The sequence below is a fragment of the Xenia sp. Carnegie-2017 genome, unplaced genomic scaffold (assembly GCF_021976095.1).
Source record: "Xenia sp. Carnegie-2017 unplaced genomic scaffold, XeniaSp_v1 HiC_scaffold_127, whole genome shotgun sequence".
NCBI classification, from domain to species: Eukaryota; Metazoa; Cnidaria; class Anthozoa; order Malacalcyonacea; family Xeniidae; genus Xenia; species Xenia sp. Carnegie-2017.
In genome coordinates, this window is record NW_025813433.1 from 1 (window position 1) to 135518 (window position 135518).

Sequence of the window (135518 nt, forward strand, 5' to 3'; positions counted from 1 at the left end):
CCTGGGAAAAAATACGACAACAATAAGGCAAACAATTCCCTACACTTACCATTCACTAAATTCAAAACAAACAGAGGGTGACAAATTTAGCGAAACCCAATCACATTTTATGCAAAACACAAAATGAGTCAACGAAAGTTGCAGCCTGTCTGTAGGTTTATTAGTGCTTCCACATGCTAATAGAAGTTTATCCTCAGGATTGTTAGAATCGATTAGGTTTTTGTGTAATCCAGTGCCAGTTCAAGTATAATCCTGGTGAATAGTGACGTCACGTCTAAGAGGAGACTAGTATGAGTTGTGATTTTGTGTTGTGACTTTTACGAAGTCGCTTTTCTTGAGTTTTTGGTAAAACATGACAATTACTAACAACAAACCGTAGTGCATTACAGCAATCATCTTACAACCCTACATCACACAAAGCCAGCACGATAAGAACGATAAGAAAACGTGCTCACTGCTCAACTCACATGCAATTCATCGAATCCTCTACACAACGAAGCACTGAACACAAACCAAACAAAGAAGAATCTCACGAAAACAACAAACGATACCTTGCAGAGTTATAACAAGGTACGTCTGCGGCAATCTCACGTAGCTACGACCATACAACATACGTGTCACACATAAATCATTTATAACGTTACGTCATGAAGAAATCAAGTGGGACAGGGCTGATGTATTACAAACATCACCTCAACACTGAGACACAGACTTATCTTAGAAAGTGTGGTATGCTAACTAAAGAAAACAGTTTAAGCAATGTCAACAATAACTTGTACAATTTGCAGCATTGCCATCTCGTATGTTTTAGACCTGCCATGTAAATTTTTGTGCATTATCTTTGTTTATTTTTTTAATATGTTGTTTTTGTGTTGGATGATTACTGAACAAATTGGATGGTAGGAGTAAATAAAAAACCTAAAGACACAACTGTGAATGATCATAATCTACAAACATGTACTGGTGATACTCCTGGGTCAAAACTTAAAAACCAAACCCATTACTTCAAGTTACCTTACAATGGCCACTACTCACAAATCACAAAACGAAAACTACATAACTTGGCCAGACGTTACTGCACAAACTTAGCCATAAAACTAGTATTCTCTTCTTTTAAAATCAAAACTTCTTCCGCTTCGAAGACCCCATCCCTTTCCTCTTAAAATCCAATGGGGTTTACAAATTCTCTTGTCGGGATGTAATTCTCGCTACATTGGCGAAACCAGCCGCCACCTCAATATTTCAGTTTCCTGGTAAACAGACATCTCACTACCCTTGGCCTTAGTATATATTCTATTAGCGAATGTTGGTCTAGAACTCCCAAGAGAAAAACTATAATTTCTATTCTATCATTACTCTCTAAAACGATCAATACTGGTAAGGACTGAGGAAGTGTAGACAAGTTTGCGGAGGCCCAACAGTCATCGTTAACATACATTTAGTCTTAACTCCTGACTGTCTTTAAACATCCGACTAACAAACGCCGTTCTCCGCGTCAATTCTTTCTCCGCAAGTTCACTCCATCGACTACAGACCAACCCAGCAGCCACTAAACTTTTTGCTGGTAACAATTGAAATATGTTTGCCACTATTTCTGGTGGCAAATATATGAAATATGTATATGGGCGTTCGATTACAATGGCGCTTGATGGAATATTTTTCGACATTTGCGGCCATGTTGTATTTAACCGTTTGTTAATTTGGTGGACTGGTAACAATGGAATGGAATCTCTGTTGATGAATGTTCGGTGTGTTTGGCAAAATTTTCTAGATATCTTTCTTCTGTTGTAATAACTTATAAACTTCTTGTTTAATGGAAAAACAACAACAACGTGCTATGAAACATATTATTAAGTTGAATCTACAAACTTTCTTAATACTATGACGTATACGTCACGTGACAGCGACTTTGAATTCCCTTTCAAAAAGCGCGCAATTCAAAATGTCATCTATTCTTCTTTCATACGAAGAGGCAATTTCAGTTTACGTCAAATGTTTGACCTAAATGTGTGCGAAGAGAGGAGCTCAGAAGACCCACAGTAAGTTCCTTGTCGGTCAAAGGTATTAAAATACGATCAGCTACTTAAGGCTAACTTTTTAGGATTATTTTATAATTTTGTAAGCAAGGAAGACCGAAGGTTTTAAATTTGTTCTGCCTTTGCCACCTAAAGCATAACCGTTGTTTTTGTAGTCACAGTTTGTTAAGAAATTATGCTAGACCTTGCTACAACATCTCTTGGCATATCAAGGGAACAAATGATGCAGGTACAAACACAGTTTATATATGTTTAGAAAAGTTATTTGTATTCGTTTGGTTTAACCTAAAACAAGACAAATTATATTCTACGTCGCAAATGACTGCCTTCTACAGGCAGACTACTAATAGGCCTTTAGGCTAAGATGAAGGTAAGGGCTTTTAAGTAACAGTGTAACATCTATTCCTCCCACTAAGTTCAGTTTTCCTTTGCTTGGCATTTCCTATTAGTGTAAACCCATAAGGTAAAAATGAGAAAAAGGTTTAAAAAATTTAAAAAAGATTGACATGGTCAAGGAAAGCAAAGTTAATACTTCCGCGAGTTCTGAGCATTTAACATTTCAAAATTAAGGCAAAATTAAGCGCATTTAGCTAGCCCTAGCCCTAAAAGCAAAAATGTTCAAATCTAATTGTGTCCAGATACACCCAGGCCTTTTGTAAGCCGGACCTTTGAGCTTAAGTCCCTCAGCCTACTGGATAGTCGGCTCCTGCTGCCTTCAATGTGAATTTTACCTATGAGCAACAACTGCCAATATTTGCCCAGGTGTATATGTCATTCATCAGTCATCTATATTAACTTTAGCCACCTTTCAAGCTGGTCAGTATGCTTCCTTATCCAGATATTTTGAAGGAAGGAGCATCGTTTATATACTACATTGATTGTGTAAGTATAGCAATATAACGAAATGTCATGCAAAATGAATGTGCTATTTCAGATAGCAAGTTCAAGTCAGTTAAAGATTTCAAAAGTTATCCGACTTTCAACATTGGCTCTAAAGAAAACTTTTGTTTAATTTCAGACAAAGATTCCTCCATTCATGTTTGGTGAAAGATTTTTTGAAAATGATCTTACAGATCCAAGTAAGTGAGATCATGAACAACTATTGAAATATGTAAAATGCTTGACATAACATTACCTCATCAAATTTCTCTGTTTATACAGAACCAATACTTTGAACATCATAAGGTATGACATTATAACATCATTCCTATTTGTAAAAGTAAATCAATAAAATGCATGGAATCATTCATGTTTGCAATGATTTATATGAACCATGTAGGCAGTTGTGAGATTGTTAAGCCTGTTCTCAACTAGCCACGTCTCGTAGCAAAACGTAACATGGCGTATGCGTGCTTATGAATTCGATGGTCAATAGGCACAAGCGCGCATGCGCCGTGTTTTTGTTACTGATGACGTTACGATTCGTGGCTAGTGGAAAACAGCCTTCTGTCTAAAGCCTGTTTTCCACTAGCCACGTATCGTACCAAAGCATAACATGTCGCATGCGTGCTTGTGAATTTGATGGTCAATAGGCACAAGCGCGCATGCGCCATAACGTTTTGCTACGATGCGTTACGATACGTGGCTAGTGGAAAACAGGCTTTAGGGCTTGCGCTCATCTGCTCCTGACTTTGTGTGCATAAGCCTGTGCAAACACTGTAAACATCTCTTGTTTCCTAAATGTCAAACTCAGGCTGTATGTGCTCAATTTGCTGAATGTGCTATGTACTCTTAGATGCTTTTTATTTAGTGCTGTAGTAAACTACGAGAAGTTCAAAGAACTCAGAATCAACATTTCGATCAGTGACCGAAAAGAAGGTACAATAACAGTACAACAAAATTGAATGGCTTGATTTGAAAATCGGGTTTATCTTGGACTCGTTACTGTCTTATCTCTTGGTTGCTTATGGTCCTGTGGCTGGTCTTTGCTGTATATTATCCTAGGGCTTGTTGCACAAAGTCAGGATTCACTTGATTTAATTGCTTCAACAATCTTTTTAGAAGGCTGCAATTTAAGCTGGGCGGTCTTAATGGATTTAACCCACAAAAAACATTTTTTTCTCGTTTTTGTGAGATATATTCATGTCTTTTCGCTACAGGAATCGGTAGCGGAACAAAAAGGCTTCTTCAGGAAAGAAACAAGGAACTTAAGGGAAAAATTGCAAAATCAAGTAGAGCATCGTCAATTTATGACATAATTGCTTCCAGATATGCTAAACTTACCAATAAAACCAATGTATCTTTTGTTCTATTCATTGTCATTCCATAGAGCGGCTCGCAGCGTTGACGAAGATACAGCAGGTTCACCAAACAAATTTTAAAAGAAACAAAGTCAATATAAAGTTTTTGATGTAAATACAATCATTTATAAACACACGCAAATCGTATTTATTAACAGTAAATTTAAAAGCGTAAATATATCTATAATTGAAAAACAATAAATATATCTATAAACAAAAAAATATAAATATATCTGTAAAAACCAAAACGTAAATATATCTATAAACGAAAAACGTAAATATATCTATAAACGAACTGTATATATAAATCGAAAAACGTAAACATATCTATAAACGAAAGCGTAAACATATCTGAAACGAAAACATCTATAAACGAAAAACGTAAACATAAACGAAAAACGTAAATATATCTATAAACGAAAAACGTAAACATATCTATAAACCAAAAACGTAAACATATCTATAAACGAAAAACGTAAATGTATCTATAAACGAAAAACGTAAATATAAACAGAATTTTATTGGTCCATAACTATAAAAGTTTCCAACTAAGCATTCTACTTGCCTGATTTAGCATGAAAAAATTTATAACGAGTTGCGTAATATTCAACCGAGCGATATGCTCTAATTGTCCTTCTTTCATTAAGAATTCTATCGATCTTTTATATTAGTTCTTTCAGACAACCATTCATTATTAATAAATTAGTAATCACCAACTTTTCGAATTTCAAACAAATGAAAAACGCACAAAGACCCTCGTCATGAATGATTTAGATACCGGTTTTAAGACTGCATCATTAAATTGAACTTCAAAATTTCATGCGACATAGTTTCATGTTTTTGCTTGATGTAATACACAGGTTCAACCGATTGTAGAAGATCTCAAGAAAGAAGTGAATGACTTGAACATAAAACAGGTGCGCATGCGCACTACGTAATCCACAACAGTTGGCTTTTCGCTAAGTATAGGGGATATACAGTAGGTCCACTTCGCCGTGCAACTGACTGCTGTATATTTAATTAGATTACTGGCTGTCGTTAGCCATTTCATCGTTCCCATTGGTCAAAATTGAACGGTTGCCACTATGGTAATTACGTGCGTAAAGAGATATGCCTGGCACAAAAAATTTTAATGGAGTGGCTCTAATGTATATTCACTATACCCTGCTTCTGGGGTTAATCGTTTTCATTTGTTCTGTTTCATCTTGTTTAGGCATCAGACGTGAAATACACACAGCAATTGAAAACGGAAATTGCCGAGCAGACATCGAGTCAGGTTTGGGAATGTTTGAACCTCGTTCCCAGTCTTCCGCCTTTTATAATCATTCACTATCGTGTTCTCAGGCCGAGTTGAAGGTGCTGATCGCAAACAACGTTGAAGAATCGGAGAGTTAAAGGCGAAAATCGTAACATCTCCCGAAAGTTTCTTGGGTAAAGAAATTTTTGGTTTTTCATGATGATTTCATCCTTTTTTAAAACGTCCTTCGGTTCTGTTCCGTTTCAGGAACTCGATCGGATGAGCACCGCCATCGAGACTTACAAATTGGTCATCGAAGAGAAAAGTCAGAATACTTCACGAGAAAAAATTTGGAAGAATCTCAACGTTGTTGAAGATGTAGGATTTTTGATAACCTTCTTCATTTTGTGTATTCAGTCCGCTTCGTATTGTCGCACCATCCATAACTGCCATTTTTTGCGTGTTATTAACAGCTGCATTTAGCATCAACAATGCATGGTTGTAAATGTCGATCGTCCAGAGTAGTATGTGTATAGAGTCATTTTTTGACTCTGAAGATGACTACCGCTAAGGTTGTCGAAACGTCATCAACAACAACAAAACAGTTCTTCTCAGGACTATACTAACCTGGACGATCTACATTTACAAACATGAAACGATACTCGGGTTCAAACCATTTACTTTAATAATGCAGGGGAGACAAAATTCATATGCGTGTTATAGTTTGCGAAAGCAATGGATTTCAAAGGATCTTAATGCAACAGAAGATGAATAAATGAAAATAACCCCCTCAATTATCAACTCGCTTGGCCACTGGATATGAAATCACCAGAATAATTCCTTTAAAAGAGCCATCACTTTGATTCGCCTAGTTCTCCGTTATTGCTTTTGTCTAGAAACCGTTGTTTTCGGTTGTTCGGAAGAAAACCTAGGCTCGCTTTTCCTTATTTTTTTTTTCAAAGAAAAAATTTGTTTGTAAACTCAATTATGAATATGATGACTAGATGCCATAAACCTAAGGCTTGTTTTGTCTGTGTTTTCCCATTGTTTTCTGGCACAGACTGCACACTGCAAACTTGTTTCTTGTCATCTCTTGAAATATTTCAAACGGGATGATTTGACGTCAAATGTATAGTTGGCTGCTTTCTTAACACCTTTCTTTCTCGTCCTACATCATTGTGTGAAGTTTCTCGGCGATTTTTAGAATTCTTGCACAGCTGATCGGGTTATCTCATCAGTGCAAGATGAATTCACTAAGGAAAACGGTAAGTTTCGTGTCTTCAAAACTTATTTTTGCAATATTCATACAGGCTAGCGTCTAGTTAGATATAGATAATCTCCAGTAGATATAAATATGACCTGGTAGATATAGTTAGAATCCATTAGATGTGGATAGGGTCCAGTAGATATAAGATAGGATCAGTAGATGTAGATAGGATCCAGTAGATATAGATAGGATCCAGTACAATAGATATGTTCTGGTAGATGTAGATGGGATCCAGTAGATATAGATAGGATCCAGGAGATGTGGATAGGATCAATAGATGTGGATAGGGTCCAGTAGATATAAATAGGATCCAGTAGATATAGTTAGGATCCAGTAGATATAGCTAGAATCTAGTAGATATAGATAGGATCCAGTTGTTAAAGATAGGATCCAGTAGATATAGATAGGATCCAGTAGATGTAGCTAGAGTCCGGTAGAACATAGATGGCTGCACATGGCCCAACAGACTTAGCGAGGGCCTAGTAAATATAGCTTGGGCCGGGAGATTTAGCTAGGGCACAGTAGTATAGCTAGGGTGCAGTAAATATACATAGGCTCAGTGCTTCAATGTGTTATGATCAGTTTATTTAATATACAAACTGTCAATTTAGAAATCGACAGAAAAATACCAAGAAATACTGGATGAGGCAGCCATCAACAATGAACAACTTGCATATTAATTTTGAACAAAAGGTCAATACATCGTAAATTTAATTGTAGATGTTTGTCTCGTGTATATGAAGTAATCTAAAATCGTTTTCTCCGCCTTCTTCCATTTTCAGAACGCCAAACGTCAGTTGACGATGATGATAGGAAAAAAAGATCGCATGGAGCGAGTTTATGAAAAGAAACTGGCTGCGAAAAGGGACGAGCTTGAAGTGAACAAAAAGTACGAATTCGTGGTCGTATTTGTTGCCTTTCGACGTCAATTTTTACTGTTTGCACACGTAATGTTTTCAATATCAAAGAACATTTAAAACGTTTTATGTAGTTTCTTCAAAGATTTTTCTTTTTTCGTTTGCGGTATTTAATTGAGTTCCTTTTCTGGTGAAATTTATATCTCACCGACACTTTTTAAAACAAAAGATAAATTATTTGATTGTCATACAAGAAGAAAGTCCCCCTTTCATAAAGCACAGGTGATCTTATTGGTCACATGGCCGTTGGTAAATTACTTAAAGTCTGATTAGTGCTCTGCTGATTTATCTGGAATTCATTTTATTAAGAATTTATAACAATTTTGTCGGGAAGGCACTTTCTTTTTGTCTTGTGTCTATCTCAACAACAAAACATGGCATGAAGAAGAAAAATGGAATAAGAATTTTTTGTAAATAATTTACGAACGGAATTTTTAGTTTCGTTCGTTCCACGTGTTTTGACATGTATTGGACATGTTTATGACATGTATTGGACATGTATTGGACATGTTTTGACATGTATTGGACGTGTTTTGACATGTATCGGATGGACATGTGTTTTGGACATGTTTTGGACATGTTTTGATCGTCGTAGGGATGTTGAGATGTTGCAGAAAAAAGGAAAACAGCTTCAAGAACAATCTTCGACAGATGAAGAATTACAAAGAAGTGTTAGCGAAGGTGGGAAAGTTACAACTCGCTCATTTTCTATATATCACATTCAACTGTGGGTTCAATTTCCTCTAAGTCAATAGGATTGCTTACTTACTATTTAAATTCACCGCTGTTTTCAACGTACAACTTGTTTTGTGTTTAAAGATAAAAGCAATGGAGGAAGACTACGGCATGAAAAAGAATTTAGTGAAAGAGGTCTACGAGCAGATGATAACCTCAGTAAATATATTATAATATCATGAAATAAATTTATAAAATTGGTCTATAGCCGTGCTCATATTAGCCTGGGCAAAACAGATCGAGCTCAACCAATCAAATCAATCAATCAGTCAAAGAGAATTTTCAAATCAATTATTTGAATACATGTTAGAGAAAAATTAGATTGTTTTAAATTTATCTTTTTCGCATCATTATAATTTTATAAAAGAAATCAAAGATGTTTTTCGTGTTTACACTGGCTTATGTAAATGTCGTGGACGTTTTTGAGAACTGTACCGATCTGCTCTCGAGTTTTCCCAAAAGTCACCTATGTTTGCGTAAGCCTGAAAAACAGTAAACATGTAAACAGTAAACAAACAGTAAACAGTAAACAAACAGTAGACAAACAGTAAACATGCAAACAGTAAACAAACAGTAAGCAAACAGTAAACATTGATTGTATCTTAAATGACTTATTGAACATTGATTTTGTGGAAGGTTTTTGTTTTGTTTTTCAGCTGAACAATTATCACGAAGGGCTTAGAAATGGCGCACATGCTGTGCTGAACGCTTTTTCAGATTCTGAAGATACGAATAATGCCAATGAAGTGTTTGGATGTGATGATCCGACGCCAAATGAAGTAATGCTAGAAGTTAAGTAAATACAAACGATAAAAGTTAGCGTGATTTTGTTTTATAGCTGAAAATATTTTCCTCCGTTATGTGTATTGTATAAAGAGATTGAAGTAGAGTTGAAAAACTCGATGAACTTATATTTAGGAACAGTATCTTCATCTTTGAGTTGAAGTTCATTCAAATATAAAACAAAGCTCTTGCAAATCATTTATTCGGTGTGATCGTGGAGTTGTACACCAGCATTCAAAATACCATCTCACATGAGAGTTTGTCGTATACGTAAAATATATTTCAGCTTTTAGTGCGACATTTTAAACACCTTCAAAGCAATATTGAATTTCAACTGACGAATGCGCCACCATTTCAACGCATATAGCAATGACAATTGAGCGGGGTTTTCGACTGCCAGTGTGACTTTATTAGACTTCTACACTAATGCGATAAGAAGGCGTCTCGTTTTTATATACTTAAATAGATTTTCTTTCAATGGGGCTTTTAGCTAATGTGCCAGGCCTGGATAAAGTATTTCACTACCTGACACTGACAATGCTGGGAAGCTTCCATTCGTCTGAGTTGAGTAAAATTTTAAAGTGCGCATTAACCTTGCAGGATTTTAGTATAGTTTGAAAGAGTTTACAGTTCTTTAAAACTGTAAATTTAAAAAACAAATGAATTGAGATCAAAGCTTTCTTCGCAATTACGGTTTAAAGTCCAGATTTCCCTACATTTATTTCCCAATGGGGTCTGGTATCCAGTACATGTTGTGACGTCATGTAAGGAATACAGTCGCGTGGGCTTTATTCAAAACAAATTATTTGCTTTTAAAATAATCAATGTTGTTGCCGATATTTCGATTATTGCGTCGTTTTTTTTTCAAAATGTCCTCATCTTGGTCGGAAACATCATCTTCAGATTCATCAGAAAATGCGAATTATGATATAGAGATGGAGGACAGTGTTTTACCGGTGTCTGTCCTTGCAACTTGGTATATCGCCTTACGAATACATCGGCATTTGGCATGATGTGACAATAGTAAAGAAAATAGCCTGTTAAATTACTATAATGTTCAGACCCGTGTTACTTACATGACGTCACCCAACCGCACAGGCCCAGTCCTTTAGCGGTAAAACTGAGCGCTTAAAATGGTCTATTTTTGCAACTTTGACGGACAGTACGATTGGTAAATATTACATTAAAATTTTGAAACATGGCTTTTTAAACCACATTCATTGGATAGTGTAAAAACCACGTAAGGTTTTTATGCATTTTAAGGACAGACCGACTGGTACCCGTTGTTTCAGGTCATGTTTTCTCGAACAGAAAAACTTCCCTTAAAAACAGTTATCACTAACTTGAACTAAACTGTCTAACATGAGAAGGTACTCTTTGGAAACATATATGTACTGTTGCAGTCGATCCTTCATATGGTGAGAGCGTTTCACTGGCCTGTTTTCCCTTATTTTCATTCAGATATGACATCTAGTGACACACTAAAACGTGGAATATTCAACTGTCCTTCGTGCGTCTACGAAACGAAATGGTTCGACAAAACGTGGATCATTTCACATTCTTAAGCAATGCCACATTCAAACAACGCTATCTTATCAGTACGTCTCACTGGAAGCCGGGGAACGTCATATTCTTTTACTGTGGAAACGAGGCAAATATTGAACACTTCGCAAAAACAATGGGTTTCCTGTGGGAGACTGCGCGAGTTTAACGCAATGCTAGTATTCGCCGAGCAACGCTATCAAGGGAGTAGTATGCCATGGAGTAAACTCCCTCTCGGGTTCTCAATACACCGGATATTTGACCTCATCGCAGGTTCTTGCATTACTCCAAGCTCATAGACAATATCAAGTCAAATGTGAGCGGTGCTCGCTATAGTCCAGTTATTGCTTTCGGCGCATCATTAGGAGGTCAGTATGCTGCCTGGATGAGGATGAAATATCCAAGTGTAGTTGCAGGTGCAGTTGCATCCTCGGCCCCAATCTTCCAGTACTCTGCAGACTGTGGGACACAGTACTTTTTGGTGACTAAGGCCTTTGAAAGAGAGGGAGGCCACGAATGTGTGGAAGTTATACGTCGTTCTTGGGATATTCTTGACAGACTCAGTCAGAAATGAAGAAGGCTTGAAATTTATTTCGAAAACGTTTTCCCTATGCGAAACGTTGAATGAATCAAAAGAAATCTATCAACTTCGCGACAAGTTGGCGCTATCCTATCTTTTCCTCGCCATGGAGAACTATCTCACCCGACTTCCACGAAACCTCCGTGGCCCATTAAGACGGTTTGTGGAAACATCAAGAATGTTAAAGACGACGATAGAGAATTGTTGCAGGATTTATCCAACGCTTTGTCGGTGTACTTCAATCATACGAGAAAGTTGAAGTGTCTTCATTTACCAAAGGATGGAAAGGAGTTCTTAGGTAATGTCAATGATTTAGAACCCAATCTTCTGGATGTCTAAATAACGTGTGTCAAGGTGAGGTGAGGCCATTGAACTAAAATACATGAAACGCTACCTGTAATAGAAAAGTGTCATAATTTTTTGAAGCCAAATTTTACACCCAGACACGCGTGTGTAGTCTATTAATTTTCAGAATCTCGAAATACTACACACGTGTCTGGGTGTAAAATTAACTAAATATTCTTCAGGTAGCGTTCCATGTATTTCATGGAATGAGAGCAAGGACGCCATCTTGAAAGCGGCAAAAGCAAAACTCAAAATGAAAAATAAGTTAAAAGAAAGTTTAAAAAACTCATCCTATCAAACATTTTAAGAATGAAACCTAGACTATTAACGTTGCAACTGTATATCAACACAGGAAAAGCAGATTTTAGTCGTAAATATCGTCAGTTTGCCACCTCTCAAGATGGCGGCTTGCCTCACTTTCACTCATTACTATACAATTTCGGCGGAGTCAGATATCTAGTGGATTGGGTTCTAGGTCATTAGGTAACACAATCTTGGGCTCTTACCACTTTTGCAACCTCGTCATTTTTCATTGACAGTTTGAAAACCTTTTTCACCACTATTTGACTTGGACGACTAAAGTAATGAGAAGTTGCTGTCGTAGTATGTAATATACTTGTAATATTGCAGTTGAACTTTCGTCTTTATTCAGATGTAACATCGATCTACAGCTCACAAGCTAATAAATTAAATGGTTAGAACCAGGGGTATCGTTAAATGTTTGTGGATGTAGATCGTCCAGGTTCAATGAGTCCTGTGAAGGACTGTTGTTTGTTGATGTTGACTGACGTTTTGACAGCCTTAGCGGTAGTCATCTTCACAGTGTAAGAAATAACTACCGCTAAGGTTGTCGAAACGTCAGTCAACAGCAAAACAGTCCTTCTCGAGATATACCGCTGGACAATCATTACAACAATAACGATACTCGGAGTTCAAACCATTACTTTTGGTGAAAAGCGATCAGCGTTCAGACCTCTAGTAACCTGGACGATCTCGTTTACAAACGTAACGATACTCCCGGGTTCAAACCATTTACTTTATTACAGTGAAAGCGATCAAAGCATTCAGACCTCTAGTAACCTGGACGATCTACTTCTTTTCACCAAAACAAATCATGGTCCAAACGCAACGCTACCAACACGTTTGATGTAACCATGGGCAGCTATGATGGAGCAGAAGTTTGCGAGCTTGTAGGGCTATTCTTACTCTACCAACTTCAGCAGCGGTGGAAGCAACGTCGGCTTATACCGTGACGATGGCCTTGCAGTCATAAATGCAGAAGTGGAGACTCAAAGAAAGAAAACCCTCCTTTCATTTGACGAGCTTGGACTAAAATCACAGCGATGACAAACCATGAACACACAAACTTCCTTGACGTAACATTTGACCTTATAGCGACACCTACAAACCTTATAGAAAACCCAACGACGAAGCCCCTCTTCATTCACAGATCTTAACCACCCACCATCAGTATTACGCCAATTACCCACATCCATCAACAACCGAATTAACACCTCATCTGACAAAGACACCTTCGAAAATGCCGCAATTTGGCCAAGCTCGAAACAACTACACCGCGCCAACTGCTTTAATCCATCAAACATCAATGTAAACACCACGTACAACAGAAACGTAACGTCGCGGTTTAAACACCATAAGCAAAACGTAAAACTCCATCGCCCATGACTTCCTACAACTTATCGACAAACATTTCCCGCAAATACCCCATATATCCAAGATATTCAGCGACACATGTACGCGTAGCTGGCTGCGGCGCGGCAACGGCGGTACGGCAAGATTGGCAAAGGGCGGCAGGGGCGCAGCCGGGAACTAAATGCCGTTCGTGAAAATTATCGTGAACATAAAGACAAACCAGCGCTGCAGTGATCAGACAAAACTCAAAACGCAGATTATGAATATGTTGGGTGGTGAATGCACCGCTGGACGCCGTGTGGAAGGTATCGCGTTTTCACACCAGTACCGATAAGGTTGAGCCAATTCAAGTTGGGAAGTGTTTTAAAACGTGAAACTTTAGAAACGTAAAATAGCTGCCAGCGGAACGAGGCATTGAGCAACGAAACAGTGTTCAATGAGACGGGCTAAGCGAAATACACGCGTGAAAATATCTTCAAATAAAAATATCTTGAGAAAAACTTCATTTTCCGAATGTATATTTATTACAGATGTACATTTGTGATACGATTCTCTGATGAAGGTATGAAATACGGTCAACAAAGCACTTGGAAAAATGAAAGGTAAAGCTGTAGCAATATCGTGAAGATAAGACTACAGACAAGACCTAGACTTTTTCCTTTGATGAAAAACAATCGATCATATTTTCCATCGTAGACACCAACCATAATATATAGCAAGATGATTCTCTCTACCTCGAGCCAAGACTTCCCGATGTAATTACCATCCGTTTGGGCGATGGTAAGAAGTGTCTTGATCGTCTCCATGTTCTTCGTTTCATTTTCATGAATATGCGTGCCACTGGTCATATTGATAAAAGTGAACCTGGATTGAGCACGGCATTTCTTTCCAACTACAAGTAATGAAAAGAGTTATTAGGAGTATCGAAAAATGAACTTAATGGTACAGAATCTGTTCATATACTAGCATCATTATAACTAATCATTGAAAACTTTTAAGAAAAGATTATTTCACATTCACATGCATTCTGATATATCCATATATGTACACAAACAGACAATTAATTCAAAGGTAAACAAACATCTGTTTTTATTGTATACATATGAGTATAATCTAAACCTTTGAACATATATTTTCAAAAGACATGACGTGTATGTGCTACGTAAATATATTCATAAATTTCAACAATTCAACATTCAACATATTTTTTGAATACATATTTATATCAGGAAAATTATCGGTGGTGTGGGGACAGACCATGTCGTTATTTCATGCAAATATCAAAGAACACATTATGTATGTTTATTCGCTTACAGGCATGCTGAATATACCAGGGAATCTTGCGTAGGTTAATATCAAGACCATCAAAAGCAACAGAATCGTCGTTGTCTTGTAGATTGAAGCTGAACGCGGCAAAGAAAGAGCGGATGCAACCTATAAACACACAAAACAAAATGGTTAACAATGGGGACTGGGCGGTTGTAAAGAGCCGGTTTAGCCTTGGTGGATTATCTCAATAGAAAATTCGGTCAAATCATTCACTGCTCAGTTAATATATTAGATTATCAAACAGATTTACTCTTCGTCATCGCAAACATTCGTACCGAATCTAAATCACTTCTTTAACAGGTTAAGATGAATGTCATCATGTTTGATCTACGCCCCCGTACTTGGCTGTCCATATGAGTTGACATCACAATTCACGCTGTTAATTCAACCTTATACACCACGGGTCCCATCTCCAGACTCACCCCGTACCTTGAACATTGTCTTCGATTGTCGTGTCGCAGTGACGATCCGTCTGAATATCTCACGTCTTCTTTGTTTTTGGCGTTTCCATGTCTATCCATTTCCATAGAATACAACATACGACGATGAACTTTTCGCGCAAAAATCTGTAAAAGATGTATTATAATCAACATTGTCAACCGAAAATCGTCAAAACCTGTCCTAAATTATTGTTGATGTTAAATGAAAAAAAAAAACAATTGTTTCATAGATTCGCGGCTTGCCAATGGTCGTCTTGCCTTGTCATTCCATGTAGAATTGAGCGACTTTGGTTGCTGTCTCACGAAGGGCCTTTGATTGAAACAGTTCCATACCTTTGATGGATTCTTGTTAAAATCTTAAAGTAAATATTGCAATTCGGGATAAAATTACAAAAGATAAGCAAATTGTTGATTAAACTTACAATTAAATTCCCTTTTCTCGTCTCTCCTCTTCTGTTTAAGAGTCAAATTCTTCAGCATGTCGGTGGCGCATTCGAGAACCAGTAGGCTACCCCATTTAGGATTATAAATCACCGTGCTCCCCCTGTTTTTCTTCTCCTTGGTGCTTCCTTTTTAGAAATTGAATGGTAGATCAACCAGATAAATAGAAATTTATGGAAGAGATTAAACAGAAGTATTGAGGAATAACCATTGATTTGAAGAAGATCAATAAAGGGATTGCATGGATCATTGAGAGGTTAGCAGATCATTAACAGATAGCTTAGATTATCCGAAGGTAATTATAGATTATTGAGAATAGACTAGAACATTGAGGGTAGCATGAGTCAATAATCAGTAACTATAAACATTAAGATTTAGCCTTGATCCACAGCGACAGCAAGGGAAAAAGATAACCAAGGGATAACTTAGATCCTGAGAGGGTTAACTACAATTGTCGAACAACTAGTTATGATTAAGAACATTAACGTGTGTATAAGAAAATAATGGAGTACCTTCGATAAAATAGGGGATACAGAGTATAGAAAGATGGAATCTTGATGGAGACAAAATTCAGTGTCTCAAAGAGAAGTACAATGGATCATAAAGCGATAAGTTCGAAATGTACATAGCAATATTTAAGTTTATATTCGCTACATGCGAGTTTCTTCAGTTCATAAAGATGTTAAAATCACCAAAATTGCTCGGCCTCCTGAGAACCAGGTTTAAAGTAAAGATCCTGCTCCATTCTACCATACATTTAAGAATAAGCAGACATTCCAGACCTTTGATACAAATACTGCGTTCTTGAACCTGGAAAATCATATAAAAACAAGATGACATTGATACTATTCATATAAAAGCGTGATAAAAGATGTATTATAATCAACATTGTCAGCACAAAAATTAGAGAACATGTTCTACTCCTTTTCATGTTGATAGACTATGTCCAGTTTTTCATAATAGACTCGTCAGTCCTTCAGTGGCATAGATATTTTCTAACAAGACATGCTTGGGCAACATGAGACTGATCCTTGGTGCTTAATCCAATTTGAGAGAGATATTGACCAGCCGAATTCACAGTGTGAATTTAAATATATATCAGCGACAGTCTGTGCTTCTACAATAGGGACAATGGACATTAATGGATAATATGAGTGGATATTGGATGACAGGAAGATAAAATAAAAATTTAATTGTTGAGTATATTGATAATTTAGTAAAGGAAGATCACACCTCACCTCTTACACACACCACGAAAAAATTTAAACAAAGTTGTGGAGACTTGGAATAGGATGGGATTTGGAAATAAAGATGCTTAATTGTTGTACAGGGTTAAGCAAACGGAGTGATAGGTAGAACTGGAACAATGTTTGGCTTTTGAAAGTTGACAGTTTGCACCAGCTAGAGAGTTCTCACTTACGTCTCAAGGTTTACATAAGCGAGTACAAACACAAAAACATCTTTTGGTTCTTTTGTAAATAATAGTGCAGGCAGACAACTTCAAGAAGTTTAAAATTTTTGCTGTATTCATGATTCATTTGCAAATTATCTTTGATTGATATAATTCATGTAGCTCAGATACGCACGTTTAACACAGGCTAATGCAAACACAGTTTAAGTTGTTTTTTCTCTGTTTAAGTTTTTATTAAGTAAATAGTGATGTCGGATGAATAGCTTTAGAACATTTTTTGCATGTCGATAAACATTCACGGTGTACATTAAAAACACAATTAGTTCCATTAAACTTTCTGTGATAGAACGAAGACTCTCAATGAAAACAATAGGTTTGAAATAAATGATCATAAGTTCTGAAATTTTCATAGCGTGACTAAACTTGAGGACAATCGCTTTTAGAAAATTGATCGAGTATTCAAAATAGTTGTTTTATAAATACCTTGGTAGGAAGCGTTCAAACTTTAGAATTACTTGTCTTCTTTGGCACAAGAAAACTTCAAGCAAAGTACTAATGATTAAATATGGTTTATTACATTGAAACAAAGGAAAGGGTTTCTCCATCTCGAATAAAATGCAAATAACAAACTAGAAACAGGAAACACAGTAATCGTACTTCATTTAAGAAAAGATATAATATCTTTTAACAAATTCCTTTGATGAGTTAGGCTTCTCTGCAGAGTTAAATTAATTTTCTCATTTGGCATTTCCGTTTATTTAAGTACTTTCAGTAATATATGTTTGAATTAAGTTGCATGGGCTACAAACGTCAGTAACTTTGGTTAAAATGGTTGAACGAGAATACAGATTTTGTTCGAGTGGTCTCCTTTGATTTTAGTAAAACCTTTGATTCAGTTTGAAATAACGTCGCAGTTTTAAAATTTTTTTCTTTTCAGATTTGACTCCTGTTACTTGGTGTCTCTTGCCTTTTGTTGATCCACAAGTTTTATGCTTCATACAATGATTATGGCAAAGATTTTTCTTTAGAAATTCAATGAACGCTTTTAAAATAGATTATTAATGACATTAATTTTCTTTAGAAACTGATATTTTAGTATCCATTTAAAAAAATAACGAGTGAAAACCAACTATTTACTTGCAGCACTTGGCTCTTACATTGAGAACAAAATTGAAAGATTTAATCACAAAATCCTAGTTGAAACGAGTTTTTTTTAATTTATCTTCAAATTGTAAAATAGACCACCGTGATCCTTCATAATAGACCTTTTCAAGGTTATCGCAATACATGTTGCAGGGTGCAAAACATTGCGCCGAGCGCGCGCGGTCACGCATGGCGTCCATATAAATTACTAATAAATGCGCAAAATTACCCTTATACAATATACATATTGGCCATTTCTTTCAAAATATTTCTCAAACTCATCCATTTTAATAGTCAAACTATTATTTGCAATTTTTTATACGTAGAGTCAATTTTGTGGTAATCAAAAGCGGAAAGTTAAAGAAAACATTTGTTTTTGAACAACTTGACCGTCGTTTGAGCGATGTTCTTGGGTTCGCAAATGTGCGGATCTCATAAAACCAGTCAAACGGAACTAAACCTAAACTAGCCGAGTAGCCGTGAGCAGTCATAGCCAAAGTGGTAAAATGCGCGTTGTGCAGTTGGATATTGCGATAATGATATAAGCTATCCCTACCAAGTTAAGAGGTCTCATGTAGAAAATTTAGTTTTCATAAGTGGCCCCCAAGATCAAGCACTTGCTGAAATTTGGTGAAAACAATTACAAACAGCAGAGCGGATGACTTTAACCCGGCCTAGTTACTTTTAAAGGTACTTTCATTTGCTCAAATTATTTTGCCTTGATAAGAAGAACCCCAAATAAAAGGGAACGGATTATCCTTTGGTTTTTATTACGCTATCAGAGTACGAACAATCGAGGACCCCTTAAACGTAAAGGAGAAAAACATGGACAACATCAAAGTGTCCTCATCAAACCTATGACACCGAGGATTCTGATTCAAGTTTTGATGGAAGTCCAGCAAAATCTGAGGCATCTTTACTCCCTGTCCTATAAAACCTGGATCAAGTTTTCATTCTCCTCTTTTTGAATTTGCTCTTTTTTATCTTTATTTATTAGAACCATAAAGCAAATGTTTCTTACTTTTCACAGGACTTAGTCTAATGACCTTAAATTTTCCTCCTGTTTTATGTAGATGCAACATTCAGAAAAGGGGGGACAGTTTAAACATACGACCAAATCTGGTAAACAAACTTGGTCACGCTGCATGTAGGTTGTCTAGGTATACGGACATGTACAGCTTTTGGTGATGCCCTAATGGAAGGACAGCCACAAATGCCTTTTGCTGAACGTTTTGAATGAAGTGTTTTTACTCGTATATTAATTTCCAATTCGGAATAGAAATTGTACAAAAATGTGTCGCTCGTGTCAAATGGTACAATATATTAATGAAGCGTTTACCAGCTTTCCAAAGCGCCGTCCTCAACTTGCTGTTAAGAATTAAACCTTTAGCAAACTTATACAGAGTTCTCCAGCACTTCGCAAAACAAAACGGTTGGTTAGATGTAAGATGTGGAAACATTCAAATCGTGTTTTCGTTTACCGGTTCGTCGAGAGTGTTGAGACACTGAAATGTGAAAAACTAAGTCAATAATTATAATGAGACATGTACGATTATTGAAAAGTAAACAACTCTGACTACAGTGTATCGTTGCTACTTATATAACAATGTCAAGACATGAAATTGTATGAAAGTTCAGCTCTTGTTAAATAAACGTCAAAAACCAAGATGCAAAACTCTCAAAAAGGCGCATTTGATTGGATCATGGTTGGCAATCACTCTCTGGAAAAACTTACAGTTTGTAGCTACATATGGTATTTAAAATGGCTATTTTTTTAAAGTAAATAGTCCGACTCAATTGTATATAATAATTGTAATCACCACGATAGCACTCCGGTGATCACATAGCTCAGTTCCTATGATTTCTTTTGGTATTTCGCGAAGAGTAAATTCGTAAAAGTACAGATTTGTCTATTTTTACATCAATCAACGATTTTGTGAATCAGTTTGACCAATCAGGTGAAAGAGGATTTACTACATCATTGTAGGTGATTTAGAGAATCAGTTATTAACGGTGAAGAGTTTTACACCATTGTAGGTGATTTAGAGAATCAGTTTGACCAACCAGGTAAGAGAGTTACTACAACATTGTAGGTGATTTGAAATCAGTTGGTAATCATGTAAAGAGGATTTACTACAACATTGTAGGTGATTTAGAGAATCAGTTTGACCAATCAGGTAAAGAGGATTTACTAAATCATTGTAGGTGATTTAGAGAATCAGTTTGACCAACCAGGTAAAAGAAATTTACAACGGGTGATTTAGAGAATCAGTTTGACCAATCAGGTAAAAGGATTTACTAAATCATTGTAGGTGTTAAGGAATCAGTTTGACCAATCAGGTAAAAGAGTTTACTACAACATTGTAGGTGATTTAGAAGGGAATCGAAGTTTGACCAATCAGGTGAAAGAGGATTTACTAAATCATTGTAGGTGATTTAAATCCAGTTTGACCCAACCAGGTAAAGAGGATTTATAAATCATTGTAGGTGATTTATGAGGAATCGGTTTGTTAATCAGGTGAAGAGGATTTTTACCGTTGTAGGTGATTTAGAGAATCTAGTTTGACCAATCATTGAAAGATGATTTATTACACCATTGTAGGTGATTTAGAGAATCAGTTTGACCAACCAGGTGAAGAGAGTTTACTAAATCATTGTAGGTGATTTAGAGAATCAGTTTGACCGAAATCAAGTGAAAGATGATTTATTACACCATTGCTTAAGTGTTTAGAGGGAATCAATTTGACCAATCAGGTAAAAGGGATTTACTACACGGTTGTAGATGATTTAAGAATCAGTTTGACCAATCAAATGAAGATGATTTATTACACCATTGTAGGTGATTTAGAGAATCAGTTTGACCAATCCAGGTGAAAGAGAGGATCTTACAAACCTGCATACAACACATAACGAACTTTAAGGAATTCAACCCAAAATCGTTTATTCTATAAAAGTCTCTTGAGGATAGTTAGAAATTTTTTACGTGTCTAAAAGAAAGAGGTACCAAATGTGAACTCGATAAATGAGGGAGGTTCATATACTCATGTTTTTGTATTAACTTCCAGTGAAATCAATTGTTCTCTACAGATTAAAGAATTCGCCATATGACTTTGCTGACCACCCCAGCCCTACAACCACAGAATAATAATTATAGAAGGGCCTCCAAGTGCCGCACTGCGTCCTCATGGCCGCCATTATTCCAGCGAGATATATTTAGGTTTTCGTTTGAAACACTACAAGATTACATGACGTCATTTCTTCGTAATGAAATTAAAATATTTCAATATAAGAAGTGACGTCCGGTTCATTTTAGTGTTTGGAAACAAATGCTTAAACTCTTGCTGGAATAATCTCAATCGATATACGCGGCACAATATGCTTGAGGATAAAAACATCAATGGTTCCGACACGTGGCTTGTATATTACATTTCTGTACTTCAGCTAAGAACTTTGTTATGCCACCAAGGGGAATCTGGTATAACAACATTACGACAAAACAGTTATCTCCAGTATTACCTACAATGACCGCAATTATAACTGACCTGTAATTCAGCCATAGTATCTTCATCTTCTCGCTTGCTGGTGCTTGGGAAAAAGACGACATTGTCGATCATTTGGATAAGTTGATTGAACGACATAATGATCAATGAATTGAACAGCATCCTCTCCGTCTGCACAACTAAAATAATGAGATGATTTACGACGTTAAAGTAGATACATGAAAAATTTAAAAATGACACTCCGGGTGTTTTGTTGAACATTTCCGTATTCACGCACAGACGATTTTTATGGAGTAAAATCGAACTTTGAATATCCAAACAAAAGGCTAAATTTATCTTATTAGAGGTCTTCTGAAATAAATAAAATAAACAACGAATGCCAAAAATAAAGCAAAACGAGTTCCTTAAGTTAGTGCCATTTTTTACATGAAAAATAAGTGTTAAAAGGAGAAGTAGTAATAATTACAAAATTAGTAACATTATTAGTTCTATTAGCAACAATTAACAACATTATTGTTTCAAACATTACAAAAATGTAAATTTTAGAACATAAGCAGTTTCAGGAAATGTTACATGACGTCGCTGTTTACTTCAGATTGAGTTTTCAAACGCATATATCAATTATACGTTTTCTACACTTTCCAATGACCAAAAATAAATAAATAAATAAATAAAATAAAAGTAAATTAAACAAATTAAATAGAATAAGCACGTAAATGGCAGCAGGCTGTGACAACAAATTATTAATCTCGATTTCTAACACATAGTTACCTGGTTCGTTGTTCTTCGACAGAGTTCAAATCAAACTAGGCGTACTATGTAAACTGATGCTGTCTTGTTCTTTTGTTTCTTCAACTGTTTCTTGAGGCATTTCCTCTCTGTTTCATTCAAACCTTTTGGTGATTGCTGACCATCTTGTTCGTCCTCGTCTAAAATATCTAAAAAAATTTTCACTTGTTTACTCAAAGAATACAAGCTGTTTGTCCATACAGGTTAAAGATTCACACGAGCTATATTATGAATATGCGAACATTTGCTTCATATGGGCTTTTGGTTCAAATGAGCTTTTAATAGAGCTTTTAGCTTACCATGAAATATTTTCGAATCCACAATCATGGAGACAATTGAAGGAAGCAACATTTTTCCTTTAAAAAGAATTCAAAAACTTTTTATTTACCTTCCAGATATTTGGAACGATATCATCCTCAGGTCCAACAGGTAACATTATCTACAATATACGTCAATTTTAAAAGGTAATAAATACATAAAACAACAGAATAGTTATGAAAATTTGTCTGAAATTTTACAGTAGAAATTTTAAAAGAAACGATTCAATGCTTATTATCAGATAAAATTTTCTCAAGCAATTTCACAAAATTCTGATTTAATAACTACACCATTTAAAATTAAAACAACCAACTTGCCATAATTTGAAATTACAACAGAATGACGTGTGATTGCTTCGCAAACATTTGTAATTTTTAACCTTGAAGTTTGGCTCTTTTCAATCCCTTGAAATCATCGGGGCTAGCTCGCTATCCGGGCCAGCTCGCCTCCATGAAATCAGACCCTAAGTGTAACTTATGCCCGAACAAGGTGATGACGGAGGAGTGACATCAGGTGTGGGTGGACTCCACCATTTCAATAGTTCGTGAGGTACGGTTGATTCAAATATCGTTTTACACATTGATATGTCTTTTCCCAGACGTCTTCGGAGAACGTGTTGCCAATGGATGTGACAGGATTTTCCAAACAATTAGTACCAGACCTCGCTAACTGCTCGTTATCTAAAGACATGTATTGAATGGGAGCGAGCAAAGCGGGACATCACCAATTAACGAGCAAAGCAGGACATATTGAATGAGCAAGAAAGGCAGGACATGTATTGAATGAACGAACAAAGCAGGACAATCGCTTGTGATTGGTTCTGACACAACGAACAATCCAAAGGCATTTTCAAGCACAAACACGTTGCGTAATTTCAAAACACCTTGTTTGACACACCACTCTAGATGGCCATATTACATATCATCAAGAAAATTTCAGCTTAAAGGAATATCAAAATACTGAGTAAAACATCGATGATAGCAGATTGAGCGTGATTACAAGTTGTTGTCATCCATTCTGATTTCTATAAAAAAGAAACATCCACAAATTTCAAGCAGCACTCAGCTGATGTCTGTTTTATAACGAGGAAATACAACACCTTATACACGGACTTTATTCTATGTAGGCAATACACCCGTAGTTTAAAACTACTCCCTCCGGTTTAAAGGCAAAAGCATTCTTTACAAGATTGGGTAACTTTCTAAACGAGTGTTTCAAAGGAAACTTCCATACTGGTACAAATCGTTTACACAAAATGAAATCGGTGTGAATATAGAATACAAGAGATAAGAATGGATAGAGAATGAAGTAAGAGACTCTAGAATGAAAGGGGATAAAGTGTGAATAAGAAATGAAGATATATAGAGGGATCATTGAACTAAAATACATGGAACGCTACATGGAAGCAAATAATTGAAGCCAAATCTTACATCCAGACACGTGTTGAGTGTTTTGAGTTCTCTCGCGAGTGAAAATTGATTAAGACTACACCCGCATGTCTGGGTGTAAGAATTTGGCTTCAAAAATTACTACGGTTTTCTAATACAGGTAGCGTTCCATGTATTTTAGTTCAATGGATGAATACACAATTGAAATGGATGGTGATTGAAGGAATGAAGGTGGATAGAACATAGAACACGGCAAATGAATATTATTCCGTAATGGAACTGGATAGTCGATGATGTATGTAAGTTGACTTTTTGCGATATAATGTGTGTTTATGGCAATCATAGACAATAAGACCAAAATAACGACATATTATAAATTACGCGTTTGAAACGTGGTCGATTTCAGGAGAATAATGGACCGGAAAATGTTTCTCAGCGAATCAAAGCGCGCCATTTAGCCGGAAGTGACGCTTGCCATATAATAAAACAAAATAATGACAGTTTTCTAACCTCCTGCCAATCTATCTACTGTCTGTCTGGTAGTTTCATGTTGTCGAAAATTCGAAACAAGACTTTAAACACATCACGCACCAATGTTGGGCTTGTGTTCCCGTATGTTTTTCATGATTTCAAATATCACGGTTAGGCCTCTAGTTGATGGATGGAAAATAGCTCACATTCAAATTATACAATGCATACTAATCTATACAATTACAAACAGCTCAATATTTCCACCATACCTTGTTCCTGACATCTAGTTTACATCGGTTGATGATACACAGTTGGAACTGACCAGCCTTTCACACAGATTCTGTCCTGCTCTGATATCCCAGCATTCTCTACTCCGTAAGTCTTTAAGCCTGTTTATATAAGAAAAATGAGACGCCATTGAAAATGCTACACGAAAAGCGATTGAAATAGATAATAAGTTTGATTTGATCCAAAGTGGTTTAGCTTTGATGTGATTTTACCAAAATTTCAAATAAATTTAAAGGTGAAAAGAAATAGATTTGCAATTGTCGTACTACAGATTTTCGGAAGAAAATGTTTCATTATCAGTCTTATTGCTTCCATATGATGTCAGGAAACTTGCGGGTACATGCAATTCCGAGAGACGCGGCGGCATCTTGGAAAGAGTCGATGGTCGCGGAGAAAATATTTCTCAAAGAATCGTGGCTGAAGAGAATGGGGATGTAGAGATTTATGCACTGATAATCTTGTGGGATAAATGAATCTGTCAAAGCTTTGATTTACAAGTGACGTTGAAACAGTAAGAAACAGGGCTAGAAAGTTTAAAACTTTGCCTTTTGACACGTAATTTGCATCTAACTAAAACTGTTTCATACATTTTATTTCATTTCTCCATTAACTCTCGTTTGAAATTATCATTCATGAATCATGAGAAGATAATCCATCGACTTTATGATGATAAAAGTTTACCTTGAAAACTTATACGAATATGGCTGAATTACCATGGAAAGAACAGACACATAAAATTCTTGTTGCAAAATAAACAGAGTTCTCCGTCACATCGAAACACATTTGTAAGCGATATTCAAATTCAATTTGAATTTAATTCAATATTTTACAGATGTCACAAGTCGTTCATGCTTGGAAACGGATTCACCATCATTTCTTCAAACATAATGCAATCATTTTTATTTTAAAATTTTAAAATTTGCACCGATACAAGGTACTCACCCAAAGAGAACAACAGACAGGTCGGCCGTAAGATTAGAGAAAAATCTCCTTCCTTAAACTACAATTTGTTTGAAAAGCGTTACGTTTACTTCATCATGATCGGACGCAGCCAAATAGAAAAACGGAAAACATTTTTCCAACCAGATTTGATGTTTTGCGGCTTTGAATGAACCATTAATGTGACATCATACGACCATATCTAAGGTTTGTGGAAGAACTAAAATGAAAAATCAGTTGTTGATTCAAGCAAATCGTAGACCAAATTTTAGCATCCTTGTTACTTTGAGATTCATAAAGATATTGAAGAAAAGAATTTGGTAAATCTTCCAATTATAGAAGACAAGACAGAGCGATTGATCGAAAGACGTCCTTCTTAAAATTCTTGTCGTAAAATTATAACTTGGAAAAGAATCTACAAAGTCTGCCACAAATTTTGTTATTTGAGAGAGAAAGATTTTTCAAGCTGCAAGAAAATTTACATTTTCTGACAGAATTGACTCCTGCATAAACTTACCTGTTTTTCATTGGTATGTGTTTCGAAGACCGGAGAAAATCCTTTTGAAATCAAATTTGGCAGATTCCCCTTTTCCAAGAACTTCATGGATAATTGTCGCAAGAAAGAACGCAACTTCTTTATTAGAGTTACAACCATTAAAATGACACATGAATTCTAAGATGGAAGTATAGTTGGTAGAACATTGGAGATGAAAGGCATTGATTATATTGTTTTTATGGCTTGAGATATGAAGAAACTAGAACTGTTTAAAATATCATCATAGTTCACAATTGATCATAGTGTGAACTATAGAACTTGTGAAGACAATGATTATCTTGTTACTATACCTGAGTACATCATAACAACGTGATGTTATTAACCATAATATCAAGGTGGTCTTGATCGTTAATAATTGCTACCTTGTTATAATGATCTCCCCAACACAGCCCATATTCGTGACCATTGCACCCGAATACGAACAATATTGTAATAAGCATCTACGATCTTCTGCAGACTAAACATACGTATCATTGTAGGATTAAAGCTGAACTTCCGAGACTTGACGTAAACCTTCCACGAAATCGACTTAGGAGAAAAACAAAACATTTTGAATTTGGATGCAGAAGGAGATAACGATACTTAAGGATTTGAGAACTGGGGATTTGCATACTGGGGATTTGGGACACACTGGGGATTTGGGATACTTGGGATTTGGATACTTGGGTTTTGTTATTTGGGAACAGGGAATTTGGATGCTAGAATTTGGGTACTTGGGATAAACAATGGTCAGTGAATTATGGTCCAAGTTAGATGTACATAAAAATCTTATGTAAGATGCATTTTAATGTATACACAAACCTACGAAATGGCATCACCATCCAGTTTCACTGTCCATTACGAAAACTCTAAACGTAATAAAACACAATGAAGAAGTTGAGATAGAAGATATTCTGCTGAGAGAACATAACGCAAAGACAGTGCAGGAGTTCTTTAAAATTTATTTTCATGTTTATATTCAAGGTTCTCTGTTCTTCTACGGAACTTCGCTAAGGATGTAAAACGTCAGTCCAACAATAACAATAACAGTCCTACTCAGGACTCTGCTAACCTGGATAATGAACATCTTCGCGAGATGTCATCCATCATTTCTTGCTGTTACAAGCCCAACTCTACCTTGAAGACAATTTTAAGATTTCTGGCAGGGGAAGGGAAGAAGCAAGAAGAACGCTGGATGGGAGGGTGAATATTTAGTTTTAGCAGTGATTTGGTTTTAAAGCTATTTTTAATTGAAAAGAAATTAGTTGGTCACCAAGGATAATATGACCATATATATGAATACACCTCTCCCATTAAGTTCTAGCTTCGCCCTGGGGCGGAGATGGAGTCTAAAGACAATCCCCATAGCTATCATTAAAGTGGCGTTACCAGTCAACTGCGCTTGACAACACTTTTGTGCAGCGGTCTCCCCAGCTGGCTTCCTGTGAGCCAGCCACTTTCAGTCAGCGGCAACAGGCATCCGACCTTCATAGAAATACAAACAAAAGCGCAACGTTAATAGTTTGACGTTACAGCGTCAAACAATGTTATAAGCAACCTGAGGTTATATCGCCAAGGTGCTCTTGTTGTTTGCGATGAATGCTGTGGAATTCGTTAGTAACACCGCTGGACGCCGTGTGAAGGTATCGCGTTTTCACACCAGTACCGATAAGTTGAGCCAATTCAAGTTGGGAATGCATTTCAGTATCTAGAATGAAACAATGACTTTAGGGAAACGTAAAATATGCGCCGAGAGCGGAACGAGCATTTGAGCAACGAAAACGAGTGTTCAACAAGACGAACATAAACGTTAAATACATACGTATCTTCAAATAAAAATATCTTGAGAAAAAACTTCATTTTCTTATGTATATTTATTACAGAAGTACATTTGTGATACGATTCTCTGATGAAGGGTATGAAATACGGTCAACAAAGCACTTGGAAAAATGAAAGGTAAAGACTGTAGCAATATCGTGAAGATAAGACTACAGACAAGACCCTAGACTTTTCCTTTGATGAAAAACAATCGATCATATTTTCAGTCGTAGCCACCAACCATAATATATATGCAAGATGATTCTCTCTACCTCGAGGCAAGACTTCCGATGTAATTACCATCCGTTTGAGCGATGGTAAGAAGTGTCTTGATCGTCTCCATGTTCTTCGTTTCATTTCATGAATATGCGTGCCACTGGTCGCAGTAATTAAAGTGAACCTGGATAGAGCTTTTGACGAACATTTCTTTCCAACTACAATGTGAAAAGAGTTATTAGGAGTATCGAAAAATAGACAATGGTAAAGAATCTCCATTCATATTCCCTAACATCATTATAACTAGCTGTAATCATTGAAAAACTTTTAAGAAAAAGATTATTTCACATTCATGCATTCTGATATATCCATATATGTACACAAACAGACAAAAGAATTAATTCAAAGGTAAACAAACATCTGTTTTATTGTATACATATGGAGTATAATCTAAACCTTGAACATATAACGCACAAAGAACATGACGTGTATGTAACTACGTAAATATATTCATAAATTTCAACAATTCAACATTCAACATATTTTTTGAATACATATTTATGTCGAGAAAGGTCACCAGGTGATGAAAAGGTATGCAGAGACATTAATGTCGTTATTTCATACCCAAATATATAAAAAGAACACATTTTGTATGTTTATCAACTTACAGGCATGCTGAATATGCAAGATATTCTTATTGCACAGCGGATTCCATCAAGACAAAATAAAGCAACAGAAGAATCGTTGTATCTTGTAGATTGAAGCTGAACGCGGCAAGAAACGGACTCCATGCAACCTTAAACACACAAAACAAAATGGTTAACAATGGGGACTGAGCGGAGTTCTAGAAGCAGATTTAGCTTAAGTAGTGGATTATCTCAAAGAAAATTCAGTCAAATCATTCATTGCTCAGTTAATATATTAGATTATCAAACAGATTTACTCTTCGTCATCGCAAACATTTCATTACATAAAATCTAAGTCTTTTCTTTAACAAGATTAAGATGAATGTCATCATGTTTTGAAATCTACCCTTGTGCTTGCACTGTCCATATAAGTTGACATCACAATTCACGCTTCGTTAATCAATCCTTACATACACCACATAGATTATCCTCCAGACTCCACCTTTGAACATTGTCTTCACGTGACCAATCTGTCGCAGTGACGAAATCCGTCTGAATATGACTCACGTCTTCCATTTTGTTTTGGCGTTTTCCATCTGCTCCATTTCCATAGAATACAACATACGACGATGTTTCTCACTTTGCAAATCTGTAAAAGATGTATTATAATCAACGTCATGAAAATCGTCAAAAACCTGTATCCTAAATTATTGTTGATGTTAAATGAAAAAAAAAATTAACACATGGTTCATAGATTAACACTTAAATGATCATCACCTTGTCTAGTGTATCATCTGCATGTAAGAATTGAGCGACTTTGGTTGCTCGAAGGAGACCTTCAGATTGAAACAATTCCATACCTTTTGATGGATTCTTGTTAAAATCTTAAAGTAAATAGTAAAATTGAATAAAAGTACAAGATAAGCAAATTATTGACCAAACTTACAATTAAATTCCTTTCTCTGCGTCTCCTCTGTTTTAAGAGTCTCAAATTCTTTAAGCATTATCAATGGCTTTGTACTTCTGAGAACAAGTGACTACACCCCATTTTTGAGATTATAAATCACCGTGCTCCCCTGTTTTCTTCTCCTTTGGTGCTTCCTTTTCGAGATTGTTCATTGCACGATCAACCAGATCTGTCAAAATTTATATGGAAGAGATTAAACAGAAGTATTGAGGAATAACTATGATGATTTGAAGATCAATAAGGGATTGCATGGATCATTAGAGGTTAGCAGATCATTAACAGATAGCCTAGATTATCGGGAAGATAGTATAGATTATTGAGAGAGATAGACTAGAACATTGAGGGTAGCATGAGTCAATAATCAGTAACTATAAACATTAAGATTTAGCCTTGATCCACAGTGACACCAGCAAGGAAAAAGGATAACCAAGGGATAACTTAGATCCTGAGAGGTTAACTACAATTGTCGAACAACTAGTTATGATTAAGAACATTAGCGTGTGTATAAAGAAAATAATGGAGTACCTTAGATAAATAGGGATACAGAGTATAGAAAGATGGAATCTTGATGGAGACAAATTCTTCAGTGTAGCCGATATCAAAGAAAGTACAATGGATCATAAAGCGATAAGTTATCGAAATGTATAACAATATTAAGTTTATATTAAGCTACATGCGAGTTTCTTCAGTTTCATAAAGATGTTAAAACTCACCAAAATTATCGGCCTCCTGAGAACCAGGTTTAAAGTAAAGATCCTGCTCCATTCTACCATACATTTAAGAATAGAAAGCGAGACATTCCAGACCTTTGTACAAATACTGCGTTCTTGAACCTGGAAAATCATATAAAAACAAGATGACATTGATACTATTCATATAAAAGCGTGATAAAAGATGTATTATAATCAACATTGTCAGCACAAAAATTAGAGACATATTTCTACTCCTTTTCATGTTGATAGACTATGTCCCAGTTTTTCATAATAGACTACGTCTTAGTCCTTTTCGGTGGCATAGATGAACAAGAAAATGTGAGAACTAAACAGTTTGAAACATATTCATCAACTTACTGGTGTAAGCTCCTAATTCAATAGAGCTTGACATCCTTGGGCAACTTTAGACCAATCATTGATCAATCTTTGAAAGATATTCGACAAGCGAATTCACAGTCGTAATTTAAATATATATCAAACAGTCTGTGCTTCTGCAATAAGGACCACGAATGGACATTAATGGATAATATGAATGGATATTAATGTTGGTGGGAAGATAAAATAAAAAATTTAATTGTTGGTATGATAATTAGTAGTAAGGAAGAGTCACACCTCACCTCTTGCACACCCACGAAAAATTTAAACAAGAGGATTGTAAAGACTGAATATAGGATGGGATTTGGAAATAAAAGATGCTTAATTGTTGTACAGGGTTAAGCAAACGGAAGTGATATTTGGTAGAACTGGAGACAATGTTAGTGCAAGCTTTACACGAGAAAGTTGACAGTTTGCACCAGCTAGAGAAGTTCTCACTTACGTCTCAAGGTTTACATAAGCGAGTACAAACACAAAACATCTTTTAGTTCTTTTGTAAATAATAGTAATGCGAAACAGACAACTTCAAGAAAGTTTAAAATTTTTCTCTAACATGTATTCATGATTCATTTACAAATTATCTTTTGATTGATATAATTCATGTAGCTCCAGATACGCACGTTTGTACAGGCTAATGCAAACACAGTTTAAGTTGTTTTTCTCTGTTTAAGTTTTTATTAAGTAAATAGTGATGTCGGATGATGAATAGCTTTAGAACATTGTTTTGATGTCGATAAACATTCACGGTGTACATTAAAAAACAATGATTTTTATTAAACTTTCTGATAATCAGTAAAGTAATGATAATAATCATAAAATGCCATCAGTTCAATATTAGTTGTTTTATAAATACCTTGGTAGAAGCGTTCAAACTTTAGAGTTACTTGTCTTCTTTGCACAAAAACTTCAAGCAAAGTACTAATGATTAAATATGGTTTATTGCATTGAAACAAAAAGGAAAAGTTTCTCCATCAAATAAAAATGCAAATAACAAACTAGAAACAGGGAAACATTGAATGTCGTACTTCATTTAAGAAGATATAATATCTTTTAACAAAGGCTCCTTTGATGAGGTTATGACTCACTAGGTTAAATTAATTTCTCATTTGGCATTTTCCGTTTTTGTTAGTACTTTCAGTAATATATGTTAGTTAAGTTGCATGGGCTACAAACGTCATAACTTTGGTTAAAATGGTTGAACGAGAATACAGATTTTGTTCAGTGGTCTCCTTTGATTTTGGTAAAACCTTTGATTCAGTTTGAAATAACGTCACAGTTTAAAATTTTCTTTTCCAATTTGACTCCTGTTACTTGGTTCTCTGCTTTTTGTTGATGCTGTTTTTATGTTCTGTAATTACTTAGCGAGATTTTTTCTTTAAATTCAATGAACGCTTTTAAAATAGATTATTATGTTGTAATTTTTCTTTAGAAACTGAAATATTTTTAGTATCCATTTAAAAAAAATAACGAGTGAAAGCCAACTATTTACTTGCAGCACTTGGCCTCTTACATTGAGAACAAAAAATTGAAAGATTTAATCACAAAATCCTAGTTGAAACATGATTTTTTTATTTATCTTCAAATTGTAAAAATAGACCACCGTGATCCTTCATAATAGACCTTTTCAAGGTTATCGCAGCCATGTTGCAGGGGGTGCAAAAACATTGCGCGAGAAGCGCGCAGTCACGCATGGCGTCCATATAAATTACTAATAAATGCGCAAAATTACCCTTATACAATATACATATTGGCCATTTCTTTCAAAAATATTTCTCAAACTCATCCATTTTAATAGTCAAACTATTATTTGCAATTTTTTATACAAGTGAGACAAATTTTGTGGTAATCAAAAAGCGGAAAGTTAAAGAAAACATTTGTTTTTTTTTGAACAACTTGACCGTCATTTGAGCGATGTTCTTGGGTTCGCAAATGTGCGGATCTCGTAAGCCAAGTCAAACGAACTAAACCCTAAACTAGCCAGTAGCCGTGAGCAGTCATAGCCAAAATGGTAAAATGCGCGTTGTGCAGTTGGATATTGCGATAATGATATAAGCTATCCTATTACCAGTTAAGAGGTCTCATGTAGAAAATTTAGTTTTCATAAGTGGCCCAAAGATCAAGAACTTGCTGAAATTTGGTGAAAACAATTACAAAACAGAGCCGGTTGACTTTAACCCGAAGCCTGGTGCACAAGGTACTTTCATTTGCTCAAATTATTTTGCCTTGATAAGAAGAACCCCAAATAAAGGGAACGGATTATCCTTTGGTTTTTATACGCTATCAGAGTACGAAATCGAGGACCCCGCTTAAACGCGTAAAGGAGAAGAAACATGGACAACATCAAAGTGTCTCATCAAGCCCTATGACACCGAGGATTCTGATTCAGGATTTTGATGGAAGTCCAGCAAAAATCTGAGGCATCTTTACTCCCTGTCCTATAAAACCTGGATCAAGTTTTCATTCTCCTCTTTTGAATTTGCTCTTTTTTATCTTTATTTATTAGAAAAAACCATAAAAGCAAATGTTTCTTACTTCCAAGAACTTAGTCTAATGACCTTAGGATTTTCCTCCTGTTTTATGTAGATGCAACATTCAGAAAGAGGACAATTTAAGCTTATACGACCAAATCTGGTAAACAAACTTGGTCACGCTGCATGTGGGTGTCTAGGTATACGGACATGTACAGCTTTTGGAGTGAGTGCCCTAATAGGAAGGACAGCCACAAATTTGCCTTTTTGCTTGAACGTTTTGAATGTGATGTTTTTACTCGTGTATTAATTTCCAATTCGAATAGAAATTGTACAAAAATGTGTCGCTCGTGTCAAATGGTACAATATATTAATGAAGCGTTTACCAGCTTTCCAAGCGCCGTCCTCAGCTTGCTGTTAAAATTGAAGCCTTTAGCAAACTTATACGAGTTCTCCAGCACTTCGCAAAACAAAACAGTTGGTTAGATGTAAGATGTGAAACATTCCGTCGTGTTTTCGTTTACCGGTTCGTCGAGGTGTTGAGACACTGAAATAATGAAAAACTAAGTCAATAATTATAATGAGACATGTACGATTATTAAAGAAATTAAAACAACTCTGACTACAGGTATCGTTGCTACTTATAACAATGTCAAGACATGAAATTGTATGAAAGTTCAGCTCTTGTTAAATAAACGTCAAAACCAAGATGCAAAACTCTCAAAGAGCGCATTTGTTGGATCATGGTTGAATCCTCTCTGGAAAAACACGGTTGTAGCTACATATGGTATTTAAATGGCTATTTTTTAAAGTAAATAGTCCGACTCAATTGTGTATATAATAGTGTAATCACCGATAGCACTCCGGTGATCACATAGCTCAGAGTTCTATGATTTCTTTTGGTATTTCGCGAAGGAAAGTAAAATTCGTAAAAATTGCAATTTGTCTATTTTACATCAATCAACGATTTTGTGAATCAGTTTGACCAATCAGGTGAAAGAGAGTTACTACATCATTGCGGTGAGAATCAGTTTGACCAACCAGGTGAAGAGTTTACTACATTGTAGGTGATTTAGAGAATCAGTTTGACCAACCAGGTAAAGTTTGCTAGCGTGGTGATTTAGAGAATCAGTTTGACCAATCATGTAAAGTTACTACAACATTGTGGGTGATTTAGAGAATCAGTTTGACCAATCAGGTAAAGAGGATTTACTAAATCATTGTAGGTGATTTAAAGAGGCAGTTTGACCAACCAGGTAAAAGAGATTTACTACAACATTATGGGTGATTTAAGAATCAGTTTGACCAATCAGGTAAAGAGGTTTACTAGAATCATTGGTGATTTAAGAATCAGTTTGACCAACCAGGTAAAAGAGGATTTACTACAGTAGGTGATTTAGAGAATCAGTTTGACCAATCCAGGTGAAGAGGATTTACTAAATCATTGTAGGTGATTTAGAGAATCAGTTTGACCAACCAGGTAAAGGATTTACTAAATCATTGTAGGTGATTTAGAGAATCCAGTTTGACCAATCAGGTGAAAGAGGATTTACTACACCGTTGTAGGTGATTTAGAGATCAGTTTGACCAATCAAGTGAAGATGATTTATTACACCATTGTAGGTGATTTAGAGAATCAGTTTGACCAACCAGGTGAAAGAGGATTTACTAAATCATTGTAGGTGATTTAGAGAATCAGTTTGACCAATCAAGTGAAAGATGATTTATTACACCATTGTAGGTGATTTAGAGAATCATTTTGACCAATCAGGTAAAGAGGATTTACTACGGTTGTAGATGATTTAGAGAATCAGTTTGACCAATCAAGTGAAAGATGATTTATTACACATTAGGTGATTTAGAGAATCAGTTTGACCAATCAGGTGAAGAGGATCTTACAAGCCTGCATACAACACATAACGAACTTTGGGAATTCAACCCAAAGGAAATCGTTTATTCTATAAAGTCTCTTGAGGATAGTTATTGAAATTTTTACGTGTCTAAAGAAAGAAGTACAAATGTGAACTCGATAAATAGGGAGGTTCATATACTCATGTTTTTTGTATTAACTTCCAGTGAAATCAATTGTTCTCTACAGATTAAGAGATGCATATATGACTTTGTGACCACCCCAGCCCTACAACCACAGAATAATAATTATAGAGAAAGGGCCTCAAGTGTGCTTGCGTCCTCATGGCGCCATTTATTCCAGAGATATATTTAGGGTTTTCATTTGTTTCCAAACACTACAATTACATGACGTCATTACTTCGTAATGAAATTAAAAATATTTCAATATAAGAAATGACGTCGGTTCATTTTAGTGTTTGAAACAAGTGAAAACCAAAACTTCTTGCTGGAATAATGCCAGTCGATATACGCGGCACAATATGCTTGAGGATAAAACATCAATGGTTCCGACACAAGTGACTTTTCTGTATATTACATATTCTGTACTTCAGCTAAGAACTTTGTTATGCCACCAAGGGAACTCTGGTATAACAACATTACAAAAGCTCAATTATCTCGAGTATTCACCACGTGACCGCAATTATAACTGACCTGTAATTCCAGCCATAGTATCTTCATCCTCGCTTGCTGGTGCTTGGGAAAAAAAGACGGTGTCGATCATTTTGGATAAGTTCAATTGAACGACACACTTAATGATCAATGAATTGAACAACCTCTCCGTCTGCACAACTAAAATAATGAGATGATTTTACGACGTTAAAGTGGATACATGAAAAAATTTAAAAATGACACTCAGGTGTTTGTTGAACATTTCGCATTCACGCACAGACGATTTTCATTTGTCGTTGAAAATCGAACTTTTGAATATGTCAAACAAAGGGCTAATTTATCTTATTAGAGTCTTCTAAATAAAATAAAATAGCAACGAATGCCAAAAAATAAAGCAAAAACGAGTTCATAAAGTTCGAGCATTTTGTGAAAAATAAGTGTTAAAAGGAGAAGTAGTAATAATTACAAATTAGTAACATTATTAGTTCTATTAGCAACAATTAACAACATTATTGTTTCAAACATTGCAAAATGTAAATTTTAGAACATAAAAGGTTTCAGGAAATGTTAGGAAGCGTCGCTGTTTACTTCAGATTGAGTTTTCAAACGCATATATCAATTATACGTTTTCTACGCCCCAATAAACCAAAAATAAATAAATAAACAAATAAAGAAATAAAATTAAGGGAATTAAATAAATTAAACACGTAAATGGCAGCAGGCTGTGACAACAAATTATTAATCTCGATTTCCTAATTCATGATTTACCTGGTTCGTGTTCTTCGACAAGTTCAAATCGTAAACTAGGCGTACTATGGCTTGCTGTCTTGTTCTTTTGTTTCTTCAACTGTTTCTTGAGTTTCCTCCTCTGTTTCATTCAAACCTTTTGACGATTGCTGACCATCTTGTTCGTCCTCGTCTAAAATAATCGGAAAAATTTTCACTTGTTACTCAAAGATACAAGCTGTTTGTCCATACGAGTTAAAGATTCACACGAGCTATATTGTAATATGCGAACATTTGCTTCATATGAGCTTTTGGTTCAAATGAGCTTTTTTTGTATGCGAGCTTTGGCTTACCATGAAATATTTTCAATCCTACAATCATAGACAATTGAAGCAGCATTTTCCTTTAAAAGAATTCAAAAACTTTTTATTTACCTTCCAGATATTTGGGCACGATATCATCCTCCAGGTCAACAGGTAACATTATCTACAATATACGTCAATTTTAAGGTAATAAATACATAAAACAAACAGAATAGTTGAAAATTTGTCTGAAATTTTACAGTGAAATTTAAAAAGTGATTCAATACTTATTATCAGATAAATTTTCTCAAGCAATTTCACAAAATTCTGATTTAATAACTACACAAAACATTTAAAAAATTAAAACAACCAACTTGCCATAATTTGAATTACAACCAAGCGTGGTGCTTCCAAACATTTGTAATTTTAACAGAAGTTTTGTCTTTTCAATCCCGAAATCATCGGGGCTAGCTCGCTATCCGGGCAGCCTTGCTCCGTATATGATAATTTCTAGTACTTATCTTGAGTGGTGATGACGGAGGAGTGACATCGGTGTGGAGTGGACTCCACATTTCAATAGTTCGTGAAATTTTTAGTTGATTCAAATATCGTTTTTACATTGATATGTCTTTTTCCCAGACGTTTCGGAGAACGTGTTGCCAATGGATATGACGAGATTTTCCAAACAATTGGTACTGACCTCGCTAACTGCTCGTTATCTAGACATGTATTGAATGAACGAGCAAAGCAGGGACATCACCAATTAACGAGCAAAGCAGGACATATTGAATGAACGAGAAAGGCAGGACATGTATTGAATGAACAGACAAAGCAGGACAATCCTTGGTGATTGGTTCTGACACAACGAACCAATCACCAAGGCATATGCCAAGCACAAACACGTTGCGTAATTTCAAGCACCTTGTTTGACACACCACTCTAGATGGCCATACATATCATCAAGAAGAATTTCAGCAAGAATATCAAAATGCTGATTAAAACATCGATGATAGCAGATTGAGCGTGATTACAAGTTGTCATCCATTCTGATTTCTATAAAGAAACATCACAAATTTCAAAACAACCTCAGCTGATGTCTCATTTTATAACGAGGAAATACAACACCTTATACACGGACTTTTATTCTATGTAAAGGAAACGACCTTCCCGTAGTTTAAAACTTCTCCCTCGGTTTTAAAAACCAAAACATTCTTTACAGGTGGGTAACTTTCACAAAGCGAGTGTTTCAAAACTTCCATACTGGTACAAATCGTTTACACAAAATGAAATCGGTGTGAATAGAATGCAAGAGGATAAGAATGGATAGAGAATGAAGTAGAGACTCTAGAGATGAGAGTGGATAAAGGTGAATAAGAAATAGAGAGGAGAGATATGAGATCATTGAACTAAAATACATGGAACGCTACATGAAGCAAATAATTGAAGCCAAATCTTACATCCAGACACACGCGTGTTTAGTGTTTTGAGTTCTCTCGCGCAGTGAAAATTGATTGAACTACACCCGCTGTCTGGGTGTAAAAGGCCAACTATTACTACGGTTTTCTATTACAGGTAGCGTTCATGTATTTTAATTCAATAAAATGGATACAGTTGAAATGGATGAGTGATTGAGAATGAAGGTGGATAGACATGAACACATGAAATGAATATTATTCCATGTGGAACTGGATAGTCGTGTATGTAAGTTGACTTTTGCGATATAATGTGTGTTTATGGCAATCATAGACAATAAGACCAAAATAACGACATATTATATAATTACGCGTTTTGAAACGTGGTCGATTTCGGGAGAATAATGGACCAGAAAAATGTTTTCAGCGAATCAAAGCGCGCCATTTAGCCGGGTGACGCTTGCCATATAATAAGAGCAAAATAATGACAGTTTTCTAACCTCCTGCCAATCTATCTGTCTGTCTGGTAGTTTCATGTTGTCGAAAATTCGAAACAAGACTTTAAACACATCACGCCACCAATGTTGGAGAAACGTGTTCCGTATGTTTTCATGATTTCCAAACATCACGGTTAGGCCTCTAGTTGATGGATGGAAAATAGCTCACATTCAAATTATACAATGCATACTAATCTATACAGTACAAACAACTCAATATTTCCACACATACCTTGTTCTGACATCTAGTTTACATCGGTTGATGATACACGAAAGTTCAAAGGACTGGAAACCAGCCTTTCACAGAGTTCTGTCCTGCTCTGATATCAGCATTCTCTACCAAAGTCTTTAAATATCTGTTTATATAAGAAAAGAAAACAGACGCCATTGAAAAATGCTACACGAAAAAGCGTTGAAATAGATAATTAGGATTTGATTTGATCCAAAGTGGTTAGCTTTGATGTGATTTTGCAAAATTTCAAATAAATTTCAAAGGTGAAAAGTAGATTTGCAATTGTCGTACTACAGGATTTCGGAAAGAAATTTGGCGCAATTTCGTATCAGTCTTATTGCTTCCATACTCGTGTCGGGAAACTTGCGTTGCATGCGAATTCGAGAGACACTTGACGGCATCTTGGAAAGAGTCGATGGTCGCGGAGAAATATTTCTCAAAAATCGTGGCTGAAGAGAGATGGAGGATGTAAATTTATACACTGATAATCTTCTTGGATAAATGAATCTGTCAAAGCTTTGATTTGCAAGTGACGTTGAAACAGTAGAGAAACAGGGCTAAAAGTTTAAAAACTTTGCCTTTTGACGCAATTTGCATCAACTAAAACTGTTTCATACATTTATTTCATTTCTCCATTAACTCGTTTAATTATCATTCATGAATCATGAAGATAATCCATCGACTTTATGGTAAATAAAGTTTACCTTGAAAACTTATACGAATATGGCTGAATTACCATGGAAAGAACGAACACATAAAATTCTTGTTGCAAAATAAACGAAGTTCTCCGTCACATCCGAGAAACACATTTACTTAAGCGATATTCAAATTCAATTTGAATTTAATTCAATATTTACAGATGTCTAAGTCGTTCATGCTTGAAACGGATTCACCATCATTTCTTCAAACATATGCAATCATTTTATTTTAAAATTTTTAAAATTTGCACCGATACAGAGAACCTCACCCAAGAGAGACATAGACAGGTCGGCGGTAAGATTAGAAAAATCTCTTTGTAAACTACAAACCTGTTGTTTGAAAAGCGATTCCACGATTCCTTCATCATGATCGGACGCAGCCAAATGAAAAACGGAAAACATTTTCCAACCAGATTTGATGTTTGCGGCTTGCAGAATGAACCATTGTGTGACACATCGTACGACCATATCTCGAATTGTGGAAGAACTAAAATGTGAAAAATCCAGTTGTTGATTCAAGCAAATCGTAGACTGAAAATTGCAGTCCTTGTTGCCAAGTTCATAAAGATATTGAAGAAAGAATTTTAATCAAATCCTTCCAATTATAAGAGAGAGACAAGACAGAGCGATTGATCGAAAGACGTGTAAAATTCGTCGTAAAATTATAACTTGGAAAAGAATCTACAAAGTCTGCCACAAATTTTGTTTGAGAGAAAGATTTTCAAGCTGCAAGAAAATTTACATTTTCTGACAGAATTGACTCCTGCATAAACTTACCTGTTTTTCTTCATTATGTGTTCGAAGGGTCGGAGAAAATCCTTTGAAATCGGAAATTTGGCAATTCCCCCTTTTCCAAGAACTTCATGGATAATTGTCGCAAAGAAGAACGCAACTTCTTTATTAGAGTTACAACCACATTAAAATGACACATGAATTATCTAAGATGGAGAAGTACTATAGTTGGTAGAACATTGGAGATGAAGGCATTGATTATATTGTTTTATACTTGAGATATGAAAGAAAACTAGAACTGTGTTTTAAATATCATCATAGTTCACAATTGATCTGATAGTGTAGTTCATAGAACATTGAGAGACAATGATTATCTTGTTACTATACCTGAGTACATCATTAACAACGTGATGTTATTAACCATAATATCAAGATACAGTCTTAGTCGTTAATAATTGCTAACCTTGTTATAATGATCTCCCAACACAATATATTCGTGACCATTACTGAATACGAACAATATTGTAATAAGCAATCTCTACGATCTTCTGCAGACTAAACATACGTATCATTGTAGGATTGAAGCTGAACTTCGAGACTTGACGTAAACCTTCCACAAAATCGACTTAGGAGAAAAGCAGAAAACATTTTGAGATTTGGATACAGGAGATAACGATATAGGATTTGAGAACTGAGGGATTTGCATACTAGGGATTTGGGACACTGGGGATTTGGGATACTTGGATTTGGATACTTGGGTTTTGGTATTTGGGAACAGGGAATTTGGATACTAGAAATTTGGGTACTTGGGATAAACAATGGTCAGTGAATTATGGTCAAGTTAGATGTATAAAAATCTTATGTAAGATGCATTTTAATGTATACATGCAAACCTACCGATAGCATCACCATCCAGTTTCACTGATCCGTAAAAAACTCTAAACGTAATAAAACACAATGAAGAAGTTGAGATGAAGATATTCTGCTGAGAGAACATAACGCAAAGACAGTGCAGGAGTTCTTTAAAATTTATTTTCATGTTTATATTCAAGGTTCTCTGGTTCACTTAAGCCTGAAGATGACTACCGCTAAGGATGTCAAAACGTCAGTCAACAATAACAATAACAGTCCTTCTCAGGACTCTGCTAACACGGATAATGAACATGTCTACATAGAATCATCCATCAACATTTCTTGCTGTTACAAGCCCAACTCTACCTTGAAGACAATTTTAAAGATTTCTGGCAGGGGAAGGGAAGAAGCAAGAACGCTGGATGGGAGGGAGTGAATATTTAGTTTTGCTTGACTGATTTGGTTTAAAAGCTATTTTAATTTGAAAAGAAATTAGTTGGTCACAGCGGAATGTATGACCATATATATGAATATTCACCTCTCCCCCTGCATTAAAGTTCTAGCTTCGCCCCTGGGGTGGGAGATAGGTCACAAAGACAATCCCCATAGCTATCATTAAAGTAAACGTTACCAGTCAGCTGCAACGACAACACTTTGTGCAGCGGTCTCCCAAATGGCTTCCTGTGAGCCAGCCCTTTCGAGTCAGCGGCAGCAATGGGCATCCGACCTTCATAGAAATACAAACAAAGAAAGCGCAACGTTAGTATTTGGCATTTACGAGCGTCACAACAATGTTATAAGCAACCTGAGGTTATATCATAAGGTGTCTTGTTGTTTGCGATGAATGCTGTGGGTGAATTAGTAACACCGCTGGACGCCGTGTGAAGGTATCGCGTTTTCACACCAGTACCGATAAGTTGAGCCAATTCAAGTTGGGAAATGCATTTCAGTATCTAGAATGAAAACAATGACTTTGGAAAAGTAAAAATATGCGCCGAGCGGAACGAGCATTTGAGCAACGAAACGAGTGTTCAACAAGACGAACATAAACGTTAAATACATACGTAGAAAATATCTTCAAATAAAAATATCTTGAGAAAAACTTCATTTTCTTATGTATATTTATTACAGAAATACATTTGTGATACGATTCTCTGATGAAGGGTATGAAATACGGTCAACAAAGCACTTGGAAAATGAAAGGTAAAGACTGTAGCAATATCGTGAAGATAAGACTACAGACAAGACCTAGACTTTTCTTTGATGAAAAACAATCGATCATATTTTCAGTCGTAGACACCAACCATAATATATAGCAGATGATTCTCTCTACCTCGAGCCAAGACTTCCCGATGTAATTACCATCCGTTTGAGCGATGGTAAGAAGTGTCTTGATCGTCTCCATGTTCTTCGTTTTTCATTTCATGAATATGCGTGCCACTGGTCGCAGTAATTAAAGTGAACCTGGATAGAGCTTGTACGAAAGCATTTCTTTCCAACTACAATGTGAAAAGAGTTATTAGGAGTATCGAAAAATGAATGGTAAAGAAATCTCCATTCATATTCCCTAACATCATTATAACTAGCTGTAATCATTGAAAAACTTTTAAGAAAAGATTATTTCACATTCACATGCATTCTGATATATCCATATATGTACACAAACGACAATTAAATTCAAAGGTAAACAAACATCTGTTTTATTGTATACATATGAGTATAATCTAAACCTTGAACATATAACACGCAAAGAACATGACGTGTATGTAACTACGTAAATATATTCATAAATTTCAACAATTCAACATTCAACATATATTTTGAATACATATTTATGTCGAGAAAAGTCACCAGGTGATGAAAAGGTATGCAGAACATTAATGTCGTTATTTCATACCAAATATATAAAAAGAACACATTTTGTATGTTTATCAACTTACAGGCATGCTGAATATGCAAGATATTCTTATTGCACAGCGGATTCCATCAAGACAAAATAAAGCAACAGAAGAATCGTCGTTGTCTTGTAGATTGAAGCTGAACGCGGCAAGAAACGGATCCATGCAACCTTAAACACACAAAACAAAATGGTTAACAATGGGGACTGGGCAGGTTGTAAGAAGCAGATTTAGCTTAAGTAGTGGATTATCTCAAAGAAATTCAGTCAAATCATTCACTGCTCAGTTAATATATTAGATTATCAAACAGATTTACTCTTCGTCATCGCAAACATTCATTACATAAAATCTAAGTCTTTTCTTTAACAAGATTAAGATGAATGTCATCATGTTTGAAATCTACGCCCCGTACTTGGCACTGTCCATATAAGTTGACATCACAATTCGCTTCGTTAATCAATCCTTACATACATAGATTATCCTCCAGACTCCACCCGTACCTGAACATTGTCTTCACGTGACCAATCTGTGTCGCAGTGACGAAATCCGTCTGAATATGACTCACGTCTTCCATTTGTTTTGGCGTTTTCCATGCTCCATTCCATAGAATACAACATACGACGATGTTTCTCACTTTGCAAATGTAAAAAGATGTATTATAATCAACATTGTCAAACCGAAATCGTCAAAACCTGTCCTAAATTATTGTTGATGTTAAATGAAAAAAAAAATTAACACATGGTTCATAGATTAACACTTAAATGATCATCACCTTGTCTAGTGTATCATCTGCATGTAAAATTGAGCGACTTTGGTTGCTGTCTCACGAAGGAGACCTTCAGATTGAAACAATTCCATACCTTTTGATGGATTCTTGTTAAATCTTAAAGTAAATAGTAAAATTGAATAAAAGTACAAAGATAAGCAAATTGTTGACCAAACTTACAATTAAATTCCCTTTTCTCTCGTCTCCTCTTCTGTTTAAGAGTCTCAAATTCTTCAGCATTATCGATGGCTTTTGTACTTCTGAGAGACAAGTGACTACCCCCCATTTTTTGAGATTATAAATCACCGTGCTCCCCCTGTTTTCTTCTCTCCTTGGTGCTTCCTTTTAGAAATTGTTAGGCACGAATCAACCAGATCTGTCAGGAAATTTATATGGAAGAGATTAAACAAAGTATTGAGGAATAACTATGATGATTTGAAGATCAATAAAGGATTGCATGGATCATTAAGAGGTTAGCATAGATCATTAACAGATAGCCTAGATTATCCGGAAGATAGTATAGATTATTGAGAGATAGACTAGAACATTGAGGCCATGAGTCAATAATCAGTAACTATAAACATTAATTTAAGCCTTGATCACCGCTGAGCCACCAGCAAGGGAAAAAAGATAACCAAAGGGATAACTTAGATCCTGAGAGGTTAACTACAATTGTCGAACAACTAGTTATGATTAAGAACATTAACGTGTGTATAAGAAAATAATGGAGTACCTTCGATAAATAGGGGATAGAGTATAGAAAGATGGAATCTTGATGGAGACAAAATTCTTCAGTGGCCGATATCAAAGAGAAGTACAATGGATCATAAGCGATAAGTTATCCGAAATGTATAACAATATTAAGTTTATATTAGCTGCATGCAGAGTTTCTTCAGTTTCATAAAGATGTTAAAACTCACCAAAATTATCGGCCTCTGAGAACCAGGTTTAAAGTAAAGATCCCTGCTCCATTCTACCATACATTTAAGAATAGAAACGAGACATTCCAGACCTTTGATACAAATACTGCGTTCTTGAACCTGGAAAATCATATAAAAACAAGATGACATTGATACTATTCATATAAAAGCGTGATAAAAGATGTATTATAATCAACATTGTCAGCACAAAAGAGACATGTTCCTTTTTCATGTTGATAGACTATGTCCCAGTTTTTCATAATAGACTACGTTCAGTCCTTTCAGTGGCATAGATATGAACAGAAAATGTAGAGAACTAAACAGTTTGAAACATATTCATCAACTTACTGGTTATGGCTCCTAATTCAATGGAGCTTGACATCCTTGGGCAACTTTAGACCAATCATTGATCAATCTTTGAAAGATATTCGACAAAGCGAATTCCCGCAGTCGTAATTTAAATATATATCAGCGACAGTCTGTGCTTCTGCCATAATAAGGACACTGAATGGACATTAATGGATAATATGAATGGATATTAATGGATGACAGGAAGATAAAATAAAAATTTAATTGTTGGTATATTGATAATTAGTAAGGAAAGGTCACACCTCACCTCTTGCACACCCACGAAAAATTTAAACAAGAGGATTGTAAAGACTGAATATAGGATGGGATTTGGAAATAAAAGATGCTTAATTGTTGTACAGGGTTAAGCAAACGGAAGTGATATTTGTAGAACTGGAAAATGTTAGTGCAAGCTTTACACGAGAAGTTGACAGTTTGCACCAGCTAGAGTTCTCACTTACGTCTCAAGGTTTACATAAGCGAGTACAAACACAAAAACATCTTTTAGTTCTTTTGTAAATAATAGTAATGCGAAACAGACAACTTCAAGAAAGTTTAAAATTTTTCTCTAACATGTATTCATGATTCATTTGCAAATTATCTTTGATTGATATAATTCATGTAGCTCAGATACGCACGTTTGTACAGGCTAATGCAAACACAGTTTAAGTTGTTTTTTCTCTGTTTAAGTTTTTATTAAGTAAATAGTGATGTCGGATGAATAGCTTTAGAACATTGTTTTGATGTCGATAAACATTCACGGTGTACATTAAAAAAACACAATTGATTTTATTAAACTTTCTGATAATCAGTGAAAGACTCTCAATGAAAACAATAGGTTTCCAAAGAAATAAATGATCATAAAGTTCTGAAAATTTTCATAGCGTGACTAAACTTGAGGGACAATCGCTTTTAGAAAATTGATCGATGGTATTTCAAATATTAGTTGTTTTATAAATACCTTGGTAGAAGCGTTCAAACTTTAGAGGTACTTGTCTTCTTTGGCACAAGAGAAAACTTCAAGCAAAGTACTAATGATTAAATATGGTTTATTGCATTGAAACAAAAAGGAAAAGTTTCTCCATCAAATAAAAATGCAAATAACAAACTAGAAACAGGAAACATTGAGTAATCGTACTTCATTTAAGAAAGATATAATATCTTTTAACAAAGGCTCCTTTGATGAGGTTAGGCTTCTCTGCACTAGGTTAAATTAATTTCTCATTTGGCATTTTCCGTTTTGTTAAGTACTTTCAGTAATATATGTTAGTTAAGTTGCATGGGCTACAAACGTCAGTAACTTTGGTTAAAATGGTTGAACGAGAATACAGATTTTACAGTGGTCTCCTTTGATTTTGGTAAAACCTTTGATTCAGTTTGAAATAACGTCGCAGTTTAAAATTTTCTTTTCAATTTGACTCCTGTTACGGTGTCTCTTGCTTTTTGTTGATCGCGAAGTTTTATGCTTCATGCAATTACTTAGCGAGATTTTTCTTTTAAATTCAATGAACGCTTTTAAAATAGATTATTATGTTGTAATTTTTTCTTTAGAAACTGAAATATTTTAGTATCCATTTAAAAAAATAACGAGTGAAAGCCAACTATTTACTTGCAGCACTTGGCCTCTTACATTGAGAACAAAAAATTGAAAGATTTAATCACAAAATCCTAGTTGAAACATGATTTTTTTATTTATCTTCAAATTGTAAAAATAGACCACCGTGATCCTTCATAATAGACCTTTTCAAGGTTATCGCAGCCATGTTGCAGGGGGTGCAAAAACATTGCGCCGAGCGCGCGGTCACGCATGGCGTCCATATAAATTACTAATAAATGCGCAAAAATTACCCTTATACAATATACATATTGGCCATTTCTTTCAAAAATATTTCTCAAACTCATCCATTTTAATAGTCAAACTATTATTTGCAATTTTTTATACACGTGAGTCCAATTTTGTGGTAATCAAAAAGCGGAAAGTTAAAGAAAACATTTGTTTTTTTTTGAACAACTTGACCGTCGTTTGAGCGATGTTCTTGGGTTCGCAAATGTGCGGATCTCATAAGAAGTCAAACGAACTAAACCCTAAACTAGCCGAGTAGCCGTGAGCAGTCATAGCCAAAATGGTAAAATGCGCGTTGTGCAGTTGGATATTGCGATAATGATATAAGCTATCCCTATTACCAAGTTAAGAGGTCTCATGTAGAAAATTTAGTTTTTCATAAGTGGCCCAAAGATCAAGCACTTGCTGAAATTTGGTGAAAACAATTGCAAACAGCAGAGCGGATGACTTTAACCCGAAGCCTGGTGCACAAGGTACTTTCATTTGCTCAAATTATTTTGCCTTGATAAGAAGAACCCCAAATAAAAGGGAACGGATTATCCTTTGGTTTTATTACGCTATCAGAGTACGAGCAATCGAGGACCCCGCTTAAACGTAAAGGAGAAGAAACATGGACAACATCAAAGTGTCCTCATCAAGCCTATGACACCGAGGATTCTGATTCAAGTTTTGATGGAAGTCCAGCAAAATCTGAGGCATCTTTACTCCTGTCCTATAAAACCTGGATCAAGTTTTTCATTCTCCTCTTTTTGATTTGCCTCTTTTATCTTTATTTAGAAAAAAAAACCATAAAAGCAAATGTTTCTTTTTCACAAGACTTAGTCTAATGACCTTAGAATTTTCCTCCTGTTTATGTAGATGCAACATTCAGAAAGGGGGAGGACAATTTAAGCTTATACGACCAAATCTGGTAAACAAACTTGGTCACGCTGCATGGGTGTCTAGGTATACGGACATGTACAGCTTTTGGAGTGAGTGCCCTAATAGGAAGGACAGCCACAAATTTGCCTTTTGCTTGAACGTTTTGAATGTGATGTTTTACTCGTGTATTAATTTCCAATTCGAATAGAAATTGTACAAAAATGTGTCGCTCGTGTCAAATGGTACAATATATTAATGAAGCGTTTACCAGCTTTCCAAAGCGCCGTCCTCAGCTTGCTGTTAAAATTGAAGCCTTTAGCAAACTTATACGAGTTCTCCAGCACTTCGCAAAACAAAAACAGTTGGTTAGATGTAAGATGTGGAAACATTCCGTCGTGTTTTCGTTTACCGGTTCGTCGAGGAGTGTTGAGACACTGAAATAATGAAAAACTAAGTCAATAATTATAATGAGACATGTACGATTATTGAAAGTAAACAACTCTGACTACAGTGTATCGTTGCTACTTATAACAATGTCAAGACATGAAATTGTATGAAAGTTCAGCTCTTGTTAAATAAACGTCAAAAACCAAGATGCAAAACTCTCAAAGAGCGCATTTGATTGGATCATGGTTGACAATCACTCTCTGGAAAAACACGGTTGTAGCTACATATGGTATTTAAATGGCTATTTTTTAAGTAAATAGTCCGACTCCAATTGTGTATATAATAGTGTAATCACCACGATAGCACTCCGGTGATCACATAGCTCAGTTCTATGATTTCTTTTGGTATTTCGCGAAGGAAAGTAAAATTCGTAAAAATTGCAATTTGTCTATTTTTACATCAATCAGCGATTTTGTGGAATCAGTTTGACCAATCAGGTGAAGAGGATTTACTACTGTTTGTAGGTGATTTAGAATCAGTTTGACCAACCAGGTGAAAGAGTTTACTACCATTGTAGGTGATTTAGAGAATCAGTTTGACCAACCAGGTAAAGAGGATTTACTACAACATTGTAGGTGATTTAGAGAATCAGTTTGACCAATCAGGTAAAGAGGATTTACTAAATCATTCTAGGTGATTTAGAGAATCAGTTTGACCAACCAGGTAAAGAGGATTTACTACAACATTGTAGGTGATTTAGAGAATCAGTTTGACCAATCAGGTGAAAGAGGATTTACAAATCATTGTAGAGTGATTTAGAAGAATCAGTTTGACCAACCAGGTAAAGAGGATTTACTAAATCATTGTAGGTGATTTAGAGAATCAGTTTGACCAATCAGGTGAAAGTTTACTACACCGTTGTAGGTGATTTAGAGAATCAGTTTGACCAATCAAGTGAAAGATGATTTATTACACCATTGTAGGTGATTTAGAGAATCAGTTTGACCAACCAGGTGAAAGAGTTTACTAAATCATTGTAGGTGATTTAGAGAATCAGTTTGACCAATCAAGTGAAAGATGATTTATTACACATTGTAGGTGATTTAGAGAATCAGTTTGTAATCAAGAGTGAAAGATGATTGACCACACATTGTAGGTGATTTAGAGAATCAGTTTGACCAATCAGGTGAAAGAGGATCTTACAAGCCTGCATACAACATAACGAACTTTAAGGAATTCAACCCAAGAAATCGTTTATTCTATAAAGTCTCTTGAGGATAGTTATTGAAATTTTTACGTGTCTAAAGAAAGAGGTACCAAATGTGAACTCGATAAATAGGGAGGTTCATATACTCATGTTTTTGTTTAACTTCCAGTGAAATCAATTGTTCTCTACAGATTAAGAGATGCATATATGACTTTGTGACCACCCCAATACAACCACAGAATAATAATTATAGAGAAGGGCCTCAAGTGTGCTGCGTCCTCATGGCCGCCATTATTCCAGCAAGATATATTTAGGGTTTTCATTTGTTTCCAAACACTACAATTACATGACGTCATTACTTCGTAATGAAATTAAAATATTTCAATATAAGAAATGACGTCGGTTCATTTTAGTGTTTGGAAACAAGTGAAAAGCAAAACACCTTGCTGGAATAATGCCAGATCGATATGCGCACAATATGCTTGAGGATAAAACATCAATGGTTCCGACACAAGTGACTTTTCTGTATATTACATATTCTGTACTTCAGCTAAGAACTTTGTTATGCCACCAAGGGGACTCTGGTATAACAACATTACGACAAAGCAATTTATCTCAGTATTACCTACAATGACCGCAATTATAACTGACCTGTAATTCAGCCATAGTATCTTCATCTTCTCGCTTGCTGGTGCGGGAAAAGACGACATTGTCGATCATTTGGATAAGTTCCAATTGAACGACACACTTAATGATCAATGAATTGAACAGCATCCTCTCCGTCTGCACAACTAAAATAATGAGATGATTTTACGACGTTAAAGTAGATACATGAAAAATTTAAAATGACACTCGGGTGTTTGTTGAACATTTCCGTATTCACGCACAGACGATTTTTCATTTGTCGGTAAAAATCGAACTTTTGAATATGTCAAACAAAGGGCTAATTTATCTTATTAGAGTCTTCTAAAATAAAATAAAATAAGCAACGAATGCCAAAAATAAAGCAAAACAGAGTTCCAAGTTAGTGCCATTTTATGAAAATAAGTGTTAAAAGGAGAAGTAGTAATAATTACAAATTAGTAACATTATTAGTTCTATTAGCAACAATTAACAACATTATTGTTTCAAACATTGCAAAAAATGTAAATTTTTAGAACATAAGCAGTTTCAGGAAATGTTACATGACGTCGCTGTTTACTTCAGATTGAGTTTTTCAAACGCATATATCAATTATACGTTTTCTACGCCTTTCAATAAACCAAAATAAATAAATAAATAAATAAAATAAAAGTAAATTAAACAAATTAAATAAATTAAACACGTAAATGGCAGCAGGCTGTGACAACAAATTATTAATCTCGATTTCTAACACATAGTTACCTGGTTCGTGTTCTTCGACAGGTTCAAATCGTAAACTAGGCGTACTATATGTAAACTGATGCTGTCTTGTTCTTTTGTTTCTTCAACTGTTTCTTGAGGCATTTCCTCCTCTGTTTCATTCAAACCTTTGACGATTGCTGACCATCTTGTTCGTCCTCGTCTAAAAATATACGGAAAAATTTTCACTTGTTACTCAAAGAATACAAGCTGTTTGTCCATACGAGTTAAAGATTCACACGAGCTATATTGTAATATGCGAACATTTGCTTCATATGAGCTTTTGGTTCAAATGAGCTTTTTTAATATGCGAGCTTACCATATGAAATATTTTCCAATCCTACAATCATGGAGACAATTGAAGCAACATTTTCCTTTAAAAGAATTCAAAACTTTTATTTACCTTCCAGATATTTGGGCACGATATCATCCTCCAGGTCAACAGGTAACATTATCTACAATATACGTCAATTTTAAAAGGTAATAAATACATAAAACAAACAGAATAGTTATGAAAATTTGTCTGAAATTTTACAGTGAAATTTTAAAGAAACGATTCAATACTTATTATCAGATAAATTTTCTCAAGCAATTTCACAAAATTCTGATTTAATAACTACGCAAAACATTTAAAATTAAAACAACCAACTTGCCATAATTTGAGAATTACAACCAGAATGACGTGTGGTGCTTCGCAAACATTTGTAATTTTAACCTTGAAGTTTTGGCTCTTTCAATCCCTTGAAATCATCGGGGCTAGCTCGCTATCCGGCAGCTCGCCTCCGTATAATCAGGCCCTAAGTGCTTATCTTGAGTGGTGATGACGGAGGAGTGACATCAGGTGTGGTGGACTCCACCATTTCAATAGTTCGTGAGGTACGGTTGATTCAAATATCGTTTTTACATTGATATGTCTTTTCCCAGACGTCTTCGGAGAACGTGTTGCCAATGGATATGACGAGATTTTCCAAACAATTGGTACCAGACCTCGCTAACTGCTCGTTATCTAAAGACATGTATTGAATGAACGAGCAAAGCAGGACATCACCAATTAACGAGCAAAGCAGGACATATTGAATGAACGAGAAAGGCAGGACATGTATTGAATGAACGAACAAAGCAGGACAATCACTTGGTGATTGGTTCTGACACAACGAACCAATCACCAAGGCATATGCCAAGCACAAACACGTTGCGTAATTTCAAGCTTACCTTGTTTGACACACCACTCTAGATGGCCATACATATCATCAAGAAAAATTTCAGCAAGAATATCAAAATACTGAGTAAAACATCGATGATAGCAGATTGAGCGTGATTACAAGTTGTTGTCATCCATTCTGATTTCTATAAAGAAACATCACAAATTTCAAAACAACCTCAGCTGATGTCTCATTTTATAACGAGGAAATACAACACCTTATACACGGACTTTATTCTATGTAAAGGAAACGACCTTCCCGTAGTTTAAAACTACTCCCTCCGGTTTTAAAGGCAAAAGCATTCTTTACAGGTGGGTAACTTTCACAAACGAGTGTTTCAAAACTTCCATACTGGTACAAATCGTTTTACACAAAATGAAATCGGTGTGTGAATAGGGAATGCAAGAGGATAAGAATGGATAGAGAATGAAGTAGAGACTCTAGAATGAAAGTGGATAAAGGTGAATAAGAAATAGAGGAAGATGAGAGGATCATTGAACTAAAATACATGGAACGCTACATGAAGCAAATAATTGAAGCCAAATCTTACATCCAGACACGCGTGTTTAGTGTTTTGAGTTCTCTCGCGCAGTGAAAATTGATTGAACTACACCCGCGTGTCTGGGTGTAAAATTTGGCTTCAAAAATTACTACGGTTTTCTATTACAGGTAGCATGTTCAATGGAGTGGATACACAATTGAAATGGATGAGTGATTGAGGAATGAAGGTGGATAGACATGAACACATGAAATGAATATTATTCCATGTGGAACTGGATAGTCGTGTATGTAAGTTGACTTTTTGCGATATAATGTGTGTTTATGGCAATCATAGACAATAAGACCAAAATAACGACATATTATAAATTACGCGTTTGAAACGTGGTCGATTTCGGAGAATAATGGACCGGAAAAATGTTTCTCAGCGAATCAAAGCGCGCCATTTAGCCGGAAGTGACGCTTGCCATATAATAAGAGCAAAATAATGACAGTTTTCTAACCTCCTGCCAATCTATCTGTCTGTCTGGTAGTTTCATGTTGTCGAAAATTCGAAACAAGACTTTAAACACATCACGCCACCAATGTTGGAGAAACGTGTTCCCGTATGTTTTCATGATTTCAAACATCACGGTTAGGCCTCTAGTTGATGGATGGAAAATAGCTCACATTCAAATTATACAATGCATACTAATCTATACAGTACAAACAACTCAATATTTCCACCATACCTTGTTCTGACATCTAGTTTACATCGGTTGATGATACACGAAAGTTCAAAGGACTGGAAACCAGCCTTTCACACAGATTCTGTCCTGCTCTGATATCCCAGCATTCTCTACTCCGTAGTCTTTAAATATCATATAAGAAGAAAACAGACGCCATTGAAAAATGCTACACGAAAAAGCGATTGAAATAGATAATTAGGATTTGATTTGATCCAAAGTGGTTAGCTTTGATGTGATTTTGCAAAATTTCAAATAAATTTCAAAGGTGAAAAGAAAGTAGATTTGCAATTGTCGTACTACAGGATTTTCGGAAAGAAATTTGGCGCAATTTCGTATCAGTCTTATTGCTTCCATACTCGTGTCCGGGAAACTTGCGTTGCATGCGAATTCGAGAGACACTGACGGCATCTTGGAAAGAGTCGATGGTCGCGGAGAAATATTTCTCAAAAATCGTGGCTGAAAGAGAGAATGGGGATGTAGAAATTTATACACTGATAATCTTGTGGGATAAATGAATCTGTCAAAGCTTTGATTTACAAGTGACGTTGAAACAGTAGAGAAACAGGGCTAGAAAAGTTTAAGCCTTTTGACACGTAATTTGCATCAACTAAAACTGTTTCATACATTTATTTCATTTCTCCATTAACTCTCGTTTAATTATCATTCATGAATCATGAGAAGATAATCCATCGACTTTATGGTAAATAAAAAGTTTACCTTGAAAACTTATACGAATATGGCTGAATTACCATGGAAAGAACGAACACATAAAATTCTTGTTGCAAAATAAACGAAGTTCTCCGTCACATCCGAGAAACACATTTACTTAAGCGATATTCAAATTCAATTTGAATTTAATTCAATATTTTACAGATGTCTAAGTCGTTCATGCTTGGAAACGGATTCACCATCATTTCTTCAAACATATGCAATCATTTTTATTTTAAAATTTTAAAATTTGCACCGATACAAGAACCTCACCCAAGAGAACAACAGACAGGTCGGCGGTAAGATTAGAAGAAAAATCTCCTTCCTTAAACTACAAACCTGTTGTTTGAAAAGCGAGTTCCACGATTCCTTCATCATGATCGGACGCAGCCAAATGAAAAACGGAGAAAACATTTTTCCAACCAGATTTGATGTTTGCGGCTTGCGAATGAACCATTTGTGTGACACATCGTACGACCATATCTCGAATTGTGGAAGAACTAAAATGTGAAAAATCCAGTTGTTGATTCAAGCAAATCGTAGACTGAAAATTGCAGTCCTTGTTGCCAAGTTCATAAAGATATTGAAGAAAGAATTTTAATCAAATCCTTCCAATTATAAGAGACAAGACAGAGCGATTGATCGAAAGACGTCCTTTGTAAAATTCGTCGTAAAATTATAACTTGGAAAAGAATCTACAAAGTCTGCCACAAATTTTGTTTATTTGAGAGAAAGATTTTCAAGCTGCAAGAAAATTTACATTTTCTGACAGAATTGACTCCTGCATAAACTTACCTGTTTTTCTTCATTATGTGTTCGAAGGGTCGGAGAAAATCCTTTTGAAATCGGAAATTTGGCAATTCCCCCTTTTCCAAGAACTTCATGGATAATTGTCGCAAAGAAGAACGCCTTCTTTATTAGAGTTACAACCACATTAAAATGACACATGAATTATCTAAGATGGAGAAGTACTATAGTTGGTAGAACATTGGAGATGAAGGCATTGATTATATTGTTTTTATGCTTGAGATATGAAACTAGAACTGTGTTTTAAAATATCATCATAGTTCACAATTGATCTGATAGTGTAGTTCATAGAACATTGAAGACAATGATTATCTTGTTACTATACCTGAGTACATCATAACAACGTGATGTTATTAACCATAATATCAAGATACAGTCTTAGTCGTTAATAATTGCTAACCTTGTTATAATGATCTCCCAACACAGCCCATATTCGTGACCATTGCAGAATACGAACAATATTGTAATAAGCAATCTCTACGATCTTCTGCAGACTAAACATACGTATCATTGTAGGATTGGAAAGCTGAACTTCCGAGACTTGACGTAAACCTTCCACGAAATCGACTTAGGAAAAACGAAAACATTTTGAGATTTGGATACAGGAGATAACGATACTTGGGATTTGAGAACTGGGGATTTGCATACTGGGGATTTGGGACACTGGGGATTTGGGATACTTGGGATTTGGATACTTGGTTTTGGTATTTGGGAACAGGAATTTGGATACTAGAAATTTGGGTACTTAGGATAAACAATGGTCAGTGAATTATGGTCAAGTTAGATGTATAAAAATCTTATGTAAGATGCATTTTAATGTATACATGCAAACCTACCGATAGCATCACCATCCAGTTTCACTGATCCCGTGAAAACTCTAAACGTAATAAAACACAATGAAGAAGTTGAGATGAAGATATTCTGCTGAGAGAACATAACGCAAAGACAGTGCAGGAGTTCTTTAAAATTTATTTTCATGTTTATATTCAAGGTTCTCTGGTTCACTTAAGCCTGAGAGATGACTACCGCTAAGGATGTCAAAACAACAATAACAATAACAGTCCTTCTCAGGACTCTGCTAACACGGATAATGAACATGTCTACATAGAGAATCATCCATCAACATTTCTTGCTGTTACAAGCCCAACTCTACCTTGAAGACAATTTTAAAGATTTCTGGCAGGGGGGAAGGGAAGAAGCAAGAACGCTGGATGGGAGGGTGAATATTTAGTTTTGCTTGACTGATTTGGTTTAAAAGCTATTTTAATTTGAAAAGAAATTAGTTGGTCACAGCGGAATGTATGACCATATATATGAATATTCACCTCTCCCCCTGCATTAAAGTTCTAGCTTCGCCCCTGGGGTGGGAGATAGGTCACAAAGACAATCCCCATAGCTATCATTAAAGTAAACGTTACCAGTCAACTGCAACGACAACACTTTGTGCAGCGGTCTCCCAAATGGCTTCCTGTGAGCCAGCCGCTTTTCGAGTCAGCGGCAACAGGCATCCGACCTTCATAGAAATACAAACAAAGAAAAGCACAACGTTAGTATTTGACATTTACGAGCGTCACAACAATGTTATAAGCAACCTGAGGTTATATCATAAGGTGTCTTGTTGTTTGCGATGAATGCTGTGGGTGAATTAGTAACACCGCTGGACGCCGTGTGAAGGTATCGCGTTTTCACACCAGTACCGATAAGTTGAGCCAATTCAAGTTGGGAAATGCATTTCAGTATCTAGAATGAAAACAATGACTTTAGGAAAAGTAAAAATATGCGCCGAGCGGAACGAGCATTTGAGCAACGAAAACGAGTGTTCAACAAGACGAACATAAACGTTAAATACATACGTAGAAAATATCTTCAAATAAAAAATATCTTGAGAAAAAACTTCATTTTCTTATGTATATTTATACATTTGTGATACGATTCTCTGATGAAGGGTATGAAATACGGTCAACAAAGCACTTGGAAAAATGAAAGGTAAAGACTGTAGCAATATCGTGAAGATAAGACTACAGACAAGACCTAGACTTTTTCCTTTGATGAAAAAACAATCGATCATATTTTCAGTCGTAGACACCAACCATAATATATAGCAAGATGATTCTCTACCTCGAGCCAAGACTTCCCGATGTAATTACCATCCGTTTGAGCGATGGTAAGAAGTGTCTTGATCGTCTCCATGTTCTTCGTTTTCATTTCATGAATATGCGTGCCACTGGTCGCAGTAATTAAAGTGAACCTGGATAGAGCTTGTACGAAAGCATTTCTTTCCAACTACAATGTGAAAAGAGTTATTAGGAGTATCGAAAAATGAACTTAATGGTAAAGAATCTCCATTCATATTCCCTAACATCATTATAACTAGCTGTAATCATTGAAAAACTTTTAAGAAAAGATTATTTCACATTCACATGCATTCTGATATATCCATATATGTACACAAACAGACAATTAATTCAAAGGTAAACAAACATCTGTTTTTATTGTATACATATGAGTATAATCTAAACCTTGAACATATAACACGCAAAGAACATGACGTGTATGTAACTACGTAAATATATTCATAAATTTCAACAATTCAACATTCAACATATTTTTGAATACATATTTATGTCCGAGAAAGGGTCACCAGGTGATGAAAAGGTATGCAGAGACATTAATGTCGTTATTTCATACCAAATATATAAAAAGAACACATTTTGTATGTTTATCAACTTACAGGCATGCTGAATATGCAAGATATTCTTATTGCACAGCGGATTCCATCAAGACAAAATAAAGCAACAGAAGAATCGTCGTTGTCTTGTAGATTGAAGCTGAACGCGGCAAGAAACGGACTCCATGCAACCTTAAACACACAAAACAAAATGGTTAACAATGGGGACTGGGCAGGTTGTAAGAAGATTTAGCTTAAGTAGTGGATTATCTCAAAAGAAAATTCAGTCAAATCATTCACTGCTCAGTTAATATATTAGATTATCAAACAGATTTACTCTTCGTCATCGCAAACATTCATTACATAAAATCTAAGTCTTTTCTTTAACAAGATTAAGATGAATGTCATCATGTTTAAATCTACGCCCCGTACTTGGCACTGTCCATATAAGTTGACATCACAATTCACGCTTCGTTAATCAATCCTTACATACACCACATAGATTATCCTCCAGACTCCACCCCCCGTACCTTGAACATTGTCTTCACGTGACCAATCTGTGTCGCAGTGACGAAATCCGTCTGAATATGACTCACGTCTTCCATTTGTTTTTTGGCGTTTTCCGCCATCTGCTCCATTTCCATAGAATACAACATACGACGATGTTTCTCACTTTGCAAATCTGTAAAAGATGTATTATAATCAACATTGTCAACCGAAAATCGTCAAAAACCTGTCCTAAATTATTGTTGATGTTAAATGAAAAAAAAATTAACACGGTTCATAGATTAACACTTAAATGATCATCACCTTGTCTAGTGTATCATCTGCATGTAAGAATTGAGCGACTTTGGTTGCTGTCTCACGAAGAGACCTTCAGATTGAAGCAATTCCATACCTTTGATGGATTCTTGTTAAATCTTAAAGTAAATAGTAAAATTGAATAAAAGTACAAAAGATAAGCAAATTGTTGACCAAACTTACAATTAAATTCCTTTTCTCTCGTCTCCTCTTCTGTTTAAGAGTCTCAAATTCTTCAGCATTATCGATGGCTTTTGTACTTCTGAGAGACAAGTGACTACCCCCATTTTTTTTATAAATCACGTGCTCCCCTGTTTTCTTCTCCTTGGTGCTTCCTTAGAAATTGTTAGTGCACGATCAACCAGATCTGTCAGGAAATTTATATGGAAGAGATTAAACAGAAGTATTGAGGAATAACTATGATGATTTGAAGATCAATAAGGGATTGCATGGATCATTAAGAGGTTAGCATAGATCATTAACAGATAGCCTAGATTATCGGGAAGATAGTATAGATTATTGAGAGATAGACTAGAACATTGAGGGTAGCATGAGTCAATAATCAGTAACTATAAACATTAAGATTTAGCCTTGATCCACAGCACCAGCAAGGGAAAAAGATAACCAAGGGATAACTTAGATCCTGAGAGGTTAACTACAATTGTCGAACAACTAGTTATGATTAAGAACATGCGTGTGTATAAGAAAATAATGGAGTACCCGATAAATAGGGGATACAGAGTATAGAAAGATGGAATCTTGATGGAGACAAAATTCTTCAGTGTAGCCGATATCAAAGAAGTACAATGGATCATAAAGCGATAAGTTATCGAAATGTATAACAATATTAAGTTTATATTAGCTACATGCGAGTTTCTTCAGTTTCATAAAGATGTTAAAACTCACCAAAATTATCGGCCTCCTGAGAACCAGGTTTAAAGTAAAGATCCTGCTCCATTCTACCATACATTTAAGAATAGAAAGCGAGACATTCCAGACCTTTGATACAAATACTGCGTTCTTGAACCTGGAAAATCATATAAAACAAGATGACATTGATACTATTCATATAAAAACGTGATAAAAGATGTATTATAATCAACATTGTCAGCACAAAAAATTAGAGACATGTTCTACTCCTTTTCATGTTGATAGACTATGTCCCAGTTTTTTAATAACTACGTTCCAGTCCTTTTTTGAGGCATAGATATGAACAAGAGTAGAGAACTAAACAGTTTGAAACATATTCATCAACTTACTGGTGTCGCTCCTAATTCAATAGAGCTTGACATCCTTGGGCAACTTTAGACCAATCATTGATCAATCTTTGAAAGATATTCGAAAAGCGTTCACAGTCGTAATTTAAATATATATCAACGACAGTCTGTGCTTCTGCAATAAAGGACACGAATGGACATTAATGGATAATATGAATGGATATTAATGGATGACAGGAAGATAAAATAAAAAATTTAATTGTTGGTATATTGATAATTAGTAAGGGAAAGGTCACACCTCACCTCTTGCACACCTGAAAAATTTAAACAAGAGGATTGTAAAGACTGAATATAGGATGGGATTTGGAAATAAAAGATGCTTAATTGTTGTACAGGGTTAAGCAAACGGAAGTGATATTTGGTAGAACTGGAGACAATGTTAGTGCAAGCTTTACACCGAAAGTTGACAGTTTGCACCAGCTAGAGAGTTCTCACTTACGTCTCAAGGTTTACATAAGCGAGTACAAACACAAAAACATCTTTTAGTTCTTTTGTAAATAATAGTAATGCAGAACAGACAACTTCAAGAAAGTTTAAAATTTTTCTCTAACATGTATTCATGATTCATTTGCAAATTATCTTTGATTGATATAATTCATGTAGCTCAGATACGCACGTTTGTACAGGCTAATGCAAACACAGTTTAAGTTGTTTTTTCTCTGTTTAAGTTTTTATTAAGTAAATAGTGATGTCGGATGAATAGCTTTAGAACATTGTTTTGATGTCGATAAACATTCACGGTGTACATTAAAAAAACACAATTGATTTTATTAAACTTTCTGATAATCAGTGAAAGACTCTCAATGAAAACAATAGGTTTCCAAAGAAATAAATGATCATAAAGTTCTGAAATTTTCATAGCGTGACTAAACTTGAGGGACAATCGCTTTTAGAAAAATTGATCGATGGTATTTCAAATATTAGTTGTTTTATAAATACCTTGGTAGAAGCGTTCAAACTTTAGAGGTACTTGTCTTCTTTGGCACAAGAGAAACTTCAAGCAAAGTACTAATGATTAAATATGGTTTATTGCATTGAAACAAAAAGGAAAAGTTTCTCCATCAAATAAAAATGCAAATAACAAACTAGAAACAGGAAACATTGAGTAATCGTACTTCATTTAAGAAAGATATAATATCTTTTAACAAAGGCTCCTTTGATGAGGTTAGGCTTCTCTGCACTAGGTTAAATTAATTTCTCATTTGGCATTTTCCGTTTTTGTTAAGTACTTTCAGTAATATATGTTAGTTAAGTTGCATGGGCTACAAACGTCGGTAACTTTGGTTAAAATGGTTGAACGAGAATACAGATTTTGTTCAGTGGTCTCCTTTGATTTTGGTAAAACCTTTGATTCAGTTTGAAATAACGTCGCAGTTTAAAATTTTTCTTTTCAATTTGACTCCTGTTACTTGGTGTCTGCTTTTTGTTGATCGCACAAGTTTTATGCTTCATGCAATTACTTAGCGAGATTTTTTCTTTAGAAATTCAATGAACGCTTTTAAAATAGATTATTATGTTGTAATTTTTCTTTAGAAACTGAAATATTTTAGTATCCATTTAAAAAAATAACGAGTGAAAGCCAACTATTTACTTGCAGCACTTGGCCTCTTACATTGAGAACAAAAATTGAAAGATTTAATCACAAAATCCTAGTTGAAACATGATTTTTTTTTATCTTCAAATTGTAAAATAGACCACCGTGATCCTTCATAATAGACCTTTTCAAGGTTATCGCAGCCATGTTGCAGGGTGCAAAACATTGCGCCGAGCGCGCAGTCACGCATGGCGTCCATATAAATTACTAATAAATGCGCAAAATTACCCTTATACAATATACATATTGGCCATTTCTTTCAAAAATATTTCTCAAACTCATCCATTTTAATAGTCAAACTATTATTTGCAATTTTTATACACGTGAGTCCAATTTTGTAATCAAAAGCGGAAAGTTAAAGAAAACATTTGTTTTTGAACAACTTGACCGTCGTTTGAGCGATGTTCTTAGTTCGCAAATGTGCGGATCTCATAAGCCAAGTCAAACGAACTAAACCCTAAACTAGCCGAGTAGCCGTGAGCAGTCATAGCCAAAATGGTAAAAAATGCGCGTTGTGCAGTTGGATATTGCGATAATGATATAAGCTATCCCTATTACCAAGTTAAGAGGTCTCATGTAGAAAATTTAGTTTTTCATAAGTGGCCCAAAGATCAAGCACTTGCTGAAATTTGGTGAAAACAATTGCAAACAGCAGAGCGGATGACTTTAACCCGAAGCCTGGTGCACAAGGTACTTTCATTTGCTCAAATTATTTTGCCTTGATAAGAAGAACCCCAAATAAAAGGGGAACGGATTATCCTTTGGTTTTTATTACGCTATCAGAGTACGAGCAATCGAGGACCCCGCTTAAACGTAAAGGAGAAGAAACATGGACAACATCAAAGTGTCCTCATCAAGCCTATGACACCGAGGATTCTGATTCAAGTTTTGATGGAAGTCCAGCAAAATCTGAGGCATCTTTACTCCCTGTCCTATAAAACCTGGATCAAGTTTTTTCATTCTCCTCTTTTGAATTTGCTCTTTTTATCTTTATTTATTAGAAAAAAAACCATAAAAGCAAATGTTTCTTACTTTCACAAGACTTAGTCTAATGACCTTAGAATTTTCCTCCTGTTTTATGTAGATGCAACATTCAGAAAAGGGGGGGAGGACAATTTAAGCTTATACGACCAAATCTGGTAAACAAACTTGGTCACGCTGCATGTGGGTGTAGGTATACGGACATGTACATTTTGGAGTGAGTGCCCTAATAGGAAGGACAGCCACAAATTTGCCTTTTGCTTGAACGTTTTGAATGTGATGTTTTACTCGTGTATTAATTTCCAATTCGAATAGAAATTGTACAAAAATGTGTCGCTCGTGTCAAATGGTACAATATATTAATGAAGCGTTTACCAGCTTTCCAAAGCGCCGTCCTCAGCTTGCTGTTAAAATTGAAGCCTTTAGCAAACTTATACGAGTTCTCCAGCACTTCGCAAAACAAAAACAGTTGGTTAGATGTAAGATGTGGAAACATTCCGTCGTGTTTTCGTTTACCGGTTCGTCGAGGAGTGTTGAGACACTGAAATAATGAAAAACTAAGTCAATAATTATAATGAGACATGTACGATTATTGAAAGTAAACAACTCTGACTACAGTGTATCGTTGCTACTTATAACAATGTCAAGACATGAAATTGTATGAAAGTTCAGCTCTTGTTAAATAAACGTCAAAAACCAAGATGCAAAACTCTCAAAGAGCGCATTTGATTGGATCATGGTTGACAATCACTCTCTGGAAAAACACGGTTGTAGCTACATATGGTATTTAAATGGCTATTTTTAAGTAAATAGTCTCCAATTGTGTATATAATAGTGTAATCACCACGATAGCACTCCGGTGATCACATAGCTCAGTTCTATGATTTCTTTTGGTATTTCGCGAAGGAAAGTAAAATTCGTAAAAATTGCAATTTGTCTATTTTTACATCAATCCCGGCGATTTTGTGAATCAGTTTGACCAATCAGGTGAAAGAGGATTTACTACATCATTGTAGGTGATTTAGAGAATCAGTTTGACCAACCAGGTGAAGAGGATTTACTACACCATTGTAGGTGATTTAGAGAATCAGTTTGACCAACCAGGTAAAGAGTTTACTACAACATTGTAGGTGATTTAGAGAATCAGTTTGACCAATCATGTAAAGAGGATTTACTACAACATTGTAGGTGATTTAGAGAATCAGTTTGACCAATCAGGTAAAGAGAATTTACTAAATCATTGTAGGTGATTTAGAGAATCAGTTTGACCAACCAGGTAAAGAGGATTTACTACAACATTGTAGGTGATTTAGAGAATCAGTTTGACCAATCAGGTAAAAGAGGATTTACTAAATCATTGTAGGTGATTTAGAGAATCAGTTTGACCAACCAGGTAAAGAGAGATTTACTACAACATTGTAGGTGATTTAGAGAATCAGTTTGACCAATCAGGTGAAAGAGGATTTACTAAATCATTGTAGGTGATTTAGAGAATCAGTTTGACCAACCAGGTAAAGAGATTTACTAAATCATTGTAGGTGATTTAGAGAATCAGTTTGACCAATCAGGTGAAAGAGGATTTACTACACCGTTGTAGGTGATTTAGAGAATCAGTTTGACCAATCAAGTGAAAGATGATTTATTACACCATTGTAGGTGATTTAGAGAATCAGTTTGACCAACCAGGTGAAAGAGGATTTACTAAATCATTGTAGGTGATTTAGAGAATCAGTTTGACCAATCAAGTGAAAGATGATTTATTACACCATTGTAGGTGATTTAGAGAATCAATTTGACCAATCAGGTAAAGAGGATTTACTACACGGTTGTAGATGATTTAGAGAATCAGTTTGACCAATCAAGTGGATGATTTATTACACCATTGTAGGTGATTTAGAGAATCAGTTTGACCAATCAGGTGAAAGAGGATCTTACAAGCCTGCATACAACACATAACGAACTTTAGGAATTAACCCAGGAAATCGTTTATTTCTCTTGAGGATAGTTATTGAAAACGTGTCTAAAGAAAGAGGTACCAAATGTGAACTCGATAAATAGGGAGGTTCATATACTCATGTTTTTTGTATTAACTTCCAGTGAAATCAATTGTTCTCTACAGATTAAGAGATGCATATATGACTTTGTGACCACCCCAGCCCTACAACCACAGAATAATAATTATAGAGAAGGGCCTCAAGTGTGCACTGCGTCCTCATGGCCGCCATTATTCCAGCAAGATATATTTAGGGTTTTTCATTTGTTTCCAAACACTACAATTACATGACGTCATTACTTCGTAATGAAATTAAAAATATTTCAATATAAGAAATGACGTCGGTTCATTTTAGTGTTTGGAAACAATGAAACCCAAACTTCTTGCTGGAATAATGCCAGTCGATATGCGCACAATATGCTTGAGGATAAAAACATCAATGGTTCCGACACAAGTGACTTTTCTGTATATTACATATTCTGTACTTCAGCTAAGAACTTTGTTATGCCACCAAGGGGAACTCTGGTATAACAACATTACGACAAAGCAATTTATCTCAGTATTACCTACAATGACCGCAATTATAACTGACCTGTAATTCAGCCATAGTATCTTCATCTTCTCGCTTGCTGGTGCTTGGGAAAAAGACGACATTGTCGATCATTTGGATAAGTTCCAATTGAACGACACACTTAATGATCAATGAATTGAACAGCATCCTCTCCGTCTGCACAACTAAAATAATGAGATGATTTTACGACGTTAAAGTAGATACATGAAAAAATTTAAAAATGACACTCGGGTGTTTGTTGAACATTTCCGTATTCACGCACAGACGATTTTTTCATTTGTCGGTAAAAATCGAACTTTTGAATATGTCAAACAAAGGGCTAATTTATCTTATTAGAGGTCTTCTAAAATAAAATAAAATAAGCAACGAATGCCAAAAATAAAGCAAAACGAGTTCCTTAAGTTAGTGCCATTTTTATGAAAATAAGTGTTAAAAGGAGAAGTAGTAATAATTACAAATTAGTAACATTATTAGTTCTATTAGCAACAATTAACAACATTATTGTTTCAAACATTGCAAAATGTAAATTTTAGAACATAAGCAGTTTCAGGAAATGTTACATGACGTCGCTGTTTACTTCAGATTGAGTTTTTCAAACGCATATATCAATTATACGTTTTTCTACGCCTTTCCAATAAACCAAAATAAATAAATAAATAAATAAAATAAAAGTAAATTAAACAAATTAAATAAATTAAACACGTAAATGGCAGCAGGCTGTGACAACAAATTATTAATCTCGATTTCTAACACATAGTTACCTGGTTCGTGTTCTTCGACAGGTTCAAATCGTAAACTAGGCGTACTATGTAAACTGATGCTGTCTTGTTCTTTTGTTTCTTCAACTGTTTCTTGAGGCATTTCCTCCTCTGTTTCATTCAAACCTTTTGACGATTGCTGACCATCTTGTTCGTCCTCGTCTAAAAAATAATACGGAAAAATTTTCACTTGTTACTCAAAGAATACAAGCTGTTTGTCCATACGAGTTAAAGATTCACACGAGCTATATTGTAATATGCGAACATTTGCTTCATATGAGCTTTTGGTTCAAATGAGCTTTTTTAATATGCGAGCTTTAGCTTACCATGAAATATTTTCCAATCCTACAATCATGGAGACAATTGAAGCAACATTTTCCTTTAAAAGAATTCAAAAACTTTTTATTTACCTTCCAGATATTTGGGCACGATATCATCCTCCAGGTCAACAGGTAACATTATCTACAATATACGTCAATTTTAAAGGTAATAAATACATAAAACAAACAGAATAGTTATGAAAATTTGTCTGAAATTTTACAGTGAAATTTTAAAGAAACGATTCAATACTTATTATCAGATAAATTTTCTCAAGCAATTTCACAAAATTCTGATTTAATAACTACGCAAAACATTTAAAATTAAAACAACCAACTTGCCATAATTTGAGAATTACAACCAGAATGACGTGTGTGCTTCGCAAACATTTGTAATTTTAACCTTGAAGTTTTGGCTCTTTTCAATCCCTTGAAATCATCGGGGCTAGCTCGCTATCCGGGCCAGCTCGCCTCCGTATAATCAGGCCCTAAGTGTAACTTATCTTGAGTGGTGATGACGGAGGAGTGACATCAGGTGTGGGTGGACTCCACCATTTCAATAGTTCGTGAGGTACGGTTGATTCAAATATCGTTTTACACATTGATATGTCTTTTCCCAGACGTCTTCGGAGAACGTGTTGCCAATGGATATGACGAGATTTTCCAAACAATTGGTACCAGACCTCGCTAACTGCTCGTTATCTAAAGACATGTATTGAATGAACGAGCAAAGCAGGACATCACCAATTAACGAGCAAAGCAGGACATATTGAATGAACGAGAAAGGCAGGACATGTATTGAATGAACGAACAAAGCAGGACAATCATTGGTGATTGGTTCTGACACAACGAACCAATCACCAAGGCATATGCCAAGCACAAACACGTTGCGTAATTTCAAGCTTACCTTGTTTGACACACCACTCTAGATGGCCATACATATCATCAAGAAAAATTTCAGCAAGAATATCAAAATACTGAGTAAAAACATCGATGATAGCAGATTGAGCGTGATTACAAGTTGTTGTCATCCATTCTGATTTCTATAAAGAAACATCACAAATTTCAAAACAACCTCAGCTGATGTCTCATTTTATAACGAGGAAATACAACACCTTATACACGGACTTTATTCTATGTAAAGGGACCTTCCGTAGTTTAAAACTACTCCTCCGGTTTTAAAGGCAAAAGCATTCTTTACAGGTGGGTAACTTTCACAAACGAGTGTTTCAAAACTTCCATACTGGTACAAATCGTTTACACAAAATGAAATCGGTGTGTGAATAGGGAATGCAAGAGGATAAGAATGGATAGAGAATGAAGTAGAGACTCTAGAATGAAAGTGGATAAAGGTGAATAAGAAATAGAGGAAGATATGAGGGGATCATTGAACTAAAATACATGGAACGCTACATGAAGCAAATAATTGAAGCCAAATCTTACATCCAGACACACGCGTGTTTAGTGTTTTGAGTTCTCTCGCGCAGTGAAAATTGATTGAACTACACCCGCGTGTCTGGGTGTAAATTGGCTTCAATTACTACGGTTTTCTATTACAGGTAGCGTTCCATGTATTTTAGTTCAATGGAGTGGATACACAATTGAAATGGATGAGTGATTGAGGAATGAAGGTGGATAGACATGAACACATGAAATGAATATTATTCCATGTGGAACTGGATAGTCGTGTATGTAAGTTGACTTTTTGCGATATAATGTGTGTTTATGGCAATCATAGACAATAAGACCAAAATAACGACATATTATAAATTACGCGTTTTGAAACGTGGTCGATTTCAGGAGAATAATGGACCGGAAAAATGTTTCTCAGCGAATCAAAGCGCGCCATTTAGCCGGAAGTGACGCTTGCCATATAATAAGAGCAAAATAATGACAGTTTTCTAACCTCCTGCCAATCTATCTGTCTGTCTGGTAGTTTCATGTTGTCGAAAATTCGAAACAAGACTTTAAACACATCACGCCACCAATGTTGGAGAAACGTGTTCCCGTATGTTTTCATGATTTCAAACATCACGGTTAGGCCTCTAGTTGATGGATGGAAAATAGCTCACATTCAAATTATACAATGCATACTAATCTATACAGTACAAACAACTCAATATTTCCACCATACCTTGTTCTGACATCTAGTTTACATCGGTTGATGATACACGAAAGTTCAAAGGACTGGAAACCAGCCTTTCACACAGATTCTGTCCTGCTCTGATATCCCAGCATTCTCTACTCCGTAGTCTTTAAATATCTGTTTATATAAGAAAAGAAAACAGACGCCATTGAAAAATGCTACACGAAAAGCGATTGAAATAGATAATTAGGATTTGATTTGATCCAAAGTGGTTAGCTTTGATGTGATTTTGCAAAATTTCAAATAAATTTCAAAGGTGAAAAGAAAGTAGATTTGCAATTGTCGTACTACAGGATTTTCGGAAAGAAATTTGGCGCAATTTCGTATCAGTCTTATTGCTTCCATACTCGTGTCCGGAAACTTGCGTTGCATGCGAATTCCGAGAGACACTTGACGGCATCTTGGAAAGAGTCGATGGTCGCGGAGAAATATTTCTCAAAATCGTGGCTGAAAGAGAGAATGGGGATGTGAAATTTATACACTGATAATCTTGTGGGATAAATGAATCTGTCAAAGCTTTGATTTACAAGTGACGTTGAAACAGTAGAGAAACAGGGCTAGAAAAGTTTAAAACTTTGCCTTTTGACACGTAATTTGCATCAACTAAAACTGTTTCATACATTTATTTCATTTCTCCATTAACTCTCGTTTAATTATCATTCATGAATCATGAGAAGATAATCCATCGACTTTATGGTAAATAAAAGTTTACCTTGAAAACTTATACGAATATGGCTGAATTACCATGGAAAAGAACGAACACATAAAATTCTTGTTGCAAAATAAACGAAGTTCTCCGTCACATCCGAGAAACACATTTACTTAAGCGATATTCAAATTCAATTTGAATTTAATTCAATATTTTACAGATGTCTAAGTCGTTCATGCTTGGAAACGGATTCACCATCATTTCTTCAAACATATGCAATCATTTTTATTTTAAAATTTTAAAATTTGCACCGATACAAGAACCTCACCCAAGAGAACAACAGACAGGTCGGCGGTAAGATTAGAAGAAAAATCTCCTTCCTTAAACTACAAACCTGTTGTTTGAAAAGCGAGTTCCACGATTCCTTCATCATGATCGGACGCAGCCAAATGAAAAACGGAGAAAACATTTTTCCAACCAGATTTGATGTTTGCGGCTTGCGAATGAACCATTTGTGTGACACATCGTACGACCATATCTCGAATTGTGGAAGAACTAAAATGTGAAAAATCCAGTTGTTGATTCAAGCAAATCGTAGACTGAAAATTGCAGTCCTTGTTGCCAAGTTCATAAAGATATTGAAGAAAGAATTTTAATCAAATCCTTCCAATTATAAGAGACAAGACAGAGCGATTGATCGAAAGACGTCCTTTGTAAAATTCGTCGTAAAATTATAACTTGGAAAAGAATCTACAAAGTCTGCCACAAATTTTGTTTATTTGAGAGAAAGATTTTCAAGCTGCAAGAAAATTTACATTTTCTGACAGAATTGACTCCTGCATAAACTTACCTGTTTTTCTTCATTATGTGTTCGAAGGGTCGGAGAAAATCCTTTTGAAATCGGAAATTTGGCAATTCCCTTTTCCAAGAACTTCATGGATAATTGTCGCAAAGAAGAACGCAACTTCTTTATTAGAGTTACAACCACATTAAAATGACACATGAATTATCTAAGATGGAGAAGTACTATAGTTGGTAGAACATTGGAGATGAAGGCATTGATTATATTGTTTTATACTTGAGATATGAAAGAAACTAGAACTGTGTTTTAAAATATCATCATAGTTCACAATTGATCTGATAGTGTAGTTCATAGAACATTGAAGACAATGATTATCTTGTTACTATACCTGAGTACATCATAACAACGTGATGTTATTAACCATAATATCAAGATACAGTCTTAGTCGTTAATAATTGCTAACCTTGTTATAATGATCTCCCAACACAGCCCATATTCGTGACCATTGCACCCGAATACGAACAATATTGTAATAAGCAATCTCTACGATCTTCTGCAGACTAAACATACGTATCATTGTAGGATTGGAAAGCTGAACTTCCGAGACTTGACGTAAACCTTCCACGAAATCGACTTAGGAGAAAAACGATTTTGAGATTTGGATACAGGAGATAACGATACTGGGATTTGAGAACTGGGGATTTGCATACTGGGGATTTGGGACACTGGGGATTTGGGATACTTGGGATTTGGATACTTGGGTTTTGGTATTTGGGAACAGGGAATTTGGATACTAGAAATTTGGGTACTTGGGATAAACAATGGTCAGTGAATTATGGTCAAGTTAGATGTATAAAAATCTTATGTAAGATGCATTTTAATGTATACATGCAAACCTACCGATAGCATCACCATCCAGTTTCACTGATCCCGTGAAAACTCTAAACGTAATAAAACACAATGAAGAAGTTGAGATGAAGATATTCTGCTGAGAGAACATAACGCAAAGACAGTGCAGGAGTTCTTTAAAATTTATTTTCATGTTTATATTCAAGGTTCTCTGGTTCACTTAAGCCTGAAGATGACTACCGCTAAGGATGTCAAAACGTCAGTCAACAATAACAATAACAGTCCTTCTCAGGACTCTGCTAACACGGATAATGAACATGTCTACATAGAGAATCATCCATCAACATTTCTTGCTGTTACAAGCCCAACTCTACCTTGAAGACAATTTTAAAGATTTCTGGCAGGGGGGAAGGGAAGAAGCAAGAACGCTGGATGGGAGGGTGAATATTTAGTTTTGCTTGACTGATTTGGTTTAAAAGCTATTTTAATTTGAAAAGAAATTAGTTGGTCACAGCGGAATGTATGACCATATATATGAATATTCACCTCTCCCCTGCATTAAAGTTCTAGCTTCGCCCTGGGGTGGGAGATAGGTCACAAAGACAATCCCCATAGCTATCATTAAAGTAAACGTTACCAGTCAACTGCAACGACAACACTTTGTGCAGCGGTCTCCCAAATGGCTTCCTGTGAGCCAGCCGCTTTCGAGTCAGCGGCAACAGGCATCCGACCTTCATAGAAATACAAACAAAGAAAAGCACAACGTTAGTATTTGACATTTACGAGCGTCACAACAATGTTATAAGCAACCTGAGGTTATATCATAAGGTGTCTTGTTGTTTGCGATGAATGCTGTGGGTGAATTAGTAACACCGCTGGACGCCGTGTGAAGGTATCGCGTTTTCACACCAGTACCGATAAGTTGAGCCAATTCAAGTTGGGAAATGCATTTCAGTATCTAGAATGAAAACAATGACTTTAGGGAAAAGTAAAATATGCGCCGAGCGGAACGAGCATTTGAGCAACGAAAACGAGTGTTCAACAAGACGAACATAAACGTTAAATACATACGTAGAAAATATCTTCAAATAAAAAATATCTTGAGAAAAAACTTCATTTTCTTATGTATATTTATTACAGAAGTACATTTGTGATACGATTCTCTGATGAAGGGTATGAAATACGGTCAACAAAGCACTTGGAAAAATGAAAGGTAAAGACTGTAGCAATATCGTGAAGATAAGACTACAGACAAGACCTAGACTTTTCCTTTGATGAAAAACAATCGATCATATTTTCAGTCGTAGACACCAACCATAATATATAGCAAGATGATTCTCTACCTCGAGCCAAGACTTCCCGATGTAATTACCATCCGTTTGAGCGATGGTAAGAAGTGTCTTGATCGTCTCCATGTTCTTCGTTTTCATTTCATGAATATGCGTGCCACTGGTCGCAGTAATTAAAGTGAACCTGGATAGAGCTTGTACGAAAGCATTTCTTTCCAACTACAATGTGAAAAGAGTTATTAGGAGTATCGAAAAATGAACTTAATGGTAAAGAATCTCCATTCATATTCCCTAACATCATTATAACTAGCTGTAATCATTGAAAAACTTTTAAGAAAAGATTATTTCACATTCACATGCATTCTGATATATCCATATATGTACACAAACAGACAATTAATTCAAAGGTAAACAAACATCTGTTTTTATTGTATACATATGAGTATAATCTAAACCTTGAACATATAACACGCAAAGAACATGACGTGTATGTAACTACGTAAATATATTCATAAATTTCAACAATTCAACATTCAACATATTTTTGAATACATATTTATGTCCGAGAAAGGGTCACCAGGTGATGAAAAGGTATGCAGAGACATTAATGTCGTTATTTCATACCCAAATATATAAAAAAGAACACATTTTTGTATGTTTATCAACTTACAGGCATGCTGAATATGCAAGATATTCTTATTGCACAGCGGATTCCATCAAGACAAAATAAAGCAACAGAAGAATCGTCGTTGTCTTGTAGATTGAAGCTGAACGCGGCAAGAAACGGACTCCATGCAACCTTAAACACACAAAACAAAATGGTTAACAATGGGGACTGGGCAGGTTGTAAGAAGCAGATTTAGCTTAAGTAGTGGATTATCTCAAAAGAAAATTCAGTCAAATCATTCACTGCTCAGTTAATATATTAGATTATCAAACAGATTTACTCTTCGTCATCGCAAACATTCATTACATAAAATCTAAGTCTTTTCTTTAACAAGATTAAGATGAATGTCATCATGTTTGAAATCTACGCCCCCGTACTTGGCACTGTCCATATAAGTTGACATCACAATTCACGCTTCGTTAATCAATCCTTACATACACCACATAGATTATCCTCCAGACTCCACCCCCCGTACCTTGAACATTGTCTTCACGTGACCAATCTGTGTCGCAGTGACGAAATCCGTCTGAATATGACTCACGTCTTCCATTTGTTTTTTGGCGTTTTCCGCCATCTGCTCCATTTCCATAGAATACAACATACGACGATGTTTCTCACTTTGCAAATCTGTAAAGATGTATTATAATCAACATTGTCAACCGAAAATCGTCAAAACCTGTCCTAAATTATTGTTGATGTTAAATGAAAAAAATTAACACATGGTTCATAGATTAACACTTAAATGATCATCACCTTGTCTAGTGTATCATCTGCATGTAAGAATTGAGCGACTTTGGTTGCTGTCTCACGAAGGAGACCTTCAGATTGAAGCAATTCCATACCTTTTGATGGATTCTTGTTAAATCTTAAAGTAAATAGTAAAATTGAATAAAAGTACAAAAGATAAGCAAATTGTTGACCAAACTTACAATTAAATTCCCTTTTCTCTCGTCTCCTCTTCTGTTTAAGAGTCTCAAATTCTTCAGCATTATCGATGGCTTTTGTACTTCTGAGAGACAAGTGACTACCCCCCATTTTTTGAGATTATAAATCACCGTGCTCCCCCTGTTTTCTTCTCCTTGGTGCTTCCTTTTAGAAATTGTTAGGTACGATCAACCAGATCTGTCAGGAAATTTATATGGAAGAGATTAAACAGAAGTATTGAGGAATAACTATGATGATTTGAAGATCAATAAGGGATTGCATGGATCATTAAGAGGTTAGCATAGATCATTAACAGATAGCCTAGATTATCGGGAAGATAGTATAGATTATTGAGAGATAGACTAGTGAGGTATGAGTCAATAATCAGTAACTATAAACATTAAGATTTAGCCTTGATCCACAGCGACACCAGCAAGGGAAAAAGATAACCAAGGGATAACTTAGATCCTGAGAGGTTAACTACAATTGTCGAACAACTAGTTATGATTAAGAACATTAACGTGTGTATAAGAAAATAATGGAGTACCTTCGATAAATAGGGATACAGAGTATAGAAAGATGGAATCTTGATGGAGACAAAATTCTTCAGTGTAGCCGATATCAAAGAGAGAAGTACAATGGATCATAAAGCGATAAGTTATGAAATGTATAACAATATTAAGTTTATATTAAGCTACATGCGAGTTTCTTCAGTTTCATAAAGATGTTAAAACTCACCAAAATTATCGGCCTCCTGAGAACCAGGTTTAAAGTAAAGATCCCTGCTCCATTCTACCATACATTTAAGAATAGAAGCGAGACATTCCAGACCTTTGATACACTGCGTTCTTGAACCTGGAAAATCATATAAAAACAAGATGACATTGATACTATTCATATAAAAGCGTGATAAAAGATGTATTATAATCAACATTGTCAGCACAAAATTAGAGACATGTTCTACTCCTTTTCATGTTGATAGACTATGTCCCAGTTTTTTCATAATAGACTACGTTCCAGTCCTTTTCAGTGGCATAGATATGAACAAGAAAATGTAGAGAACTAAACAGTTTGAAACATATTCATCAACTTACTGGTGTCGCTCCTAATTCAATAGAGCTTGACATCCTTGGGCAACTTTAGACCAATCATTGATCAATCTTTGAAAGATATTAAAAATGCGAATTCACAGTCGTAATTTAAATATATATCAACGACAGTCTGTGCTTCTGCAATAAAGGACACGAATGGACATTAATGGATAATATGAATGGATATTAATGGATGACAGGAAGATAAAATAAAAAATTTAATTGTTGGTATATTGATAATTAGTAAGGAAAGGTCACACCTCACCTCTTGCACACACACCGAAAAATTTAAACAAGAGGATTGTAAAGACTGAATATAGGATGGGATTTGGAAATAAAAGATGCTTAATTGTTGTACAGGGTTAAGCAAACGGAAGTGATATTTGGTAGAACTGGAGACAATGTTAGTGCAAGCTTTACACAGTTGACAGTTTGCACCAGCTAGAGAGTTCTCACTTACGTCTCAAGGTTTACATAAGCGAGTACAAACACAAAAAACATCTTTTAGTTCTTTTGTAAATAATAGTAATGCGAAACAGACAACTTCAAGAAAGTTTAAAATTTTTCTCTAACATGTATTCATGATTCATTTGCAAATTATCTTTGATTGATATAATTCATGTAGCTCAGATACGCACGTTTGTACAGGCTAATGCAAACACAGTTTAAGTTGTTTTCTCTGTTTAAGTTTTATTAAGTAAATAGTGATGTCGGATGAATAGCTTTAGAACATTGTTTTGATGTCGATAAACATTCACGGTGTACATTAAAAAAACACAATTGATTTTATTAAACTTTCTGATAATCAGTGAAAGACTCTCAATGAAAACAATAGGTTTCCAAAGAAATAAATGATCATAAAGTTCTGAAATTTTCATAGCGTGACTAAACTTGAGGGACAATCGCTTTTAGAGAAAATTGATCGATGGTATTTCAAATATTAGTTGTTTTTATAAATACCTTGGTAGAAGCGTTCAAACTTTAGAGGTACTTGTCTTCTTTGGCACAAGAGAAAACTTCAAGCAAAGTACTAATGATTAAATATGGTTTATTGCATTGAAACAAAAAGGAAAAGTTTCTCCATCAAATAAAAATGCAAATAACAAACTAGAAACAGGAAACATTGAGTAATCGTACTTCATTTAAGAAAGATATAATATCTTTTAACAAAGGCTCCTTTGATGAGGTTAGGCTTCTCTGCACTAGGTTAAATTAATTTCTCATTTGGCATTTTCCGTTTTTTTGTTAAGTACTTTCAGTAATATATGTTAGTTAAGTTGCATGGGCTACAAACGTCGGTAACTTTGGTTAAAATGGTTGAACGAGAATACAGATTTTGTTCGAGTGGTCTCCTTTGATTTTGGTAAAACCTTTGATTCAGTTTGAAATAACGTCGCAGTTTAAAATTTTTCTTTTCAATTTGACTCCTGTTACTTTGTCTCTTGCTTTTTTTGATCGCACAAGTTTTATGCTTCATGCAATTACTTAGCGAGATTTTTTCTTTTAGAAATTCAATGAACGCTTTTTAAAATAGATTATTATGTTGTAATTTTTCTTTAGAAACTGAAATATTTTAGTATCCATTTAAAAAAAAAATAACGAGTGAAAGCCAACTATTTACTTGCAGCACTTGGCCTCTTGAAGAAAAAATTGAAAGATTTAATCACAAAATCCTAGTTGAAACATGATTTTTTTATTTATCTTCAAATTGTAAAAATAGACCACCGTGATCCTTCATAATAGACCTTTTCAAGGTTATCGCAGCCATGTTGCAGGGGGTGCCAAAACATTGCGCCGAGCGCGCGGTCACGCATGGCGTCCATATAAATTACTAATAAATGCGCAAAAATTACCCTTATACAATATACATATTGGCCATTTCTTTCAAAAATATTTCTCAAACTCATCCATTTTAATAGTCAAACTATTATTTGCAATTTTTTATACACGTGAGTCCAATTTTGTGGTAATCAAAAAGCGGAAAGTTAAAGAAAACATTTGTTTTTGAACAACTTGACCGTCGTTTGAGCGATGTTCTTGGGTTCGCAAATGTGCGGATCTCATAAGCCAAGTCAAACGAACTAAACCCTAAACTAGCCGAGTAGCCGTGAGCAGTCATAGCCAAAATGGTAAAAAATGCGCGTTGTGCAGTTGGATATTGCGATAATGATATAAGCTATCCCTATTACCAAGTTAAGAGGTCTCATGTAGAAAATTTAGTTTTTCATAAGTGGCCCAAAGATCAAGCACTTGCTGAAATTTGGTGAAAACAATTGCAAACAGCAGAGCGGATGACTTTAACCCGAAGCCTGGTGCACAAGGTACTTTCATTTGCTCAAATTATTTTGCCTTGATAAGAAGAACCCCAAATAAAAGGGAACGGATTATCCTTTGGTTTTTATTACGCTATCAGAGTACGAGCAATCGAGGACCCCGCTTAAACGTAAAGGAGAAGAAACATGGACAACATCAAAGTGTCCTCATCAAGCCTATGACACCGAGGATTCTGATTCAAGTTTTGATGGAAGTCCAGCAAAATCTGAGGCATCTTTACTCCTGTCCTATAAAACCTGGATCAAGTTTTTTCATTCTCCTCTTTTGAATTTGCTCTTTTTATCTTTATTTATTAGAAAAAAAACCATAAAAGCAAATGTTTCTTACTTTCACAAGACTTAGTCTAATGACCTTAGAATTTTCCTCCTGTTTTATGTAGATGCAACATTCAGAAAAGGGGGGGAGGACAATTTAAGCTTATACGACCAAATCTGGTAAACAAACTTGGTCACGCTGCATGTGGGTGTCTAGGTATACGGACATGTACAGCTTTTGGAGTGAGTGCCCTAATAGGAAGGACAGCCACAAATTTGCCTTTTTGCTTGAACGTTTTGAATGTGATGTTTTTACTCGTGTATTAATTTCCAATTCGAATAGAAATTGTACAAAAATGTGTCGCTCGTGTCAAATGGTACAATATATTAATGAAGCGTTTACCAGCTTTCCAAAGCGCCGTCCTCAGCTTGCTGTTAAAATTGAAGCCTTTAGCAAACTTATACGAGTTCTCCAGCACTTCGCAAAACAAAAACAGTTGGTTAGATGTAAGATGTGGAAACATTCCGTCGTGTTTTCGTTTACCGGTTCGTCGAGGAGTGTTGAGACACTGAAATAATGAAAAACTAAGTCAATAATTATAATGAGACATGTACGATTATTGAAAGTAAACAACTCTGACTACAGTGTATCGTTGCTACTTATAACAATGTCAAGACATGAAATTGTATGAAAGTTCAGCTCTTGTTAAATAAACGTCAAAAACCAAGATGCAAAACTCTCAAAGAGCGCATTTGATTGGATCATGGTTGACAATCACTCTCTGGAAAAACACGGTTGTAGCTACATATGGTATTTAAATGGCTATTTTTTAAGTAAATAGTCCGACTCCAATGTGTGTGTAATCACCACGATAGCACTCCGGTGATCACATAGCTCAGTTCTATGATTTCTTTTGGTATTTCGCGAAGGAAAGTAAAATTCGTAAAAATTGCAATTTGTCTATTTTTACATCAATCCCGGCGATTTTGTGAATCAGTTTGACAAATCAGGTGAAAGAGGATTTACTACATCATTGTAGGTGATTTAGAGAATCAGTTTGACCAACCAGGTGAAAGAGGATTTACTACACCATTGTAGGTGATTTAGAGAATCAGTTTGACCAACCAGGTAAAAGAGGATTTACTACACCATTGTAGGTGATTTAGAGAATCAGTTTGACCAATCATGTAAAGAGAGTTTACTACAACATTGTAGGTGATTTAGAGAATCAGTTTGACCAATCAGGTAAAGAGGATTTACTAAATCATTGTAGGTGATTTAAGAATCAGTTTGACCAACCAGGTAAAGAGGATTTACTACAACATTGTAGGTGATTTAGAGAATCAGTTTGACCAATCAGGTAAGAAGGATTTACTAAATCATTGTAGGTGATTTAGAATCAGTTTGACCAACCAGGTAAAAGTTTACTACAACATTGTAGGTGATTTAGAGAATCAGTTTGACCAATCAGGTGAAAGAGGATTTACTAAATCATTGTAGGTGATTTAGAGAATCAGTTTGACCAACCAGGTAAAAGAGGATTTACTAAATCATTGTAGGTGATTTAATCAGTTTGACCAATCAGGTGAAAGAGTTTACTACACCGGTGGTTTAGAGAATCAGTTTGACCAATCAAGTGAAAGATGATTTATTACACCATTGTAGGTGATTTGAGAATCAGTTTGACCAACCAGGTGAAGAGGTTTACATCATTGTAGGTGATTTAGAGAATCAGTTTGACCAATCAAGTGAAAGATGATTTATTACACGTGAGGTGATTTAGAGAATCAATTTGACCAATCAGGTAAGAGGATTTACTACACGGTTGTAGATGATTTAGAGAATCAGTTTGACCAATCAAGTGAAAGATGATTTATTACACCATTGTAGGTGATTTAGAGAATCAGTTTGACCAATCAGGTGAAAGAGGATCTTACAAGCCTGCATACAACACATAACGAACTTTAAGGAATTCAACCCAAGGAAATCGTTTATTCTATAAAGTCTCTTGAGGATAGTTATTGAAATACGTGTCTAAAGAAAGAGGTACCAAATGTGAACTCGATAAATAGGGAGGTTCATATACTCATGTTTTTGTATTAACTTCCAGTGAAATCAATTGTTCTCTACAGATTAAGAGATGCATATATGACTTTGTGACACCCCCCAACCACAGAATAATAATTATAGAGAAGGGCCTCAAGTGCACTGCGTCCTCATGGCATATTATTCCAGCAATATATTTAGGGTTTTCATTTGTTTCCAAACACTACAATTACATGACGTCATTACTTCGTAATGAAATTAAAAATATTTCAATATAAGAAATGACGTCGGTTCATTTTAGTGTTGGAAACAAAATGAAACCATCTTGCTGGAATAATGCCATCGATATGCGCGCACAATGCTTGAGGATAAAACATCAATGGTTCCGACACAAGTGACTTTTCTGTATATTACATATTCTGTACTTCAGGAACTTTGTTATGCCAGGGAACTCTGGTATAACAACATTACGACAAAGCAATTTATCTCAGTATTACCTACAATGACCGCAATTATAACTGACCTGTTGTATAGTATCTTCATCTTCTCGCTTGCTGGTGCTTGGGAAAAAGACGACATTGTCGATCATTTGGATAAGTTCCAATTGAACGACACACTTAATGATCAATGAATTGAACAGCATCCTCTCCGTCTGCACAACTAAAATAATGAGATGATTTTACGACGTTAAAGTAGATACATGAAAAATTTAAAACACTCGGGTGTTTGTTGAACATTTCCGTATTCACGCACAGACGATTTTTTCATTTGTCGGTAAAAATCGAACTTTTGAATATGTCAAACAAAGGGCTAATTTATCTTATTAGAGGTCTTCTAAAATAAAATAAAATAAGCAACGAATGCCAAAAAATAAAGCAAAAAAAGTTCCTTAAGTTAGTTTTTTTATGAAAAATAAGTGTTAAAAGGAGAAGTAGTAATAATTACAAATTAGTAACATTATTAGTTCTATTAGCAACAATTAACAACATTATTGTTTCAAACATTGCAAAAATGTAAATTTTGAACATAAGCAGTTTCAGGAAATGTTACATGACGTCGCTGTTTACTTCAGATTGAGTTTTTCAAACGCATATATCAATTATACGTTTTTCTACGCCTTTCAATAAACCAAAATAAATAAATAAATAAATAAAATAAAAATAAATTAAACAAATTAAATAAATTAAACACGTAAATGGCAGCAGGCTGTGACAACAAATTATTAATCTCGATTTCTAACACATAGTTACCTGGTTCGTGTTCTTCGACAGGTTCAAATCGTAAACTAGGCGTACTATGTAAACTGATGCTGTCTTGTTCTTTTGTTTCTTCAACTGTTTCTTGAGGCATTTCCTCCTCTGTTTTTCAAACCTTTTGACGATTGCTGACCATCTTGTTCGTCCTCGTCTAAAAAATAATACGGAAAAATTTTCACTTGTTACTCAAAAATACAAGCTGTTTGTCCATACGAGTTAAAGATTCACGAGCTATATTGTAATACGAACATTTGCTTCATATGAGCTTTTGGTTCAAATGAGCTTTTTAATATGCGAGCTTTAGCTTACCATGAAATATTTTCCAATCCTACAATCATGGAGACAATTGAAGCAACATTTTCCTTTAAAAGAATTCAAAAACTTTTTATTTACCTTCCAGATATTTGGGCACGATATCATCCTCCAGGTCAACAGGTAACATTATCTACAATATACGTCAATTTTAAAGGTAATAAATACATAAAACAAACAGAATAGTTATGAAAATTTGTCTGAAATTTTACAGTGAAATTTTAAAGAAACGATTCAATACTTATTATCAGATAAATTTTCTCAAGCAATTTCACAAAATTCTGATTTAATAACTACGCAAAACATTTAAAATTAAAACAACCAACTTGCCATAATTTGAGAATTACAACCAGAATGACGTGTGGCTGCCAAAACATTTGTAATTTTAACCTTGAAGTTTTGGCTCTTTTCAATCCCTTAAATCATCGGGCTAGCTCGCTATCCGGGCCAGCCTCCGTATAATCAGGCCCTAAGTGTAACTTATCTTGAGTGGTGATGACGGAGGTGTGGAGTGTGGACTCCACCATTTCAATAGTTCGTGAGGTACGGTTGATTCAAATATCGTTTTTACACATTGATATGTCTTTCAGACGTCTTCGGAGAACGTGTTGCCAATGGATATGACGAGATTTTCCAAACAATTGGTACCAGACTCGCTAACTGCTCGTTATCTAAAGACATGTATTGAATGAACGAGCAAAGCAGGACATCACCAATTAACGAGCAAAGCAGGACATATTGAATGAACGAGAAAGGCAGGACATGTATTGAATGATGAACGAACAAAGCAGGAACAATCGCGGTGATTGGTTCTGACACAACGAACCAATCACCAAGGCATATGCCAAGCACAAACACGTTGCGTAATTTCAAGCTTACCTTGTTTGACACACCACTCTAGATGGCCATACATATCATCAAGAAAAATTTCAGCAAGAATATCAAAATACTGAGTAAAAACATCGATGATAGCAGATTGAGCGTGATTACAAGTTGTTGTCATCCATTCTGATTTCTATAAAGAAACATCACAAATTTCAAAACAACCTCAGCTGATGTCTCATTTTATAACGAGGAAATACAACACCTTATAGGACTTTATTCTATGTAAAGGAAACGACCTTCCGTAGTTTAAAACTACTCCCTCCGGTTTTAAAGGCAAAAGCATTCTTTACAGGTGGGTAACTTTCACAAACGAGTGTTTCAAAACTTCCATACTGGTACAAATCGTTTACACAAAATGAAATCGGTGTGTGAATAGGGAATGCAAGAGGATAAGAATGGATAGAGAATGAAGTAGAGACTCTAGAATGAAAGTGGATAAAGGTGAATAAGAAATAGAGGAAGATATGAGGGGATCATTGAACTAAAATACATGGAACGCTACATGAAGCAAATAATTGAAGCCAAATCTACATCCAGACACACGCGTGTGTTTTGAGTTCTCTCGCGCAGTGAAAATTGATTGAACTACACGCGTGTCTGGGTGTAAATTTGGCTTCAAATTACTACGGTTTTCTATTACAGGTAGCGTATTTTTTAGTTCAATGGAGTGGATACACAATTGAAATGGATGAGTGATTGAGGAATGAAGGTGGATAGACATGAACACATGAAATGAATATTATTCCATGAACTGGATAGTCGTGTATGTAAGTTGACTTTTTGCGATATAATGTGTGTTTATGGCAATCATAGACAATAAGACCAAAATAACGACATATTATAAATTACGCGTTTTGAAACGTGGTCGATTTCGGGAGAATAATGGACCGGAAAAATGTTTCTCAGCGAATCAAAGCGCGCCATTTAGCCGGAAGTGACGCTTGCCATATAATAAGAGCAAAATAATGACAGTTTTCTAACCTCCTGCCAATCTATCTGTCTGTCTGGTAGTTCATGTTGTCGAAAATTCGAAACAAGACTTTAAACACATCACACCAATGTGGAGAAACGTGTTTATGTTTGTTTTGATTTCAAACATCACGGTTAGGCCTCTAGTTGATGGATGGAAAATAGCTCACATTCAAATTATACAATGCATACTAATCTATACAGTACAAACAACTCAATATTTCCACCATACCTTGTTCTGACATCTAGTTTACATCGGTTGATGATACACGAAAGTTCAAAGGACCCAGCCTTTCACACAGATTCTGTCCTGCTCTGATATCCCAGCATTCTCTACTCCGTAGTCTTTAAATATCTGTTTATATAAGAAAAGAAACAGACGCCATTGAAAAATGCTACACGAAAAGCGATTGAAATAGATAATTAGGATTTGATTTGATCCAAAGTGGTTAGCTTTGATGTGATTTTGCAAAATTTCAAATAAATTTCAAAGGTGAAAAGAAAGTAGATTTGCAATTGTCGTACTACAGGATTTTCGGAAAGAAATTTGGCGCAATTTCGTATCAGTCTTATTGCTTCCATACTCGTGTCCGGGAAACTTGCGTTGCATGCGAATTCCGAGAGACACTTGACGGCATCTTGGAAAGAGTCGATGGTCGCGGAGAAATATTTCTCAAAATCGTGGCTGAAAGAGAGAATGGGGATGTGAAATTTATACACTGATAATCTTGTGGGATAAATGAATCTGTCAAAGCTTTGATTTACAAGTGACGTTGAAACAGTAGAGAAACAGGGCTAGAAAAGTTTAAAAACTTTTGACACGTAATTTGCATCAACTAAAACTGTTTCATACATTTATTTCATTTCTCCATTAACTCTCGTTTAATTATCATTCATGAATCATGAGAAGATAATCCATCGACTTTATGGTAAATAAAAGTTTACCTTGAAAACTTATACGAATATGGCTGAATTACCATGGAAAAGAACGAACACATAAAATTCTTGTTGCAAAATAAACGAAGTTCTCCGTCACATCCGAGAAACACATTTACTTAAGCGATATTCAAATTCAATTTGAATTTAATTCAATATTTTACAGATGTCTAAGTCGTTCATGCTTGGAAACGGATTCACCATCATTTCTTCAAACATATGCAATCATTTTTATTTTAAAATTTTAAAATTTGCACCGATACAAGAACCTCACCCAAGAGAACAACAGACAGGTCGGCGGTAAGATTAGAAGAAAAATCTCCTTCCTTAAACTACAAACCTGTTGTTTGAAAAGCGAGTTCCACGATTCCTTCATCATGATCGGACGCAGCCAAATGAAAAACGGAGAAAACATTTTTCCAACCAGATTTGATGTTTGCGGCTTGCGAATGAACCATTTGTGTGACACATCGTACGACCATATCTCGAATTGTGGAAGAACTAAAATGTGAAAATCCAGTTGTTGATTCAAGCAAATCGTAGACTGAAAATTGCAGTCCTTGTTGCCAAGTTCATAAAGATATTGAAGAAAGAATTTTAATCAAATCCTTCCAATTATAAGAGACAAGACAGAGCGATTGATCGAAAGACGTCCTTTGTAAAATTCGTCGTAAAATTATAACTTGGAAAAGAATCTACAAAGTCTGCCACAAATTTTGTTTATTTGAGAGAAAGATTTTCAAGCTGCAAGAAAATTTACATTTTCTGACAGAATTGACTCCTGCATAAACTTACCTGTTTTTCTTCATTATGTGTTCGAAGGGTCGGAGAAAATCCTTTTGAAATCGGAAATTTGGCAATTCCCTTTTCAAGAACTTCATGGATAATTGTCGCAAAGAAGAACGCAACTTTTTATTAGAGTTACAACCACATTAAAATGACACATGAATTATCTAAGATGGAGAAGTACTATAGTTGGTAGAACATTGGAGATGAAGGCATTGATTATATTGTTTTATACTTGAGATATGAAAGAAACTAGAACTGTGTTTTAAAATATCATCATAGTTCACAATTGATCTGATAGTGTAGTTCATAGAACATTGAAGACAATGATTATCTTGTTACTATACCTGAGTACATCATAACAACGTGATGTTATTAACCATAATATCAAGATACAGTCTTAGTCGTTAATAATTGCTAACCTTGTTATAATGATCTCCCAACACAGCCCATATTCGTGACCATTGCACCCGAATACGAACAATATTGTAATAAGCAATCTCTCGATCTTCTGCAGACTAAACATACGTATCATTGTAGGATTGGAAAGCTGAACTTCCGAGACTTGACGTAAACCTTCCACGAAATCGACTTAGGAGAAAAACGAAAACATTTTGAGATTTGGATACAGGAGATAACGATACTTGGGATTTGAGAACTGGGGATTTGCATACTGGGGATTTGGGACACTGGGGATTTGGGATACTTGGGATTTGGATACTTGGGTTTTGGTATTTGGGAACAGGGAATTTGGATACTAGAAATTTGGGTACTTGGGATAAACAATGGTCAGTGAATTATGGTCAAGTTAGATGTATAAAAATCTTATGTAAGATGCATTTTAATGTATACATGCAAACCTACCGATAGCATCACCATCCAGTTTCACTGATCCCGTGAAAACTCTAAACGTAATAAAACACAATGAAGAAGTTGAGATGAAGATATTCTGCTGAGAGAACATAACGCAAAGACAGTGCAGGAGTTCTTTAAAATTTATTTTCATGTTTATATTCAAGGTTCTCTGGTTCACTTAAGCCTGAAGATGACTACCGCTAAGGATGTCAAAACGTCAGTCAACAATAACAATAACAGTCCTTCTCAGGACTCTGCTAACACGGATAATGAACATGTCATAGAGATCAATCCATCAACATTTCTTGCTGTTACAAGCCCAACTCTACCTTGAAGACAATTTTAAAGATTTCTGGCAGGGGGGAAGGGAAGAAGCAAGAACGCTGGATGGGAGGGGTGAATATTTAGTTTTGCTTGACTGATTTGGTTTAAAAGCTATTTTAATTTGAAAAGAAATTAGTTGGTCACAGCGGAATGTATGACCATATATGAATATTCACCTCTCCCCCTGCATTAAAGTTCTAGCTTCGCCCCTGGGGTGGGAGATAGGTCACAAAAGACAATCCCCATAGCTATCATTAAAGTAAACGTTACCAGTCAACTGCAACGACAACACTTTGTGCAGCGGTCTCCCAAATGGCTTCCTGTGAGCCAGCCGCTTTTTTCGAGTCAGCGGCAACAGGCATCCGACCTTCATAGAAATACAAACAAAGAAAAGCACAACGTTAGTATTTGACATTTACGAGCGTCACAACAATGTTATAAGCAGAGGTTATATCATAAGGTGTCTTGTTGTTTGCGATGAATGCTGTGGGTGAATTAGTAACACCGCTGGACGCCGTGTGAAGGTATCGCGTTTTCACACCAGTACCGATAAGTTGAGCCAATTCAAGTTGGGAAATGCATTTCAGTATCTAGAATGAAAACAATGACTTTAGGGAAAAGTAAAAATATGCGCCGAGCGGAACGAGCATTTGAGCAACGAAAACGAGTGTTCAACAAGACGAACATAAACGTTAAATACATACGTAGAAAATATCTTCAAATAAAAAATATCTTGAGAAAAACTTTTTTCTTATGTATATTTATTACAGAAGTACATTTGTGATACGATTCTCTGATGAAGGGTATGAAATACGGTCAACAAAGCACTTGGAAAAATGAAAGGTAAAGACTGTAGCAATATCGTGAAGATAAGACTACAGACAAGACCTAGACTTTTTCCTTTGATGAAAAAACAATCGATCATATTTTCAGTCGTAGACACCAACCATAATATATAGCAAGATGATTTCTCTACCTCGAGCCAAGACTTCCCGATGTAATTACCATCCGTTTGAGCGATGGTAAGAAGTGTCTTGATCGTCTCCATGTTCTTCGTTTTCATTTCATGAATATGCGTGCCACTGGTCGCAGTAATTAAAGTGAACCTGGATAGAGCTTGTACGAAAGCATTTCTTTCCAACTACAATGTGAAAAGAGTTATTAGGAGTATCGAAAATGAACTTAATGGTAAAGAATCTCCATTCATATTCCCTAACATCATTATAACTAGCTGTAATCATTGAAAAACTTTTAGAAAAAGATTATTTCACATTCACATGCATTCTGATATATCCATATATGTACACAAACAGACAATTAATTCAAAGGTAAACAAACATCTGTTTTATTGTATACATATGAGTATAATCTAAACCTTGAACATATAACACGCAAAGAACATGACGTGTATGTAACTACGTAAATATATTCATAAATTTCAACAATTCAACATTCAACATATTTTTGAATACATATTTATGTCCGAGAAAGGTCACCAGGTGATGAAAAGGTATGCAGAGACATTAATGTCGTTATTTCATACCCAAATATATAAAAGAACACATTTTTGTTTATCAACTTACAGGCATGCTGAATATGCAAGATATTCTTATTGCACAGCGGATTCCATCAAGACAAAATAAAGCAACAGAAGAATCGTCGTTGTCTTGTAGATTGAAGCTGAACGCGGCAAGAAACGGACTCCATGCAACCTTAAACACACAAAACAAAATGGTTAATAAAATAAAGTTATCTCAAACCAGTCAAATCATTCACTGCTCAGTTAATATATTAGATTATCAAACAGATTTACTCTTCGTCATCGCAAACATTCATTACATAAAATCTAAGTCTTTTCTTTAACAAGATTAAGATGAATGTCATCATGTTTTGAAATCTACGCCCCCCGTACTTGGCACTGTCCATATAAGTTGACATCACAATTCACGCTTCGTTAATCAATCCTTACATACACCACATAGATTATCCTCCAGACTCCACCCCGTACCTTGAACATTGTCTTCACGTGACCAATCTGTGTCGCAGTGACGAAATCCGTCTGAATATGACTCACGTCTTCCATTTGTTTTGGCGTTTTCCGCCATCTGCTCCATTTCCATAGAATACAACATACGACGATGTTTCTCACTTTGCAAATCTGTAAAAGATGTATTATAATCAACATTGTCAACCGAAAATCGTCAAAAACCTGTCCTAAATTATTGTTGATGTTAAATGAAAAAAAAAATTAACACATGGTTCATAGATTAACACTTAAATGATCATCACCTTGTCTAGTGTATCATCTGCATGTAAGAATTGAGCGACTTTGGTTGCTGTCTCACGAAGGAGACCTTCAGATTGAAGCAATTCCATACCTTTTGATGGATTCTTGTTAAATCTTAAAGTAAATAGTAAAATTGAATAAAAGTACAAAAGATAAGCAAATTGTTGACCAAACTTACAATTAAATTCCCTTTTCTCTCGTCTCCTCTTCTGTTTAAGAGTCTCAAATTCTTCAGCATTATCGATGGCTTTTGTACTTCTGAGAGACAAGTGACTACCCCCCATTTTTTGAGATTATAAATCACCGTGCTCCTGTTTCTTCTCCTTGGTGCTTCCTTTTAGAAATTGTGTGTTACGATCAACCAGATCTGTCAGGAAATTTATATGGAAGAGATTAAACAGAAGTATTGAGGAATAACTATGATGATTTGAAGATCAATAAGGGATTGCATGGATCATTAAGAGGTTAGCATAGATCATTAACAGATAGCCTAGATTATCGGAAGATAGTATAGATTATTGAGATAGACTAGAACATTGAGGGTAGCATGAGTCAATAATCAGTAACTATAAACATTAAGATTTAGCCTTGATCCACAGCGACACCAGCAAGGGTAAAAAAGATAACCAAGGGATAACTTAGATCCTGAGAGGTTAACTACAATTGTCGAACAACTAGTTATGATTAAGAACATTAACGTGTGTATAAGAAAATAATGGAGTACCGATAAATAGGGATACAGAGTATAGAAAGATGGAATCTTGATGGAGACAAAATTCTTCAGTGTAGCGATATCAAAGAAAGTACAATGGATCATAAAGCGATAAGTTATCGAAATGTATAACAATATTAAGTTTATATTAAGCTACATGCGAGTTTCTTCAGTTTCATAAAGATGTTAAAACTCACCAAAATTATCGGCCTCCTGAGAACCAGGTTTAAAGTAAAGATCCCTGCTCCATTCTACCATACATTTAAGAATAAGAAGAGACATTCCAGACCTTTGATACAAATACTGCGTTCTTGAACCTGGAAAATCATATAAAACAAGATGACATTGATACTATTCATATAAAACGTGATAAAAGATGTATTATAATCAACATTGTCAGCACAAAAAATTAGAGACATGTTCTACTCCTTTTCATGTTGATAGACTATGTCCCAGTTTTTTTCATAATAGACTACGTTCCAGTCCTTTTCGAGTGGCATAGATATGAACAAGAAAATGTAGAGAACTAAACAGTTTGAAACATATTCATCAACTTACTGGTGTAGCTCCTAATTCAATAGAGCTTGACATCCTTGGGCAACTTTAGACCAATCATTGATCAATCTTTGAAAGATATTCGACAAAGCGAATTCACAGTCGTAATTTAAATATATATCAACGACAGTCTGTGCTTCTGCAATAAAGGACGAATGGACATTAATGGATAATATGAATGGATATTAATGGATGACAGGAAGATAAAATAAAAATTTAATTGTTGGTATATTGATAATTAGTAAGGAAAGGTCACACCTCACCTCTTACACCCACGAAAAATTTAAACAAGAGGATTGTAAAGACTGAATATAGGATGGGATTTGGAAATAAAAGATGCTTAATTGTTGTACAGGGTTAAGCAAACGGAAGTGATATTGGTAGAACTGGAGACAATGTTAGTGCAAGCTTTACACGAAGTTGACAGTTTGCACCAGCTAGAGAGTTCTCACTTACGTCTCAAGGTTTACATAAGCGAGTACAAACACAAAAACATCTTTTAGTTCTTTTTAAATAATAGTAATGCGAAACAGACAACTTCAAGAAAGTTTAAAATTTTTCTCTAACATGTATTCATGATTCATTTGCAAATTATCTTTGATTGATATAATTCATGTAGCTCAGATACGCACGTTTGTACAGGCTAATGCAAACACAGTTTAAGTTGTTTTTCTCTGTTTTAAGTTTTATTAAGTAAATAGTGATGTCGGATGAATAGCTTTAGAACATTGTTTTGATGTCGATAAACATTCACGGTGTACATTAAAAACACAATTGATTTTATTAAACTTTCTGATAATCAGTGAAAGACTCTCAATGAAAACAATAGGTTTCCAAAGAAATAAATGATCATAAAGTTCTGAAATTTTCATAGCGTGACTAAACTTGAGGGACAATCGCTTTTAGAAAATTGATCGATGGTATTTCAAATATTAGTTGTTTTATAAATACCTTGGTAGAAGCGTTCAAACTTTAGAGGTACTTGTCTTCTTTGGCACAAGAGAAAACTTCAAGCAAAGTACTAATGATTAAATATGGTTTATTGCATTGAAACAAAAGGAAAAGTTTCTCCATCAAATAAAAATGCAAATAACAAACTAGAAACAGGAAACATTGAGTAATCGTACTTCATTTAAGAAAGATATAATATCTTTTAACAAAGGCTCCTTTGATGAGGTTAGGCTTCTCTGCACTAGGTTAAATTAATTTCTCATTTGGCATTTTCCGTTTTTTTGTTAAGTACTTTCAGTAATATATGTTAGTTAAGTTGCATGGGCTACAAACGTCGGTAACTTTGGTTAAAATGGTTGAACGAGAATACAGATTTTGTTCGAGTGGTCTCCTTTGATTTTGGTAAAACCTTTGATTCAGTTTGAAATAACGTCGCAGTTTAAAATTTTTTCTTTTCCAATTTGACTCCTGTTACTTGGTGTCTCTTGCTTTTTGTTGATCGCACAAGTTTTATGCTTCATGCAATTACTTAGCGAGATTTTTCTTTAGAAATTCAATGAACGCTTTTAAAATAGATTATTATGTTGTAATTTTTCTTTAGAAACTGAAATATTTTAGTATCCATTTAAAAAATAACGAGTGAAAGCCAACTATTTACTTGCAGCACTTGGCCTCTTACATTGAGAACAAAAATTGAAAGATTTAATCACAAAATCCTAGTTGAAACATGATTTTTTATTTATCTTCAAATTGTAAAATAGACCACCGTGATCCTTCATAATAGACCTTTTCAAGGTTATCGCAGCCATGTTGCAGGGGTGCAAAACATTGCGCCGAGCGCGGTCACGCATGGCGTCCATATAAATTACTAATAAATGCGCAAAATTACCCTTATACAATATACATATTGGCCATTTCTTTCAAAATATTTCTCAAACTCATCCATTTTAATAGTCAAACTATTATTTGCAATTTTTATCACGTGAGTCCAATTTTGTGATCAAAAAGCGGAAAGTTAAAGAAAACATTTGAACAACTTGACCGTCGTTTGAGCGATGTTCTTGGGTTCGCAAATGTGCGGATCTCATAAGCCAAGTCAAACGAACTAAACCCTAAACTACAGCCGAGTAGCCGTGAGCAGTCATAGCCAAAATGGTAAAATGCGCGTTGTGCAGTTGGATATTGCGATAATGATATAAGCTATCCCTATTACCAAGTTAAGAGGTCTCATGTAGAAAATTTAGTTTTCATAAGTGGCCCAAAGATCAAGCACTTGCTGAAATTTGGTGAAAACAATGCAAACAGCAGAGCGGATGACTTTAACCCGAAGCCTGGTGCACAAGGTACTTTCATTTGCTCAAATTATTTTGCCTTGATAAGAAGAACCCCAAATAAAAGGGAACGGATTATCCTTTGGTTTTATTACGCTATCAGAGTACGAGCAATCGAGGACCCCTTAAACGTAAAGGAGAAGAAACATGGACAACATCAAAGTGTCCTCATCAAGCTATGACACGAGGATTCTGATTCAAGTTTTGATGGAAGTCCAGCAAAATCTGAGGCATCTTTACTCCCTGTCCTATAAAACCTGGATCAAGTTTTTCATTCTCCTCTTTTGAATTTGCCTCTTTTTATCTTTATTTATTAGAAAAAACCATAAAAAAATGTTTCTTACTTTCACAAGACTTAGTCTAATGACCTTAGAATTTTCCTCCTGTTTTATGTAGATGCAACATTCAGAAAGGGGGAGGACAATTTAAGCATACGACCAAATCTGGTAAACAAACTTGGTCACGCTGCATGTGGGTGTCTAGGTATACGGACATGTACAGCTTTTGGAGTGCCCTAATAGGAAGGACAGCCACAAATTTGCCTTTTTGCTTGAACGTTTTGAATGTGATGTTTTTACTCGTGTATTAATTTCCAATTCGAATAGAAATTGTACAAAAATGTGTCGCTCGTGTCAAATGGTACAATATATTAATGAAGCGTTTACCAGCTTTCCAAAGCGCCGTCCTCAGCTTGCTGTTAAAATTGAAGCCTTTAGCAAACTTATACGAGTTCTCCAGCACTTCGCAAAACAAAAACAGTTGGTTAGATGTAAGATGTGGAAACATTCCGTCGTGTTTTCGTTTACCGGTTCGTCGAGGAGTGTTGAGACACTGAAATAAAAAACTAAGTCAATAATTATAATGAGACATGTACGATTATTGAAAGTAAACAACTCTGACTACAGTGTATCGTTGCTACTTATAACAATGTCAAGACATGAAATTGTATGAAAGTTCAGCTCTTGTTAAATAAACGTCAAAACCAAGATGCAAAACTCTCAAAGAGCGCATTTGATTGGATCATGGTTGACAATCACTCTCTGAAAAAACACGGTTGTAGCTACATATGGTATTTAAATGGCTATTTTTAAGTAAATAGTCCGACTCCAATTGTGTATATAATAGTGTAATCACCACGATAGCACTCCGGTGATCACATAGCTCAGTTCTATGATTTCTTTTGGTATTTCATGAAGGAAAGTAAAATTCGTAAAATTGCAATTTGTCTATTTTACATCAATCCCGGCGATTTTGTGAATCAGTTTGACCAATCAGGTGAAAGAGGATTTACTACATCATTGTAGGTGATTTAGAGAATCAGTTTGACCAACCAGGTGAAAGAGGATTTACTACACCATTGTAGGTGATTTAGAGAATCAGTTTGACCAACCAGGTAAAGGAGGTTTACTACAACATTGTAGGTGATTTAGAGAATCAGTTTGACCAATCAGGTAAAGAGGATTTACTAAAAATCAGTTCCAACAACAGTGATTTAAGAGGAATCAGTTTGACCAACCAGGTAAAGAGGATTTACTACAACATTGTAGGTGATTTAGAGAATCAGTTTGACCAATCAGGTGAAAGAGGATTTACTAAATCATTGTAGGTGATTTAAGAGAATCAGTTTGACCAACCAGGTAAAGAGGATTTACTAAATCATTGTAGGTGATTTAGAGAATCAGTTTGACCAATCAGGTGAAAGTTTACTACACCGTTGTGATTTAGAGAATCAGTTTGACCAATCAAGTGAAAGATGATTTATTACACCATTGTAGGTGATTTAGAGAATCAGTTTGACCAACCAGGTGAAAGAGGATTTACTAAATCATTGTAGGTGATTTAGAGAATCAGTTTGACCAATCAAGTGAAAGATGATTTATTACACCATTGTAGGTGATTTAGAGAATCAATTTGACCAATCAAGTGAAAGATGATTTATTACACCATTGTAGGTGATTTAGAGAATCAGTTTGACCAATCAGGTGAAAGAGGATCTTACAAGCCTGCATACAACACATAACGAACTTTAAAATTCAACCCAAGGAAATCGTTTATTCTATAAAGTCTCTTGAGGATAGTTATTGAAATTTTTACGTGTCTAAAGAAAAGGTACCAAATGTGAACTCGATAAATAGGGAGGTTCATATACTCATGTTTTTTGTATTAACTTCCAGTGAAATCAATTGTTCTCTACAGATTAAGAGATGCATATATGACTTTGTGACCACCCCAGCCCTACAACCACAGAATAATAATTATAGAGAAGGGCCTCAAGTGTGCTGCGTCCTCATGGCCGCCATTATTCCAGCAAGATATATTTAGGGTTTCATTTGTTTCCAAACACTACAATTACATGACGTCATTACTTCGTAATGAAATTAAAAATATTTCAATATAAGAAATGACGTCGGTTCATTTTAGTGTTTGGAAAAATGAAAAAACCAAACTTCTGGAATAATGCCAGTCGATATGCGCGGCACAATATGCTTGAGGATAAAAACATCAATGGTTCCGACACAAGTGACTTTTCTGTATATTACATATTCTGTACTTCAGCTAAGAACTTTGTTATGCCACCAAGGGGAACTCTGGTATAACAACATTACGACAATTTATCTCAGTATTACCTACAATGACCGCAATTATAACTGACCTGTAATTCAGCCATAGTATCTTCATCTTCTCGCTTGCTGGTGCTTGGGAAAGAACGACATTGTCGATCATTTGGATAAGTTCCAATTGAACGACACACTTAATGATCAATGAATTGAACAGCATCCTCTCCGTCTGCACAACTAAAATAATGAGATGATTTTACGACGTTAAAGTAGATACATGAAAAATTTAAAATGACACTCGGGTGTTTGTTGAACATTTCCGTATTCACGCACAGACGATTTTTCATTTGTCGGTAAAAATCGAACTTTGAATATGTCAAACAAAGGGCTAATTTATCTTATTAGAGGTCTTCTAAAATAAAATAAAATAAGCAACGAATGCCAAAAAATAAAGCAAAAACGAGTTCCTTAAGTTAGTGCCATTTTTTATGAAAAATAAGTGTTAAAAGGAGAAGTAGTAATAATTACAAATTAGTAACATTATTAGTTCTATTAGCAACAATTAACAACATTATTGTTTCAAACATTGCAAAAAATGTAAATTTTTAGAACATAAGCAGTTTCAGGAAATGTTACATGACGTCGCTGTTTACTTCAGATTGAGTTTTTCAAACGCATATATCAATTATACGTTTTTCTACTTTCCAATAAACCAAAATAAATAAATAAATAAATAAAATAAAAGTAAATTAAACAAATTAAATAAATTAAACACGTAAATGGCAGCAGGCTGTGACAACAAATTATTAATCTCGATTTCTAACACATAGTTACCTGGTTCGTGTTCTTCGACAGGTTCAAATCGTAAACTAGGCGTACTATGTAAACTGATGCTGTCTTGTTCTTTTGTTTCTTCAACTGTTTCTTGAGGCATTTCCTCCTCTGTTTCATTCAAACCTTTTGACGATTGCTGACCATCTTGTTCGTCCTCGTCTAAAAATAATACGGAAAATTTTCACTTGTTACTCAAAGAATACAAGCTGTTTGTCCATACGAGTTAAAGATTCACACGAGCTATATTGTAATATGCGAACATTTGCTTCATATGAGCTTTTGGTTCAAATGAGCTTTTTTAATATGCGAGCTTTAGCTTACCATGAAATATTTTCCAATCCTACAATCATGGAGACAATTGAAGCAACATTTTCCTTTAAAAGAATTCAAAAACTTTTTATTTACCTTCCAGATATTTGGGCACGATATCATCCTCCAGGTCAACAGGTAACATTATCTACAATATACGTCAATTTTAAAGGTAATAAATACATAAAACAAACAGAATAGTTATGAAAATTTGTCTGAAATTTTACAGTGAAATTTTAAAGAAACGATTCAATACTTATTATCAGATAAATTTTCTAAACAATTTCACAAAATTCTGATTTAATAACTACGCAAAACATTTAAAATTAAAACAACCAACTTGCCATAATTTGAGAATTACAACCAGAATGACGTGTGTGAGCTTCGCAAACATTTGTAATTTTAACCTTGAAGTTTTGGCTCTTTTCAATCCCTTGAAATCATCAGGGCTAGCTCGCTATCCGGGCCAGCTCGCCTCCGTATAATCAGGCCCTAAGTGTAACTTATCTTGAGTGGTGATGACGGAGGAGTGACATCAGGTGTGGGTGGACTCCACCATTTCAATAGTTCGTGAGGTACGGTTGATTCAAATATCGTTTTACACATTGATATGTCTTTTCCCAGATCTTCGGAGAACGTGTTGCCAATGGATATGACGAGATTTTCCAAACAATTGGTACCAGACCTCGCTAACTGCTCGTTATCTAAAGACATGTATTGAATGAACGAGCAAAGCAGGACATCACCAATTAACGAGCAAAGCAGGACATATTGAATGAACGAGAAAGGCAGGACATGTATTGAATGAACGAACAAACAGGACATCACGGTGATTGGTTCTGACACAACGAACCAATCACCAAGGCATATGCCAAGCACAAACACGTTGCGTAATTTCAAGCTTACCTTGTTTGACACACCACTCTAGATGGCCATACATATCATCAAGAAAAATTTCAGCAAGAATATCAAAATACTGAGTAAAAACATCGATGATAGCAGATTGAGCGTTACAAGTTGTTGTCATCCATTCTGATTTCTATAAAGAAACATCACAAATTTCAAAACAACCTCAGCTGATGTCTCATTTTATAACGAGGAAATACAACACCTTATACACGGACTTTATTCTATGTAAAGGAAACGACCTTCCGTAGTTTAAAACTACTCCCTCCGGTTTTAAAGGCAAAAGCATTCTTTACAGGTGGGTAACTTTCACAAACGAGTGTTTCAAAACTTCCATACTGGTACAAATCGTTTACACAAAATGAAATCGGTGTGTGAATAGGGAATGCAAGAGGATAAGAATGGATAGAGAATGAAGTAGAGACTCTAGAATGAAAGTGGATAAAGGTGAATAAGAAATAGAGGAAGATATGAGGGGATCATTGAACTAAAATACATGGAACGCTACATGAAGCAAATAATTGAAGCCAAATCTTACATCCAGACACACGTGTTTAGTGTTTTGAGTTCTCTCGCGCAGTGAAAATTGATTGAACTACACCCGCGTGTCTGGGTGTAAAATTTGGCTTCAAAAAATTACTACGGTTTTCTATTACAGGTAGCGTTCCATGTATTTTAGTTCAATGGAGTGGATACACAATTGAAATGGATGAGTGATTGAGGAATGAAGGTGGATAGACATGAACACATGAAATGAATATTATTCCATGTGGAACTGGATAGTCGTGTATGTAAGTTGACTTTTTGCGATATAATGTGTGTTTATGGCAATCATAGACAATAAGACCAAAATAACGACATATTATAAATTACGCGTTTTGAAACGTGGTCATTTCAGGAGAATAATGGACCGGAAAAATGTTTCTCAGCGAATCAAAGCGCGCCATTTAGCCGGAAGTGACGCTTGCCATATAATAAGAGCAAAATAATGACAGTTTTCTAACCTCCTGCCAATCTATCTGTCTGTCTGGTAGTTTCATGTTGTCGAAAATTCGAAACAAGACTTTAAACACATCACGCCACCAATGTTGGAGAAACGTGTTCCCGTATGTTTTCATGATTTCAAACATCACGGTTAGGCCTCTAGTTGATGGATGGAAAATAGCTCACATTCAAATTATACAATGCATACTAATCTATACAGTACAAACAACTCAATATTTCCACCATACCTTGTTCTGACATCTAGTTTACATCGGTTGATGATACACGAAAGTTCAAAGGACTGGAAACCAGCCTTTCACACAGATTCTGTCCTGCTCTGATATCCCAGCATTCTCTACTCCGTAGTCTTTAAATATCTGTTTATATAAGAAAAGAAAACAGACGCCATTGAAAAATGCTACACGAAAAAGCGATTGAAATAGATAATTAGGATTTGATTTGATCCAAAGTGGTTAGCTTTGATGTGATGCAAAATTTCAAATAAATTTCAAAGGTGAAAAGAAAGTAGATTTGCAATTGTCGTACTACAGGATTTTCGGAAAGAAATTTGGCGCAATTTCGTATCAGTCTTATTGCTTCCATACTCGTGTCCGGGAAACTTGCGTTGCATGCGAATTCGAGACACTTGACGGCATCTTGGAAAGAGTCGATGGTCGCGGAGAAATATTTCTCAAAATCGTGGCTGAAAGAGAATGGGGATGTGAAATTTATACACTGATAATCTTGTGGGATAAATGAATCTGTCAAAGCTTTGATTTACAAGTGACGTTGAAACAGTAGAGAAACAGGGCTAGAAAAGTTTAAAAACTTTGCCTTTTGACACGTAATTTGCATCAACTAAAACTGTTTCATACATTTATTTCATTTCTCCATTAACTCTCGTTTAATTATCATTCATGAATCATGAGAAGATAATCCATCGACTTTATGGTAAATAAAAGTTTACCTTGAAAACTTATACGAATATGGCTGAATTACCATGGAAAAGAACGAACACATAAAATTCTTGTTGCAAAATAAACGAAGTTCTCCGTCACATCCGAGAAACACATTTACTTAAGCGATATTCAAATTCAATTTGAATTTAATTCAATATTTTACAGATGTCTAAGTCGTTCATGCTTGGAAACGGATTCACCATCATTTCTTCAAACATATGCAATCATTTTTATTTTAAAATTTTAAAATTTGCACCGATACAAGAACCTCACCCAAGAGAACAACAGACAGGTCGGCGGTAAGATTAGAAGAAAAATCTCCTTCCTTAAACTACAAACCTGTTGTTTGAAAAGCGAGTTCCACGATTCCTTCATCATGATCGGACGCAGCCAAATGAAAAACGGAGAAATTTTTCCAACCAGATTTGATGTTTGCGGCTTGCGAATGAACCATTTGTGTGACACATCGTACGACCATATCTCGAATTGTGGAAGAACTAAAATGTGAAAAATCCAGTTGTTGATTCAAGCAAATCGTAGACTGAAATTGCAGTCCTTGTTGCCAAGTTCATAAAGATATTGAAGAAAGAATTTTAATCAAATCCTTCCAATTATAAGAGACAAGACAGAGCGATTGATCGAAAGACGTCCTTTGTAAAATTCGTCGTAAAATTATAACTTGGAAAAGAATCTACAAAGTCTGCCACAAATTTTGTTTATTTGAGAGATTTTCAAGCTGCAAGAAAATTTACATTTTCTGACAGAATTGACTCCTGCATAAACTTACCTGTTTTCTTCATTATGTGTTCGAAGGGTCGGAGAAAATCCTTTTGAAATCGGAAATTTGGCAATTCCCCTTTCCAAGAACTTCATGGATAATTGTCGCAAAGAAGAACGCCTTCTTTATTAGAGTTACAACCATTAAAATGACACATGAATTATCTAAGATGGAGAAATACTATAGTTGGTAGAACATTGGAGATGAAGGCATTGATTATATTGTTTTATACTTGAGATATGAAAAACTAGAACTGTGTTTTAAAATATCATCATAGTTCACAATTGATCTGATAGTGTAGTTCATAGAACATTGAAGACAATGATTATCTTGTTACTATACCTGAGTACATCATAACAACGTGATGTTATTAACCATAATATCAAGATACAGTCTTAGTCGTTAATAATTGCTAACCTTGTTATAATGATCTCCCAACACAGCCATATTCGTGACCATTGCACGAATACGAACAATATTGTAATAAGCAATCTCTACGATCTTCTGCAGACTAAACATACGTATCATTGTAGGATTGGAAAGCTGAACTTCCGAGACTTGACGTAAACCTTCCACGAAATCGACTTAGGAGAAAAACGAAAACATTTTGAGATTTGGATACAGGAGATAACGATACTTGGGATTTGAGAACTGGGGATTTGCATACTGGGGATTTGGGACACTGGGGATTTGGGATACTTGGGATTTGGATACTTGGGTTTTGGTATTTGGAACAGGAATTTGGATACTAGAAATTTGGGTACTTGGGATAAACAATGGTCAGTGAATTATGGTCAAGTTAGATGTATAAAAATCTTATGTAAGATGCATTTTAATGTATACATGCAAACCTACCGATAGCATCACCATCCAGTTTCACTGATCCCGTGAAAACTCTAAACGTAATAAAACACAATGAAGAAGTTGAGATGAAGATATTCTGCTGAGAGAACATAACGCAAAGACAGTGCAGGAGTTCTTTAAATTTTATTTTCATGTTTATATTCAAGGTTCTCTGGTTCATTAAGCCTGAAGATGACTACCGCTAAGGATGTCAAAACGTCAGTCAACAATAACAATAACAGTCCTTCTCAGGACTCTGCTAACACGGATAATGAACATGTCTACATAGAGAATCATCCATCAACATTTCTTGCTGTTACAAGCCCAACTCTACCTTGAAGACAAGATTTCTGGCGGGGGAAGGGAAGAAGCAAGAACGCTGGATGGGAGGGTGAATATTTAGTTTTGCTTGACTGATTTGGTTTAAAAGCTATTTTAATTTGAAAAGAAATTAGTTGGTCACAGAATGACCATATATATGAATATTCACCTCTCCCCTGCATTAAAGTTCTAGCTTCGCCCTGGGGTGGGAGATAGGTCACAAAAGACAATCCCCATAGCTATCATTAAAGTAAACGTTACCAGTCAACTGCAACGACAACACTTTGTGCAGCAGTCTCCCAAATGGCTTCCTGTGAGCCAGCCGCTTTTCGAGTCAGCGGCAACAGGCATCCGACCTTCATAGAAATACAAACAAAGAAAAGCACCCAACGTTAGTATTTGACATTTACGAGCGTCACAACAATGTTATAAGCAACCTGAGGTTATATCATAAGGTGTCTTGTTGTTTGCGATGAATGCTGTGGGTGAATTAACACCGCTGGACGCCGTGTGAAGGTATCGCGTTTTCACACCAGTACCGATAAGTTGAGCCAATTCAAGTTGGAAATGCATTTTATCTAGAATGAAAACAATGACTTTAGGGAAAAGTAAAAATATGCGCCGAGCGGAACGAGCATTTGAGCAACGAAAACGAGGTGTTCAAGACAACATAAACAATTAAATACATACGTAGAAAATATCTTCAAATAAAAAATATCTTGAGAAAAAACTTCATTTTCTTATGTATATTTATTACAGAAGTACATTTGTGATACGATTCTCTGATGAAGGGTATGAAATACGGTCAACAAAGCACTTGGAAAAATGAAAGGTAAAGACTGTAGCAATATCGTGAAGATAAGACTACAGACAAGACCTAGACTTTTTCCTTTGATGAAAAAACAATCGATCATATTTTCAGTCGTAGACACCAACCATAATATATAGCAAGATGATTCTCTCTACCTCGAGCCAAGACTTCCCGATGTAATTACCATCCGTTTGAGCGATGGTAAGAAGTGTCTTGATCGTCTCCATGTTCTTCGTTTTCATTTCATGAATATGCGTGCCACTGGTCGCAGTAATTAAAGTGAACCTGGATAGAGCTTGTACGAAAGCATTTCTTTCCAACTACAATGTGAAAAGAGTTATTAGGAGTATCGAAAAAATGAACTTAATGGTAAAGAATCTCCATTCATTCCTAACATCATTATAACTAGCTGTAATCATTGAAAAACTTTTAAGAAAAGATTATTTCACATTCACATGCATTCTGATATATCCATATATGTACACAAACAGACAATTAATTCAAAGGTAAACAAACATCTGTTTTATTGTATACATATGAGTATAATCTAAACCTTGAACATATAACGCAAAAACATGACGTGTATGTAACTACGTAAATATATTCATAAATTTCAACAATTCAACATTCAACATATTTTTGAATACATATTTATGTCGAGAGAAAGTCACCAGGTGATGAAAAGGTATGCAGAGACATTAATGTCGTTATTTCATACCAAATATATAAAAAGAACACATTTTTGTATGTTTATCAACTTACAGGCATGCTGAATATGCAAGATATTCTTATTGCACAGCGGATTCCATCAAGACAAAATAAAGCAACAGAAGAATCGTCGTTGTCTTGTAGATTGAAGCTGAACGCGGCAAGAAACGGACTCCATGCAACCTTAAACACACAAAACAAAATGGTTAACAATGGGGACTGGGCAGGTTGTAAGAAGCAGATTTAGCTTAAGTAGTGGATTATCTCAAAAGAAAATTCAGTCAAATCATTCACTGCTCAGTTAATATATTAGATTATCAAACAGATTTACTCTTCGTCATCGCAAACATTCATTACATAAAATCTAAGTCTTTTCTTTAACAAGATTAAGATGAATGTCATCATGTTTTGAAATCTACGCCCCCGTATTGCGCACTGTCCATATAAGTTGACATCACAATTCACGCTTCGTTAATCAATCCTTACATACACCATAGATTATCCTCCAGACTCCACCCCCGTACCTGAACATTGTCTTCACGTGACCAATCTGTGTCGCAGTGACGAAATCCGTCTGAATATGACTCACGTCTTCCATTTGTTTTGGCGTTTTCCGCCATCTGCTCCATTTCCATAGAATACAACATACGACGATGTTTCTCAGCAAATCTGTAAAAGATGTATTATAATCAACATTGTCAACCGAAAATCGTCAAAACCTGTCCTAAATTATTGTTGATGTTAAATGAAAAAATTAACACATGGTTCATAGATTAACACTTAAATGATCATCACCTTGTCTAGTGTATCATCTGCATGTAAGAATTGAGCGACTTTGTTTGCTGTCTCACGAAGAGACCTAGATTGAAGCAATTCCATACCTTTGATGGATTCTTGTTAAATCTTAAAGTAAATAGTAAAATTGAATAAAAAGTACAAAAGATAAGCAAATTGTTGACCAAACTTACAATTAAATTCCCTTTTCTCGTCTCCTCTTCTGTTTAAGAGTCTCAAATTCTTCAGCATTATCGATGGCTTTGTACTTCTGAGAGACAAGTGACTACCCCCATTTTGAGATTATAAATCACCGTGCTCCCCTGTTTTCTTCTCCTTGGTGCTTCCTTTTAGAAATTGTTGCGTGCACGATCAACCAGATCTGTCAGGAAATTTATATGGAAGAGATTAAACAGAAGTATTGAGGAATAACTATGATGATTTGAAGATCAATAAGGATTGCATGGATCATTAAGAGGTTAGCATAGATCATTAACAGATAGCTGGATTATCGGAAAGATAGTATAGATTATTGAGAGATAGACTAGAACATTGAGGGTAGCATGAGTCAATAATCAGTAACTATAAACATTAAGATTTAGCCTTGATCCACAGCGACACCAGCAAGGGAAAAAAGATAACCAAGGGATAACTTAGATCCTGAGAGGTTAACTACAATTGTCGAACAACTAGTTATGATTAAGAACATTAGCGTGTGTATAAGAAAATAATGGAGTACCTTGATAAATAGGGGATACAGAGTATAGAAAGATGGAATCTTGATGGAGACAAAATTCTTCAGTGTAGCCGATATCAAAGAAGTACAATGGATCATAAAGGATAAGTTATCGAAATGTATAACAATATTAAGTTTATATTAGCTACATGCGAGTTTCTTCAGTTTCATAAAGATGTTAAACTCACAAAATTATCGGCCTCCTGAGAACCAGGTTTAAAGTAAAGATCCCTGCTCCATTCTACCATACATTTAAGAATAGAAGCGAGACATTCCAGACCTTTGATACAAATACTGCGTTCTCTTGAACCTGGAAAATCATATAAAAACAAGATGACATTGATACTATTCATATAAAAAGCGTGATAAAAGATGTATTATAATCAACATTGTCAGCACAAAATTGAGACATGTTCTACTCCTTTTCATGTTGATAGACTATGTCCCAGTTTTTTCATAATAATTACGTTCAGTCCTTTTAAATTGGCATAGATATGAACAAGAAAATGTAGAGAACTAAACAGTTTGAAACATATTCATCAACACTGGTGTAACCTAATTCAATAGAGCATCATCCTGGGCAACTTTAGACCAATCATTGATCAATCTTTGAAAGATATTGACAAAAGCGAATTCACAGTAAATAATTTAAATATATATCAACGACAGTCTGTGCTTCTGCAATAAAGGACCACGAATGGACATTAATGGATAATATGAATGGATATTAATGGATGACAGGAAGATAAAATAAAAATTTAATTGTTGGTATATTGATAATTAGTAAAGAAAGGTCACACCTCACCTCTTGCACACCCGCGAAAATTTAAACAAGAGTTGTAAAGACTGAATATAGGATGGGATTTGGAAATAAAAGATGCTTAATTGTTGTACAGGGTTAAGCAAGAGCGAGTGATATTTGGTAGAACTGGAGACAATGTTAGTGCAAGCTTTACACCGAAGTTGACAGTTTGCACCAGCTAGAGAGTTCTCACTTACGTCTCAAGGTTTACATAAGCGAGTTACAAACACAAAAACATCTTTTAGTTCTTTTGTAAATAATAGTAATGCAGAAACAGACAACTTCAAGAAAGTTTAAAATTTTTCTCTAACATGTATTCATGATTCATTTGCAAATTATCTTTGATTGATATAATTCATGTAGCTCAGATACGCGCACGTTTGTACAGGCTAATGCAAACACAGTTTAAGTTGTTTTTCTATGTTTAAGTTTTGATTAAGTAAATAGTGATGTCGGATGAATAGCTTTAGAACATTGTTTTGATGTCGATAAACATTCACGGTGTACATTAAAAAAACACAATTGATTTTATTAAACTTTCTGATAATCAGTGAAAGACTCTCAATGAAAACAATAGGTTTCCAAAGAAATAAATGATCATAAAGTTCTGAAATTTTCATGACTAAACTTGAGGGACAATCGCTTTTAGAAAAATGATCGATGGTATTTCAAATATTAGTTGTTTTATAAATACCTTGGTAGAAGCGTTCAAACTTTAGAGAGGTACTTGTCTTCTTTGGCACAAGAGAAAACTTCAGAAGCAATGATTAAATATGATTTATTGTTCCAAAAAGGAAAAGTTTCTCCATCAAATAAATGGTGTTTACAAAACGGGGTCGGAACATTTGTTTATCCATTCCATTTGGGCTTCCTTCTTTGGGTTAATTCCATTTGGCGGGCGTTGTTAACAGCCGTTGTGTTGGATTAAGTTGCATGGGCTACAAACGTCCGTAACTTTGGTTAAAATGGTTGAACGAGAATACAGATTTTGTTCGAGTGGTCTCCTTTGATTTTGGTGAAACCTTTGATTCAGTTTGAAATAACGTCGCAGTTTAAAATTTTCTTTTCAATTTGACTCCTGTTACTTGGTGTCTCTTGCTTTTGTTGATCGCACAAGTTTTATGCTTCATGCAATTACTTAGCGAGATTTTTCTTTAGAAATTCAATGAACGCTTTTTAAAATAGATTATTATGTTGTAATTTTTCTTTAGAAACTGAAATATTTTAGTATCCATTTAAAAAAAAAATAACGAGTGAAAGCCAACTATTTACTTGCAGCACTTGGCCTCTTACATTGAGAACAAAATTGAAAATTTAATCCACAAATCCTAGTTGAAACATGATTTTTGTTTATCTTCAAATTGTAAAATAGACCACCGTGATCCTTCATAATAGACCTTGCCAGGTTATGCAGCCATGTTGCAGGGGGTGCAAAACATTGCGCCGAGCGCGATCACGCATGGCGTCCATATAAATTACTAATAAATACGCAAAATTACCCTTATACAATATATATTGGCCATTTCTTTCAAAATATTTCTCAAACTCATCCATTTTAATAGTCCAAACTATTATTTGCAATTTTTATGCACGTGAGTCAAATTTTTGTAAGTAATCAAAGCAAGGAAAGTTAAAGAACATTTGTTTTTGAACAACTTGACCGTCGTTTGAGCGATGTTCTTGGGTTCGCAAATGTGCGGATCTCATAAGCCAAGTCAAACGAACTAAACCCTAAACTAGCCAAACCAGCCGTGAGCAGTCATAGCCAAAATGGTAAAAATGCGCGTTGCAGTTGGATGTGCGATAATGATATAAGCTATCCCTATTACCAAGTTAAGAGGTCTCATGTAGAAATTTAGTTTTTCATAAGTGGCCCAAAGATCAAGCACTTGCTGAAATTTGGTGAAAACAATTGCAAACAGCAGAGCGGATGACTTTAACCCGAAGCCTGGTGCACAAGGTACTCATTTTGCTCAAATTATTTTGCCTTGATAAGAAGAACCCCAAATAAAGGGGCAGATTATCCTTTTTTATTACGCTATCAGAGTACGAGCAATCGAGGACCCGCTTAAACGTAAAGGAGAAGAAACATGGACAACATCAAAGTGTCTCATCAAACCCTATGACACCGAGGATTCTGATTCAAGTTTTGATGGAAGTCCAGCAAAATCTGAGGCATCTTTACTCCTGTCCTATAAAACCTGGATCAAGTTTTTCATTCTCCTCTTTTGAATTTGCTCTTTTTTTATCTTTATTTATTAGAAAAAAAAACCATAAAAGCAAATGTTTCTTACTTTCACAAGACTTAGTCTAATGACCTTAGAATTTTCCTCCTGTTTTATGTAGATAACATTCAGAAAGGGGAGGACAATTTAAGCTTATACGACAAATCTGAGTAAACAAACTTGGTCACGCTGCATGTGGGTGTCTAGGTATGCGGACATGTACAGCTTTGGAGTGAGTGCCTAATAGGAAGGACAGCCACAAATTTGCCTTTTGCGAGACGTTTTGAATGTGATGTTTTTACTCGTGTATTAATTTCCAATTCGAATAGAAATTGTACAAAATGTGTCGCTCGTGTCAAATGGTACAATATATTAATGAAGCGTTTACCAGCTTTCCAAAGCGCCGTCCTCAGCTTGCTGTTAAAATTGAAGCCTTTAGCAAACTTATACGAGTTCTCCAGCACTTCGCAAAACAAAACAGTTGGTTAGATGTAAGATGTGGAAACATTCCGTCGTGTTTTCGTTTACCGGTTCGTCGAAGTGTTGAGACACTGAAATAATGAAAACTAAGTCAATAATTATAATGAGACATGTACGATTATTGAAAGTAAACAACTCTGACTACAGTGTATCGTTGCTACTTATAACAATGTCAAGACATGAAATTGTATGAAAGTTCAGCTCTTGTTAAATAAACGTCAAAACCAAGATGCAAAACTCTCAAAGAGCGCATTTGATTGGATCATGGTTGACAATCACTCTGGAAAAACACGGTTGTAGCTACATATGGTATTTAAATGGCTGGCCCTCAAGTAAATAGTCCGACTCAATTGTGTATATAATAGTGTAATCACCACGATAGCACTCCGGTGATCACATAGCTCAGTTCTATGATTTCTTTGGTATTTCGCGAAGGAAAGTAAAATTCGTAAAATTACAGATTTGTTATTTTACATCAATCCAACGATTTTCGAATCAGTTTAAATCGGTGAAGGTTTTACATCATTGGGTGATTTAGAGAATCAGTTTGACTACCATGAAAGGATTTACTACATTGTAGGTGATTTAGAGAATCAGTTTGTTAACCAGGTAAAGAGGATTTACTACAACATTGCTAGGTGATTTAGAGAATCAGTTTGACCAATCATGTAAAGAGGATTTACTACAACATTGTAGGTGATTTAGAGAATCAGTTTGACCAATCCAGGTAAAAGATTTACTACTAAATCATTGTAGGTGATTTAGAGAATCAGTTTGACCAACCAGGTAAAGTTCCGCAGATTGGTGTTTAGAACAGAATCCGGGTAGAGTTTACTAAATCATTGTAGGTGTTAGAGAATCAGTTTGACCAACCAGGTAAAGAAGGTTACTACAACATTGCTGGTGATTTACAGAGAATCAGGTTTGACCAATCAGGTGAAGAGGATTTACTAAATCATTGTAGATGATTTAGAGAATCAGTTTGACCAACCAGGTAAAGAGGATTTCAAATCATTGGTGTTGTAGGAATCAAGTTTGACCAATCAGGTGAAAAGAGTTACATACACCGTTGTGGGTGATTTAGAGAATGGTTTGACCAATCAAGTGAAAGATGATTTATTACACCATTGTAGGTGATTTAGAGAATCAGTTTGACCAACCAGGTGAAAGAGATTTACTAAATCATTGTAGGTGTTAGAGAATCAGTTTGACCAATCAAGTGAAGATGATTTATTACACCATTGTAGGTGATTTGAGAAATCAATTTGACCAATCAGGTAAAGAGAAGTTTACTACACGGTTGTAGATGATTTGAGTCAAGTTGAAATCAGTGATGATTTATTACACCATTGTAGGTGATTTAGAATCAGTTTGTAATCAGGTGAAAGAGGATCTTACAAGCCTGCATACAACACATAACGAACTTTAAGGAATTCAACCCAAGAAATCGTTTATTCTATAAAGTCTCTTGAGGATAGTTATTGAAATTTTTATACGTGTCTAAAGAAAGGTACCAAATGTGAACTCGATAAATAGGAGGTTCATATACTCATGTTTTGTATTAACTTCCAGTGAAATCAATTGTTCTCACTACAGATTAAAGAGATGCATATATGACTTTGTGACCACCCCAGCCCTACAACCACAGAATAATAATTATAGAGAAGGGCCTCAAGTGTACTGCGTCCTCATGGCGCCATTATTCCACAAGATATATTTGGGTTTTCATTTTGTTTCCCAAACACTACAATTACATGACGTCCGTACTTCGTAGTAAATTAAATTATTTCAATATAAGAAATGACGTCGGTTCATTTTAGTGTTTGGAAACAGTAACCAAAACCTTGCTGGAATAATCTCAATCGATATGCGCGGCTGTATGGCGGTGGATAAAACATCAATGGTTCCGACACAAGTGACTTTTCTGTATATTACATATTCTGTACTTCAGCTAAGAACTTTGTTATGCCACCAAGGGAACTCTGGTATACAACATTACGACAAAGCAATTTATCTCAGTATTACCTACAATGACCCGCAATTATAACTGACCTGCTAATTCAGCCATAGTATCTTCATCTTCTCGCTTGCTGGTGCTTGGAAAAAAGACGACATTGTCGATCATTTGGATAAGTTCAATTGAACGACACTTAATGATCAATGAATTAACAGCATCCTCCGTCTGCACAACTAAAATAATGAGAGATGATTTTACGACGTTAAAGTAGATACATGAAAAATTTAAAATGACACTCAGGTGTTTGTTGAACATTTCCGTATTCACGCACAGACGATTTTTTCATTTGTCGGTAAAAATCGAACTTTTGAATATGTCAAACAAAGGGCTAATTTATCTTATTAGGGTCTTCTAAAATAAAATAAAATAAGCAACGAATGCCAAAAATAAAGCAAAAATGAGTTCCTTAAGTTAGTGCCATTTTTATGAAAAATAAGTGTTAAAAGGAGTAGTAATAATTACAAATTAGTAACATTATTAGTTCTATTAGCAACAATTAACAACATTATTGTTTCAAACATTGCAAAATGTAAAATTTTTGGAACATAAAAGTTTCAGGAAATGTTACATGACGTCGCTTTACTCTTCAGATTGAGTTTTCAAACGCATATATCAATTATACGTTTTCTACGCCTTTCCAATAAACCAAAATAAATAAATAAATAAATAAAATAAAAGTAAATTTAAACAAATTAAACAAATTAGCTTACGTAAATGGCAGCAGGCTGTGACAGCAAATTGTGTAATCTGATTTCTGTACATAGTTTACCTGGTTCGTGTTCTTCGACGGTTCAAATCGTAAACTAGGCGTACTATATGAAGCTGATGCTGTCTTGTTCTTTTGTTTCTTCAACTGTTTCTTAGGCATTTCCTCTCTCTGTTTCATTCAAACCTTTTGACGATTGCTGACCATCTTGATCGTCCTCGTCTAAAAAATAATACGGAAAAATTTTCTCTTGTTACTCGAATACAAGCTGTTTGTCCATACGAGTTAAAGATTCACACGAGCTATATTGTAATATGCGAACATTTGCTCACATGAGAGCTTGGTTCAAATGAGCTTTTTTATGATTATGACGCTTACCATGAAATATTTTCAATCCTACAATCATGGAGACAATTGAAGCAACATTTTCCTTTAAAGAATTCAAAACTTTTACATTTACCTTCCAGATATTTGGGCACGATATCATCCTCAGGTCAACAGGTAACATTATCTACAATATACGTCAATTTTAAAAGGTAATAAATGCATAAACAAACAGAATAGTTATGAAAATTTTTAAAATTTTGGTGAAATTTTAAAGAAACGATTCAATACTTATTATCAGATAAAATTTTCTCAAGCAATTTCACAAAATTCTGATTTAATAACTACGCAAAACATTTAGCAAATAACCAACTTGCCATGGTTTAGAGGTACAACCAGAATGACGTGTGCTTAGCCGCAAACGTTTGTAATTTTTAACCTTGAGTTTTGGCTCTTTTCAATCCTTGAAATCATCAGGGCTGCTCGCTATCCGGGCCAGCTCGCCTCCGTATAATCAAGCCCTAAGTGTAACTTATCTTGAGTGGTGATGACGGAGGTGACATCAGGTGTGGGTGGACTCCACCGTTTCAATGGATTCGTGAGTACGGTTGATTCAAATATCGTTTTTACACGTGCTATGTAACCTTCCTGCGTCTTCGGAGAACGTGTTGCCAATGGATATGATGAGATTTTCCAAACAATGGTGCCTAGACCTCGCTAACTGCTCTGTATATCTAAAGACATGTATAAATGAACGAGCAAAAGCAGGACATCACCAATTAACGAGCAAAGCAGGACATATTGAATGAACGAGAAAGGCAGGACATGTATGGGTGAACAGAACAAAGAAGCGGGACAATCACTTGGTGATTGGTTCTGACACAACGAACCAATCACCGGCATATTTTGGCACAAACACGTTGCGTATTTTAGAAGCACCTTGTTTGACACACTCTAGATGGCCATACATATCATCAAGAAAAATTTCAGCAAAATATCAAAATACAGAGTAAAAACATCGATGATAGCAGATTGAGGCGTGATTACAAGTTGTTGTCATCCATTCTGATTTCTATAAAGAAACATCCACGTAATTTCAAAACAACCTCAGCTGATGTCTCATTTTATAACGAGAAATACAACACTTATACACGGACTTTATTCTATGTAAAAGGAAACGACCTTCCAGTTTAAAACTACTCCCTCCGTTTTAAAGGCAAAAGCATTCTTTACAGGTGGGTGCTTTTTGACAGTGTTTCAAAACTTCATACTGGCACAAGTCGTTTACACAAAATGAAATCGGTGTGTGTGAATAGGGAATGCAAGAGGATAAAGAATGGATGAGAATGAAGTAGAGACTCTAGAATGAAAGTGGATAAAGGTGAATAAGAAATAGAGGAAGATATGAAGGGATCATTGAACTAAAATACATGGAACTACATAAGCAAATAATTGAAGCCAAATCTTACATCCAGACACACGCGTGTTTAGTGTTTTGAGTTCTCTCGCGCAGTGAAAATTGGTTGAACACCCGCGTGTCTGGGTGTAAAATTTAACTTCAAAATACTACAGTTTTCTATTACGGTAGCGTTCCATGTATTTTTAGTTCAATGGAAATGAATCACAATTGAAATGGATGGTGATTGAGGAATGAAGGTGGATGAACATGAACACATGAAATGAATATTATTCCATGTGGAACTGGATAGTCGTGTATGTAAGTTGACTTTTGCGATATAATGTGTGTGTTTATGGCAATCATAGACAATAAGACCAAAATAACGACATGATAAATTACGCGTTTTGAAACGTGGTCGATTTCAGGAGAATAATGGACCGGAAAAATGTTTCTCAGCGAATCAAAGCACGCCATTTGGCGGAAGTGACGCTTGCAATAACAAAATAATGGCAGATTTCCCCTAACCTCCTGCCAATCTATCTGCTCACCAGTAGTTTCAGCGTGAAAATTCGAAACAAGACTTTAAACACATCACGCCACAATGTTGGAGAAACGTGTTCCCGTATGTTTTCATGATTTCAAACATCACGGTTGGGCCTCTAGTTGATGGATGGAAAATAGCTCACATTCAAAATTATACAATACATACTAATCCTATGCAACCGACAACTCAATATTTCCACCATACCTTGTTCTGACATCTAGTTTACATCGGTTGATGATACACGAAAGTTCAAAGGACTGGAAACCAGCCTTTCACTGAGATCTGTCCTGCTCTGATATCCCAGCATTCTCTGCTCCGTAGTCTTTAAATATCTGTTTTATAGAAAAGAAAACAGACGCCATTGAAAAATGCTACACGAAAAAGCGATTGAAATAGATAATTAGGATTTGATTTGATCCAAGTGGTTAGCTTTGATGTGATTTTACAAAATTCAAATAAATTTAAGGTGAAAAGAAATAGATTTGCAATTGTCATTACTACAGAAGTTTTTCGGAAAGAATTTGGCGCAATTTCATTATCAGTCTTATTGCTTCCATACTCGTGTCAAGAAACTTGCGTTGCATGCGAATTCCGAGAACACGGCAGCATCTTGAAGAGTCGATGGTCGCGGGAAAATATTTCCTCAAAATCGTGGCTGAAAGAGAATGGGGATGTGAAATTTATACTGATAATCTTGTGGGATAAATGAATCTGTCAAAGCTTTGATTTACAAGTGACGTTGAAACAGTAGAAAACAGAGGCTAGAAAAGTTTAAAAACTTTGCCTTTTGACACGTTTTCAACTAAAAACTGTTTCATACATTTTATTTCATTTCTCCATTAACTCTCGTTTAATTATCATTCATGAATCATGAGAAATCCATCGACTTTATGGTAAATAAAGTTTACCTTGAAAACTTATACGAATATGGCTGAATTACCAGGAAAAGAACGAACACATAAAATTCTTGTTGCAAAATAAACGAAGTTCTCCGTCACATCAAGAGAAACACATTTTACTTAAGCGATATTCAAATTCAATTTGGATTAATTCAATATTTTACAGATGTCTAAGTCGTTTCATGCTTGAAACGGATTCACCATCATTTCTTCAAACATATGCAATCATTTTTATTTTAAAATTTAAAATTTGCACCGATACAAGAACCTCACCCAGAGAACAACAGACAGGTCGGCGGTAAGATTAAAAGAAAATCTCCTTCCTTAAACTACAAACCTGTTGTTTGAAAAAGCGAGTTCCACGATTCCTTCATCATGATCGGACGCAACCAAAGAAAAACGGAAAACATTTTTCCAACCAGATTTGATGTTTGCGGCTTGCGAATGAACCATTTGTGTGACACATCCGTACGACCTCGAATTGTGGAAGAACTAAAATGTGAAAAATCAGTTGTTGATTCAAGCAAATCGTAGACTGAAAATTGCAGTCCTTGTTGCCAAGTTCATAAAGATATTGAAGAAAATTTTAATCAAATCCTTCCAATTATAAGAGACAAGACCAGAGCGATTGATCGAAAGACGTCCTTTGTAAAATTCGTCGTAAAATTATAACTTGGAAAAGAAGCTACAAAGTCTGCCACAAAATTTTGTTTATTTGAGAGAAAGATTTTCAAGCTGCAAGAAAATTTACATTTTCTGACAGAATTGACTCCTGCATAAACTTACCTGTTTTCTTCATTATGTGTAACGAAGAGGTCGGAGAAAATCCTTTTGGGAATCGAGTGGCAATTCCCCTTCCAAGAACTTCATGGATAATTGTCGCAAAGAAGGGCACAACTTCTTTATTAGAGTTACAACCACATTAAAAATGACACATGAATTATCTAAGATGGAAGTACTATAGTTGGTAGAACATTGGAGATGAAGGCATTGATTATATTGTTTTATACTGAGATATGAAAGAAACTAGAACTGTGTTTTAAAATATCATCATAGTTCACAATTGATCTGATAGTGTAGTTCATAGAACATTGAAGACAATGATTATCTTGTTACTATACCTGAGTACATCATAACAACGTGATGTTATTAACCATAATATCAAGATACAGTCTTAGTCGTTAATAATTACTAACCTTGTTATAATGATCTCCCAACACAGCCCATATTCGTGACCATTGCGGAATACGAACAATATTGTAAATAAGCAATCTACGATCTTCTGCAGACTAAACATACGTATCATTGTAGGATTGGAAAGCTGAACTTCCGAGACTTGACGTAAACCTTCCACGAAATCGACTTAGGAGAAAAGCAGAAACATTTTGAGATTTGGATACAGAGAGATAACGATACTTGGGTTGAGAACTGGGGATTTGCATACTGGGGATTTGGGACACTGGGGATTTGGGATACTTTGGGATTTGGATACTTGGGTTTTGGTATTTGGGAACAGGGAATTTGGATACTAGAAATTTGGTGCCGGAACAACAATGGTCAGTGAATTATGGTCAAGTTAGATGTATAAAAATCTTATGTAAGATGCATTTTAATGTATACATGCAAACCTACCGATAGCATCATGCATCAGTTCCACTGATCCCGTGAAAACTCAAACGTAATAAAACACAATGAAGAAGTTGAGATGAAGATATTCTGCTGGAGAACATAACGCAAAGACAGTTTTGGGAGTTCTTTAAAATTTATTTTCATGTTTATATTCAAGGTTCTCTGGTTCACTTAAGCCTGGAAGATGACTACCGCTAGGATGTCAAAACGTCAGATCAACAATAACAATAACAGTCCTTCTCAGGACTCTGCTAACGGATAATGAACATGTCTACATAGAGAATCATCCATCACATTTCTTGCTGTTACAAATTGCCTCTACCTTGAAGACAATTTTAAAGATTTCGGCGGGGAAGGAAAGCAAAGAGCGCTGGATGGAGGAGGTGAATATTTAGTTTTGCCGACTGATTTGGTTTAAAAGCTATTTTAATTTGAAAAGAAATTAGTTGGTCACAGCGGAAGTGACCGCATAGCAGATATTCACTCTCCCCTGCGGTAAAGTTCTAGCTTCGCCCCTGGGGTGGGAGATGGAGTCACAAAGACAATCCCATTATCATTAGTAAACGTTACCAGTCAACTGCCGACAGCTTTGTGCAGCGGTTCTCCAAATGGCTTCCTGTGAGCCAGCCGCTTTCAGGAATCAGCGGCAACGGGCATCCGACCTTCATAGAAATACAAACAAAGAAAGCACCCAACGTTGGTATTTGACGTTTACAGGCGTCACAACAATGTTATAATAGCAACCTGAGGTTATATCATAAGGTGTCTTGTTGTTTGCGATGAATGCTGTGGGTGAATTAGTAACACCGCTGGACGCCGTGTGAAGGTATCGCGTTTTCGCACCGGACCGATAAGTTGGAAACCAATTCAGTTGGGAAATGCATTTCAGTATCTAGAATGAAAACAATGACTTTAGGGAAAGTAAAAGTATGCATGGAGCAAGGAACAGGCATTTGAGCAGCAGGCGAGTGTTCAACAAGACAATTATAAACGTTAAATACATACGGCGAAAATATCTTCAAATAAAAATATCTTGAGAAAAACTTCATTTTCTTATATGTATACATACAGAAATACATTTGTGATACGATTCTCTGATGAAGAGGTATGAATACGGTCAACAAAGCACTTGGAAAAATGAAAGGTAAAGACTGTAATATCGAAGATAAGACTACGAACCAGACCTAGACTTTTTCCTTTGATGAAAAAACAATCGATCATATTTTCGGTCGTGGACACCAAATATAATATATAGCCAAGATGATTCTCTCTAACCTCGAGCCAAGACTTCCCGATGTAATTACCATCCGTTTGAGCGATGGTAAGATGTCTTGATCGTCTCCATGTTCTTCGTTTTCATTTCTTGAATATGCGTGCCACTGGTCACAGTATTAAAGTGAACCTGGATAGAGCTTGTACGAAAGCATTTCTTTCCAACTACAATGTGAAAAGAGTTATTAGGAGTATCGAAAAATGAACTTAATGGTAAAGAATCTCCATTCATATTCCCTAACATCATTATAACTAGCTGTAATCATTGAAAACTTTTAAGAAAAGATTATTTCACATTCACATGCATTCTGATATATCCATATATGTACACAAACAGACAATTAATTCAAAGGTAAACAAACATCTGTTTTATTGTATACATATAGGTATAATCTAAACCTTGAACATATAACACGCAAAGAACGTGACGTGTACGTACGCTACGTAAATATATTCATAAATTTAAGCATTAACATTAACATATTTTGAATACATATTTATGTCCGAAAAGTCCGCGGTGATGAAAAGGTATGCAGAGACATTAATGTCGTTATTTTCATACCCAAATATATAAAAGAACATTTTTGTGTTTATCCAACTTACAGGCATGAATATGAATATTCTTATTACTGCTGAGATTCCATCAAAGACAAAATAAAGCAACAGAAGAATCGTCGTTGTCTTAGATTGAAAGCTGAACGCGAAGCAAGAAACGGACTCATGTGGCTAAACACACAAAACAAAATGGTTAACAATGGGGACTGGGCGGGTTTGTAGAAGCAGATTTAGCTTAAGTGACGGTTATCTCAAAGAGAAATTCAGTCAAATCATTCACTGCTCAGTTAATATATTAGATTATCAAACAGATTTACTCTTCGTCATGAAACATTCATTACATAAAATCTAAGTCTTTTCTTTAACAAGATTAAGATGAATGTCATCATGTTTTGAAATCTACGCCCCGTATTTAGCACTATCCATATAAGTTGACATCACAATTCCACTTCGTTAATCAATCGCTTACATACACCACATAGATTATCCTCAGACTCCACCCCGTACCTTGAACATTGTCTTCCGTGACCAATCTGTGTCGCAGTGACGAAATCCGTCTATTGATGCGGCTCATGTCTTTTGTTTTGTTTTGGCGTTTTCCGCCATCTGCTCCATTCCATAGAATGCAACTGACGATGTTTCTCGCGCACCAAAATGAAGATGTATATAATCAACATTGTCAACCGAAAATCATCAAAACCTGTCCTAAATTATTGTTGATGTTAAATGAAAAAAAATTAACACATGGTTTCATAGATTAACTTACTTAAATGATCATCACCTTGTCTAGTGTATCATCTGCATGTAAGAATTAGGCGACTTTGGTTGCTGTCTCTGAAGAGACCTTCAGATTGAAGCAATTCCATACCTTTTGATGGATTCTTGTTAAATCTTAAAGTAAATAGTAAAATTGAATAAAAAGTACAAAAGATAAACAAATTGTTATTAAACTTACAATTAAATTCCCTTTTCTCGTCTCCTCTTCTGTTTAAAGAGTCTCAAATTCTTCAGCATTGCTCGATGGCTTTTGTACTTCTGAGAGACAAGTGGCTACCCCCTTTTTGAGATTATAAACACCGTGCTCCCCTGTTTTCTTCCCTTGTTGTACCTTTACAGAAATTGTTGCGTTACTTACGATCAACCAGATCTGTCAGGAGATTTATGAAGAGATTAAACAAGAAGTATTGAGGAATAACTATGATGATTTGAAGATCAATAAAAGGGATTGCATGGATCACAAAAAGAGGTTAGCATAGATCATTAACAGATAGCCTAGATTATCTACCGGGGAGAAGATAGTATAGAATTATGAGAGATGAGCTAGAACGTGAGAATTAATAATCAGTAACTACTGGCATTAGGATTTAGCGATACAGCGACACACCAGCAAGGGGAAAAAAGATAACAAAGGGATAGACTTAGATCCTGAGAGGTTAACTACAATTGTCCAGGCAACTAGTTATGATTAAAGAACGATTAGCGTGTGTATAAGAAAATAATGGAGTACAGCCGATAAAATAGGGGATACAGAGTATATAGAAAGATGGAATCTTGATGGAGACAAAATTCTTCAGTGTAGCCGATATCAAAGAAGTACAATGGATGTAAAAGCGATAAGTTATCGAAATGTATAACAATGTTAAGAAGTTTATATTACTGTCACGAGTTTCTTTAGTTTCATAGAGATGTTAAAACTCACCAAGTGTCGGCCTCCCTGAGGGCAGGTTTAAACAAAGATCCTGCTCCGATTCTACCATACATTTAAGAATAGAAGCGAGACATTCCAGACCTTTGATACAAATGCACTTGGTTGAACCTAGGAAAATCATATAAAACAAGATGACATTGATACTATTCTTCATAAAAGCGTGATAAAAGATGTACAATCTAACGTAGCACAAAAATTAGAGACATGTTCTACTCCTTTTCATGTTGATAAGGCTATGTACGGTTTTTTCATAATGAACTCGTTCCAGTCCTTTTCAGAGTAGCATAGATATGAACAAGAAAATGTAGAGAACTAAACAGTTTGAAACATATTGTCAACTTACTGGTGTAAGCTCCTAATTCAATAGAGCTTGTGTGGGCAACTTAGACCAATCATTGATCAATCTTTGAAAGATCTCGACAAAGCCAATTCACAGTGGTAATTTAAGTATATATCAACGACAGTTGTAGCCTTCTACATCTGGAGACGAATGGACATTAATGGATAATATGAATGGATATTAATGGATGACAGGAAGATAAAATAAAAATTTAATTGTTGGTATATTGATAATTAGTAAGGAAAGAGTCCACACCTCACCTCTTGCACCGAAAAATTTACAACAAGAGGACTGTAAGAGATGAACCATAGGATGGGATTTGGAAATAAAAGATGCTTAATTGTTGTACAGGGTTAAGCAAGCCGAGGAAGTGATATTTGGAACTGGAGACAATGTTAGTGCAAGCTTTACACCCGAAGTTGACAGTTTGCACCAGCTAGAGTTCTCACTTACGTCTCAAAGTTTATAAGCAGAATGCAAACCCACAAAAAACATCTTTTAGTTCTTTTATAATAATAGTAATGCAGAACAGACAACTTCAAAGAAAGTTCAAGAATTTTTCTGGCATGTATTCATGATTCATTTGCAGTACTCTTTGATTGATATAATTCTTGCTCCAGATACGCATTTGTATGGCTAATGCAAACACGGTTTGTGTTTTCCTGTTAAGTTTTATTAGATGAAATGGTGAGTATGGATGAATGGCTGAACTGTTGTTTTGATGTCGATAAACGTTCGTGCATTAAAAAGAAACACAATTGATTTTATTAAACTTTCTGATAATCAGTGAAAGGCTCTCAATGAAAACAATAGGTTTGAAAATGACGATCATAAGTTCTGAAATTTTCATGAAGCGTGACTAAGCCCGAGGACAATCGCTTTTAGAAAATTGATCGATGGTATTTCAAATATTAGTTGTTTTTATAAATACCTTGGTAGAAGCGTTTAAACTTTAGAGTGCCACTATTTAAACAAGAGAAAAAACTTCAAACAAAGTACTAATGATTAAATGGTTTATTGCATTGAAACAAAAGGAAAAGTTCTCCATCAAATAAAAATGCAAATAACAAAACTAGAAACAGGAAACATTGAGTAATCATTGCTTCATTTAAGAAAGATATAATATCTTTTAACAGGCTCCTTTGATGAAGTTAAACTTCTCTGCACTAGGTTAAATTAATAATTTCTCATTTGGCATTTCACCGTTTTTGTTAAATACTTTCAAGTAATATATATATATTTGGATTCAGGTTGCATGAGCTACAAACGTCAGTAACTTTGAGTTAAAATGGTTGAACGAGAATACAGATTTTTGTTGAAAAGTGGTCTCCTTTCGATTTCAGTAAAACCTTTGATTCAGTTTGAAATAACATCGCGGTTGGTACCTTTTCCAATTTGACTCCTGTTACTTGGTGTCTCTTGCTTTGTTGATCAGCACAAGTTTTTATGCTTCAGCAATTACTTAGCGAGATTTTTCTTTGAAATTCGTGAACCTTTTAAATGAGTTATTATGTTGTAATTTTTCTTTGACTGATATTCCATTTAAAAAAAGGAAGTGAAAGCCAACTGTTGCGGCGCTGGCCCTCTTTGATTGAGAACAAAAAATTGAAGGTTTAAAATCACGAAATCCTGGTTGAAACAGTTTTTTTTTATACTTGGAAATTGTAAAATAAGACCACCGTGATCCTTCATAATAGACCTTTTCAGGTTATCGCGAAATACAATATTTCAGGGGTGCAGCGCTGCGCCAGGCAGCGCAGTCACAATGAAAGGCGTCCAAATTACCCATCGTCGCCGAAATTACCCATATGCAATATACATATTGGCCATTTCTTTCAAAATATTTCTCAAACTCATCCATTTAATAGTCAAACTATTGTGGCAATTTTATACACGTGGAGTCCAATTTTGTGGTGATAAAAAGCGGAAGGATTAAAAGCATTTGTTTTGAACAACTTGACCGTCGTTTGAAATGATGTTCCAGGTTCGCAAATGGCGGATCTCATATTGAGTCAAACAGAACTAAACCCTAAACTAGCCAGTAGCCGTGACGGTCTAACAGCCAAATGGTAAAAAATGGGTGCAATGCAGTTGGATATTAGAATATTGATATAAGCTATCCCTATTACCAAGTTAAGGAGTCTCATAGAAAATTTAGTTTTCATAGAGTGGCCCAAAGTCGGCACTTGCTGAAATTTGGTGAAAACAATTACAAACAGCAGAGCGGATGACTTTATCCCGAAGCCTGGTGCTGGGTACTTTCATTGCTCAAATTGTTGCCTTGATAGAAAGAACCCCCAAATAAAGGGAATTGGTTGTCCTTTGGTTTTATTACGCTATCAGAGTACGAGCAATCGGACCCAGCGGCAATGAAAGAGGAAGAAACATGGACAGCATCAAAGTTATGCCTCATCAAACTCAGCAGGTCTGATTCAAGTTTTGATGGAAGTCCAGCAAAATCTAGAGGCATCTTTACTCCTGTCCCTCTAAAAGCCCTGGATCAGGATTTTCATTCTCCTCTTGCAGAATTTTCTTTATCTTTATTTAGCTGAAAAAACCATAAAGCAAATGTTCTTACTGCAGACTTAGTCTAATATTTTAGAATTTTCCTCTGTTTTATGTAGATAAAGCATTCAGAAAGGGGGAGGACAATTAAGCTTAGGCCAAATCTAGTAAACAAACTTGGTCATGGGTGTCTAGGTATACGGACATGTACAGCTTTTGGGTGGTGCCCTAATGGAAGGACAGCCAGGTTGCTTTTGCTTAACGTTTTGAATGTGATGTTTTTACTCGTGATTAATTTCAGTTTCGAATAGAAATTGTACAAAATGTGTCGCTCGTGTCATGGTACAATATATTAATGGAAAGCGTTTACCAGCTTTCCAAGCGCCGTCCTCAGCTTGCTGTTAAGATTGAAACCTTTACGACATACGAGTTCTCCAGCACTTCGCAAAACAAAACAGTTGGTTAGATGTGATGTGGAAACATTCCGTCGTGTTTTCGTTTACCGAGTTCGTCGAGGAGTGTTGAGACACTGAAATAATGAAAAACTAAGTCAATAATATATAATGAGACATGTACGATTATTGAAAGTAAACAACTCTGACGCTACAGTGTATCGTTGCTGCACTTATAGCAATGTCAAGACATGAAGTGTATGAAAGTTCAGCTCTTGTTAAATAACGTAAAACCAGATGCAAAACTCTCAAAGAGCGCATTTGATTGGATCGCGTTGGCTTAATCCTCTCTGGAAAACAGGTTGTAGCTACATATGGTGACCCGTGGCTGTTTTTTTTAAGTAAATAGTCCGACTCCAATTGTGTATATAATAGTGTAATCTGCACGATAGACTCGGTGATCACATAAGCTCAGTTCTATGATTTGCTTCTTTCAGTATTTCGCGAAGGAAGGTAAATTCGTAAAGAAATTGCAATTTATTATTTTTACATCATCCCAGCGATTTTGTGTAATCAGTTTGACAAATCAGGTGAAGAGGATTTACTATCATTGTAAATTTTTGAGAATCAGTTTGCGCGAATAGTGAAAGACGATTTTCTGGGTGATTTAGAGAATCAGTTTGACCAACCAGGTAAAGAGATTTACTACCATTGTAGGTGATTTAAGAGAATCAGTTTGAGCCAATCTGGTAAAAGAGGATTACTAAATCATTCTAGGTGATTTAAGAGGGAATCCGTTTGACAACCAGGTAAAGGGGTTTACTTTGAGAATCAGTTTGACCAATCGAATTGAAGAGGTTACTAAATCTTGTGATGATTGAGAATCAGTTTGACCAACAGGTAAAGAGGATTTACTAAATCATTGTGATTTAGAGAATCAGTTTGACCAATCAGATGAAGAGGTTACTACACCGTTGTAGGTGATTTAGAGAAATCAGTTTGACCAATCAAGTGAAGATGATTTATTACACCATTGTAGGTGATTTAGAATCAGTTTGACCAATATGGGTGAAAGAGGATTTACTAAATCATTGTAGTGATTTAGAGAATCAGTTTGACCAATCAAGTGAAGATGTTATTACACCATTGTGGTGATTTAGAGAAATCATTTGACCAATCAGAAGTGAAGATGATTTATTACACCAGCAGGATGATTTAGAGAATCAGTTTATTGTCAATTGAAAGAGGATCTTCAAGCCTGCATACAACACATAGCGACTTCCGGGAATTCAACCCAGAAATCATTTTATTCTCCTAAAGTCAGAGGATGGTTATTGGAATTTTTACGTCTAAAGAAAGAGAGTACCAAATGTAGACTCGATAAATAAAGGGTTTCATATACTCATTTTTGTATTAGCTTCCAGTGAAATCAATTTGTTCTCTACAGATTAAGAGATGCATATATGACTTTTAGCTGAACCCCAGCCTAAACCACAGAATAATAATTATGAGAAGCCTCAGGGTACTTGCGTCCTCATAGCCGCCATTATTTATTCCAACCGGCATATTTAGGGTTTTCATTTTGTTTCATGCACTGCAATTACTGTGACGTCATTGCTTCGTAGTTGAAATTAAAAATATTTCAATATATAAGAAATTCGGTTCATTTTAGTGTTTGGAAATGGCCAAAACTTCTAACCTTGCTGGAATGATCCAGTCATTAATAGCGCGGCACAATAATGCTGCGAGGATAAAACATCAAGGTGGTTCCGACACAAATTGACTTTTCACCCAGCATGTACATATTCTGTACTTCCATTTCAGGAACTTTGTTATGCCACCAGGGGAACTCTGGTATAACAATTACGACAAAGTGCCAATTTATCTCAATTATTACCACAATGACCATAATTATAACTGACCTGTAATTCAGCCAGAGTATCTTCATCTTCTCGCGCTGGTGCGGAAAAAGACGACATTGTCGATCATTTGGATAAGTTCAATTGAACGACACACTTAATGATCAATGAATTAGACAGCATCCTCTCCGTCTGCACAACTAAAATGATGGAATGGATTTTTGCGATTAAAGTAGATACATGAAAAAATTTAGAAATGACACTCGGGTGTTTGTTGAACATTTCCGTATTCACGCACAGACGATTTTTCATCCCAGTAAAACTCGAACTTTTTAAGACAATGTCAAACAAGGCTAATTTATCTTATTAGAGGTCTTCACAAATAAGTAAAATAATAAGGCCAAAAATAAAGCAAAAACAGAGTTCCTTAAGTTAGTGCCATTTTTTATGAAAAATAAGTGTTAAAAGGAGAAGTAATGTATTTAGAATTAGTAACATTATTAGTTCTATTAGCAACAGTGTAGTATTGACTAGACATTGCAAAAATGTAAATTTAAGAACATAAGCAGTTTCAGGAAATGTTACATGACGTCGCTGTTTACTTCGATTAGGTTTTCAAACGCATATCCGTTTACGTTTTCTACGCCTTTCCAATAAACCAAAAAATAAATAAATAAATAAAATAAAATAAATTAAACAAATTAAATAAAAGCAACACGTAAATGGCAGCGGGCTGTGACAACAAATTATTAATCTCGATTTCTAACACATAGTTACCTGGTTCGTGTTCTTCGACAGGTTCAAATCGTAAACTAGGCGTACTATGTAAGCTGATGCTGTCTTGTTCTTTTTTTCTTCAGCTGTTTCTTGAGGCATTTCCTCCTCTGTTTCATTCAAACCTTTTGACGATTGCTGACCATCTTGTTCGTCCTCGTCAAAAATAATGCGGAAAAATTTTCACTTATTGCTCAAAGATACAAGCTGTTTGTCCATACAGTTAAAAATTCACTGTGAGCTATATTGTAATAGCGAACATTTTGCTTCATGAGCTTTTTGGTTCAAATGAGCTTTTTTAATATCACGAGCTTTGCTTTGAAATATTTTCCAATCTATAATCTATGGAACAATTGAAGCAACATTTTCCTTAAAGAATTCAAAACTTTTTATTTACCTGCCAGATATTTGGGCACACGATATCATCCTCCAGGTCAACAGGTAACATTATCTACAATATACGTCAATTTTAAAGGTAATAAATGCATAAAACAAACAGAATAGTTATGAAAATTTGTCTGAAATTTTACAGAAATTTTAAAGAAACGATTCAATACTTATTATCAGATAAATTTTTCTCAAAGCAATTTCACAAAATTCGATTTAATAATCGCGAAACATTTGGAATAAAACAATAACTTGCCATAATTTGAAATTACAACCAAGAATGACGTGTGGTGCTTCGCAGAAACATTTGTAATTTTTAACCTTGAAGTTTGGCTCTTTCAATCCCTTGAAATCATCAGGGCTAGCTCTATCAGGGCGCTCGCCTCAATATAATCGAATTTCGGTATGACTTATCTTGAGTGGTGATGACGGAGGAGTGACATCAGGTAATGGAGTGGATCACCATTTCACAGTTCGTGAGGTACGGTTGAGGTTCAAATATCGTTTTACATTGATATGTCTTTTCCCAGACGTCTTCGGAGAACGTGTTGCCAATGGATATGGCAATTTTAAAACAATTGGTACCAGACCTCGCTAACTGCTCGTTATTAAAAGACATGTATTGAGATGAACAGCAAAGCAGGACATCACCAATTAACGAGCAAAGCAGGACATATTGAATGAACGAGAAAGGCAGGACATGTATTGAATGAACGAACAAAACGGGACAATCACTTGGTGATTTGGTTCTGACCTGAGCAATCACCAGAGGCATATAAGCACAAACACGTTGCGTATTTAAACGCTTGTTTTGACACACACCACTCTAGATAGCCATACATATCATCAAAGAAAATTTCAGCAAAATATAAAATACTGGTAGCATAGATGATAGCAGTTGAGCGTGATCAAGTTGTTGTCATCCCATTCTGATTTCTATAAGAAACATCACAAATTTCAAAACAACCTCAGCTGATGTATCTCATTTTATAACGAGAAATACAACACCTTATACACGGACTTTATTCTATGTAAAGGAAACGACCTTCCCGTAGTTTAAACTACTCCCTCCGGTTTTAAAAGTAGCATTCTTGAGGTGGTAACTTTTCTGAAACAGTGTTTCAAAACTCCATACTGGTACAAATCGTTTTACACAAAATGAGAATCGGTGTATGAATAGGTGCGAGATAAGAATGATGAAGGAGTGAGACTCTAGAATGAAAGTGGATAAAAAGGTGAATAAGAAATAGAGGAAGATATGAGGGATCGGTGAACTAAAATACATGGAACGCTACATGAAACGGTATAGTGAAGCCAAATCTACATCCAGACACACGCGTGTTTGGTGTTTTGAGTTCTCTCGCGCAGTGAAAATTGATTGAACTACACCCGCGTGTCTGGGTGTAAGTTGGCTTCAAAAATTACTACGGTTTTCTATACAGGTAGCGTTCCATGTATTTTAGTTCAATGGAGTGAATCTACAATTGAAATGGATGAGTGATTGAGGAATGAAAGGTGGTTGGAGCATGAACACGAAATGGTGTATTCCATGTGGAACTGGATAGTCGTGTATGTAAGTTGACTTTTGCGATATAATGTGTGTTTATGGCAATCATAGACAATAAGACAAAGGAAATAACGACATGTACTATAAATTACGCGTTTGAAACGTGGTCGATTTCGGGAGAATAATGTATGGACCGGAAAAATGTTTTCTCAGCGAATCAAAGCGCGCCATTTAGCCGGAAGTGACGCTTGCCATAATAAGAGCAAAATAATGACAGTTTTCAACCTCCTGCCACTCTATCTGTCTGTCACGGTAGTTTCATGTTGTGAAAATTCAGAGAATAACTTTTGCTGGCTTATCCACGCCACCAATGTTGGAGAACCCGTATGTTGTTTCATGATTTCAAACATCGCAGTTAGGCCTCTAGTTGATGGATGGAAAATAGCTCACCATTCAAATTAGCCACCAAATTACATGCTAATCCTATGCGAGTGCAAGCAAGCTCAATGTTCCACCATGTATTTCTGACATCTAAGAACATCGGTTGATGATACACGAAAGTTCAAAGGACTGGAAACCAGCGCTGCACGGTCTGTCCTCGCTCTGATATCCCAGCATTCTCTACTCCGTAGTCTTTAAATATCTGTTTATATAAGAAAGAAAACAGACGCCATTGAAAATGCTACACGAAAAGCGATTGAAATGGTAATTGGATTTTGATTTGATCCAAAGTGGTGGTTGGCTTTGATGTGATTTTTCTGCCAAATTTCAAATAAGTTCAAAGGTGAAAGAAAGTAGATTTGCGGTGTCGTACTACAGGATTTTTCGGAAAAGAAATTTGGCGCAATTTCGTATCCAGTCTTATTGCTTCCATACTCGTCAGGAAACTTGCGTTGCATGCGAATTCGAGACCTTGACAGCATCTTAAGGGGAAAGAGTCGATGGTCGCGGAGAAATATTTCCTCAAAATCGTGGCTGAAAGAGAGAATGGGGATGTAGAATTTATACGCATGAAGTAATCTTGTAGGATGATAGTCCTGTCAAAGCTTTGATTTACAAAACTGACGTTGAAACAGTAGAGAAACAGGGCTAGAAAAGTTTAAAACTTTGCCTTTTGACACATGTTGCATCAACTAAAAACTGTTTCATACATTTATTTCATTTCTCCATTAACTCTCGATTTTAATTATCATTCATGAATCATCGAAGATAATCCATCGACTTTATGGTAAATAAAAGTTTACCTTGAAAACTTATACGAATATGGCTGAATTACCATGGAAAGAACGAACACATAAATTCTTGTTGCAAAATAAACAAGGATTCTCAATCACATCAAACACATTTACTTAAGCGATATTCAAATTCAATTTGAATTTAATTCAATATTTTACAGATGTCTAAGTCGTTCATGCTTGGAAACGGATTCACCATCATTTCTTCAAACATATGCAATCATTTTTATTTTGAAATTTTAAAATTTGCACCGATACAAGAACCTCACCCAAGAGAACAACAGACAGGTCGGCGGTAAGATTAGAAGAAAAATCTCCTTCCTTAAACTACCAAACCTGTTGTTGTTGAAAAGCGAGATTCCTGATTCCTTCATCATGATCGGACGCAGCCAAATGAAAAGAGCAGGGAAAACTTGTTTTTTAACCAGATTTGATGTTTGCGGCTTGCGAATGAAGACCATTTGTGTGACATCGGTACGACCACTTATCTCGAATTGGCGGTAAAATATGAAAAATCAGTTTGTTGAAGTTCAAACAAATCGTAGACTGAAAATTGCAGTCCTTGTTGCCAAGTTCATAAAAGATATTGAAGAAAAATTTTAATCAAATCCCTTCCAATTATAAGAGACAAGACAGGCGATTCCAGTCGAAAGACGTCCTTTGTAAGAACTGTGTAGGTATAACTTGGAAAGAATCTACAAAGTCTGCCACAAATTTTGTTTATTTGAGAAAAGGTTACTGGCTGCAAGAAAATTTACATTTTCGGCAGAATTGACTCCTGCATAAACTTACCTGTTTTTCTTCATTGTTATGTGTTCGAAGAGGTCGGAGAAAATCCTTTTAAGAAATCGGAGATTGTAGCCATTCCCCACTTTTCAAGAACTTCATGGATAATTGTCGCAAAGAAGAACACTTAACTTCTTTATTAGAGTTACAACCACATTAAATGACACATAGATTATCTAAGATGGAGAAATACTATAGTTGGTAGAACATTGGAGATGAGGCATTAGATTATATTGTTTTTATACTTGAGATATGAAAGAAACTGAACTGTGTTTTAAAATATCATCATAGTTCTGATTGATCTGATAGTGTAGTTCATAGAACATTGAAGACAATGATTATCTTGTTACTATACCTGGAGTACATCATAACAACGTGATGTTATTAACCATAATATCAAGATACAGTCTTAGTCAATTAATAATTGCTAACACTTGTTATAATGATCTAGCAGCCCATATTCCGTAGCTGCTGAATACAGGCAAATATTGTAATAAAGCAATCTCTACGATCTTCTGCAGACTAAACATACGTATCATTTGTAGGATTGGAAAGCTGAACTTCGAGACTTGACGTAAACCTTCCACGAAATCGACTTAGGAGAAAAACAGAAACATTTTGAGATTTGGATACAGGAGATGCTGATAGGATTTTAGAACTGGGGATTTGCATGCTGGGGTTGGGACACTGGGGATTTGGGATACTTGGGATTTGGATACTTGGGTTTGGTATTTGGGAACAGGAATTTGGATACTAGGGGGTGGGTGCCAGGATAAACAATGGTCAGTGAATTATGGTCAAGTTAGATGTATAAAAATCTTATGTAGAACACGTTTAATGTATACATTTGCAAAACCTACCGATAGCACATCACCATCAGTTTCACTGATCCGTAGAAACTCGACATGGTAAACACAATGAAGAAGTTGAGATGAGAATATTCTGCTGAGGAACATATGCAAAAGAGACAGTGCAGGAGTTCTTCAAAATTTATTTTGTGGCATATTCAAGGTTCTCTGGTTCACTTAAGCCTGAGATGACTACCGCTTCAGGATATCAAACGATCAGTCAACAACCAGCAATAACAGTCCTTCTCAGGACTCTGCTAACACGGATAATGAACATGTCTACATAGAATCATCCATCAACATTTCCTTGCTGTTACAAGAGCCCAACTCTACCTTGAAGACAATTTTTAAAGATTTCTGGCTTGGGGAAGAAGCAAAAGAACGCTGAATGGGAGAATTGAATATTTAGTTTTGCTTGACTGATTTGGTTTTAAAAGCTATTTTTAATTTGAAAAAGAAATTAGTTGGTCACAGCGGAATGTAGCAAGCCATATATGAATATTCACCTCTCCCTGCATTAAAGTTCTAGCTTCCGCTAGGGTGGGAGATAGGTCACAAAGACAATCCCCACCATTCATTGACGTTACCAGTCAGCTGCAGCGTACTTTGTGCAGCAGTCTCCCAAATGGCTTCCTGTGAGCCAGCCGCTTTCGAGTCAGCGGCAACGGGCATCCGACCTTCATAGAAATACAAACAAAGAAAAAGCACCCAACGTTAGTATTTGACATTTACGAGCGTCACAACAATGTTATAAGCAACCTGAGGTTATATCGCAGGTGTCTTGTTGTTTTGCGATGGAGATGCTGTGGGTGAATTAGTAACACCGCTGGACGCCGTGTGTGAAGGTATCGCGTTTTCACACCAGCGAGTACCGATAAGTTAGAACCAATTCAGAGTTGGGAAATGCATTTCGAATTATCTAGAATAGAAAACAATGACTTTAGAAAAGTAAAATATGCGCCGGAAACGGAACAGGCATTTGAAACGCAGTGTTCAACAAGACGAACATAAACGTTAAATACATACGTAGAAAATATCTTCAAATAAAAAATGTCTTGAAAAACTTCATTTTCTTATATATATTTATTACAAAGTACATTTATGATACGATTCTCTGATGAAGGGTATATGAAATACAGTCAACAAAGCACTTGGAAAAATGAAGAAGAGTAAGGAGAACTGTACCAATATCATGAAGATAAGACCTGAACCAGACCTAATTTTCCTTTGATGAAAAAACAATCGATCATATTTTACACCAGTCGTAGACACCAACCATAATATATAGCAAGATGATTCTCTCTCTACCTCAGGCATGGGCTTCCCGATGTAATTACCATCAGACGGCGATGAGTAAGAATTATCTTGATCGTCTCCATCATTCTTCGTTTTCTGTTTTCGCCAAGATATGCATTGCCACTAGTCCTTGATGATTAAAGTGAACCTGGATGGAGGCTTGTGCAGAAAGCATTTCTTTCCAACTTCTGATGTGAAAAGAGTTATTAGGATATCGAAAATATGAACTTAATGGTAAAGAATCTCCATTCATATTCCCTAACATCATTATAACTAGCTGTAATCATTGAAAACTTTTAGAAAAGATTATTTCACATTCACATGCATTCCTGATATATCCATATATGTACTGGCTCCGGGCGAGTAATTCAAGGTAAACAGACATCTGTTTTATTGTATACATATGAAATTATAATCAAACTAAGACTATAACACGCAAAAGAACATGACGTGTATGCTTAACTACGTAAATATATTCATAAATTTCAAGCGATAGCGTTAACATATTTTGAATACATATTGCTCATGAGAGGACAGAGTGATGAAAGGTATGCAGAGACATTAATGTCGTTGGCTGCATACCAAATATACGAAAGAACACATTTTTGTATGTTTATCAACTTACAGGCATGCTGAATATGCAAGATATTCTTGTTACTGTGGATTCCATCAAGACAAAATAAAGCAACAGAAGAATCGTCGTTGTCTTGTAGATTGAAGCTGAACGCGGCAAGAAACGGACTCCATGCAACCTTAAACACACAAAACAAAATGGTTAACAATAGGGGACTGGAGCGGGTTGTAGAAGCAGATTTGGCTTAAGTAGTGGATTATGCATAAAATTCAAGTCAAATTTTCACTGCTCAGTTAATATATTCAGATTATCAAACAATTTACAATTCAGTATCGCAAACGTCATTAAATGAAATCTAAGTCTTTTTCTTTAACAAGATTAATTGAATGTCATCATCTTTGAAATCTAAACTTCCATTGAATTTTCTCCATATACAGTTAACATCACAATCTCATGCTTCGTAAATCGATGATTAAATATACCACATAGATTATCCTCCAGACTCCAGCCCCGTACCTTGAACATTGTCTTCCAAAATTGACCAATATGTGTCGCAGTGGCAGGAAATCCGTCTGAATATGACTAATCTTCCATTTGTTTTTGCGTTTTCCGCATCTACTCCATTTCTAGAATACAACATACGTCGATGTTTCTCCATTTAGAATCTGTCAAGATGTATTGTAATCAACATTCGTCATGTGAGAATCAGTCAAAAACCTGTCCTAAATTATTATTTGGTTAATGAAAGCTTTTTCCATGTTCATAGGTTAACCTTGTGATCCATTCTGCCTTGTCTAGTGTATCATCTGCATCTGTAAGAGTTGAGACTTTGTTGCTGTCTCATGTGAGACCTTCAGATTGAGCAATTCCATTTTCTTTTGAGGAATTCTTGTTGAATCTTAGCATAACTAGTTTGAATCACCAGGGCTACAAGATAAGCAGGGCTGATTTCCATTAATTATAATTGGATTCCTTTTCATCTGTGTTCTCTTCTGTTTAAGCGTCTCGATTCCATCAGCATTATCGATGGCTTCTGTACCACCCCAATTGGCTCCCATAGTTCAAAGTATAAATACATACGCGGCCATGTCCACTTTTCCTACCTGAATCAACAGCTTCCCTGAATTCTTTCGAACCATTTTTAATTTGGATGTCAACACTGATTTGGAAAGTTCTTCGTTTGGGGTAATCTTTCTCATCAGGGCATTTTCCGACGAAGGATACTGCTCAATGAAAGGTTTAAAATGTCATCATACTTGATCGATTCCCAATCGACATTCTCCATAGCGTTGGATGTTTTATATTCTAATGTTACTTTTAGTAAGAGTTCGACCTCATCATCACTCCAAATAAAGGAGTCCTCTTGCATTAACGATTTAACCTTGATTTACATTACCAGACAAGGAAAAAAGACAACCAACCGATGCTAAACCTGATAGAAACAATTGTCGAACAACTGTTATGATAAAAGTGCGTGTGGATAAGAAAATCATGGGTACTAGATAAATGGGGATACAAAGTATTGACGATGGAATTTTGATGGCAACAAAAGTTGCGGATACGAAAATATCCGTATACGTAAGACGTTCTAATGACGACCGTGGGCAGGCTGACCAGGAGAAATGGGACGAATGTGTAGTGAGTATTTTGTAATGTGTAGTGAGTATTTTGAAATGTGTAGTGAGTATTTTGAAATGTGTAGCGAGTATTTTGAAATGTGTAGTGAGTATTTTGAAATGTGTAGTATAATTTTGGTTGATGTTTTCTTATTGTTTGTTATGTATTTTAAATTATTTTTCTGGTGACCCGTACCGGCCACCGTAATTGTGACTAATCTTGCAGACTATGGAAGAAAGCGTGCGTCATTATTGTACTTTTCAATTCCGGTTGTCAGAAATTTTGCTTTAAAATGCTAGAACGAAATGCGCAAAACGTGACTACAAAGATTTGCATTAGGCCATTTGAACCGTGAGGTTTTTATCATTGACGCTGGGGGACTGTTGCACAGAAATGATTTTATTTGGGAGGCAAAACATTCCCGAAATAGCAGTTACTTATATTATGCAATGATTGATATCACTGACATGGAAGGGGGGGGGGGAGGAGTTGAATCCCCTTGCCGGAGGAGTTTTTAATGTAAGAATGTCTCCCATGGTTTGTTTACTGTTGAAAGTTGGCAAGTTTCTGCTCTCTTTGCTGTTCTTGTTGTTTCGAGGTAAACGAACGCTTGTATATGATAAGATAATCTCTTCAAATTCCTGATGTTGTGGTTATAATACGAATCTTCCATATGGTTCTTCAATATAAATACTTTTACTCCTTACGTAAAGCCTGGCCTTTGGACTTTTGATCAACTCATGTCTTCAGAGTCTAGTAAAAGGCGTTACTATCTTCACAACTCTGTGTGAGACTAAAAAAATTTCTGGATGCCTTTTTGCTTCACAAGATTTGTGTTCTCCAAAAACATTAAGGCGTACACGGACTTTTGATAAATGGTAGCTTTGGCGCAATTGTAGTCTTCAGCGGTAAAGGCCAAGCTTTCCACTAAGGTTTTGAGTTTGGCTGATAGAAACCACTCATAAATACTCTCTCGAAATTATTCACGTGAAGGGAGGAGTTTGCGCCGTAAATTGAGTGATCTCCATGTTAGCTAATATTGCCTTCATGTTAGAATCATCGACATGTTCGGCACTATTTTGAGCAGAGAGATGCATTCTTTACAGGTAATCACCAAGATGACGCTCAATCACTTCTTCAACGCCCTTTTCTATAACGCTACAATCTTTGACGTTTCCACAACAATGCAAGAAAATACAACAAGAATTTTTTCTCTTTGTATTTATTACTAATTTACTACTATATCCAATTATTTCTTACTATCATATAACAAAACACGATTTCCCTCAGCCATAATGCAAGATTTTTGCTGCTAACTAGATGGTTATATTAACAATTACAATAAATTCTCATTCGTTGAATCATTAAACAACCAGCAATGGTACAGACACCTTTGCTACTGAACCAGAACTTCTTCCTGTCACAGACACTACGACTGTAACAGTCATACCTGGAGTGGCTTTCAATTTTCCTCCTTTTGATATAATCCACAGTTTCTGCTCGCAGCATATTCAATGGCGGTGGAAATATTCTTCGTGCCCTAAATTCCGTCGTACATGCTTTATATGTCATCAATGGCAAACATGCATGGCTAACACTTCTTCGAAAGCAGATTAACCAATTTTTCTCCTTAAATCAACAAGAAAGCTTCTTCCTGACGTCATTACACTTCTTTTAAACGCCTTTCCTAAGTAAAAAAATAAACATAGAGGCCTCAATAAAGCTCATAAGAATTTTGACATTAAAAAACACAAACAAACCAATGTACTATTAAATAAATTATAAATGGGAAAAAGTATATTTTATTAAGAGTCGTGTTGAAAGAGGATAAACTATATATATAGAGTGCTTGAAAAAGAGTATAATATTCTTGAATCCCATTCTAACTTTTTTCGTTCGTTCGTTTTATTTTATAGATTTTTGAAGACGGGGGAAACAAGAAGTTTGGAAGTAATAATGCTTGATTAAGCAATAAAATCATACAGCAACAACCTGTTAACTCAAGTGAGGAAAATTCGAACCACGTTATGATAGTGCTAAAATATTGTAGGTATGTTAGGAAACTCAATAACAGAGGTATTTTTATTACCTTGTATCCTGCAGTTTTTTTATCGTATACATTGCCTCGCCGATTGCCTTGCGAGCAAAACGATAACTTCTTTTGGAAACGGCCGTCTTAGCTGTCTAAGTTCAAAAATTTTCTTAACTTATCTTGATTGTGTTGAACTCGTCTAATCAATTGAGCATTGGCCAAGGCCCTCTCAAATTCCTCCATAGCTTTCGTAAAATGATTCTATCTATTTCAACCGAGAGAGTAGTGACGCATACTAAAGTTTTCATCAGATTTCAACATTTTACTGCCCGACACGCCAGCAATCAAATATGCAATAGACGCTGTTGCATAACGTAATTCAGCAACAAACCATAGCCAACAACATTGTGGGCTCATCCTTGGCATAACCCCAGCCCGTTTATGACATAAATTTTAGTTAGTCAACGAGAACGAGTACAAAAACAGGAACAGATATGTAGCAGCAAAAAAACTCCCTGGTTTAAAATACTGTTTTTGTATAGAGATAAAGTTTTAATGAGGCAATCATGTATAGAGATAAAGTTTTAATGAGGCAATCATGTATAGAGATAAAGTTTTAATAAGGAAATCATCTATAGAGATAAAGTTTTAATGAGGCAATCATGTATAGAGATAAAGTTTTAATGAGGAAATCATCTATGACAATTTCGTGAAAATGCAACAAAACAAAAAATGTACATTTCAGTGAATAAATAACCATCACGCACATTAAATCACTTGAAATCATCAGTTGGATTTGATTTAAGAAAAAAACAAAACAAAATTTTTAAACATGAATGGTTCGCAATGCAAATGCGCACAAATTCATTTTGAAAAAGATAAATATTACATCAAATGATTTCCATGGTTTCAAATGCAGAGTTTCATAGTTTCTCCGTCACAAGCCTTATCATTTACCTTTGCAATACTAGCACACATAAGATTAAATACAAAACCTTTCCTAGTTTGTCAATGATATCAAAGCTCTGACTACGTCACCGCCATTACTTCTCAGACTCCATTCTGCTTCTGATTTAGAGATCTCCATTTCTTTCATCTACAAATAAGTCATTCGGGTTTATTCAAGATTATTTAATAGCATGTACTTGATTTACAAAATTACTTACGATCAAAACAACATCCTCTTTTTTTATAGAAACCTTTGCCAGTTCTTTCTCTCTAAAGATTACAAAAATGAGCTTCAGATCAGGGATGGATTAATTGGAAGGGGAGAGGAATAGACAAGTCAGGCCCAGGCAAGTTAAGTGACTGAAGTCTGTTTAAAAGTTTCTGTAACTTCAACTTTTAAGTTAAACCATTTCATGAAAATAAAAGGTAGTAAAAATCTATCATCGTACTAACACTTCTAATATTGACTGGACTTATTTCTTTGTCTTCTTCGTAATCAGTTACTCTCTCTAGATCGGCACTGGCTTTGCTGTCAAAAGTTTTACTCAAAGGATTATTATTAGCCACTTCTTCGGCTGCGGCAGTCATATTGAAAATAGAATGTCTGAAAAGGACTGGAACTAGTTTACTTGTTAATTTTCTATTTCACTCTTTTCAGACCAGTTCATTGTTTCAGACATTTCTTGATTCTTCATCTTTTTTTTCCAGATTGATTGAGGAATTATGATTAAGATGAGTTTGACTTTATTAAGCTCTGCATTTATTTTTAGTAAAACTATTAAATGAAACGAAGCAAAATCTCCTGTAGCAGAAAGATGCTAAGTATATCCATTTTATTCATTTATGGTATGAAAACTTTTTCGGAGCAGAAACAAATGAAAGATGTCATTCACTTTGAGGAGCTACCACCGCCACAAGACAAACTAAATAATTCATATTATTCGATTGCACAATATTTCTAATATGCCTAAAATTGCGTGTTGTTGTTTGTTGTCGTTGTCGCTTCGTCAAAATTTAGTTTTAGCTGTAAAAACAGAACGAGTCTTTTTATTGTGTAAAACACAGAAGTTTGCGAAGCAGCTACGGCTCTATTTGTCAATAATGATATCAACAAATCGGTAATACTGATTTT

General features: G+C 35.4%; 3 protein-coding genes, 9 long non-coding RNA genes and 4 pseudogenes across 12 annotated transcripts; 2 read left to right on the plus strand and 14 right to left on the minus strand.

The window, feature by feature from the left end:
* The first annotated feature begins 5133 nt into the window (after positions 1-5133).
* On the plus strand, positions 5134-5666 carry LOC124446931. Its single transcript, XR_006948558.1, has 3 exons — positions 5134-5193; positions 5490-5552; positions 5621-5666. It is a non-coding gene; the product is annotated as an uncharacterized LOC124446931 (long non-coding RNA).
* A 2695-nt stretch (positions 5667-8361) lies between these two features.
* Positions 8362-9276, plus strand: LOC124446924. Its single transcript, XR_006948557.1, has 3 exons — positions 8362-8378; positions 8517-8591; positions 9089-9276. It is a non-coding gene; the product is annotated as an uncharacterized LOC124446924 (long non-coding RNA).
* Positions 9277-27786: 18510 nt separating this feature from the next.
* Positions 27787-43539, minus strand: LOC124446808 (brefeldin A-inhibited guanine nucleotide-exchange protein 2-like). Its single transcript, XM_046997693.1, has 4 exons — positions 43422-43539; positions 42815-42980; positions 42287-42434; positions 27787-27812 (listed from the first exon to the last, which is right to left on the minus strand). Exons 2-4 carry the CDS (start codon positions 42884-42886, stop codon positions 27787-27789), a joined length of 246 nt encoding a protein of 81 aa, XP_046853649.1. The 5' UTR covers positions 42887-42980; positions 43422-43539.
* Positions 43540-48292: 4753 nt separating this feature from the next.
* LOC124446897 lies at positions 48293-50406 on the minus strand. Its single transcript, XR_006948553.1, has 2 exons — positions 50363-50406; positions 48293-48551 (listed from the first exon to the last, which is right to left on the minus strand). It is a non-coding gene; the product is annotated as an uncharacterized LOC124446897 (long non-coding RNA).
* Positions 50407-51147: 741 nt separating this feature from the next.
* On the minus strand, positions 51148-51825 carry LOC124446918. The gene is made up of 3 exons (XR_006948556.1): positions 51807-51825; positions 51495-51546; positions 51148-51254 (listed from the first exon to the last, which is right to left on the minus strand). It is a non-coding gene; the product is annotated as an uncharacterized LOC124446918 (long non-coding RNA).
* A 153-nt stretch (positions 51826-51978) lies between these two features.
* Positions 51979-58598, minus strand: LOC124446818 (annotated as a pseudogene).
* A 625-nt stretch (positions 58599-59223) lies between these two features.
* Positions 59224-60774, minus strand: LOC124446885. The gene is made up of 4 exons (XR_006948551.1): positions 60720-60774; positions 59763-59895; positions 59410-59530; positions 59224-59279 (listed from the first exon to the last, which is right to left on the minus strand). It is a non-coding gene; the product is annotated as an uncharacterized LOC124446885 (long non-coding RNA).
* Positions 60775-65807: 5033 nt separating this feature from the next.
* Positions 65808-73431, minus strand: LOC124446827 (annotated as a pseudogene).
* Positions 73432-74158: 727 nt separating this feature from the next.
* On the minus strand, positions 74159-75832 carry LOC124446912. Its single transcript, XR_006948555.1, has 3 exons — positions 75372-75832; positions 74415-74549; positions 74159-74175 (listed from the first exon to the last, which is right to left on the minus strand). It is a non-coding gene; the product is annotated as an uncharacterized LOC124446912 (long non-coding RNA).
* A 5349-nt stretch (positions 75833-81181) lies between these two features.
* LOC124446839 lies at positions 81182-87940 on the minus strand (annotated as a pseudogene).
* A 449-nt stretch (positions 87941-88389) lies between these two features.
* On the minus strand, positions 88390-89973 carry LOC124446904. Its single transcript, XR_006948554.1, has 4 exons — positions 89875-89973; positions 88927-89062; positions 88566-88685; positions 88390-88434 (listed from the first exon to the last, which is right to left on the minus strand). It is a non-coding gene; the product is annotated as an uncharacterized LOC124446904 (long non-coding RNA).
* Positions 89974-91762: 1789 nt separating this feature from the next.
* On the minus strand, positions 91763-93912 carry LOC124446890. Its single transcript, XR_006948552.1, has 2 exons — positions 93859-93912; positions 91763-92036 (listed from the first exon to the last, which is right to left on the minus strand). It is a non-coding gene; the product is annotated as an uncharacterized LOC124446890 (long non-coding RNA).
* A 755-nt stretch (positions 93913-94667) lies between these two features.
* LOC124446851 lies at positions 94668-100017 on the minus strand (annotated as a pseudogene).
* Positions 100018-100412: 395 nt separating this feature from the next.
* On the minus strand, positions 100413-116095 carry LOC124446875 (brefeldin A-inhibited guanine nucleotide-exchange protein 1-like). Its single transcript, XM_046997759.1, has 3 exons — positions 116086-116095; positions 101271-101399; positions 100413-100828 (listed from the first exon to the last, which is right to left on the minus strand). Exons 1-3 carry the CDS (start codon positions 116092-116094, stop codon positions 100616-100618), a joined length of 351 nt encoding a protein of 116 aa, XP_046853715.1. The 5' UTR covers position 116095; the 3' UTR covers positions 100413-100615.
* Positions 116096-132621: 16526 nt separating this feature from the next.
* On the minus strand, positions 132622-133670 carry LOC124446867. Its single transcript, XR_006948550.1, has 2 exons — positions 133496-133670; positions 132622-133093 (listed from the first exon to the last, which is right to left on the minus strand). It is a non-coding gene; the product is annotated as an uncharacterized LOC124446867 (long non-coding RNA).
* Positions 133671-134103: 433 nt separating this feature from the next.
* On the minus strand, positions 134104-134984 carry LOC124446858 (huntingtin-interacting protein K-like). Its single transcript, XM_046997744.1, has 4 exons — positions 134836-134984; positions 134775-134779; positions 134605-134676; positions 134104-134534 (listed from the first exon to the last, which is right to left on the minus strand). Exons 1-4 carry the CDS (start codon positions 134972-134974, stop codon positions 134439-134441), a joined length of 312 nt encoding a protein of 103 aa, XP_046853700.1. The 5' UTR covers positions 134975-134984; the 3' UTR covers positions 134104-134438.
* Between the last annotated feature and the right edge of the window lie 534 nt (positions 134985-135518).

What these genes read in the sequence shown, in the direction of transcription:
- LOC124446808 (XM_046997693.1), bottom strand. Translation starts at nt 42,886, where the DNA reads ATGGAGACGATCAAGACACTTCTTACCATCGCTCAAACGGATGGTAAT. An exon ending in TCGGGAAGTCTTGGCTCGAG is followed by an intron (nt 42,435 to 42,814) that starts GTAGAGAGAATC and finishes TTTTCATTCTAG; the next exon opens with ATACTGAAATGCATTTCCCA. An exon ending in ACCTTATGATATAACCTCAG is followed by an intron (nt 27,813 to 42,286) that starts GTTGCTTATAAC and finishes ATTTCTATGAAG; the next exon opens with GTCGGATGCCTGTTGCCGCT.
- LOC124446875 (XM_046997759.1), bottom strand. An exon ending in CTTGCATATTCAGCATGCCT is followed by an intron (nt 100,829 to 101,270) that starts GTAAGTTGATAA and finishes TTCACATTGTAG; the next exon opens with TTGGAAAGAAATGCTTTCGT.
- LOC124446858 (XM_046997744.1), bottom strand. Translation starts at nt 134,974, where the DNA reads ATGACTGCCGCAGCCGAAGAAGTGGCTAATAATAATCCTTTGAGTAAA. An exon ending in AAGAGGATGTTGTTTTGATC is followed by an intron (nt 134,535 to 134,604) that starts GTAAGTAATTTT and finishes ACTTATTTGTAG; the next exon opens with ATGAAAGAAATGGAGATCTC.